Source organism: Molossus molossus, unplaced genomic scaffold, assembly GCF_014108415.1.
Source record: "Molossus molossus isolate mMolMol1 unplaced genomic scaffold, mMolMol1.p scaffold_m16_p_13, whole genome shotgun sequence".
In the NCBI taxonomy this organism is placed as follows: Eukaryota; Metazoa; Chordata; class Mammalia; order Chiroptera; family Molossidae; genus Molossus; species Molossus molossus.
Genome location: NW_023425348.1, coordinates 87,831,535 through 87,971,209, shown reverse-complemented (window position 1 = coordinate 87,971,209; position 139,675 = coordinate 87,831,535). Strand labels below are relative to the sequence as shown.

Genomic DNA, 139,675 nt, shown 5'->3' with positions numbered 1-139,675 from the left:
CAATAGTTTGGGGAAAGGTGGGAGGGGGGCGGGAGGGGGGAGGAGGGGGTCAATGGGGGAAAAATGTGGAACATCTGTAATGCATTTTACATCCAACAATAAAGATGTGGAAAAATAAAAAAATAAAAAATAAAATAAAATAAAAAAATAAAAAATAAAGAATTAAATGAAATCGTAAAAAAAAAAAAAAAAAAACCACCACGAGAAACCTTTTCACACCCACTAGGGTGGCTAGACTCAGACAGACAATCACAAGTGCTGACAAGGATGTGATGAAGTCGGAACCCTTGTGCATTGCTGGTGGGAATGCAAAACGGTGTGGCTGCTTTGGAAAACAATCTGGCAGTTCCTCAAAAAAGTTAAACATAGAGTTACCATATGGCCCAGCAATTCCACTCCTAGGGGTAGACCCAAGGTAACTGAAAACATATGTGTACAAAAAAAATTGTATATGAATGTTCATAGCAGCACTAATCATAAGAGTAAAAATAATCCAGACACTCATCAGCTGAATAAACAAGATGTGGTCTAGCCATACAATGGAATACTATTCAGCCTTAAAAGGGGATGAAAGGTGATGTAGCATCCCACATGCTACAACGTGGATGAACCTTGATGATACTGTGCTAAGTGAAAGAGCCAGACACAAAAGGCTACATATTGTATGATTCCATTTACATGAAGTATCTAGAATAGGCAACTTCATAGAAACAGAAAGTAGATTGGTGGTTTCACTAGGGGCCCGGAAGTGATAACAGGGTTTCTTTGGGGGGGGGGTGATGTAAGTGTTCTGGAATTAGGTAGTAGTGGTAGATCTGCAAATTTATAAATATACAAAACACCCATGAATTTTATACTTTAAAAGGGTAGACCTTCATGATATGTGAATTCTATATCAATAAAGTTGTTATTAAAAAAACAGATCTGTCTCTGGACAGTTTTTCTCAGTGGTTAGAGCGTTGGCCCACAGATCAAAGGGTCGTGGGTTCAATTCCTGATCAAGGGCACGTACCTGGGTTGCAAGTTTGATCCTGAGCCCTGGTCAGGGCTCTGCGGGAGGCAACCAATTGATGTCTCTCTCACATCAATGTTTCTCTCTCTCTCTCTCTCTCCCTCCCTTCCTCCCACTCTGTCTAAAAATCAATAGAAAAATATCCTCAAGTGAGAACTAACTAACTAACTAAATAACTAAATAAATAAATAAATAATAAACAGATCTGCCGCCAATATTTGCAGGAGCACAAACGGAGCCCCATATACCATATGCCTAAATATTTAAAAACCAAGCAAACAAGCTGTTAAGTAAAATATGTTCCCTCCTCTTACCTTGACAAATATCCCTCCATAGTGAGACGAAATTGAGGCGTACGGCTAGAGCTATGTTTCTTATGTGCGTGAGAGCGGGCGTGTCTGGGTATTTTGCTGATGGAACGGCTGTGTTTGGACAAGTGATCAAATACAGACACACATAACTCATTATAGTTTATGCCATAAAAATGTTCATGCTTTTATTTCACCAAAGTTACTAATTTGTGTTCTAGTAACAGGAGTAATCTACAATGACTAAAGAAATATAATAGTCATTAAAGAGCTAAGCGATAGAAAATTTTAAAAAATATTTTTCAGAGGTATTTTTCAAGAATGTTCTAAGTTATTTATTGGAATTAAGAGGCAGAGTGCAAATGATAATTAACCAAACATTTAAAATAAATCTGAATTTTTATTAACCTTTTTTTTGAACTTTTAATGAAATGTTATTAAATGTTTTTGACAAAAGAATACTATTAGTCATTCTAGTGTGTAAAGTTCACCTGGTTGGTAAGACAAAGCATGAGTATCACAGTCATGCACGTTATATCTAAATTTATGTATACAAATTTAGGAGAGATATGAATTGTTTAAACATTGCGAGATAAAGGTGCCTCGGCCGCCATGGACATCATTGTGGATTAATCCACAAGAACCACGGGGGCCAAGAGTTAATGCCTACAGCGGAGCAAGAGTCTTGGCAGTGTGGCTCCGCAGTGGGAGTGTCAGCCCACAGACCAAAGGGTCCCAGGTTCGATTCCTGTTCAAGGGCACGGACCCGGTTGCAGGTTTGATCCCTGGCCCTGGTCGGGATGCATGTGGGAGGCAACCAATCAATGTGTCTCTCTCACATTGATGCCCCCCCACTCTCTCTAAAAATCAGTGGGAAAAAAGAGAAGAGCAAGAGAACGGACCCTCGACCCCCAGTCTGAGAGAGGGACGGAGGGACAGAGCAGACCTTCCCAGGGTCGCTTCTCATGAATGTGTCCCTGTGCTCGGCGCTCGTTTTGCCCAGCTTCTTAAAGCTATGGGCTCAGACTCAGACGTTTAAGCCAAGAGAGACGTGAGGGGTGCTCCAGATCTAGCCCCATGCATGATCCCTTCAGGCCTGGACATCCTGAGTCTACCTGGCCACTGCCCAGCCCGCCACACCCCTCCTCAGGCCCCAGGGACGGGCCTTCGATTGCTCCACCCCCCCCCTCCTCTGCCCCTCGCTCGCCCTGCCAAGCCAGCCAGACCTCTGCCCATGTAGGTCCCACTTTCTGGAACATTCTTTTCCCTTTCTTCTCCCTCAGCTTGGGCTCTTGCCTTCCCCGGGCTCGCCTCCTCCTGTGGCCCTGTGGGCTCCCTTGTCTTTCTGGGCTTCCCTCAAGGATGAGCTCATGAAGGGCAGGGACCTGCTGCCTTGCGCGTGGCCCCACCCAGGACAGGGCTTGGCCACGCCGAATGAGCAGGGGGTGTGCCACCAGGTAAGAGGCCAGGAGAGGACCTTCCTCCACGGACTCTTCCTCTGGTGACAAGTGCGGCTTTCCCAGAGGAGTCTGGGAAGCAGTTGGGGCCAGGTGGGTGGCACTTCATGGCCCCCCTCTGCCATGATCTGGAGAGGTGAGACCAGAGGCCCTGGGCACAGATTCCTTATTGCCTGGTCCACCACAAGCCTCTGACACCCTCCCTCCCAGGTCCCCTCCTCCAGCCTCCCCTGACTTCCAGCCCTCAGCCCCCCAAGCTCAGCACAGTTGCACATGAAGCTGAGACTCAGAGAGCCCTGGGGCCGCCCTGTCCAGCAAGGCCACTCCCCCTCCCCATAGCGCTTTGGCCAATGACAAAATGATCAAGCCTGTCCCTTCGGTCTGAGCATGAGGTGAGGGGAACAGCAAGTACACACTGGAGCCCACATACCTGGGTCAAACCCCAGCCTCACCACCTACCAGCTGTGTGACCTGAGTCTCATCTGTAAAATGGGGATGATTAGGATTCAACTTCACAGTGTTGCTGTGAGGACTAAGTGAGCTAATGCTTCATAGAGAGGATATAGCAAGTCCTCGATACATGGGGTAATAATAATAATAATATAACAATTATTATTATCATGAACTTACATAAACTTGATCCTTACTATTTACTCAGTCAGTCGGGTCAACAGGTATGTAATAGTGCCACTGAGCACAGGCTCCGGACATGCTCAAGTGCCCTAGAGCAACAGAGACATCTACAAAAAGACTCTAATCTGCTCTGGTGAGGAGCACATTTGGTCACTAGTCGAAGAAAACCTGACAACTGTGGCTCAAACGTGCCAGGGCCTCCTTGTCTCACATAACAAGGAATCTAGAGGTCAGCTGCTCAGGGCTGGTGCACTGGCCTCATGACATCTTCCACCATCTTTAGATGTTGCCATTCCACCTGATGATGCCACAATGGCTGCCACACCTCCAGGCATCACATCTAGGTTCCTGGTAGGGAAAAGGGAAGTTGGAGTCAAAAGGAACCCTACTAGCCTCGTTTGCCTCTTATTAAAAAAAAAAAGTTAAAAATCTCCTGAAACCTCATATTGTCAACTTCTGTTCATGCTCCTTGGTCAGCTGTAGACTCAGAGGGGAAGCTGGGAAATTGGGGAGCACGATTAGCTTAGACTAGCCCTGATCCATCCGTGGGGATGAGGGAGGAGGCAACCCCATACAAAATGGAAGTGAGGATGGGTGTTAGGTAGACAATCGGCCGTGTTTTCCAATCACACCATGGGGGCATAGAGCTCATCCTCTCCATTTGCGTATTAGGGTGTTGGGGTTCAAAGAGGGGAAGTGGCTTGCTCAAGGTCACACACAAAGCAGGGGTGAACTGGAACCCAAGCTTTCTAAAACCACAGGCAGAATTCTTTCCACCGCCCCCCAACATGATATGAGATCTTGATTGACAAGACCCCTTTACAGGTCTCAGGAATGGGGAACTCCCCAAGGCTCCAGCACCCAGAATCCTTCAGGAGAGGGAGAGACATTGGTCATAATGGGAGGTAAAGAAGGCCTCCCTACTGTCACCAACCCTCAGGGGCAGAGCCAGCTCCTCGGGGTGGTAGCTGGCAGGCAGCTAATTACCCTTGTCACCCACTCTCTTCGGGGACAGACAGGCATATAATCTGCTTGTCAGCTGGAGAGAGGGCAGACCCTCTCCTCCAGCCCCTGCTGAGGCTGCAGTGGATAGACAGGGGGTGGCAGGGCAGCCGGTGAGGGAGGGGGTAAGCTGGTAGGCAGATGGACAAGTGAGGGAAGTCAGTGGGACGGGGCAGCGCAAGGAGGCCAGGTGCCACAGCACTGTCAGGGTGGGTAAACTGAGGCAGGACCAAGGCTAGACCCCTGCCCACGGATGGAGTGAGCTAGTGAGCAGGACTTCTCTTGTTGCTGGGTCTCTTGGCTCCCTGGGAGGTCCTGGTGGGGGACACCTAGCCCCAGATGGAGGGTGGGGGGCAGGGCAGAGGATGTTTCCAACTGGATCTTCAAAGGGCCAGGGAAGCGGAGAAGGGAGGGAAAGTCACCCCAGGCCAGGGGACAGCAGGAACAAAGGCATGAGGACCTACCTGCCAGCATGCCAAGGTCAGTTCTGCTGTGACTTCCAGTGAGGGGCAGCAAGAGGCCCAGGGTGAGGGCCATTTATGCTGCGAGCGGGTGCTTTTTACTCTATTCCACGAAACCCTCCAGCAACCACGGGTCCTCTTCCCAGCCCCATTTTACAGGCGGAGGGACTGAGGCTCGGAAGTCACACTATGAGCAACCGGCAGAACCGGGATTCAAGCTCAGGTGTGGCCCCCACCTGGTCGGCTTCCTGCAGCTGGAAGGGTGGGTGAAGAGCCCAGACTTTGAAAACAGGGAGCCCTTGAAGGTCTGAGCAAGAGCAGGGCAACATGGTCCCATCTGTGTTTCAAAGCAGCCTTAGTTCTCTTTTCGAATGTGCTCTCATCTGTCCTCGTCATTGTTTTCCTGTTTGCTTCTGTCGAGGGTCAGGGAGTAGTGGTTGAGTATGTGGGATTCAGAGCCACTCTGACGCAGTTCAAGTCCTTCCCCTGCCACCTACCAGCTGTGTGACCTTGGGCAAGTTCCTCAACCTCTCTGTCCTCTCCTGATGGCTCTCCTAAGAGCACCTGCTTCACAGTTCGGGTGTGTGGACGGAATGACTGCCATCGGAAGTCTCGTAACACTGCAGGCAGGTAGGGAACACTCGGCAAAGGTCAGCTCCTGTCACCACGTCCTGTGATCACACACACTGGTGTTAACTTGCTTCACCGGTCTTGTCTCCTCTGGCTACACTGTAGCTCCTGAAGCCTAGGATGCTGTCAGTCACTGTATCGTTTCCTAGGACTGCTGGCACAAAGTACCCCAGGACAGAAATGTATTGTCACAGTCTGGAGGCGGGAAGTCTGCAATCCACAGGGCTCGTTCCTCCGAAACCTGTGGGGGCGGGTCCTCCCCCTGCTCCTCCTGAGCTCCTGCTGCTGGCGGGCCATCCCGGACTCCTACCGTGTCTCCATCCCTGCCCTGCCATCTCCTCGTGCTCTCGGCTCGTGTCTGTGTCTTCCCATGGCTGTCTTCTCTCTTCTCATAAGGACACCTGTCGTAGTGGACTAAGGGTCACCCTACTTCAGTGTGACCTCACCTTAACGTGATTACATCTACAATGACCCTATTTCTAAATAAGGTAATATTCCGAGGTACTGGGGGTTAGATTTCAGCATATCCCCTGAGTGGACAAGTTCAACCCAAAATCCTCATCAAAGCCCCCCTAGCACCTGGCCCAAGAGAAATCTGTGGGATGGACACTAAGTTGCTTGGAGTGTCATCCCGATACACCAAGGTTACGGATTTGATTTTCGGTCAGGGCACACACAAGAATCAATTTATACATGCATAAATAAGTGGAACAACAAATTGATATCCATCTCTCTCAAATCAATAAATTAAAATTTAAAAAACAAAATAGCCCTGGCCAGTGGGGCCAGTGGTTAGACAGTCAACCTGTGCACTGAGGGGTCACGGGTTCAATTTCTGGTCAAGGGCACATTCCTGGTTTGCAGGGATACCTGGCCCTGTTGGGGCATATTCGGAAGGCAACCAATCGATGTCTCTCTCACATTGATGTTTCTCTCTCTTTCTCTCTCCCCCTTCCTCCTCTCCTCCCACTCTCTCCAAAAATCAATGGAAAAAATATCATTGGGTGAGGATATTTATGTAAATGGGGTCTTTGCTTGTGAGCCCCCCAGGGCAGAGCTCAGTGTTCCTGTGTCTGTGTCCTGGGGACCTGCTCTCCTGGAGGGCCTGAAGGTGGATTTTAGACGCATCTTTTTGCCTAGCCCATTGGCTGGCCAGGCCACCCCTGACAAGAGTCCTCTGGGGCTGGGAAGGGGTACAGATGGGCTGGGAAGGGGTTCTGCCCCTCAGAGGGGCAGGCCTGACCGCTGAGCCCAGGAGAGCTGACAGCCTGCTCGGCATTGCTGCCACTCAGCGCAGATGAGGCTATCCCCGGGAGACGTCACAGGCAGTCGGGGGAGTGATTTTCAGAGTCCCTGCTGATCTGGGGGCCCAGGCATGCGTCAGGCAGTGACTCACAGGGGGAGGCGGAGGAGATCCTGTCTGGGGAGCCTAATGCTGAGTCAGGGGACAGTGGGCTCCCCCTGCCTGAGTGAAGAGGGCAGGGCAAGTAGTGTCTGCAGAGGCCACCTCTCAGGCCCCCTGCCCATGGGCCTCTGGTGCCCTGGCCCTGCCCCTGCAAGGCTCCAACAGCTGATGACCAGCCCCTGCTCCGCTGAGCTCAGAGGCCTGGAAGGGAAGAAGGACCGAGACAGCAGCTGTAAAGGTCAGCAGCCCTCGGGACCAGGAACATCCACGATGCAAATGTGGAATTTACACTCCCAGTGCCGCTGGCCAGCCTGCCCGCGCCTGTCTGTACGCCAGCCGGCAGCCTGGGCAGTGCGGGCACAGCAGTGTCCTGGGCCCGTCCGGGACCGGGTAGCTGTGGGACTCCACTCTGCGGGCACTTCCCCAGGGAGGGCCCTGAGCGTGCGTGCGGGTGGGGCCTTGGCTCTGGCGGGGCCTGTCTTGAGGGAAGCTGGCATTAGCCTGGGATTTCCAGCATCAGCTCTCCTGGCTCCGCGGCTGAGACGTCCCGGGGGCCGTGCATGGGAAGAGCAACTGGACACCAACCAGTCCTCTTTCTATTTATCTGGCTTCACCCAGATGCTTCCAGAGCCAACTCCATCAGCGGGACTTTGCTGATCATCCCTGGAATCCTGCTGTGAGCCAGGGGCTTGGCTTCACACCTCTGATGACCTGCTGCCATCATCCTGCTGTCCCAGGAGAGGACACCAAGGTTCAGAGAAGAAAGTCTCCTCCCAAGATCACACAGCCACCCTGGCCGGTTTGGCTCAGTGGTTAGAATGTCGGCCCACGGACCAATGAGTCACGGGTTCAATCCCAGTCAAGGGCACGTACCTCGGCTGCGATTCGGTCCCCGGCTCTGGTGGGGGTTGTGCAGGAGGCAACCAGTCGATGTGTCTCTCTCACATAGATGGTTCTCTCTCTGCCTCCCTCCTACTCTGTCTGAGGATAAATGAAAAAATATCCTCGGGTGAGGATTAAGAAAAAATGGTAGATCTTCATGAGAAGAAAGGAAAATTCTAAAGAATTATTTAAAAAAAAAAAAAAAGTATCATGCAGCTATAGAGCAATGGAGCTGGGCCTCAACCCGCATCTCCATCATCACCCACACCGTGGGCAGTAGCATGCTAACCTTCACTCAGCACCCCCATTCCTGGCCACCTTCCCTCAAGTTGTTTAGCCTAGCAGACCTGGACAGGTGAGCTCCGCACCTTGCACCAGGCACCGAGTGCTTGTGTGTGTGTGTGTGTGTGTGTGTGTGTGTGTGTGTCCCATTCAGCTGTGTAGTACCAGGTACTGTGCAGACTGGGCCAGGAATCTCAGGCTCAGGCCCAGATCTTCATCTGGCCGGCTGAGTGGTCTTGAGACCTTCACCTAGCGTTTTGGGATCTCAGACTCGTCAATGACCCCAGGATGTTGGTCAGGGATCTTTCTAAGTTGGCCCCCTCCCCCTCCTTCACGCATCTGGAAACCCCACGGCTGAGTTGACCTCCTTCTCTGTTTGCTCTTCCAGCTCCCACCTGCCCCCCGCAACCAGTGTAGAACTTGACACCCCGTAGGTGCTTGATACAGCTCATCCTGGCCTGAGTGACAAATCTGCCACACTGAGTCCCTGGGCACGCCACCCACTGCCTCCTTGGAAGCTTCAGGGCAGAATGCTTCTCAGCACTCAATCTTCATTTGCAAACTTGCTCGTTCTCTCTCACTGGGCTACTGGACCATCAGAGCCTTTAATCCTATTGACATTCGGTTAACTAGTTTCTGCTGCTGTTGACAGAAGCTCCTGCCCCACCTATGCTCGACAGGCTGGGATCAGAGTTCAGAGTTGTTGTTGGGCCATTTGGGGCCCAGGGGGAGGGGAAGCGGGGAAAAGAGGCCTTAGCAGCAAAGGCCTCACAGTGTCCAGATGGATGGAATAAGGGGAAACAGTCCCTCCTGGCATCTGGGGGCTCCTCAGCGTCCCTTGGGACAGAGACCAGCCTTGGATGAGCTGACAGATCTGGGAGGCATTTTACAGTTCGCAGGAGACCTTGGGTGCAGCACGGCCCCGGGGAGGCCCATGGACAGGCCCAGGGCCACACAGAGAGGTGGACGCCAAGGGGGAATCCGGACACACTCACCCATTGGTTGTCGGTTGTGACAGAGAGATCTGGGGGCATGGACTCAGATGGCAGAAGACCAAGCCTGAGGGACCCAGCACTAAATGCGGACTGGCCGCTGGGGCTGTGGGCTGCCTGGGGAGGGCAAGGGGAGGGCTCTGAAAAGGGAGAGGCCTTGGGGAGCCGCCTTCGGAAACTGCTGCTAGGGAACGAACACCCATGAGTGCCCAGGGGGCTGGCGCTGGCTCTGTCCTCCAGGGACGCCGACTCGAGGAGCTGAGGGCCAGCAGAGCCCACCCCCGCTGAGCCTCCACCCTGGGAGGGCAGAGCTGGGGCTCTGGAGTTCTCAGGGAGGCCCAAGGGGACCAAGACTTCATCCTTCGCCTGCTCCCGGGAAGCAGTATTCCTGGGTGTACCAGAGCTCGGATAGGGTTGGGGAGGGCGAGGGAGGGATGTCCCAGGCCTGGGGAATCTTCTGCAGCACCTCACTGCAAGGCAGCCTGAAGGAAAAAGGATACAGTGTCCCGATACGCCAAGGCTGCGGGTTCGATCCCCAGTGAGGGCACATACAAGAATCAACCAATGAATGCACGAATAAGTGGAACAACAAATTGATGTTCCTCTCTCACTCCCTTCCCCTCTCTCTAAAAATCAATAAATCGATAAAAAAATAAAAATAGAAAAAGAGGCAGCATGGACACCAGGCAGACAGTCAGGGTCCAAATCTCCTCTCTGCCTCTTCGAGGCTGCGGGAACCCCAGAAAGGAACTAACCCCTCCAGGCCTCAGTTTTCTCTGCACAAAGTGGACAACTGCTACCTGCTTCCAGTGATTCTTTGTGAGAAATGAGCCTAATGTCCCGTGGAACATGTGCTTGGCAGGGTGCCTTTCTGCTCAGGACACGGCCACCAATGTAATTACGGTTTTAAGATTCCTAACCACACTGACACACCATCATTCAAATATCAAACCGGCAAAGTGCAGAGTTTGATAAAACAGCGTGCTGGCGAAACTGTGGCGAGACAGGCAAATGCAGACGTGACTGGCGGGAGGGCAGCACGGTGCCGCTCGAAGAAGACAGCTGGACAGCTGGACCCTCTCCGTCCTTCACAGCTGCCCGTGCACCAGCCAAGCCAGCCGCTCCACTCGTGGGACTTTCTCTGTAGGTTCCCTAGCACGCGTTTGAGCTGGCACACGCACGAGGCAATGTATTGCAACATTTAATGTAATTACCAAAGACTAGAAACAAGCTAAGTGTGCTTCAATAAGGCATCGGGTAAAGAATTCCTGGTCCCTTCCTACAAGGAAGGAATTTGCGGCCATAAGTAAGGATGGGGAACTGTTTTTCAACTGACCTAGAACAATAACCAAGATAGACAGGTATTTTTTAGGGGAGAAAGCCAGCTGTGGAGCAAGATGGGTATGCAGTTTTAAAGGATAACAGATGAGAACACGTACAGAAGGATGGTTGGTACACAGACGTCTCTGGAAGCACACACAAGAACTGGTAGCCACGCTCCTCTCTGGACAGGGGAACTGGGTGGCGGGGGCAGAAAGGAAGGACTTTCACTGTGGGTTCTTATTTGAATCTTGAATCACGTGAATGAATCGCCCATTCAAAACATACATGTAAATGTTTTTTAATTTAATTTTGTAAATTATTTTTAAAATATCTGTTTTTTAATCGGACCCTCCTGGCCGAGATTGAACTTCAGAAGGCTTTGGCTCTGGGTGTCCAGGAGTGGGGAAGGCCACTAGGGAACCGCAGGAGCTGGGCTAGGGGTCTGGGCAGTGAGGTGGGCCCCCGAGGAGCTGGGGGGGCCAGGCCTGGGACCTCGAGCCCACCCCTAAGGTGGGAAATTGTTGGGACTAAGAAGCTTCGTCAACATCTGCCCAACCACGACCCCCAAGCCGGTGTGAAGTCCTTAGGGCAGGTGTGCTTACGCCCAGTGATGCTGGCGCAGAGGCAAAGTGACGGGGAGCAGCTGGGTGTGAATGGATGCGGAGGGTCCTGGGGTTGATGTCCCCCTGCCCCTTGAGTGAGGAAGGACCAAACATTCTACATCCTCCCAACAACCATCGTCAAATGCCACCCCCTCCCCCGGAATTCTGGCCTGCTGGCACCCAAGTGTTCAGAATCCCACCAGGGGAAGGCTCTCCACTTGCTGCGTACCTGCGGTGCACCTGTGCCAGGTGCTGTCCCTGACGCTGGGACAGGCTGAGTCGCCATGACCACTGTCTCAGCTGCCCACACTCCCCAGGGTGGGCCATGCTGGACCTGCGCCCTGGGGCTGGCCTTGTCTCCAGCCTCCCTGGCCAGACCTCAGGCCCACTCCCAGGGTCTAGTCAGCCCTGATGCCAGAGCACCTGGGGCCCTGGGCATGGCAGCGTCAGACACCCACGTGGGGCGGGCAGCAAGAGCCCCGCTGCCAGGAGACCGTCGCCCTGGATTCTCTCTGAGGCGGCAGAGATGTGGAGGAGGGAGGGTGCCGCCCACCCCCTCCCGGAGCGAGGAGGCTTGGTGCCGGGCTCCCAGAGACGGGGAGGCTCTCTGCCAGGTCTGGTCACTGGGGCTGCCTGGTGGACAGACACCCCTTCCCGGTCCTGTTGTTAATGGTGGGACCAGAGCAGACAGACGCCAAGGCCAGGTGGCTCCTAAGGGATAAAGGCCTTAAGTGACAGCTTTTCTGGTGCTGCCAACACCAGAGGGTCTCTGCTGAACTTCACAAAGGGAGACAGGGGTCTCCCTACACTAGTCACAAAAGGGGTGCTAGGCCTCCTGTGTGCCAGGACCTTCGCATACACCATCTCTAAACCTCACGAGAAGCTCGCTGAATAGTCCCATTTTGCAGAAACTGAGGTTCAGAGAGCTGGTGACTTGCCCTGAAGTCACATACCTGCTCTCAAAGTTCCTGGTCTCTTTCCTGCCTCCCCACCCCCTGCCTCTTCCTGCCATAGGTGCTTGTATGTCCTAGGTCAGCTCACAGGCCAGTGGCGTCGGAGAGGGCAGACAGACAGGAATGAGCACCGCAGGCCCAAGAGCACAGAGGTGGGACCCTCAGCAAGGGGACAGGAAGTGTGGGATTTGCACCGCGTCTTGGCAGTGTCCGGGATAAGCATGGGGACTGGAGGGGCTGGAAGGCTGGTAAGGAGGAATGGGGTTCGAACGCCAGGGTAGAAGCCTGCCCAGTGAGTTTTGGGCACCATGGAAAAGCCTGACTTGGGGACAAGTATGATAAGAAATGTCTCTCCAGAAGGTGATTCCCAGAGATGAGCAGAGGGGCCCCGACTAAGGCAGAGAGGCCCGCGGGCAAGTGCAGGGACCAGCAAAACAGGCTATTTGAGAGAGCCTCCTGGAATAAGGGTGCTTAGACCGAAGCCCAGCTGTACCGCTTACCAGCTGTGTGGCCTTGGGCCGGTGACTTGGCCCCTCTGGGACGATGCACCTCAGAGGGCTGCTGTGAACAGAGTAATTAAGACACGTCCCGCACTGAGAGCAACGCCTGTTGGCGCACGGTCGGCACTACGCCTCAGCTATCTGTTATTATTGCTGTCGCCCTGGGACTCAGCCCTAAGCTACGTGACAGGTTGGCTCTGTGTTCCTGCACTTGGAGCAGAAGCAGATGGGAAGACATGCAGCCCAGTGGGAAAGGAGCTGCCCCCACTGCAGACCTCGGTGTCCTGACCCAGATTTGGGTGGTTCCCACTGCTTTCAGACCCCTGGGAGGTGACCAGACAGGCAAGGACTGGCCCTGGTAGCTGGGTTCCTACCACGCCCCAACCTTGCCCCAGTTCCAGTGGACAGGGGGACTTCATACCAGTTTTCCTGGGCAGGGATCACTGTTCCCACTTATCAAGTCTCCAAGTCAGGCTCCAGTGCCCCCCCGCCAAGCCCAGAAACAGGGTGATACCTGGGCAGTGGCTGGCGGGCCCGCCCAGGAGGCTCTAATGAGGCGTGTCAAGGCTACCGAGCTGCCTAGGAGTCCCAGTCGGTGGGAGGGCAGCGTGGCAGTCACGTGTGATCAGCCCTTTGCTGGCGGTTGCTTGGGTGAGCAAGTGTGCTCCGAGTCATTCGTCTATAATAACTCTAATCTGCTCATTACCACTCTCGGGCTGACGGGTGACTCAGACCGGAGTTGCCAAGGGTTCCTGCCTTTCCAACCCACTCTACCCTCCCCCCCTCACATCTGTGCAACAGCTGGGCTACAGGACAGCCCGTTCTAGGCAGGCCCGGCACCATCTGCTTCCCCTGGGGAGTCAGGCTCTGCAGAGGGTGCACCCAGAGGGGGTGGGCCCCCTGGAAAGGCAGGGTGGAGCTAAGGTCCATCTAGTTTGGTGTTAGGGAGCTTTGAGCCTCACTCTGCTCCCCACAAATGTGGCGGGGGTCCAGGCTGGGAACTCAGGAAGCCTGGGATCTCTGCCTGGCCCTTGATGGACATTAAACGATTTGTTTTCCTGACACTTGAGCCTCGGTGTCTATCTGCATGATGAAGTGTCTGGCTGGCTCCCTCCCTGCCCCCCTGGCCAACCTGCCCTAGTGTAGGAAGGTGTTTTTCCAACCCGAGGCCTGGGGATCCTGTGTGTGTCAGGGTCCATTTGATGATTGTTGAACTGCTGACTTCTTCGGGGTGTGGATGGGGTGTGAGGGAGAGGGCTAAGGGCGAGACACTGCCTCCCAGCACCTATTAGCTCCACCCGACCCCAGGCTGCACACCAATTTTGGGGTCCTCACCCCTCTCTTCTACCCCTGCCTGGATCAGAGGACTTTTTCTCCATGGCTGCCCCTCCCTAAAACTGGGAGAAGCCCCCTGATTCTCAGTAATGACAATAGCAGCTTAGACCTAGAGCACCCGCCACGCCCCTCTGAAGGCTTTATGCCGGGTGGTCTCCCAGGTGAAGGGTTCTCCTCCTGCCCAGTCTGAGGCTCAGAGGACACATGAAGCCTCCTGACTCACAAGTGGTGACGCTGGGGCTGAACCACTCTGGGGCCTTCTCACGTGGCCCTGTGACAGGATAGGGGAAGCTAGGGAAAGTCCGTGACAAGTGGAATAAGGGATAGACAGGGTCACACATGTGAGCGGTTTACAGCTGATACATCACAGGGTTTTCTCTCTCCCCCAGTCAAGGACACGTCGGAGCAAATGGTTTACACATCCCAGACCACCGGGGCCAGACCAGCCTCGGTCCCAGTACCTCTTCAGTAACATTCTTTAAAAATAAAACTCATCTGCACTGGCCAGTTTGGCTCATCGGTTAGAGCATTGGCCCTTGGACTGAAGGGCCTTGTGTTTGATTCCTGGTCAAGGCATGTACCTGGGTTGCAGGTTCGATACCAGGGCCCAGTAGGGGTTGTGCAGGAGGCGACCAGTCGATGTGTCTGTCTCCCATCCATGTTTCTCTCTCTCTCCCTCCCCTCCTTCCACTCTATCTAAAAAATAAATAAATAAATGGAGAAACATCCTCAGGTGAGGATTTTAAAAAGCCTCGCGACAAAGGAGACACTGAGGCTCCTGCTGGAGCAGGACCACGCCTTGTGTCTCTCTCCTCCTCTAAGGGACCCCACGGGACTTGCAACAGGGGACAGTGGGCAGCAGCAGCTCACCTGGGACTAACCCCTGCACCTGTCTCCAAGGCCCCCCTTTCTCTGACTTCCTTTCTCCTATTGCTGCTCCTGCCGTAAGCCTGCCCTATCTCGCTGTCCCCAGAGTGTTTAATACACACTCTCAAAGCCAACTGGACGCATGTTATGAAGTCTTTCCTACTCAAAGTCAGGACCCCGCACACTACCGGCAGGCCCTCGGCAGACCCGCTGCGAGCCCAGACCCCGTCTGGTAACAGCCCCCGCGCGGGCTCTGGGGGTGGGGGCACCCCTTGTACGAAGGGAACTCTCTGGGCGGGAAGCGGCTGTCTCACCTGACTTTACCCACCTGGAGAGGAGTGGGCGCTCAGCCACTGTCTGGGACATGAAGGACTCACCAGGCAAACTGCTTAGCGCAGAACTGCTCTGGCTGAGGAGACGGGGGTCCCCTTGGGGAACTGCTCATGTGCTTCTCTCCCTGCCTCTCGTTTTCAGAGAATAAAACTGAAGTCGAGAACGGGAGGGACTGACGGGGTCACCCATCAAGCTAGTGGCAGAGTCAAGACTGGAATCCATAGGGCAGGACTGACCCAGAGGAGCGAGGAGACCTCAGGAGCTGGACGGGGCTCTCCCCCGAGAGAGGGATGGCCACGCCCTGCTGGCGCCTTGCTGGGCTGAGCCAGAGCCGGGAAGGGGACGGCACTGCCATGAACAGGTGTATCAGGCCATCATGTCGCAGGCTCCTCGGGCTCCCATCGGCCGCGCCCTGCATGGTGCTCTCGATGACTCCCTCCAGGGACAGCCCATGTGTGTAGTTCAGGGCCACCTCATTCTCCACTGTTGACACACCTGACTCCCTTATTCCATCAGCAAACATTGGGCCTGGGGAGACAGTCTAATTGGCTGGCAGTGTCCTACTCCCGGCTCCCCTCCTTGCCTAAACAGACAGCCCTGTTTGTCCTGTCTGCCAGCCGCCAGGACCTCACGGGCACCGACCCCTGCCCTGCCGGCGACGCACCCCCTCTTGTTCCCACAGAATCCCGGTTGGCTAGAGAGGCCCATGGGAAACTTTTAGGACAACCCCTGACCACCTACCCAAGCAAGGCCACCTCCCTGCCTGCAGACGAAGGCCCCCGGGGAGGGAGTGGCCGAGGCCATAGCGCAGAGGGCAGGGCCAGCATCCAACCACTCCCTGGTGTTTGAGCGCGGCCTCTGGTCTTACCCGTGCTGCTCCTTTTCCAGGGAAGCCCCTCCGTGAAGCCTTAGCCCACTGGGCGACGGACAACTTCCTCCGCGACCCCACATCTCCCACGGCTGCCTCCATTAGAGCCGTAATACCCACTGTCTTCTTCATCGCCCTGGGGGTCCTGAAGGTCAACACCGGGGCGGGTTCATCTCAGGGCCCAGCTCCCAGCCCAGGGTGCCCAGAGGGAGGCCCTGATAAAGGGTCAGTCAGAACGGATCTCAGATCCCTGGGCCAGCTCCCCTGGGCCAGGGCTATTCTGGGAGGCCTACCCCGCCTCTCCTTGTTCCAGGATCCCGGGGGCCTGTTTAGCATGGTGGTCTCCCTCGCTTCCCTGTGCCTGGGCCCAGCCTGGGCACAGACTTCTCCAGGCTCTGGTGGGTGAGTCAGGGCAGACTGTAAACAACTCGATGGAGCACTGGCTGTACCACCAAGGCCTGGCGCTCGTCCTAGCCATGTCGGGGGATCTAAAAGAAGACAGGCTGGCTCCCACGCATCCACTAGGGAAAGGAGAAGGTGGACTAAAAACAGGGTTCCAGACTTGCTCATCGACACGTGCACAGAGGTCTGTCGTGCAGCCCCTCTGGGGTGGGCCCAAACAGAACCTGGGGGACTAGAGGGAGTGTTGGTCAGCAAGGGACCTGCAGAGGGGTGACGGGGTGCCTGCTGGGAGTGTAAAAGCCACCAAAACATGTTGAGCACCTACTGTGTGCCAGGCACTGCGCTGGTGTTGGAATCTCAGTGAGCCGAACAAAGGCCCTGCCAGCAGAGGGCAGGAAGCGCGGAGCGTTGACCCATTCATCACTTGCGAGAGTGTCAGAGGATGGGGTCTCGACAGATCGGGAAACTGAGACCTAAGAGGGCCTGTGATCGCAGAGGGAGACGGGCAGAGGCTAGCCCCAAGGCCGGCACGCGGGCTCAGAGGTGAGGTTGACCTCAGTGTGGCCCTCACGTGGCACCTCATTGCCTCAGTCCTGGGGGGGTGGATGAGGGCAAGGCCCCTCTCCTCTGCCCCTGGGGGGGAGGGGCACAGGGGCCCCAGGGTACACAGCAGCAGAGGAGGCTCATGGCTAAATCCAGGCTCTGAAGTCACTCAGCGGTGGGTCTCCATGACCAGCCTCCTCCATCTCCCCATCTGCCCATAAGTGGGCAGCTCTGTCTCCGGGCTGAATGGCTTCTCCAGGACCAAAAAAGATGCTTCTTCACTCCCCAGGAGCAGCCAGCTGGGGCCGCCAGGATGGTCTGGCGCCTGAGAACTCTCCCACCTGCACAGCGGCCCGGGCGTGGCGCCCTGACAAGAGTGACTCCTTCTCGGGCAAGAACAGCCTGGCCGCTGCGGGGTCAGACCGCGGGCGCTGACATTTCAGAGGCTCGCACTTTGCTAAGTGAACATTAGACATGGATTACTTAGCCACTGAAATCTGTGGCTGCCTCCTACATGCTGTGTGATAAGCTTTTGTTGTCACCTCCCTCTTGGGCTGCATCCCCGGGGCCCGGGGCAGCCTGTTTGCCCGGAGCCGGGAGGCTGCCAAAGCAGTGTGTGGCGCGGGGCCCTGGCTGGGAGCCGCCCCAGCTGTGTTACCTGGAGCAGGATGCTTGCCCTTTCTGGTCTCAGCTGGAAATGGTGATAATGGGACCTGACTTCCCTGTCCAGCGGCCCGGTCACTCGTTCACTCCCAGGTGCCGTCTCAGACTTGGGACGAAGCCACCTATTCTTGGGTCACTGAGCCTGTCCCTCCAACCCCTGAACCAAACTATTTGTCATTCCAGAGCCTCACACCTCCTGCCAGAGCTTCCTAGGATCGTTTCTTCAATGCTGCTCCTTCCTTCTCTGAGCTCCCATCACACCACGTCCAGGCTCACTCGACGTTGTTGTGAACCCCTGTGTGGGGTGTTCCATGGGGCTGGGCCTTAGTCACCACTGGACCCCTGTACAGGCCTGGGACACAGCTGATCTCTATAGATGTCCATTCAGTCATTCAATAAACAGCTCTTGGGGCAAACTGTGTACCCCGCTCCACACTGGGTAGTGGGATACAGATAATAGAGGCTCACAAAGCACAGCCTTGCCCTCAAAGAGCTCCCGGTCTGATGGGGAGACTCACGTAACAGGTGATTAGTGCCCCGGTGGAGGAGCCCAGCGAGCAGCGGCGGCACACGTCAGGGCTACCGACCGGGAAAATCAGGGAAGGCATCCTAGAAGAGGCAACATCTAAACTATGATTTGAAGGATCCGTAGGAGTTCGCCAGGTGGAGAAAAGCATTTCGGGAGAGGTCTGGAGGGTAGAGGAAGCTCAGTGTATTCTGGGAACTCGTATTCTGGTCTCTTTGCTCCTCCCTATTGCCTGATTCTTTCCATCCCCTTGGGTCAGCTCCCCAAACCCCTGCCTGAAAAGCCCAGAGAACTCCCAGGAGACTGGCCACTCGCCCCATACCCCCTGATCTGCCCGTCACCTCTCCACTCTCAGCCTCAGTTGCTTCATCTGTTCAATGGGGGGGGGGGGGCACTCAGGCCCACACGGTTAATGTTATAAGAGACTGGACAAGCAGAGAGCAAGCCCAGGCCTTCTCCTGCCCAGCCAGGAAGTGCAGCCTGGATTGGGGCCTGGGTCCGCAGGGGCGGGAATGGGGGAGACCCTGGGTGCCAGTGCCCACCAGTCTGAGCCCAAGCCGTGAACCCTGTCTCCCACTTCAGGATTCTCTCTTCCTGGTCCCCCCCTCCCTCCCAGCCACTCGGATGAAGATAAAAAAAGAAGAGAAAGAAATGATCCTCCCACAGCCTGGCAGGCGTGCCCATGGTGAGAAACGCTTTCTGCTGAGCGTGTCTCCGTGGAGTTCCCCTTCCACCCAGCCCCACCTGTCATGATCCTCTGGCTGCCTGCCCCACCCCTGGACTAATGGCGGGGGGTGGAGAAGACACCCCTCATGTGAGGCTGGGGGCTCAGAGCCTAGGTGTGGGGATAAGGGGGAAACGGAGGCGTGAAGGGAGGCCTGAGGACAAGCTGGAGACGGGTCATTCTTCCCTTTCTGGTTCATAGGGAGAGTGGGGGGCACCGGAGGGTGGGGTGGGGGTACGGAGCCCAGACCAGCAAATACCCTGAGCCTGGCTTAATTCCATCCCACCCCCACCCCCCCCGCCCGCCATGAGGAGCTCAACAAGCTTACAGATTGGCAGTGTCAGGGGGCACATCAGAAATGTTCTCACGCAAATAAATGCAAAAACTGAAGCCCAGAGAGGGGCCTGGGCTTTCCCAAGGTAACACAGCAAGTTAGAGGAGACAGAGTCAGGCCAAGACTTGGGCCTTCCGTGTCCAGCTCCAGGGCTGGGACCAGCAGTGAGGATGGAAGGCAGGGTCACCTTGAGGACCGCGGCCAAGCCAGGCCAGGCTACAGCAGGGTCAGGCCCGAGCCTGACCGTGGCCTTTGTTCTTCCCATATGCTGCAAAGGTTTGTCCCAGGGTGGGCTGGGTTCCTGTCCCACCACCCAGGGTGCAGTGGTAGGGAGAAGAGGAATCCCTGCCTCGATCTTCCGGGAGGCCGGACACCCAGGCCTTTGACACCCCAGAACTGCAGTGTCAGTGGGTGGACGAAGACTGTCCCAGAGCCCAGAGCCCAGAGCCCAGAGCCCAGGGAGTGGCCAGGGCTCATCTTCCAGTCCAGGCTCTTCCAGGCCTGGCAGTGGTTGAGAGGCCAGGCTGTGGATGGAGTGTCACAGATCTGCGTTCGAATCCCTACTCTGCCAATCACGGGCTATGAGACCTCGCTCACTCCCTTGTCTGTCTGAGCCTCAGTGTCTCCATCTGTAAAGTGGGGATAGCAATACTGACCATATAAGGTGCAATGAGAATTTAATACAATAATGGGAGCCCCACGAGTGAGGCGGCAGACTTGGCCTCATTCACCACTGTATTCCTAACGCCCAGAGCGCTGCCTGACGCACAGCAGGCCCTCAACACCGTTATCATCACCCGGCCAGGCCACGATCCTTACAAAGAAAGGGGTAACTTTCATTCCACAGCTGCCTGGAGGGACGCGGAGGAGTCTGGCAGTGGCAGAGGGAGGCAGCAACTATCCTAGAAAGAACGGCCCCGCACCCTTAGGCAAGTCGCATGTCCTTTCTGTTTGGTTTCTTTCCACAGTACAGGGAGGGCATTGCTAAGTGATGACTGAAGTCCTCCAGCTCCAGGAACTGCTCCTGGACCCTGTGCCATGGCCCTGCCCGAGGGCACTCCCCAGAGGGGGCGCAGAGGAACTGGGCTGGTCTCTGGAGGCTCCTGAGAGTCTGGGCTCTACTGGGCTGCCTGCTTGCAGGACACAGGAGTGACCGGGCAGCCAGGCATCAGTGCCAGCCTCTGCCGGGCCTGAGGACCACGCTGACGGTGGATGCTGGCTGGGTCACGAAGGGGGTGAGCCTGCGGAGCACTCCATTGGCCCCCACCCCCTCTCCAGTCTTACCGCTACCTGGCACTTAGCAGCTGCCTTTCCACCCCTCCCCGGGCATCTGGGAATGGTAAGGAACGCGGTGGAGCTCATAACAGACTATGGAGCCCATTCTGGCCATTAGCTGTCCATCCTTGCAGGCCCCTTGTGAGGGAGGCTTTATTGCTACCTCCAGGCTGCAGGGTGGTGGGGCATAAGTTCCAGGAGCACGATTCCCAGGGGGCACGGCCAAGCAGGTCCTCCTGCCAGGCTGTGAGCCTCGCCCAAGGCGCCAGCTCCCACCCACAGTCTTCCCATGGGGTGTTGCCAGCCCATTGGAGGAGGCAAGGCCATATTTACCCCCATAAACCCTCCTGTCCCCTCTCTACACACACACACACACACACACACACACACACACACACGCACGCCCTCAGCATAGCCCCCTGTATCACAGCCTCTGGGAGGGGCCAGCCAGTGGGTTATTTTCTAGGGAGTCCCAAAGGCCCAGATCTAGAAGTTCCCAAGTCCAGAAAGCTCTGGGCTCTGCAGAGAGAAAGCAGCACCCTGCCCTGACCCCTTCGAGGAAATGGTCTCCAGGAGCCAGGGAGGAAAAACAGGAAGGGCTGGGTGGAAATCCCGAGGGTGGGGCCTGGGCAGGAGGCGCCAACTCCAGCCCTTCTGTCTCTGCCTCCTCCAGCGGGGGCACAGGGTCCTTCCTCAGCAGTGGTGGGGTGCACAGATTCAACGCCAGCCCTCTTTTCCCTCCTGCTTGGCGTGCGGGGGTGAGAGCAAATTACCTCCCCTCACTCACGCCTCCCCCCCTCATTCCCTGAGCCATCCCCCATGCCCGGCAACGGTGCAAAACAGCAGGAGGCAGACTGCTTTCTCTTTCCATTGCCCGGCTCACAAATGGGAAAGCTGAGGCCTGGGGACATTAGAAAGAAACCTGCCCAAGGTTACACCGCAGATGAGTCGAGGAGAATTCAAGCACTGGCTGCCTAGTGCATGGCCCTTGTTGGTGACTAGAATGCCAAGGGAGGGGACCCTCCCTCAAGGAGTGGGGGGAGCCCTGGGGGCCCGAGGGCAGCTGACCCGGCCTGCGTGGAGCAGAGGCTGCTGCTGCCCCCTCTCACCGCCACCACCCTGGCTCCCAGGACGCTTCTCACCATGTGGCCTGCACCCTGGCCCGGCCTCCCCCGCCCCCACTCAGCTGTCGGCCCTGTTTCCCACTCCCCGAAGACAATTCCTCGTCTCTCCACATTCGCGGGCACATCCGCTCCCACTGGCATCTGCACCCACCGCTCTTCCTCCCCAGTCCTAGGAGACGTGTCACCCACCCTTCCACCCCCACTCAGCCCCGGAGCCCAGCCTCCACCCTGCTCAAGGGCATGGATCCAGCAAGTCCCCCACGCTCCCTCCCTCCCGCTCCCTCTCATTCCCATCTCCCATCGATGGACAGACTCCCAGTTCTTCCTCCCATCTAACACAACCTGCCTGGATCCCACGTGCCCTGCCAGCCACCCCGTCTCCCTGCTCCCCTCTGCAGGGAGACTCCTGGAAGTTGTCTACTGCTACCATCCGTTCCTCTCCTCCGGCTCCTCCAAACCCACCCCAATCTGGCTTCCGCCCCCACCCCTCCATCTACAGTGCTCCAGTCAACATCTCCGATGGCCTCCGCGCAGCGAGACCCGGCAGTCACCTCCCGGTCTCCCTGGCACGCGACCCCCACTCGCAGCATTTGACGGTCCCACGTCCTCCCCCTGCAGCGCCCCTTCCGCTCGGCTTCCCGGCCGGCTGTTGTGCTCACTTGGTTTTCTCCAGCCTCTCTGGCCGTCTCCTCTGCTGGTTCTTTCTCCCTCCCAGGCCTCTCTCTGTGGGGTGCCCCAAACCCATTCACCAGCCCTGGTCTGTCTGTACTCACTGCCCTGACCATCTCGGCTGGTCTCGCCACTTCCAGCACCATTGTAGGCCCCTGACCCCCAAATCCATTCCTCCAGCCTGGAACTCAGAAGCCCGAGTGTCCGCTGCGCATCCCCTCCCTGAAGAGGCTGCTCCAATCTGTCTGGAGCCTGAGCGCCTGCCCCAGCGTGTGCTACTGAACACGGGGGTCTCCACAGAGCGCCATCTCTCCCAACGGGGTGGAAATGGTTCTTCGGGGGGACAAAAGTTCTTAGATATCGCAATGGTGTGTGACTCTCCCAAGGGCCAAGTCCATAAACATATATACATTGTAACTGCGCTATTAAAATGTCTTGCAGGGGGTGATGGAAGGGAAAATTCTAGAAAGTGTCCCTGGGGGTGGGCGATAATGCAGAAAAGACGGAGAAATGCGAACAGACTTCCCTGCTGGCCGAGGGCAAGCCGAGCCTTCCACCGCTTGGGCCAAAAGCTTGGAGGCGAGGTCGCCTCCTCCCTTTTTCTCACAACCCCTTCCAATCCATCAGGAAATCCTGTTGGTTCTGCCTTCAGAATAGATCCGAAATCCAACCACTCCCACCACCACCCCTGCATCTACCCTGGGCTGAGCCGCCTCATTTCTTGCATCACCTCCTAAGTGCCCTGCCCCCTGGACACCGCCAGAGTGCTCCTTCGACAGTATGTCAGCTCGGGTCCCTCCTCTTCACAAAGCACTCCAGAAGCTTCTCATACCCCAAACATCTTGCAGGGACCCCCTCCCTGTCCCCCCTTACTCTTCTGGCTTCCTCGCTCCCTCACTCGTTTTGCTGCAGCCCCTCCAGCCTCCTTGCTGCTCCTCCAACCTTCCAGGCACAGTCCCAGCTCCGGGCCTTTGCTCTGGCTGTTCCCTACGCCTGGTACTCTGTTCCCCGGAGAGCTGTTGGCTGAATCTCTCCCTCCAGTCTTCGCTCGATGTCACCCTCTCTGTGCAGCCAACCTTGACCACTGTCTTCATGTTGCAAACCTGTCCCCAGCATTCCAGAAAACCCTGGCTTCCCCCTACCCTTTATTTTCCACAACATTCAGCACCTTCAAACATCCTAGGACATTTACTCACTTTGCTGACGACTGGCTGTCCCCCTGCCAGAGGCCAGCTCCCAGAGGGCAGGGATCTTCCTTTGGTGCTGCTGTACACCCAGCGTGAGCAGACTGCCTGGCACTCAGCAGGTGTGTCTGATCCCTCCTGGGCACCCACCCCAGGCTCCTGCCAATCTCCACACTGTCGCGCTCGCCCGTCTCTCTCTCTGAAATGTGCACTCTACACGGTCCCTGAGCCAGTTCTTTCTCACCCTAAAAAGCCTGTGAAAGATGAGTTCACCGCTCTGGTTAGGTCAGAAAGGGCCTGGCCTATCAGACAGGGAGTGAGCTTCTCCCCAAAAGCAATGGGGACCCATGCAAGGGCTTTGAGCTGAGAAACAACATGGTCACCTGTGCTTTGGTGCCCACAGGAGAGTGGAGGGAAGGGGGCCACCTGGAGCCACAGGAGGGCCACAGGGAGAACACCAGTGAGAACTGAGAGGAGTTGGGTGAGGGCAGAGGCTTGGGGCAGGGAGGTTGAGACGGATTGGAGAGACTCGGGAGAGAGAAGGGCCAGGACTGTTCACCAATTCCATATGTGGGTAAGAAAAAGAGGGTAGGTGGGGACATGGCCAAGATGTGTCTGTACAGGGTCAGGGCGGCATACTAGCCAGGTGCGGGGGCGGGGGGCACACATGAGAGGGGACAGCCTCTACAGCCTCCACCCCCTTCACTGGGAGCATCTGTGCCCCAGCACTTCCGTCCACAAAGGGAGAAGCCCACAGTGGTTTGGAGGAGGATGGGGCTTCTTTGGGGGAACCCAGACCTTGGACTTGGGATGCAAGGGAGGAGCCCACACAGGGTTTTTTCAGAATACAGACCTGAAGTCTGAGCCTCAAAATGTACAGGGCTCTCATATCGATGTTTCTATCTCTCTCCTTCCCTCTCTCTTGAAAAAAAAAAAAATCAGTAAAAACATATTTAAAAAAATAAAAGTTTTGGGCTTATAAAAATTCTTAAAAAAGAGACCATGAACGAGTCAGAATTTACCAGTGCCTTTGTAGAACTATCTATAAAGAAGTTGAAAGATATGTAAATAGAAATAGGTCCTGGTGGAAAAAGATAAAATAGTAGGCAATACTTATGCAATAGGATTGTTTTTCAAGATGCTAATTTATTAATTGTACCAATATGTTTTGCTCACCACATCATTTCTCAGCCTCCACAAAATTCCACCCCACCCTACTTCAGGTCTTTTATAATTCCTTTCCTGGGATTTTTTGGAAAAAAATTTACAGGAAAACTTCTGGCTGAAAAGTCCACACATGCCTCACTTTCCTAGTGACCTTGTTTGACCAGAAAGACAAACAAGACAGGGAGTGGCCTTTGTGACGTCGTGGGGACTCCTGAGCTCAGCCCAGGGTGTGGTGGGCAGGAGAGCACAGAGCATCCCACAGAGCATCTTGCTGGAAGAGTCAGAGACAGGACCATCGCGTCCCTCATCCTCCGGTTGCAGATGGGGAAACAGGCCCAGGGAGAGAATCGAGTTGTCACAGGGTGCGCCTGATTTCTCCAGGGGGAACTTGAGGCTCTGGAAAAAAGGTCTTAGTGGTTCGATGGGATAGACTAGTAATGTCACATATCTCCTTTCGTCCTGAGCGTTCAGAGGCCTGCACATCCATGAGCTCGTTCATCCACAAGACCCCCACTCCGGGATGGGGAGCAGGGCCACTGCGTGCAAATGTGGTGACAATGCTGTCATTGTCCTCCCCTCCACACATTCCTTTTCTTCCTCAGTCGATGATGTGCCCCTTCTCCCATCCAACTTATTTCAGCAAGAATGAAAGAGGCTCCCACCTGGTGCAAGGACTGGGCATCTGGGAAACGTCTGGATTTCCCAGGGCCAAAGTAATTGTCTGTATTCTATGGTTTCAGAGTACTTTATTCATACCCACATGCTGTTTCTATGTATCCACAGTCCTGGAGGGCAGGGCTCGGTCTTACTCAAGCTTGCATTCCCCCACAGTGCCTGGGCCAGGGTCTGGCATTCAGGAGACTGGAGAAAGGCTTGCCCAGGGCAGATCCACCCCCTTAATGTGCCCTGAGCCACCCTCCATTGCACTTGTGCCACTGTATGCAATTACCCAGAGGAGCCCGGAGCACGGATTCTGTGCATGCAGTACCTGGCACACAGTAGCATGTCTGCTGAATGGATCAATTCCAAAATGAAAGAAGGAAGCCCTGGCCTGTGTGGTTCAGTGGTTAGGGCAGCGACCCTCACATCAAAGGGTCTCAGGTTCCATTCCCTGTCAAAGGCACGTACCTGAGTCGCAGGTTCAATCCCTGGCTGGCCCTGGTTAGAGCAGATGATTTGATGTGTCTCTCTCACAGGTCTCTCTCTCTCCTCCTCTCCCTCCTTCTCTTTCACTCTCTCTAAAAATCAATGAAAAAAATAGCGTGAGGATTTAAATTTTTTTTTTAAAAAATAAAATGAAGGAAGGAAGATGAGGATAGATAGCAGTGGACGATTATTGACTTTAAAGAACTCCATTGCATGGGTGGGGACGTGGGCAGGGAGCAGGACTGGAGAGGCAGAAAATACTCCTGGAGCAGACAAGTGCTGAAGAAGTACTGTGGGCCACAGAGGAGGAGAGCTCAAACTCGCCTGGGAGAATCAGGGACACCTCCCTGGAGGAGGTGGCATTTGAATGGACCCTGAAGTGTGGAAACACAAGTCAGAAACACAGAACAGTTTTTAGCTGAAGCTACGGCACTGGGCAAGACAAGGAGGGCAGGGCCCTTATACTGGGGAGAATTCCGTGCCAGCAAAGTTTCTTACATCTGATTCCACAGGCAGTGGGGAGCCACCAAAGGCCTAGGGGCGTGTTGCTGGGAGCATCATGATCAGATTCCCAGAAAATCACAGTGCAATAGGTCACAGGACTGGGATAGAGAAGGCAGGCACTGGTCAGGACCTGCGGCTGAGGCCGAGGGTGGGAAGGCTGTGAGCGTCCGACTTAGGGAGGCAGCTGCCAAGCTCACCATGAGGGTGTGAGAGGCTCCACAGAGGATAGGTCTGAAGGATCTGGAAACCGATTTGATGTGGGGGGAGAGCAGTGGGAGGCTTTGGGGAACTGCTCTGGAGCTCGGGAGAGTAATGGGCCCTTAGCAGGCACGGTGAGATCCCAGGGAGGGGCTGCTTGCTGAGGAAGGTAATGACTTCACTCCACCTGGGTGGAGATGCTTCATTAAGAAGGCAGATGCCAGACTGGGAGGGAGGTCAGGGCCCCAGAGACAGAGAGGAGTTGGGCTGAAGCAAAAGCTAAGACTGTGGGAGTGGATGAGCTCATGCAGGGGAGAGAGTGGGGGTAGGAGAGGAGATAACAGCTAAGGACAGAGCCTTGGGGAATGCCCACAGCCAGGGAGGGGCGGGAGCGGGAAGAGAGGGGCCACAGGAGGAAAGGGGTGGTCCCCCATCTTCTCCCCCTTTTCCAGTGCTGCCTCACCTCTGCTGCCCCCTCACCTTCCATGAACCAAGCTAAACAGGGCTGAAGAGTCGGTCCCGGAGCCTGCCCGTCCTCGGGAAACTTCCAAGGTGAAAAGCAGCGAAGCCAGGGGCTGAGTGCTTGGGCTCCAGACCCAGGCAGAGCTGGGTGGTCTCCCAGCTGCCCCGCTCCCTCACCCCTCTGGTTGTGTGACTCAGGTAAGCCACACCCCCTCTGATCCATCGCCTCCTCACCTTCCCAAGGGGGTCACAGCTGGACTCCATCGGGCTGCTGTGATTATTAAGTGGGATAATGTGTGTTATGTACTTGGCACTTGGACCTGGCAAGCCCTCAGAGCTCAATAAATGGTGGCTGCAGCTATTATGATTATTACAGGGCCGGAACTGGATTCTGGCGCTGGGTCTGGCTGGGCCAAGGAGTCCAGCAGCCCCCAGAACCCTTAGCCGGGAGGGGGCCTGGTGACCTACACTTGCCCTCTCCGGGAGAGCCAGGGCCCCGGCTGTTACGCTGCCAAGCGCAGAGCCAGGGATCATGGAACTGGGGTAGTCACAGCTCTTCAGCACTGATACCCCTACACCTGATGAGAAAGGGGACTTCCACCCCCACTGCAGTCTTCAGGTGGGGCCTCAGGCACACGGATGGGGCCTTGGTCCCAGGGTCGGGGTTCCTTTGGGGTGTGTCATACCCCACAGATGGAGGCAACAGTACACACGTCATCCTCCGTTTTGAGCGTGGACGTGGAGGAAGCGTCTTTCCTCACACGGTAATTAACCAGCTCACGTGGGTTCGGTCTCTGAGGCACCCCTATGCATACGGGCATCCCTGCCTCAGCCCCCACCCAGAGGGAGACTTCTGCCCTCTGGGTGGGTCCATCCAAGTTGGCAAGAAGGAAGGTGGCACAAGGGGGGGGACCTAGGGTGGCTTTTGTCCTGTTAGTGGCCCTGAGCTCAATGCCTCATCCCCCACCCACTGCCTCCCATGGATTCTGCAGCTGGGGCCCAGCCCAGGGCCTTCTGCGAGGCCCTGGACGAGTGGCACCAGCTGTGATCCGGCCTCACAGAGTGGGTGAAGGTCTGGCGTTAATGGGTGCCGGGCCCTGCCCCTCAGTCATCGAGGCCTGGACCGGACTACTCAAAGCCTCGGTTCCCCCTTCTCGGCCTCAGGCTAAGGGGTCTCACTTACTGGACACTGGAAACGGTAAATGGATCCCGAGGGCCGCATGCCTGTCTTTGCAGACTCATTTGGGCAGGAAGAAGAGGGGTGTTCTGCTAGAGTCTGGGGGACACTTAGACCCCATCCTACAGACCAGGTGCGGGTTCTCTGGCAGGAGTGGGTCTTGACTGAAGCAGCCCTCTACCAGCTGGGCTCAGGTCTGGGGTCCCCACGTTGCAGGCGGAACCTTCTAGCACCGGGAGGCCCCGTTAACTAGGCCACCACTGGAGGTGGGCCGTGGCGGCTGGAGCTGACTAGCGCGGGTCTCTGGGAAATGTGGCCACAGAGCCAGGGCTTTGAACAACCCACAGAAGGTTTCTGCGATATCAAAAGAGCTCTTAGTCACTAATATATGGGGGGAGAGGGGCTGTTGGTAAAAGAGTCTCTGCTTGGTTCCCATCCACAGAGGATAAAAAAGCATTTGGTCAAAGAAACTTTAAATACCTTGAAAGGCAGGTAAAGCCTGGTCATTGGGCTCCAAGAGGGATTGAAACTCTGATCTCAGCTGCCTGCAAGCGCCTCCAACCACACAGGGTGCTGGGGGAAGGGGCCATGGAGGCAGGAGGGAGCAATGTTGGAAACAGACCACGAGCCCACCCCACCCCCACCCAAGAATCACTGTGTGGCGGGTCAGTGAGGCAGAGAACAGCGCAGACAGTCAGCGCTGGGAAGTGACCACGTAGGCCTCTAGGACAGGGATTTTTATCTGGGGCCTGTAAGACTCCCCCACCAAATTATGGAGAAAATGTTGTGTCTGTAGTTGGATATACATTTTTTCAAGGAAGGAGAGGCCCCCGGGGGCCCATTAGATTCGCAGAGGAGTCCAAGGTCAAATCAAGATTAAACACCAACGTTACTATGGTGCAAGCTGGTAAACTGAGGCTCAGAAGCATTGGGCTATTTATCCCAGGTCACTGGGCTTATAATTGACAAGCTGACAAGCTGAGGTGCTCTGCAGTGCATTTTATTTTTATTTATTTATTTATTTATTTATTTATTTATTTATTTATTTTTTATCCTCACCCGAGGACATTTTTCCATTTTTTGTACAGATAGAGTGGGAGGGAGAGAGAGGAAGAGACAGAGAGAGAGAAACATCGACGTGAAGGGACACATCGAGTGGCTGCCACCGCACGACCAACCAGGGCCGGGGACAAACTGCAACCGAAGTACATGCCCTTAGCGGGAACTGAACCCGGGTCTCTCCGGACCGCAGGCCGATGCTCTAACCGCTGAGCCAAACCGGCCAGGGCTCTGCAGTGCATTTTAATGAGGACATCTAACTAGTTTCTCGGCTCTCAGTCAGCCTCAGAGTCCCAGAGTTGCCTAAGACTGAAAATGGTAGGGGGTGTCTCAAAACAGAGGCCTAAGGCCAAGATTCTGCCTGAAGCTGGGCTGTCCCGTGCGGAGCTGGCTAGGAGAAGGGGGATCAGCTTTCATCTTTCCCTGTAGCAAAAGAGTTTGAGGGGCGGAGCCAAAGCACATGCGGTGCATCGGGATGACCACGCAGACTCAGAGCCAGAATCTGGGTGGGGAGGGGTTACAGGGAGAAAGCTGGGCTGGCTAGGGTTGAGGAAAGGGTTTCCGGCAAGAGAATGTTTCTGGTCCTGCAACATGACCTGAGGATGAGGGATGGGGACCCAGGGCTATGGAAGGTCAGCTTGGGCCAGGTTCCTTGGTGCTTGGGGTCACTTCCAGAGAGTCAAGAAAGACAGTCTTTGTCTCGCCATCTCCCTACTGTATTCGCACATACCTATGTGGTGCAATTGTTTAGCCCTATTTTAGATGAGAAAACGGAGGCCCAGAGATGTCAAGTAACCAGCCAAGGCCAAACAACTAGCTAGTGGCAGAGGCAGGATCAGAGTTCAAGTTCAGGACTCCTTCCTGGACACTGTGGGCCAGAACTTTGTCTTTAGTATCAGGCCTCCAGAGCAGGGCTGGGCAGAAATGCGACATGTGTGGACCCTGGGTGGGCCTCGAGATTCAGTGGTGACCGGATCTGGAGAGAAGAGGTCACTGATCAGTGAGCGTTGATTCCATCTCCATTGTGACGAGTTGGGCATAGAGATGGCGGCAGCTGCTTCTAGGAGTTTGCTGTCACAGCCTATCTGGGGAGGTGACTTCTGTGAATTTTATGCTTTTACCTTCTCCAGACTCTTGCCTGCTGCAGAGGAGGAAAGGGAAGACTGGGGGTGGGGGTAGCTGCAGGCACAGGGGGGCAGAGCAGGTCCTCGCTCCCGGTCTGGCACATCAGCCGGCTCTGCTGCCCTTCACAGCTGTCTCTGAGCCTGTCCCTCCTGGATCAGGCAAATGCTCAGTTTGCATCTCTTGCCACATGGATAGTGGCAAGGAGAGAGGTGTGTTTGTTCTGTCACATGAGCTGCACAAACAGCTTCCTCAGCACTTTTATTAATAATTCAGCCATGGCCAAGGGGGTGGGCTGGAGGAACGGGCCAGCAGCACTGGAGACCATGACAGGTAGAGGCCACAGGGGAACCCAGGAGTGCTGCCTCCTGGCCGTGGCCTAGCAACAGAGCCAGGTGGCCTCAGGGGCCTTGCTTGGAAGAGTGCAGGCCTGGCATCTTCTCCTGAGGGACAGAATGTCCCTCCCTGCTTCCAGTCCCTCCTGAAGCCGACCCAGGACACCTGGGCCCTGATGACAGCATTAGATTGGAAACAGGCCTGAGGGTCCTCAGGACACAGTGGCTGCCAGCATTTCCAGCCACGTCCTGGAACCTAGGACACAGGGGCCAGCAGCATCACAGAATGGAGTGAGGGAGTAGAAGGGGAGAGGCAGAACACCAAAGGCCCAGGCCCTCACCTGCAGGGCACAGGACCTGAGGGCAGGACAGGGATGATTCATACCCTCTGATCTCCTTTCTCAGAGGACCTGCTCACTCCCAGACTTCATTTCCTGCCTGTGCCCAGTCCTCCATGAATACTCAGAAGACAGGAACACGCAGTTGGCTTGGTTCTCATTAATGCTCCAGCAAGAGAAAGTAGCCTTCAAATGCAGTAGAATGGCTCAGAGGTTAGACATCTGGAAGAACTTCCTTGACAGGCAAAACATGAAAATGGGGAGTATGTGGTTTCTCTCTTAAGGATAAACAACATTAATGACATACAATATCTGTCAATAAGTTCTAAGCTCCATCTAGCATTTTAAGCACTTTAATTGTATCATCTTATTTAATTAATCTTTTTTTTTTCTTTATTGATTTATAGAAAGAGAGAAAGGAAGAGAGAGATAGAAACATCGATGAGAGAAACATTGATTGGCCTCCTCCTGCATGCCCCCCACTGGGGATCAGTCCCACCACCTGGGCATGTGCCCTGACCAGGAATCCAACCGGTGACCTCTTGGTGCATGGGTCTATGCTCAACCACTGAGCCACACGGGCTGGGCTCATTTAACCTTTATAATAGTAGAAGGAAATAGGTGTTATTATTATCTCCATTGTTTGGATAAGAAAACAGACCCAGAGGTGTCAAGTAGTCTGCCCAGGGTCACACAGCTATGAATGACAGAACTACGCAAATCTGTATTCTTTCCTCTTTCCAATGACTGCATCCTCTAGACAAAGTGACCGAGGCCCAGAGAAAGGGTATCTTCAATGTTTTTACTACGTCAGTGATACAGGCAGAAAATAAAGATCCCCAATGCCCCAGAGCCTCAGTTTCCATAACGAAATCTCATGGGGTTTATCTGGTATGTCTGATGGACCCTCCAGCTCTGATGTTCTGGAACAATGGCTGTCTAATGCCTGCTGGGAATGAATGAGATTGGGATTTTTATTTTTGTAAGGGTCTTAAGGATAAACAACATTAATGACATACAATATCTGTCAATATTGAGAGGCTGTAAGCTCTCTCGTGAATCTCACAGTGATGTTGGCAAAGGCTGGGAGTCAGGCCAAGGGTTCTACTCCTGGCTGTCTCATCCATTCCCTGGGCTGTTAGGTCTGGGTCCTTTAGCTCCCTGGGTCAATTCCTTCCCCTCTAGAGGCCTTGTCTTCACCATCTGTCACCTGAGGGGTGCCCTGGGTCATCTTTCAGGTGTCCACTCCCTTGCCACCTCTGAAAAACTCCGTGATTCTAGATGCTTATAAAGATCTGTTGAGTTGCAGTCATGAATTGTGCTATCCCCCTCTGGACTCTCAGGTTGATGGGTGGGGAGATTGCTGAACTGGGGACATTTCTGTGTAGTGCCTGTTAATGAGGGGAGGGTTGGGGAGGTGAGGGGTGGAAGAGGTGGGGGGAAGGGTGCACTATTTGCTCTTTACTAGGGCAATGAAAGAAGCAGCTGGGGGAGGGGACGGGAACAAACCGAGCTGGAGACCCTGAAGTCCCAATCTGTTGGCTTGGCTTTTTGGGGCTTGCCAAAAAGGGGTGTGTGGATAGATCCTGGATTCTTGGCTGCTTGCGGGTATATGAAATGTAATGGCCCTTGACCAGGGGATGAGGGCTGAGATTTATGGCCACTGAGGAATTGTGGGCTAGAACCTACAAACGCCTTTTTCCCCCTTCCGTTTTAAATTAGAATATCCAATCCAAGGAAATCTGTTCTCCACGGGAACAATCTTCATGATGGTGTGCTTGGGGGGATTTCCTTATCTGTTTCTCAACCGGAAAAGCTGTGGGTGGAGGGGTGTGTGTGTGTGTGTGTGTGTGTGTGTGTGTTGGGGGAGCCTGGAGACAAAGGTTTGTCCCTGTGAGTGCTGGCTTCCTGCTGTGCTGTGGGGAGGTGGAGGTATGGCTGGGTATGAGCTGTGCAGTGTAAAATCAGTTAAGTGGATTTACCAGGGTGGGAGTAGGAAATCTTGACTCTAGAAAGCCTGGATCATCTGTGAACTGCATTCTCCGTGGAGGGGAGGGCGGGATACTGTAGCAGGCCTGGGATTGTGCCTTTCTGGTGACCCCCTTCAGTTCAAGGTGGGGGCAGGCTCTGTGCTGTGTGATGCTTCAGTGTCTGTCTCTCCTTGTGTGGGAGGTGTGTTTGTGTGCCTGTATGTGGGGTGCTGGTGCTGGTGGTGGTGTCGTTGATTAGGTGTATAAGGTGTGTACTGGGAGGTCTCTGTGCCTGAAACCACCAGTGGTTTGGTTACAGGCCCTTCAAATACTTGGGAGAAGGGCCCTTCTCTTCTCTGCCACAGAATCAAGCAGTTCCAATTCTGCAGGAAAGAACTAGGGTTCACCTGATTTGCACTGAGCTGAACTGACAGTGGGGCAGAGAGGGCCAAGAGAGCCCCAGGGTTTTCTTCTTTTGAGGGACTGGGTTAAGTGGGCACGGTCACTAGGCTTAGTCCCCCACCAAGGGTGGCGATTCTAGACTTCTCAGTTCTGTGTGCAAGCTTGAAGGATGGCCAGAGTATCGGATCCAGGCTCATCCAGACAAAAATATTCCACTCCTGGTTTTTGCACACACCAGCCCGGCTCCCCCGACCATCGCGGTGTAAGGGCCAGAGCTGACGCCCTCGAGCCTCCACCAGGTGGAAAACCTGGCCGGGATTTCCACGCCTTTTGGAGCGGAGTCAAAGGGCACCTCGGAGGAGGCAGCCGGCACCGCGGCCCTGCCGGTTTCGAAGCCGCTGCCATCAGGAGCGCACCGGCCGAGTGGGCCGCGCAGTGCGGCGTGACCCTCCGGCTCAAAGAGCCCAGCCGGAGGGCTCTGTGCCCTCCCCGCTTGGGCTGCGGGCGGGCGGGGCGCGGGGCGGCGGCGGTGCCCTCGGGGCGGCTCGGGGCGGCTCCGGGCGGCGGCGCCGGCTGCAGTGCGGCGCGCGGCCGGCAGCGGGCAGCAGCGGGCGCAGGCGGCGGCGGAGCTCAGCAGCGGGCGGGCGGCGCCGGCGGTGCCCCGGGCGCGCTCACACACGGGCTCACAGACACACACACACGGCCTCGTACACACACACTCACACGCTCCGGCGCGCACACGCGGCGCGCAGGCCGGAGGGAGGAGGCTCCGCGCGGCTCGGCGGCAGCAGCGGCAGCGTGCTCGGCGGGCGGGCGGGAGGGCTGGCGGGCGGCCCCCGCTCCCCGGCTCCGCGGCTCCGTGCAGCCCGCGCGGCCCCCGCCCTCGGACCCGCCCCCGGGGGTCGCCCGGCCCCATGCCCTGCAGCGGCGGCGGAGCAGCGCGCGGCCAGGGGCGGCTCTGAGGAGCCCCGAGGGAGCCGGCGACAGGGGGACCATGTACCGGGACCCGGAGGCGGCCAGCCCAGGTAAGCGCGGCCCCGCGAGGGCTGGGGCGCCCCGCTCCGGCGGGCAGGACGGCGGCAGCGCGGGGCGCCGTCTCGGAGCCCCAGCCCGGGGCCGCCAGAGCCGCGCAGACTTCCCCCAGGGTTATCCTAGCCCTGGGGAGCGGGCTCGGACGACCGCGGCTCGGACCCCCGTCGCCCCACCCCTGCTGTCTGAGCCCTGCCAGGCTGGATGCCCGGCGCCGGCTTCGCAGTGTCCCCACAAGGACCTCCCCCCCACACACCCCAGCAGCCCAAGGACAACGTGTGTGGCGGAGCGAGGAGCCGCTGCTCCCGCGGGAGCCGGGCAGTGCCCTCAGGCATCCCCGGGTCCCCAGCACCAGTGCCCGGAGAGGAGTGCCAGTGCTGGGGGACCCCAGGACAAGGATCCCGGGAAGCTTTTGACCAAGGTTGCAGGCACTGGGGAGCAGAGTGACATCGGCGGTGCCAACTGTGAATTGAGAGGGTGCCAGGGGGCAAGCGGGGATCTGGTGCAGCAGCAGGGGAGGGGGCTGGGGGAGCCGCAGGAGCGTTGAGGAGGGACGCAGGAGTACCTGAAGGGAAAGAGCCTAGATCGTTGAGCATGGGGGTGCCAGGGCAATGTTCTGAGCTTGGGGAGGGGGAAACCAAGAACCCCAAACTCACTCCAGTCCTGTCGGGGGAGGGAGGAGGAAGGGCCCCCTCGCCTTTGCATTTCTCCCGAGCCGAGTCTGGGGAGTGGCCTGGAGCCCACGTCTGCTCGCCTGCTCGGTATCCTGGGAGCCAAGCCTGGAACCTTTCTTCCTTCCTTGGGCAATTGCTCTGCCATTTCCTCTTTGGCTCCCAGTGCCTCCTCATGCAGTCCCCACCTGTAGACAGGTCCCCTTCAGTCCCTGCCGCGGCTAGTCTCCGCACCCTCCTAGGGTGCCCCACCCGAGGCCCAGCACTCCCAGTCTGCCAGTTCTGGGAGCAGGGTCTCAGTTTCTGGGTTTCTCTGAAAGCACAGCACCCCAACCTGAGCACTCGATCTCATATGAGAGTCTCTGAGGTGACTGGTGCTGGTGTCCTGGGGGTGGGGGTCTTGGGGACGGGTCGAGACAGCTCCAAGGCCCTCCACAGAAGGGACCCAGAGCCCCAAGGCTTTTCAGGGCCATCCAGTGGAGGCCTGTGTTGCCTGCCCTTGCCCTGGCCCCACATTGCTCTTTCCCCCTGGGGCAGCCTCAGTCTGTCCTCGCCTCCTGAAGTCATTGCAGCTGACTCCACTGAGGAGACCTTCTGGTGCCAAGCCTCGCACTCACTCAGTACTCAGGTATAACAGTGATAGAGACTCAGTCTCCCTCTCTGGAACCTCATGCCCATCTATGAATGTCCTCTGGGTGATGGCTGAAGGGGCATTGCCTTTGAAGGTTCCTCCCTTTATCTGTCTGGACCCAGGTTACCCACTCTGGCATCTTCCCCCCAAGAAGCTACCAGTTTCCAGCACTTGGACCAAGGGCAGGGGCATTCTCCTGCTAGGATCACCCTCTCAGAAGCAAATAGCTTAGTTTAGAGACCGGCCTTGGGGTATGAGGATGGAAGGGGACATGTGGTGAGGACACTCCCCTCCCCCTGCCTGGCCAGGCTGGCAGCCTCCCTTCTCAGGTTAGTGGCCTGGGACTGTGCCCTTGTTCCCTCTCCAACCTTCCTCTTTCCTCCCAGGCCTGGCATCATGACATCACCCCTCCTTCAAGCACCTCTGCCCTCTCCACAAAGGCCAACTTTGTGTGTTTGGCATCTTCTCAGTAAAGGGCCTAGAACCCAGTGCTGGCAGCTCCTAGACCTTTTCCTCTCCCACCTCTGCAACGGGGCCTCTCTGTCTGGGGTGGACATCGGTGTTGCCCACTCCCGCTGTGGCTGCAGGACCCATCAGTGCCATGGCAGGGGCAGTTCTCGGAAAGAGGCTGGCCCGAGGTCTACTCTCCGATGTGGGCACTGGGCTGGGTGGGGTCAGTCATAGGCTTGAGATGGCAGAGTCTGCTTTTGCTCCTAGTACCCTGGGGATCTCTGAGAGACCAGAGACCTCACTCTGGCCTCTGTGCCCCTAGCATCCCTGCCTACCTCCTATAGCCTCTACAGTTCTCCGCTATACTTCCTCTCCCCTCCCAGCTCGCCTCAGGCCCCCCAGACTGTGCTCCCCCAGCTAGGGCTATGTGTCCCCCTTTTCCTTTTCCCCATCTTTCCTTAGGCTGGCACCAGGTGGGAGGGAGCTATGCAAATTAATCCCTGTGTGATTCAGGCCAGTTTCTCTGGTCCCCTAGGGTCCATCCAGTACCTTTAACATCCTGATCCCTTCATCCCACTCCCAGGAACACCTTCGGCCCAATCCTCTAACGTGTTTAAATCTCCTGTCCTGTTCTGCTGCTGTATGTTCCAAGCTGGTTCCAGAGGGTCCCTGTGGTACCTTCTTATTCCGCCCACTCACTCAGGGTTCAGCCTACTGCAAAGATCCTGACTCCCAGGACAGGCGCAGTTCCCTTCCCCGTTGGGGCTCTGGCCCCCAGGCAGTTGTCTCGCAGATCTATCAAGGCTGAAGCAAGGGACTGTGGGAAAAAGCCGGAGCCCAGTGAAGAAGGAAGCCTCCCATCAGCTTCTGCCCAAACTCTGCCCAGCCTTCCCCAGCTATGCCTGCACACTCACCTCTGCTGCCTCCCCTGGACACTGGGGCCTCTCCCTGTCCTCAGCTTTCTTCAGTTCATCCCCAGGCTGGTCTCCCTACCCTCCGATGCCTGTCCCCAGGCCAGACAGGGCCTCAGCAGGCCTGCAGGGGTCAGCGTTGCAGTGGGCAGGCAGGATGGCAGCAGGGAGGGAGGGAGGGAGAGGTGACCTTGTAGCGAGCAAGTGATGGGGCCAGAGAGGGAAAGTCTGAGCTTGTTTAGCAGTGTGGGGAGAGAGGTCAGATCCTGAGGGTGGCCTGCCCTGCTCAGCTCTCTGTGAGCTTGTCTCTGGGGGTAGCAGTACTTGAGGTTTCATCCATTCCACCTGTTAGTGGGCTCAGCTCCCTATAGCAATTCTGCCGGCCAGGTCTTTCCTAGGGAGTATGGGGAGCACGCTGCATGGGCCGGGGGGCCTTGGCATGGTGGGTCTCCTCTCTCAAGGCAGAAGGATTCATGAGATTGCCCAGGCCACTGGGCAGCCTCTGGGCACAAGTTAGGGACAGTGGCTGTTGGGTGATGTATGGGGCAGGGATTAGGGCTGTGGCTGACAGAACGGATCAGGGGTGTGCCATTTCACTGACAGACTCTCCCTACCTTCATCTACCTGTCTACCCCCCCCCCCAACCTCTCACCTGCCCCACCTCCCTGGCTTGTATCTGGGCTTGGGTCAGAGTCTAGGACTGAAGATCAAATGATCTCCCAACAGACCATGACCTAGAGGTGCACCTGAGGCTGAGCAGATTTGAAACGAAGGGCAGGAGGGATGGCTTCTGTGGGACTTAGATCAGGGCAGCCAGTGTTCCCAAGTTATAGTGTTTCCCATGGAGACAGAACCCCCTTGGCCTTGGTTCATGCTGTTCAGTGGCCTTGTGGGGACAGCTTGACCAATGAGGCTGGGTGCTCCGGACTGTGGAGTGGTGGGGAGGAAGATAGCCTCAAAGTCCCTCCTGATTGGGGAAGAGGTGCTAGAACAGACTGGATTGGGGTGGGAACACACGGGCCAGTAAGTGACAGGTGAGGAACAGCTGGAAGGTACAGGAACAGGTGAGCAAAGACAGGTGTCAAATGGGCAAAGACCTGGGACCTGACTGACCCCAAACTCCGGCCCAAGGGGCACTGAAGACAACATAAAGTGCCAGTGGAGGGCTGTCTCCTTCACCCCCCGCCCCAGCCCTGCTGTTGCAGGAGGTCCTCAGGGAAAGGCAGAGGAGGAGTGGGTGGTTACCCCCTCCCTTTCCCCTACCCCCACTCCCTGCCCACCCCCTTTCTCTCAGGGACTCAGAGCCCTTATTGAATCTGATGGACCATTTTCAATAACTGCTTTCCCCAGGGGAGCGAGTGAGGCTGGAGCCACAGGGAGAGGAGTGGGGAGGGGCCTCGTGGAGGGTGGGAGGCCCCATCTTGAGCAGGGCTTTTGGCTGGAAGAGCAGCCGGCTGCACTGCCTCCTCCGGGGCACCGAGGCCTCCTGGGTGAGCACCCAGCACCGGCAACCCTGCGTGGAGCCAGCCCCCTGCTCCACGGGCAGTGCCCCGCAGGTGGCACATGCGGCTGGTGAGGTCAGCTCTGTTAGGGTGGCCACTGTCTGGCCAGGTGCCAGAGCCAGCCAGTGCCAGGCCCAGCCCGGGTGCCTGCCTGCCTTGCCAGGGAACCCCAGCCAATGATGCCAGGCAAGCTGTGCCAGTTCGATGGACATGAAAGTCACTGACCTTTCAGGCAGCAGGGGCAGCTTTGCTGGGCTCTGTCCAACTTGTGTCTGGAGGCCAGGGCTTTGGTCTCACCCAACAGAATTCCCCAAGGGTTGGAACAGAGTTGGCAGACAGCGTGGACCTGTGGAAGGGGCTGGATGGCGCCCAGAGCGGGGATTCTGGGCCCAGTTGGTTGGAACGTGGGCTGGCATGTGGGGCCTTCTCCGGGGGTGGGGGTGGGCGGCTCTGCAGCTTCCACCTGGTAGGGCCACTTGGGAAGGTGTGTCACCTGTGGAGCTCCCAGCCCACTTGTATCGTGATTGTGCGGGGCCACAAATCAGTGGAAAGGGAGGGCGGGGCCGGTGGGGAGAAGCACAGCGTTTTGTGTGTACTTCTGTGCGGTGCGGTGCAGTGCGGGTGGCAGCTGGACGGGCCACCGGAATAGCTGTGCTCATCCGAGTGCCTTGCCCGCTGTAAACAGCAGCTAATGAGTGTATTTGTCACGAAGTATGTGGAGGTGCACTGGGAGCTGTGATGGGAAGCATTGGGGGAGGAGGCCTCCCTGGTCCTGGCCCCTGTCCTTAGCCAGGCAGGGCCTGTGCCCTCTAGGGGCCCTGCCTGCCTCTTGCCACACTCTCCTACCTGCCAGCTTGGTTGCCTCCAAGGCCTCCATCTGCCGGGTGCAGGGCATCACCTGGCTATGCAGCGTGCAGGAGTGTGGATGTGTGTGTTGGAGCTTTGGTGTGGATGGATACAGGCATTTCCATGACAGCTTGTGGGTCAGTCAGCGTGTGTGTTTGTGTGTGCTTGTGTCTGGGTCTAACTGAGCATGTCTGCGTTTGTGACTGATTGTGTGTGTGTGTGTGTGTGTGTGTGTGCATGCGCGCACCCTTCCCTCAGAGCCCTGAGAGGAAGACCCCCCCATCTTGGTGGCCCTGCTCCCTCGGTGCCCTCCGTGGTGCACTGGAAAGCGCGGGGCTCTCAGGCTGGCTGGGGGGACAAGGGCGTGCCCCATTCTGCCCCCAGAGGAGACTGGAGGGAGAGGTCTGAGCTGCAGCCCCGGGGGCTCCCGTATTTCCACTTGCATAAGAGAAAGGGAAGAACTTGGGGCCTGCAGAGCCCAGGCAGCCCTCTGGCTCCTGAGCCCCAGAAGCCCTGAGAATGAAAGAGGAGAGGTGGCAAGGGGTCGATCCTGGCGGGGAGGGGGGGGGTCTCACGCACTGGTTGGTGCAGCGTGCACCCTGCCCCAGACAGGTAGGTGGCATGGAGTGAGGGAGGCCACGAGGGGTGCCTGCATGAGGCCCTGCATGAGGGGAGCGGAGGGGAGAGCTGTGTGGCTAATACGTCCAATTAAATTACTTCAAACCCTGCCGCGGCAGCTGCTCCCGGCGGGGCCCTGGGTACAAATTGGATCCGTCTCATTACCACGGGGTAGTGTCAGCGGGACCAGTGAGTGGTGGCCGGTTCAGTCAGCACACAGAGGGCCTTCTTCCACTGCCCAACCTGGGCCCGCTCTGGCTCCTTTGAGGATGTGCTCACTCTAGCACCCTAGGTCCATCAGGCCCAGATATTGGGGCTCCCTGCACACCTCTTCACTGTCCTGACCCCCATGGCAGATCAAGAGCTCCCCTGAGCCCTCACTGTCTTTCTCCAGGAATGGGGATTTCATGCTTTATAAGGGGTACAGCCTAAGGAAGACCTCTCAGGTCAGCCAACACACCCCATTCCCCCCCCCCCCCCCCGATAGCAACAGTGCGATAATAAGGTCTTACTTGCAGAGTGCTCAGGATGTGCTAAGCGTATGTGCAGCAGGGGTTGGCTGGCTTAAGCTAGGTCTCTGGGGTCAAACGGCTCTCTGTCCGAATCCTGGCAGGGACACGTGCTGCTGTGTCTCTGAAGCAAGTTACTCTACTACCCTGGCCTCAGTTTCCTCCTCTGTTAAATGGGTATGATGATGGGTCTTACCTCCCATGGGGATGGATGAGGCAAGATAAGGTGGGAAACATCTTTTGCAGAAAGCCCGGCATATAGTGACACTCAGGCACTGGCAGCTGTTATCAGCATTATCCTGAATCAAGTGATTGATGTGTGGGGTGAGGATTCTGGAAGCTTTGAAGAGGACAAACCGGCCTTCAGCCCTGGTGGAGGAGGAGTAGGGAGGGCTTCACCTAGGCAGTGTCAGTTATCATCGGAACAGCTGGAGGGGGAACTTGTAGTTAAAAGTCAGTTTGAGCCCTGGACGGTGTGGCTCTCAGTTGGTTGGGCGTTGCCCTGTGCACTGAAGGGTTGCTGGTTCGATTCCTGGTCAGGGCACATGCCCAGATTACAGTCTTAATCCCTAGTGGGGGGCATGCAGGAGGCAGCAGATTGATGTTTTGCTTTCACATTGATGTTTCTCCCCTTCTTCCTTTCTCTCTCTAAAAATCAATTCTTTAAAAAATCTTTTTTAAAAAAGTCAGTTTGAGATTCCAGCCACCCTACCAGACCCAAGTGTGAGCTCTGGGTCCAGGGCCTTGGGCCTTGAAGGAAGAATAAGAACTCGCCGTGGGAGCAAGCAGGGTGACGCTTTCAGTGTGGTGGGGACAGCACACGCAGCGGCCCGGAGATGTGACAGGTCTTGGCCAGTTGAGATGGCAGCGCGTGAACATGGCTGGAAGGGAGGCCCTTGGGGCAGTTGTAGGAGTTACGGCTTTGGAAAGGTGGGATGGGTCAGATTATGAAAGTCCTGGCATTCTGAAATAGAAAAATTGGATTAAAAAAAACAAAAACCCGGAGCAATGGAGAGCCATGGGTGGCTTCCAGGAAGATCTCTGTAAAGAACTCACATGCTGCGGCAGAGTGGGGGGTCTCTCCCCTGCACAGCGCTCAGCCCAGAGCACCCACACCAGGATGTCTGCAGCATCCAGCATGGACTAAGGCCCTGCCCTTCGAAAGCTTGTGGTGGGAATGGGCAGTCTAGGGACAGCCTCATATGAGAGGCATGCATAGGCACCCCCGGGGGCTTCCCTGTGAAGCTGGGGTATCAGAGAAAGCCTTTTAGAGAGGGATATAGAGCCAAGGTAGGCAGGCCCAGGGCCCAGTGGGCACAGTTTATGCTCCTGAAAATTTTCTCTGTACCCCAGTCCTCACTATGGGCATCAGGGCCAGGCCCTAGAACAGCCACACAGCTCACACTCCAACTGCCAGACCTGAGCTTCAGAGCCCCACCAGAGCCAACCTGTTTCCATGGCAACTAGACGGGCCACCCCCTTCTCTGTGCCCGTGGCCCCTGGCACAGGGGCCCATTCACAGCAGGGTCTGGGCATGTCTTCTCACTTCCCTAGTGGGTCGTTCCTGGGCACTGGCGGCACACTCACCTGTTGGCATTTGGGTCCATGTGCTCAGATAATGTATATGTGTGCCCACGTTGTCCGCCCACCTTAGCTGGGGATTGTTCTCCTGGGGGAGAGGGTCAGGTGAGCACCAGAGAGCCTGACGCCAGCACGAACACGGGCCCCTTCACAGGAAGGAGAGGAGGTTAGGAGGGTGTGCAGGTCACGGGAAGTGGCAAGTGAGAATCTCCTGGCAGAGCCGGGGCGTCCTCAGACCACAGTGTTCCCCACGCACATCACTTCATTGAGTCTTCACAGCAGTCCTGTAGGGAGATACCATTATCACTGTCGTACACATGAGGAAACCGAGGCCCAGAGAGGCAGCGTGTCTTACCGGGCCACTCAGTAGAACACGGATGAGATTGAAGTCAGCCTCACTCCACAGCCTAGGTTTTACCCACTGGCCTACACTGCCTGGTGCTCCCTTATCCCACTGGGATCCAAGCCAGCCCGTCTCTCAGCTCACCACTTGAAGGGAGTGCCGGAAATTGGTGCTGGCCACAGAGCCGGACTCAGAGGGTCCCCAGGGCCTCCTTCAGTGCTCCAGATGTCCCCTAAAGCCTTTGTGCTCAGGGCCCCGGAGTGGGGTGGAGCCTCCCTCCCACCCTGTCTCCTCTCCCACTCTACGGCACCGGCACCGTGGAAGGATCCTCTCACTCAGGGGAGGCACCCCTCACTCCCTGCCAGCCCTGGAGGAGCCTGATGAATTGGCTGTGTGCCCCCCCAACCCCATCCCTCCCTCTCCAGCCCCCGCCTAGTTGGGGAGGTGCGAAGGGAGCGATTTCACAGCCTGTCAGCTGAGGCCTAAAAATACCCAGAACTCCGAGATGCTTGGGCAGGGGGAGGAGAGAGCAGGGACCAGGGATGGGGTGGTGGGGGTGCAACGATAACTTGGCCAGAGAGGCCCTCATGGCACCACAGCCTGCTCGGGAGGAATGGGCAGAGGTCCCCAGGTCCCCCATCTGGTCCCATATCTGGCAATGATAAAGGGGGGTCGTCTCTAGGGTCTTGAGAAGTCAGCTCTGGCACTCAGACTGAAGGGAGGGCTCAGTCTCAGGTACTATGGACCTCAGGGCCCCCGGAGGCTCTGGTCAGTGCCTCTTTCTCCTCCAGCCCTGGGCTGGCTGGCATCTTTGGGCCGTGGGAGCTGGGCGTGTGTCTTCTTCCTTCCTGGAGAAGGTGCCGCTTCTGTTAGGGGAGAGGTGTGAGGAAGACAGCGTGGATGGGGGTGCCGGCAGGTGTGAGATGTGACGTGTGAGTCACCCTGGCACTAGAGGGGGGCAGAAGAGAAGGGGTGTGGTAACCCATGGCACTGCCACGTGGCTGTGTGCTGAGGCATGGCCTGGCCCCGAGTCAGCCGGTGCCCACAGAGGGGGCTGTGCACATGGGCGTGTGGACCTCCTGGAGCAGACCTGTTCTTGGTGCTGGAGTGCGTGTGGAAATGTGTGACAGAGCATGGCTATTCCAGGCGGTAGCTGTGTGAAGGCATGGGCTCAGGTGTGGAGGCTAACTCATGCCGCGCAGACACGTGCTGGTGTGTGTGCTTCTCATGTGGAGACGATGGCATGTGTGCCTGTGCAGAGGGACATAGGCAGACCTCTCTGGGGCACCAAGCAGGGGCTGAGTCATTAGGGAAATAATGGGGAGTGACAGCCAGAGCAGGGGCTCCAAATAAAAAGTAATGGGGTTCAGATTTGTTATGTATTGATTAGCTTTGTGACCTTGGGCAGGTTAATTAACTTTTTTTTAATGTGCTTTTTTGTTTGTTTGTTTGTTTTGAGAGAGAGAGAGAGAGAGGAAGGGAGAGATAGAAACATAGATGGGAGATAGAAACATCCATTGGCTGCCTCCTGCACGCCCCCTACCGGGGTTCGAGCCCGCAACCCAGGCAGGTGCCCTGACCGGGAATCAAATCGGGACCTCTCAGCCCGTGGGATGATGTTTAAGCCACTGAGCCACACCGGCTGGACTTAATGAACTTCTCATTGACACATTTCCCCATCTGTAATGTGGAGACAGTAATACCACCTACCTCAGAGGTCAGCTGGGAGGATTTGATGAATTACTGTATGTAAACTGCCTGGAACTGAGCCTGTCACAGAGGTAGCACCGCATGTGGACAAGCTCTTGTCGCCTGGTCCTCCCCTTTGATGATATAGGTGGGAGCACCAAGTCCAGAGAGGGCAAATGACCTGCCCAAAGTCACACAGTAACTTAGTGACAGAGCCAGGACTAGACCCCAGACTCCAGCACATTAAGACAGGGCTTGTTCAATCTAGGACCACATGACACTGCCCCCCCTTTAGGCCACAAGAAGCCCTGCAAACACAGGATTGTAACCTCATTGGCATCTGGGGCCAAGATTCTGCCAGCGCTGGGCTGAGGTCTTGGGGACTCAGGGATCTGAACATCATTAAACAATGTTAGGATGGAGGGGTCCTCAGGGCAGTGGCCTGCCGCCTGAGTTAGAACCATGGCACTGGTTAGTTGTGGATTTGGCCAATTATTCAACCCTCCTGAGCCTCAGTTTCTTCCCTCTAATGGAATAATAGTAATACATACTTCATAGGGTTATTGTGGGGATTAAATTAGATCCTGCATATAACATTGTAAGTGGCTGGAACACTCTACCAAGTAAATGCTCAATAATGGCAGCTGCAGTTATAACCAACGTGGAACCCTCCCACCCAGTACTCCATAAATGGCGACTCCCTATGCTTCCCTTCCAGCCTCTGGATACCTTTGCTCCTTTCTACCTGCCACCCTGGGCTTAAACCAATCAGGGACTGTCTTGCTGTCAACCAAGACCTGTCTTTGTCTTCTGTTACTGGCTCTGCCCAGGAAGGAACAGGACCTACCACTGGGACTTAGCCCCTGAGCTCTCTGTATCTGGCCTCATCACTTACTTACTACATGACCTTGGCCAAACACCATTTCATCTCTGGGCCTTGATCTTCCTTTTATAAAGCAGGGAGGTGGGACCACACAGTCCTAAGCATCATGGTCATGTTGCTGTGTGACCCAAGAGGGTCCTTGACTCAGCCCACTGGAGGGGGTGGCATGTTGGCAAGAAGAGAGGTGGGCCAGCTGCCCTGGGTGAGTGGAGTATTCAGGGCCTGAGCTGGCTGGTAGCCTGCCATCATGCCTGCCGGTACCTGTGGGTGCGTAGGAGGGCGTGCAGGCCCGACTGGCTGGGCACTGACATTGGGGGAGGCTCAAGGACGATGACGTAGAGAGAGCCCTTTTTGGGGCCCTGGGAGCTGCCACTCCAGCCGTCCTCCCTTGCTCTCCTCCCATTCTCTCCAGGGCTTTTCTCCAGCAATTCCTCTTTCCTCCCTGTCCTCCCTCTCTCCTTCCCCTTCCTGGAGTCTCCCGGTACCTCCCCCTCTCTGCCTCTTCCACTTCTGTCATGTTGACCATTTTCCAGGGTGCTTTCTTCTTTCCTCTCCCTCTGCAGAGGGGAGATTCCCCCCTCCTTTGTCTCTCTGCTTCCTGATGTTCCTCCTTTTTCCTTTCTATGACATGACACGTGTCCCCATTTCTCTGGATCTTCCTGGCTTCCCCTGCTGCCCCTGAACCCAGGTCTCCCTCTTACTCTGCATGACATGTCTAAGCTCCTTCCAGCTTCTTGTCCCCTGGCTCTCCCATTTCAGAGTCCCTCCCTCCCCAACATACGCCTCCATTCTTCCAGTTCTTTGGAACTCCTTACCCCTCCACCAGACCCCCCCCCCCCCCATCCACCTTCAAAAGTTTCCTGGCCTCCTTCAGCTGATGGGGCCAATCCGGGCAGTTTCTGTGACTGGTGCTGCTGTCCTGTGCCTCAATAACCCCCCACCCCTGTGAGTTGAGAAAAGGGGTCAGCCCAGGGCCCAGGGACTGGCAGCCTTGCCTCCTAATTAGCAGGAAGTAATTGCCTGGAAAAAAATTTCATTTAGAATGAGAAATCAAGACTCCAAGTTAGAGCTGAGTTAACTGATGGCCCTTAGGGAGAAAGAGGAGGGAAGTAGCCCAGGTTAGGGCCTCAGAAAGCCCCTCAGGACATGAAGGCCCATTGGACTCCCCCTCCCTGGCTTGCTCCCAGGACCCCGGCTTTGGGGACGAGGGCAGATAGTGGTGGGCTGGGAGTCCCACCATCTTTATCTGAGTACTGGCTTCACTACTCACTATGTGACAGGGCAAGCCACTTATTCCTTTGAGCCTTCATTTTCTCGCCTGTAAAATCAAATGAGGTCCTCCGTATCATGAGGCTCAATTTGAACAGTGACAATAAAAGCACTTTGCAGGCTGTAAAGTGCTGCGGGAGTGTGCGGTGTTACTGTCTTCCTCCATGTGGCTCTCACCTAAGATGTGAGGATGATGGAAAGGTGGTCTTGGAAACACCTTAAAGGGCAGCAAGGCTTCCAGAACAGGTGAATCCAGCTGAGCTGCAAGATTAAAGGCAGACAGATGTGGTTTCCCTTGTCAGTCTCAATAGTCACTGGCTGCATCACCCTGAGTGGTTACCTAGCCTTTCAGAACCCTACTTTTGTCATCTGTAGGATGCTGATCATGATGTTTCCTGCCAGGGAGGTTGTAAGGCTAAATGAGATACTGTTGGCAGAGCTTTTACCACAGTGCTTGGCCTATAGTAAGTGCTCAATAAATGACATTGGCTATAGTATCTGCTTTAATTAAAGGCTATTATCTTTACTCCCTGCCTGGATACAGAGAAGCTGTGATTTTGAGTGTTGTCTTCAGGTGGTTTTATTTGTTTTGCTCTTTTTTTTTGGAGGGGAATTTTTACACCGGTGGGCTAATATCAAGCAGCCCCTAGAAACACCAAGATGTGCTTCTCAATGAGTCCCCACCTATAGGGTGGGGGGACAGGACTGGGTTACAGCTGTAATCTTCTCCAACCCCCACTGTTTCCTAGGAAGGGTCTATGGGCAAGTTTCTTATTTGGGTGGATGTGAGGTAGGGAGCCTCTGCCCTGGGAAAAGGATATTATAGGCCTTTGTGTTCATCTTGGTAGGACTGGCCCTGCAGTGGGAAGAGAGATTGTATTTATTTGGACAGGTATAACCCACTCACATTGGAGGAGGGAGCAAGAAGTTTTACCTGGCCCAGTTGGCCATCTGGGTCGTCTTTGCTGTGAACCAGGCAGCATGGCACCCAAGGCCGCTGAATACAGTCAAGCAGCCAGGAGCAGGGGTGTTGAGCAGCGCTGCAAGCTCAAAGCACCAGATTGTCCCAGGAGGGATGAGGGGGCGGAGGGGGCGGTGGGGGCGGGACAGTCTGCCACCCTTCCTCATTCGCCCAGCACCACTACTGGGGGCCGTCTCTGCACTCTTCTGAGCACAGTACCCACGCCAGCCTCCAGGAGGCAGTGCTGTAGGCTCCATTTGCGGGAATGGGATGTGACATTTACAGTGGTGGGGAGGCTTTTTTGTCTCAGGCTGGACTGCTGATTGGGGAACTCACCAGGGAAAGGGAGCTCTTAAGGTCAGTTGGTCTTCATCTTAAGGCTGATCAGGGAGGAATTTGGCAGAGGAAGGTGGGATCACTATGCTGCAGTCCTGGAAATTGTTTCTCGGTTGGTCGGATCTTTTCACCAGGGGCAATGCAAACGGTGGCCTGGAGTGGGGCTCAGTCCCAGTAGTGAGCCCTGTTTCAGCACCAAGGACAGAGACAGAGGGTACGGCGCCTCTTTCAGAACCATGGACAGAGCCCAGGACGTGTGCTCAGCGGCTCTGTACTCATATTTGTGATACAAATGATACCCCCGAATATGGTAGAATGGCACCTCTGTTAGGGAATCTCAGACACCCTATTAACAGGGCGATTTAGGACAAGAGAATGGAGTTAGCTGCTAAGGTCACACAGCCATAGTGACACAGTGGGCGGCAGAACTGGACTCAGATCCCTAGTGGTCTTTTTCCATCCATCACTCCCACCCCAGCTTCTTTGCAGCATGTATTGTTGATAACAATAAGATGCTGATTTAGTCCAAGGCACAACCATGTATTATTCATAGGAGTAACTAGTGGTCAAGGCCTGTACTTAATCATCACACATCCCTGATCCTGCCCCCACTCCATACTCCTATCAGAGAGGCTCCCCATCTGAGCTCCTCCTTTCCTGGGCTCCTGCTGCTCTGATGGATGTGATCATTTTCATGGCTGCCCAGATAGCTCATCAGCTTTGGGATAGGTGTGGGTGGGAGGATGGTAGGTTCCGGGCAAACTTCTGGCTGGACACTGTTCAGCCTGAGCTCCCTGCTCAGAGCTGGCACCTGGCCCTGTTCATCCTAAATGGCTTTGACCCTGATGACTTCCGGACTCAGTAGCTTTCTGGGGCCTGCAGATGGCCTGTCTCCCTCTTCCCCTCTTTTGAGACTAGAGACTGAAGACAGAAGCACAACCTTCTTTAATCCTGGAATTGTGGGAGGTGGGGTGGCTGTGATGAGGAGAGGGGGTCACCAGGTAGGAAATACCCTCATCACCTTCATTAAATACAACAATGGATGTAAAACCCTCAGTAAACTCTGAAGCACTTTGTCAACTGTTCTGCAACTGAACAGATGTGAGCCATTATCACCAAGGCCATGCTCTCTGCTGGAAGAGAGAGCAGAGGTAGAGAGGGGTGGACGAGGCCCTTGTAGCTCACCAGACCTCGTTGCCCGATGAGGAGTCAGAGTGCTTGTGGATCCCGACATGTCCCCGTTCAATTTCTTGCTGGAACAGCTCCTGGCCCATCCGGATAATCCTTCATCCCCTGTTTACTCATTTAGTATCTCCTCTGAATTCTAAACCGTCTGCATCCAGCCGGCTTCTGCAGCCCCTGCCAGCGTTCTCTCCCTAGCTCACTCATGCATTATCTGTTTTTATTACAGTCAAGGTTGAGGAGACTTGCTCATGCTAAGCCCCTATTTCCAGCTACTTTGAACTTTCCAAAACAATTCCCCTCGGGCCTCCTCTTTTGCCAGCCTTGTTCCCACCCCGGGTGAGGCCAGAGGGGTTGTGGGTGGCTCCCTGCCTTCTGAAGGGCACTCAGGGAAGCTGTCGGGAGGCAGAGGAGTAGGGCCAAGCCCACCTCTCCTGGGAAATGAGTGCCCGGCTCTCTTTCCCTTCCTTTTCTTTTTTCCTTCTATCCGCCCATCTCATTTTCTTTTTTCCTGTAGCAAGAAATGAGCTGCCCCCGTTCCCAAGGTGGGTGGCCTGGAGCAGGGAGTTTTAGTGTGGAGAGAAGGCAGAAAATTCATCAGGACAAGAGGCCTGGCACTTTGCCTGGCTGTCGGGGGTTCAGAGTTTAGCTCATTGGCTTTCTGTTGCTCTCTCCCAACTATGCCTTTTCTGGATTTTTGTGTATGTTGGGTCAGTAGGAGGGAGATGGGGTAGGCATCAAAAATACCCCCCCTCCCATACCCATATAGCCATGGGGCTGGTAGGCGCTGCACCTGTAAGTGCCCTCCCTCCTGTCTCCATTCCCAGCTGCTCACGTGTACACGAGGGCTGCTTCCTGTGGAAACCTGTGACTCCAGCTTGCACTGCTTTCCACCTAGAATGTCATCCTGCAGCCACCGAAGGATGGGGGGAGGGTGCTGGGGCATAATACATCCTGGTGCAGAATCAGGTGGGAGGAGGTGGGATCAGGATGGGAACGTGCTGGCAGATGTAGCCCCAACCACCTCCAACATCATTCTGCTTTATCTCCAAAATAGTAGTTGCACCGCAGTCGGCACAGTAGAGACAGAGCCCTGGGCAAATCCTCAGGCACCTCACCCTTCTCTTCTGCTCCCACTCTGTCCAGCCTCAGGCATTCAACCTCTAACCTGTTCTGGGGCCTTTAGGTAGACAGAGCCTTTATCTGATGAGGGTGCTTTGCTGTGGCCAAGGGCTGGCCCAGTGGAGTGAGGAAGGGGCCTGGGAAAAGTGTGTGTGAGACAGGGATCTCTGAAATGCTTGGGATAACTTGGGCATGGCTCTCTGGTAAAAATTTTTGAGAAGTGGAAGCCCTTTCCCCTGCTGCTCTTTATTTTGTGTTCACGCAGGGTCTTTCTTCCCTTCCTTCTATTCTGAGAGAGATTTGTCTCAAAGCTCAACTCCTGAGGGGTGAGAGCTGCAGGGTTTGAGGTCTTACAGACTCCAAGTTCAGTCCTGGAATTTACCTCTTCTGCTGTGTGCTCTTGGGCAATTAGTTAACCCTCAGTTTGCTTCTTTGTAAAATGAGCATAAGAATATTTACCTTCAAAGGGGTGCTGAGGACTGTGAATGTGATTCAGTGTTGAGTATACATTAGTCACTATGATGAAAGGTGCTTGGGAAGAACAGAGGCCTGGGATCTGGGGATGCCCAAAAGAGGGGAGCCGTCTAGGTTGGGAGGGTGTGGGGGTGATGCAACAACTTTGGAAAGGCTGGATATGGGGAGTGTGCGTGTCACCATCTGAGAGTATAAGAGCAAATTAATTCTGGGGGAAAGAGCCTATGTGCACAGATTTCTAGCATGTCCAGCAGCTTTTCTGTATTGTGTCCGAGGCTGTGGGCTAGGGAGACCCAAGCACTGGGGAAATAGGATCTTCCCCCATGACAATCCCCAAGAAAAGGGTAGGGGTGGATAGAAGGTCAGTCCATTCAAATTTGGAGAGGGAAGAGACTGCTGTGAGTGCATGTCATCAGGGAGGGCTTCCTGAAAGAGGTGGGCTTACCTGGGGCCTTGAATAATTTTATGTACTTGTTTAGCACGTACTTATCCAGCCTCTGCTGTGTGTGTACCAGACCTTGAGCTACAGAGATGAGTGATCTAGGGTCTCAACCCTCCCACTGCTCCCAGTGGAGGAAAGACATAGAAAGTGCTAACTATTAACCTGAGGAAGAATGGCCATAGTTACAGGGGAAGCAGAAAGAAATGTGGGAGGGAATGAAGGTCATTTTTGTCTAGGGATCTTGAGGGTAGAGAATAGAAGGAAGAGGAAACAGCTCATGCAAAGCCTCAGGTGTCAAAGACGTTGGCTTTCTTGAAGGAAGGAGAAAAGTTGGGTGTGGCTAGGTTGTGCAGTGTAGCATATTACGGAATGTTGTCACATCCTGCAGCTCAGAGGAAGCTGCTACAACCGTGGTGAAGGACAGGCTCAAGTTGCCTTAATTCCCTGTGCCTGTTTCTTCCTGTGTGAGAGAGGAAGATCATACAAAAGAGTGCATTTAAACTTCTTGGCATAAAAGGCATGTGCTCAATTAATGTGATTTGTTATTGGATCCTGACAGGACCCCAGCAGGGTAGGTCAGGGGTTATTATCATAATTTAAAGGTAAAGTGCTTAGGCCCGAATGGGCCATTTCAGGGTCACTGGCCAGGGCCAGAGGTGGGACTTGAACCCAAGTCGTCTGCCTCCAAGTCTGGTTTCTCTCCCACTTCTCTGCCTCAGGACAGGCAGAATTTGAGTAGACAAATAAAGGGCATAGGGAGAAAATTTCAGGTTAGAGGAAGTGCATGAATACCTGGACCCCATGGATGGAAGAGCTGGCTGGGCCTCTGCTCATAGGTGACCATGCATGTGTGTGTGTGAATGTGAGCATGGGTGGTTTGTGCAAGGAATGAGTCTCTCTGGCTTGTGTGTGTGCATGTGCATGCGTGTGTGTGTGTGTTTTCATGGCTGTCCATGTATGTGTATGTGTGAACATGGGTGTCTGTGCCAAGGGTGAGTCTCCATGGCACAGGTGTGTGTGTGTGGTGAGTGCATGAGTACCTGCTCCCCTCTGGCTCCCTTCCCACCCCCCCTCACCCCCATAGCTGGTAAGCTTGCCCTCAGAAGTCCATTCCCTCTGCAGCAGCTCCCCAGGGCATCCCAGCAGCCAGCGGCCCTGTTTGATTCTGTTCATCCATAAATCATGGCTTGCTGAGGAGATGAGAAGAAATCGGGAGTGAGGGCAGATCCCTGGCAAGTGATGGGGTCAGGTCTTCATTTCACACCTGAAGCCCAGGCTGGCTTCCAGCTGTTACCCCCACCCCCACTTCCCCTACCTCAGCCCTCCCACTCCTTTCATAGGTATTGCTTGCTCTTGGGCAAGCCCTGGGTTGGGCCGGTCATGAGGCAGGGCCTGAGTAGGGGTGTGTGTGCACAGAATTGAGTGAGACGTTGACCCCTGGCCTCTGCCGTCCTTTGGGGAAAACGAGATGTATATCTAGTTCAGTATTTCATTCAACACTCATTGAGTGCCATCTCCATGCCCCAGACGCCTCAGACTGAGCAAGACGTGGTAGTGCCATGATAATGGCATTATTGCCTACTTATTCTGTATCAGGCACTGTACTGAGCGCACTATATGTGCTAATTCCTTTAAACCTCACAATAGTGCTCTGAGGCCTGTACTGTTATTAGCTCCCATTTACTGATGGGGAAACCAAGGCATGGAGAGATTAGATCACGTGGCTTGGAAGAATAAAAGCCAGAATTTGAGCCCAGACAGTCTGGCTCCAGAGCCCTGGCACTTAATCACTGCACCCTAAAAGAAGGGCAGGCACAGTGTGAGGGAGCTCAGAGGCAGGAGAAGTTAATTTTTACTACGAGATTGTGGAAGGCTTCCTGGAGGAGGAGGAGGTGTTTTTCATCTGGATCTAGAAAAATTAGGAATTGTCAGGCAAAGATGGGCATGAAGGAAGAATGGAAGAGGTTTGGGGTGTGTGTGTGTGTGTGTGTGTGTGTGTGTGTGTGTATGAAAGAAAGGTTCTCAAACTCTGTCACTGTGGCCACTCCAATCTCTTCTCTCCCATCTTTTGGGTGACAAGTGAGATCACATATACAGGCATTGAATATTCAACAAATATTTACTGAGTGCCTCCTATGTGTCAGCTTATCACAGATGAAACTAGAATCAGCAAAGCAGATATAGTCCCTGCCTTCGTGGACCCGGTAGTCCGGTACACAGTAGATGCTTAATAAATAGTAGCCTCTATTGTTATCATGATTCCTAGAGGCCTGGGATTGCTCCCCACTCATTCTTTCAACAGCCTTTATTGAAGACCCGCTATATGTGCAGCTCTGTCCTTGGTGCTGGAAGACAGAGGTGAAGACTGTGCACCCGGAGCACACAGGTTTTACCCTGAGAGCTTCTTGAGGAGTGGCATGGTCAGGAGCACAGGCTCTGCCCACAGGACCTGGCAGAGCCTACAGGACTCCTGAAGATTATCATTAACCCTGAGCTCTAATCAGCTGACATACCACCACAGGCCTGGGCACAGGGGCAGCAGTGGGCCTGAACTCACACCTCACATCCAGGACACCCTGGGATGGGACCAGGAGGCCTGGTTCTCCTCGTTCCTGGCTCGCCCTGCCTCCAGGTCTCCCAATGTTATCAGTCTGCCCTTGTCTGTGTCTTACCCCCTGGGACTCAAGATGTCTCCTCTGCCCAAGGATAGGTCGTGGAACTCAGCTCTGTCAAAAGGCTGACTAGGGCTGCAATATTTTCTTTCCCCAAATGGTAATATGCTGACGCTAAGGGGACTTGAAACCATGTATGTCATCAGAGGAAGGGTTTAGAAGGGCATAGGCGGCTTTGCCTGGAGAAGACTGGAAGGGGACATGAGAGCTGTCAGCAGGGATTTGGAGGCCTGTCATGTGGCAGAGGGAGCCAGCTTGTTCCCAGCAGCTCTGGAGGGCAAGCCTGGACCATGAGGGAAAGTTCTTGGGAGACAGGTTCAGCTCAGTACAAGGCACAGCAGCCCTCCCTCACAATGCCCATCCCTGGGGGGGCTGTCTCCTGCAGAAGCAGCTTCCTGTAACCAACAGGGCCACCTGGGGGGGTTGTGCATTGATGGGGCCTGACCCCATGGCTTGCGAGGTTCCTTCCAGCCTGAGACAAACACAGTGAGTCCGTGCTCTGGGAATGGTTTCACTCTGGCTGACAGGTGAGAACATGCTTGTTCCCCTTGATGGCAACGTCACGTGTTGGCGGAGGACATCATGTCACTATTCACAGCATCAGTGCAATTTGCAATGTCAAGCGTTTGTTTCACCCCAGCTTCAAAGGCTGTCTGTGGATGCTGGGGGACCTCGGGGGAGAGGTCAGCTGCCAAAAGATGACGGCATCCACCCATGCTGCAGGGGATCCTAGAGTCACCCATCCCGGGGAAGGGGCTCAGCGTTCCTTAGCAACACATCCCTTTTTTTCAATTGTCTGCAAAACCCCAAGATATGAACCAGGGAAATGCTGCAGCTTTGGTTGAAGAGGACTTGTGGGACCACAGCCTCATCTACTCGGCAACTACCTCTGTGTCCCTTGAGAAATTCCTGGGAACCCTCGGTGTTCCCAAAAGCACACAAAGCAAAGAGTAGAGACTCTGAGCCAAACTGCCTGGGTTTGAACCCTGGCTTGACCACCTACTATCTGAATGACCCGGACAAGGTACTTGACCCCCCTCCCGTGCCTCAGTCACCCCATTTGCAAACTGGGGATAATCATAATGCTTACTTCAGTTGTTGTGAGGACTAGGTTGTTACCTCACATGGAACAGTTAGAACACCTGCTTGTCCTCGGAGCGAGGACGGGCCAGCTCTTGCACAGATGAAGGCGCTGGCCGGCCAGAGGTTGAGTGTCCTGCCTGTGGCCACACAGCCGTGAATAGGGCCTCAGCCTAGTTCTCCTAGAGTACGAGCCCCTGCTCGTTCTGCATGTCACGAATGCTAACAGCTTGAATGGGAGTTCCCTGGGCCTCTGGGGACCATTCAGAGGGTGCCCACTGGCTTCTGTGATTGACAGGCTCAGTCCTCAGGGTCTCTCTAGCTTACAGCAGAGGTTGAGGAGCAGCTTTTGAAAAGGACCTTGTTTGGCAAAAACAGTAGGGAAATCCAGGGAGGTAACCCCTTGGAGAATTTCCTCATGGCCAAGAGGTGTGTGTGTGTGTGTGTGTGTGTGTGTGTGTGTGCGTGCCCACCCAGAGTGCAGCCTCCTGTCACAGCAACACAGCTACCAGATCACAAGCTCGCAAACACTCCCTCTGATCCTGCCCCTCCCCCTCTCACAATCCTTCTATGGCTCCTTGGCCCACAGGACACAAGCCCCTGAGCCTGAAAGACAGGCCCCTTCCCCGTCATGTCCTACTCTCCTTTCCAGCCTGGTCTCCACACTTTACTAGTCCAACTCCCCAGACAACATGCCTGACACTTGTCACTGCCGCCTTGCCTTTGTTCTTGCTGTTCCCTCTGCCCAGAATGTCCAACCCTCACCTCATCCCCCGGCCACACCAGGTGCCACCACCCCAGGGGAGCCTTCCCGGATAGCTCCCAGTCCAGCAGTCACTTCATCTGTGCTCCCAGAGCCCTCTGTGCACACCTGAGGCAAAACCAACGCCAATAACCCTAGTGATCATACCTGTCTAGTGAGTGCTAACAGCAGTCCCGTGGATTGAATGCCACTTTTATCTTCACTTTATAAAGGAGAAAAATGGAGACAGAGAGGTTAAGGCACTTGTCCAAGGCTACACAGCTATTAAGAAGTAGAGGCTTGCCCTGGCCAGTTTGACTTAAAGGTTGAGCGTCGGTCTGTGGACCAGAGAGTCCCGGGTTCGGTTCCTGCTAGGGGCACGTACCACCAAAAATAAATAAATAAATAAATAAATAAATAAATAGGCTTATCAACTATAATTGAAAAATAAATTTAAAAAAAAAATATATATATATATACACACATTTTTTTTGCCTGACCAGTGTGGCTCAGTGGTTGAGTTTCAACCCACAAGAGGTCATCGATTCAGCTCCCGGTCAGGGCACATGCCCAGGTTGTGGGCCCGATCCCCAGTGGGGGGCATGCAGGAGGCAGCCAGGTATGTTCTCTCTCATCAATGTTTCTATCTCTAAAATCAATAAAGAAAAAAAATTTTTTAACAAGGCAGAGGCTGCACTCACACTTGGGTCTTTTCTTGGGTATTTTGGAGTCTGGAGCCCCAGGCTGATGTCTGGCTGCTCACTGGTTCTAAGGCACCTGACGCTAAAAAATAATTAGCTGGATTCTTGCCTGTCCCCCGTGCCTCATGGTAGATTCTCAATAGGTAGTGGTGAAGAAAATTCAAGCCAAGAATGGAATTTACTGAAAACAGAGTCCAACAAAGGAAGGTGTGGGGTCACCTGCTTTCCCAACCCACACCCCCAGACCCTGGGGGGGGAGCAGTCCCTCTGGAGAGCGAGAGAAAGTGCAGGCCCTCCCCCCAGCAGGCACACTCGCCCACCTCCTTACCACAGCCCTGAGCCTTGGGCCCTGCTGACATACCCTGTGGAATTATGGCCACCACCCTCCCCACTCATCCCACCCCACTCTCCCTTGGAAGCCTGGAGGTTAAAGGTGAGGCCTCCCATTTTACCTGAGAACTTCGGCAAATGTGTTCCGCCTGGGGGAGGGAAGGGCAGGATCAGTTCTATGGTATCTGCAGGTTGTCCGGGTCAGAGCCCCCGAAGCTGTGGACCCTGAGGTTGACAGTGAACTGGGTACAGGGGATTCCTGGGGGCTGAGGCTGTGGACTCAGGACAAGAGAAAGTTTAGTTGGCCTGGCACGTAGACAGATGGGGGACAGGTGAGGGTGGCCTTTTCCCACAGCTGGGACAATTAAGAAATTGAAAAGGGAGAGGGGGGCCCCAAGCGGGATTCTAGGGAGAGCAGGTAGTGAACAGGTGCCCAGGGCACTGGAGTGGTGATGGGTGGGAGCTTCAAAGGCACTGAGAGCTGGGGGTGACCTCTGGCCTCTCCTGAGGCCACACAGCAAAGCAAGAGAGACTGGAGCCCAGAAGCCAAAACCACAGGAACCAGGACCAAACAGCTATTATCAACTCTTAATTACTATCATCACTGGCACTAAAAACCCAGGCAGGCTCCTCTGTAAATAAACAGCATCTCCTTGACTTTAGGACGTATCCCAGTGCATACATATTTACAGAGCACGTGTGATCTATGTTGTTCTCACTTAGCTTCCTCACAGGATCACTGCTGGTCAGGTTTCCCTTCCTTATGTTTGGTTTGGGCTCCTGTTCACAACCACCTGTGAGAAGGCAGGGAGGAGGTTTAATCTGCACTGCAGGGAGAAAACTGAGTGGTTATGTGACTCGTCCAAAGCCACACAGTGAGCAAGAGACAGGGTTTGCACAGAAACCTGGAATCTTCCTCCCAGGGCAGGTCCGTGAAGATGTCCCACACTGAAGTTTGGGTCCTCTGAGCTCTTGGAATGAGGTGGCCCCTGTGAGCATTTAGGGGATTGTACACAACAGGCTCCGGCACTAAGGGCTGGGAGGGCTGGGTGTGCAGAGGCCAGCTGGGCTGAAGGGGGTGAGGGCTGATCAGAGGGTTCCAGAGATTTCCTGTTTGACTGTACATATGGCTGTTGAGTCTTGGCCAGACACTTGAAGAGGATCTCTTAGTGCCCATAGGGCAGATGTCCTCAGAGGGATTGTAGGAGCTAATAATAACCCTTTGGGGAAATTGGGCTGGAGTTGTGACTCCAGAGTATGGGGTGAGGAGGTTGCTGAGCAGGGAGGCCTTGTAGGGGGATTTGAAGGGCCTGTGGAGCCCGGCTGGGCTAGGGGTACACTAGCTTCTCCCTTTGAGGATGTCGAGTTTGGGGGGTGGCCCACACAGTGCCCATGCAGAGAGATACCTGGAAAGATGTCAACCGGCACAATTCCCCTGTTTTACAGATGGGGAAACTGAAGCACAGAGAGGGGAAGAGACTTCCCAGCGCCAGCCCCTCAGACAGAGCTGCAGTAGAACGTGGGGCTCAGAGCTCCCCGTGGGGGGGCCAGATGGAAGGGCAGGGTGGTTGTTCTGCGGACTCTGGGCTGAGGGTGGCTGGCTCTGGCAATGAGGGTCTGACCTGTGCATGTCCTCCCCAGGGGCGCCCACCCGCGATGCCCTGCTGGTCTCCGCCATCATCACCGTCAGCCTTAGCGTCACTGTCATCCTCTGCGGTCTCTGCCATTGGTGTCAGCGCAAACTGGTGAGGCTCCTGAGGGCCCCCCGTGGCTCTGCACCCCACCCTCCACAATTACAGGCTCTTGAACGCTCTCAAGGACCCACCTGTCCACAGAGTCAGGCACACTTGCACAGAAATTCACACGCACGTGCGCACTGCGTCTTCCTGGGTGTTGGCCCCGTTGGTCTGTGTGCACACCCAGAGCCACACACCTTGGGGCATTCGTGAACAGACCTGGGTCTCACGGGCATTCTCGGGCCCCGCCTCCGCAGGAAGAACCGCAGGCACACACGCTCGGACGGAGAATCGAAGCCCCCTCCCCGCAGCCGGCGCCCGCCCCCAGGGCTGGGCGTGGCCAAGCCGCGTATCCTGGCCAATGAGGCGGCGGTGCCCGCCCCACCCCACCCCCAGCGCCCGTACATTCATCCTGGTTCTCGGGGTTTGTACAAGCACAAACGGCTTCTTTTCATTTTTAACGAGGGCTGGGGAATTAACGAGCTGGATTAGGCCATCAATAAGTAACGAGACGGTCAGGAGGGATATTCATCACCGTGGGCGCCGGGAGAGGGAGCTGGGCTGAGCCTGCAGCTCCGGGAGGGTGGCTGCCCCCACCAGACCCTCAGGCATTCCCTGTCCTGACTCCCCAGCCCAGAACTGCAGTGGGGACTTTGAGGAGCTGCAGGGGACACCCCGAAGGTGGGCTGGGACACGCCCCAGGTGGGAGACTTTTCCCCCGGGTTAGGTGTAGAAGGGTCCCTGGGAGCCCTATTCTCTCCAAGCCCAGCCACAGAGGGGCCTTAAGGACAGGGGCGGGGACACACGCGTATGGATGCCCCTGGGGAGGGTCCAGCATGCTTCCTTCTGAAAAGGCATAGTCAGGAATTGGGAGTGTGACTCTCCATCCGGAGATACACAGCTTCAGGCAGCTCCTTCCAGCCCTGCCGAGCCAGGCTGGCTGCCCTGCATTGTTCCTGGATCTCCTGTGGCTGCGTCTGTCTCAGAATTTCAGGAGAGGTGGAGGGTGGGGCTTGGCCATGTGCCTCTGTATGTGAGTGTCCTCAGAGGCTGTGGGAGTGGCTGAGCACACACTGCAGCCCTGTGTGTCTTACTGGGCCCAGTAGGCTGTCTGTCTGTCTGTCTGTCTGTCTGTATTGGAAGGCAGATGCAGGTGTATGAGCACATGCAGCTGGTAACTTTGAGTGGGGGGGGGGTCTCTGTATTGACTGTGTTGACTTTGAGGGTACTGATGCAGTGTGTGTGTCTGTTCATCCTGCACGGTGAGATGTGGACAATCTCATCCGATCCCTGAATGAGCTGATGCATACATCTGCCCCAGTGTCCCAGCTTCTGCTGGTGAGCGCTGCCGTGTGTGTGTGTGTGTGTGTGTGTGTGTGTGTGGTGAGAGCCTCACCCCCACCCCCGCTCACCTGGGGGACAGGAGTTCAAAGATAACAGCTTTTGTAGCAGGTGGGCAACTGAGAGATATGGAACCTTCCGGGGCCTCAGCCCCTCTTCCCAGCCTGAGGAACTTCCCCTGGGGTCCAGACCACAGTCTGTCCTTTTGGGCTTGCTCCTCTGAGCTGTCCCCAGCCCTCAACCCTGCTACCGCCCCTGCCCTGTGCCCCACCCCACCCCCAGCTTGCAGAAGCCAGGGGGCTTTTTGTCCAGGCTATCTCCGTGCTCCACGGAAGGGGCTTTCAAATGCCCCCTGCACAGCTGCTGGGCTCCCTTGCCCGCCTGTCCCCTTAGCAGCAGTGACATGACACCCTGACAGCCCAGATCCCATTTCCAAACATTAATAACTTCCTTAATCTCCAGCTGGCTTTTTCCAGATCCGCAGGCCAACCCCTCCCTGGTGAGCAGGTTGGTGCTGTAAGTTCCTTTGAAGCTACCTGCATCTCCTGGACCCTGCCTGGGGTTCCTATCCTTGCCCTATGAACTTCCCTCTGCCCCCAAGTCAAGTTCTGCCCCAATTCCTGTCCCCCATGGCACCCCAGCTCCTGCTGCAGTGATAGCTGCAGCCTGAGGAGAAGGTTCTCTGAACTGTAGAAGGAGGAGGGGCCCTGGATGAACCGGGGGCCAGCCCACCCCCAGCCTTTCCTGGCCTCGGGGAAGGACAGCTGACCAGCCTTAGAAGGGAGGGCTTCTGGGGCGAGTTCCCTGCCAGGACTAGGAGGAAAGAGGAGAGGAGGTGCGAGCTGGGGTTGGGGGCCCTCAGCAGGGCCTCACACTGCCTGAAGTGCTGGAGAATAGTGGGGGTGGGGCTCCTGCCTGAGGGTCACCCCAAGGAGGGTCCTTGGCCACCATGGACCAAGTCTAGGCTCTGATCATCTCAGTAGGAACTGGGAATTGCTTGTGGACCAGAGGATCCAGCAGCCCTGTTTTTTAACTCTTAGGGTTCTGACTCAGAGGACACAGCCTGGGGCTTGGACCTCGGAGTGGGTGGGACACTGGAGCACTGCCGGTTGATGGTTTTGAGAACTGCTGGGTACCAGGTCCCACACCACATGCTGGAGGCCATACAGTCCCTGTCACTGGGGGTGACCTTCCCAGGGGTGGGAGCTGAAGTAAATAAGGAGAGAAATAACATCTGTGAGAGGCTTAAAGCATGAGGGACCGGGGCCCGTCCCGTGATACCACACCGATTCAACAAGGAGGCCAGAGAGGACAAGGGCCTTGACCAGGGGCACGTGGAGACTGTGGGGCAGTGCTGGGACCAGGATCCGGGGCCCCTGAGACATAGGAGTGCTGAAGATGGAATGAGGATCCACCCCCTACTCCACACACACCCCACAGGGGAGCTCTGCTGCCACTGTCCCTAACAGGTGGCCCTGTGCCCAGGAAGGGGCTGCAGCTGGCAGGAGCCCCGGGGGACATGGCTGTGCAGCTTTTATTTTGCTTTAGGGAGAATGGAATAATTGACTGTTGTGGCTGCCGTGTCGATGCACTGGGTGTTGGGGAAACGTGTTTGCACATGTGTGTATGTGTGTGTGTTCCCACTGGGCACTGGCCTGCCTCTGCTCAGTGGGAGAATGGTCTGTGGGGGCAGCCCCAGCCCCTACATGGCCCCCATTCCCCCACCATCCACATCAGCTGGGCCTGACCTAGACCTGTGGCCCATGGGTGCACCGAGGACATTTGGTGGCAGCCAGGAATGTTAATGGTGCCAAGCTCTGCATGACCTAAATTTAGAAACCCAAACCAAGAAGGTGAATGGTGCTCACCTTCCGGGCAGCAGGCCCAGTTGCTGCTGCAGCCGTGGTCCTTCCAGCCAGGGCCCTGGCTGAGAGGAACTCTGGGGGGCTGTCCCCAGCCTCAGAGTCCGTGGGCAGCCTCTCTTCCTAAGGCTGCCTTCGTACAAGGGAGCGTGCCCTGCCCTGCCTCCCAGCCTCAGGGCAGGGGGACCCCAGGGAGCCCCCAGACAGGGAGGGACACGGCCTGGGAAGGTCTGGGCACAGGCCCTCTCTCCGCCCCCATGGCTCACGTCACTGGCTGCTGCCAACCTTGCCCTGCAGGATGCCACCCCCACCATCTGGGGGCAGTGACGTGGCCAGTGTGACGTAGCCGGTGTGATGTGGCCAGGCGCCTGAGAACCATCTGTCTGTGGCAGAGGGAGATATGTTTCTGGGAGCCTGGCCAGAGCCTCAGGAAGACAGGAGGACAGGAGAGGCCCCATCTCTGGATCAGGGATGGGGTGCAGGTCAAGGGGATGTGACAGGTCTTAGGGCCCATTGAGGCCCCGGAGCTGCCAATCAAAGAGCAGGTATCGATGAACCTGGCACCCCACCGTTGTGACACCCTCACATCTTGGCCCCTGACCTTGTTGCCAAGGCTGGGCTCCAGTCTACTCCCCTTTTCCAGAGGGAGCCCGTTCTGCGGAGGCAGGGAGGGTGCAGCCCTGGTCCCAGGAGTGACGCGGTGCTGTCTCCATAGGGCAAACGCTACAAGAACTCCCTGGAGACGGTGGGCACGCCAGACTCGGGGCGTGGGCGCAGTGAGAAGAAGGCCATCAAGTAGGTGCCAGCCTTGGAGCTTGGGATGGGGGTGTGCAGGCAGCCCAGGTGGGAGGCACCCCTGCCCCTCCCGAGATCTGGCCACACACACACCAGTACCCCTCACACCCTTGTGCCATGCTCTCTCCCCGTCCCCCACACTCCCTGCACTTCGGGGTGGCTCCAGGCCTCCACCTTCTCTGCCCGTGCCCTCCAGGCCCTCATCATGTTCCAGGGCCCAGCCCCATTTCCGGGTTGCTCTCCCAGCTCTGGGTCCTCCACCCAACCCTCACATCACACACACCGTGCCCACCCCAGCTTCCCTGCTTTCTTCTCAGACCCCACCAGTGTTCCCAGGGGACCTGGAGGGGTGTTGCTCAGGGGAAGCTGGTAATGGGGACACTCCCCTCCTCCATCTTCTCATCCCCATTATGTCTTGCTGCCTCTGACTTGCCTGGGTTTCCCCATTTTGCTCTAAGAGGCCTTTCAAGTAAGCAAGTCTGCCTTCCACTGGACCACCCGGGCCAGCCCACTGCTGAGGGTCACTGGGAGACACCCGGAGAGGTCTCCCGCCCCCCCTAGTTGGGGGCTTTGTGCCCTCTGCCCAGTGGCCCCGGTCCCTTCCTCCGGCCTTCACCGGCCGAGGTAGGGCTGAGGGCAAGCCGCCCCCAGCCTGCCCTGCCCCCCTCCCTTCTGCCCCCTTCTCACTGCCTAGTCCCCGCCCTTCCCTTGTCGCCTTCTCTCTGCCTCCTTCCCTCTTCCTCCCCCCTGCTCCTGAGGGCTTCCCTCTCTGCCCCTCCTTGCCCCCTCCTCTCTTTTCATCTCTCACTCTGACCCCGTTCGGGTCCTTCACAGAAGCTGCGGGTGTGTGTCTGTGGGGGGCAGGTTAGTGGAGGGGTGGGCCAGGCCTTGGGAAGCCTTTGAAGCTGGGTTGGTCCGCACACTCTCCAGTCTTCAAAGCCGGAGCTGGCAGGTCTCAGGTTGCAGAGCCCAGGCTCCAGGCTTTGAAGGCAGAGGGACACGTGGGGAGGTGGGGAGGTGGGGAGCTCGGGCCAGCTCAGGCCAGGCCCCTGGGTTTGCAGCCCTGGCCTGGGCCAGGGCATGTCTCCGCCTGGTCCCCATAACTTCCTGGGTAGGGGGATGTGCGGCAGGACAGAAATCCTGGAAAGAGGCGATGGGGGTCCCCACAAGGGGGTGGGTGGACAGCGGGCTGGGCAGCAGGCCCTGTAGGCAGAGCCAGCACCCATGAGTGCTCTCTAAGACAAAGTGAGGGCAGCAGGGGACTGTCCCCCACCTCTCTGTAGCTCATGCCCAGCCCCCCCCCCCCCCCCCCCCCGCTGAGCTGTCAGACCCTCTGCTCTAGAGGAAGGAAGCCACCGTTTCTGTCTATATGCCCCCAGATTCCTAGGCTTTGCCTCTTGCCAGGGCCCAGAGCAGGAGAGTGGCAGGAAGCAGGCGCCTTGCGCACTGCACGTCTCCCCTGGGCGCAGGACCTCCTTCAAAGGGACTGGCCTGTCAAGAGCCCTGGGAAGATGCCTTCTTTAGCGGTGCTTCCCAAACTGTGTTCCTTGGAGCACTCGTGCCCCATCAATGATTAATAGCTAGTCCACACATCTAGGGTTTCATGATCAACTAAGTTTGGGAAACACTGCACACTGTATTCATTGGCACCTTGAAGGCTCTGAGAAGTCCTGCGTTAAAGGAACCAGTGTTTCCCAGATTTATTGAAAGGTCCTCTTTTCCAGTATTGCAACAGACAGCCTGAGGGACCCTGGAGCTCCTGGGAACAGAGGGTGGGAGAACAGCCTGGCCGGGATGAGCCTGGGTGGATCTTTCTCTCCAAAACCTAGGGTTGGATGGCCCTTGATTTTGGAGATCTGAAGGGGGCAAGGGGAGGAGAGCTTCCAACTGCTCCTTCTCTCTGTTGCACTCAGGAAGGGGGACTGAAGGTCTCTGCTGAGAGTAGGGTCTTCTGTCCCGGGAACCTCCCCAGGGAGGGGCCTCCCACTGTTGAGGGCCTGTCCCACCTCTCCAACCCTTCGTCCTCACTGCCCATGAGCTGGCTCGGGGCTTCAGCTTTGAACCCTGGTCACAGGTCTCTGTGAATCTCTTCCAAGATGTACTGTGGACAGAGACTGTCCACACGAGGGGGGTCCAAAGGGTCCTGTGGTGGGAGCTCAGCTTCTCCGTAGTTTTCTGTATTTTGTTTCTGAGTCTGAGGTTAAGAACCCAGGTCAAGGTCAAACATGTCCTTGGCTCCTGGGGTTTCTAGGCCATGCCTTTTTGCAGCTGAGGCCTCTGCTGTCTGCCTCGCGTGGAAGTCTCCACATTCTCTCTGCTTCCAGCATGTCTGCTTCCATTGGGCATGTCACGGAGCAGGAGGGTTGGAGAGACGGGCAGAGGCATCGCGAGAGGCTGCCTGGCCGATACATGCTAAGGGCCTGCGGCTGAGTCTGCCCATTGTCCCTCAGAAGGGCAGGCCCCTTTCACACAGGCCCCAGCACAGAGGACTGGAAGGACCCTGTCACACCCTCAGCTATGTCAGAGGCCTGGAGGTGCTTCCCTATTTTGGGGGGTGATCCAACCACATTTGCAATGAGCAGAGATGGTCTCCAGCTCAGCTGAGATCCCACCCATCTCCTGTGAAGGCTGCATCTCAGTCTTTGCCACGGAGAGAGAGAGCAGAGGAGGCTGGGGGACCGCGGGCCAATGGGAGGAAGAGAAAGACATCAGGGAGCTGTGGAGGTAGGTGGAAGAGGGGGGAACCTCGGGTTCCAGCGCTGGGGCCTCTACCCCATCATGGGATAGCTGATGTCTTAGCAGTTACAGCTAACCTCCTGGTTTGACAGACAGGGGGACTGAGGCCAGAGGAGCTGGGGCCCAGGAAGTTGGCAGCAGGGTCTGATCTGTCTTTCAGCTCTTTCCAGCCAGAAACCAGCATCCTCCCCTCCTCCCACTCCCCACTGCATCCCACCAGGCCTCCTCCCCAGCCCCTTCCTCTCCCCCCACCTCTCTCACCATCTTTCTCTCTCCCACCAGCTTCCCAGGGTGCCAGGCTCCAGTCACCCTCCTGCAGCTCGCTTCCTCTCTGCTCGGCTTCTCCTGCCCTCGCCCTGAGTGTGTGCGTGCACGTGTGTGTGCGCGTGCCTGTGTGTGTGTGCCTGTGCAAGGGGCCGGTTGGGAGCCCGCCTGCCTCTCTTCCTCCTGCAGGAGCCGACCCTGGCCTACCTGCCCTCTGTGTGCCCAGACCGGCCCCTCTGCCCCTCAGGACTGGCGGTTCTTGTTTCTTCTTGTATCTCCCTGTTTTCTCCCCTCTCTCTCTGCCCCTCCAGCGATCTAGACAGAGACTTTTGGAATAACAATGAGAGCACAGTGCAGCAGAAATGGAGCTCCTACCCTCCCAAGGAGTTTATTCTAAACATTTCACCCTACGCCCCTTATGGCGACCCACGACTGTCCCTCAAGTGAGTGACTTTACCTGGTTTGATCATATGTTCCGAGTACCGATATCTGCGCACGCCCTCCTTCCCCTCCGGGCCCTCCACTTCTCCTCCTCCTGCCCCCTCCCCCACTTCCCTTACCCTGTACCCCATGGGCAGGCTGACCATGGAGACGAGCAACCCCTCCTGCCCCTCTTGCCTGCCTGCCCGTCTCCTGTCCCCACCCCCAGGGCCAGCCACGCAGGAGAGTCCCCTCTGCAGCCACACTGGACCCCCAAGCTGGTCCCTGTGGCCCCGCCCCCTCTGTGCAGTCAGGATGGGGTTGCCCGTTTTGGTCCCTCCCTCTTGGTGTGGCTCAGCTTTCCTCCCTGCTGTGTGCTGCTGCCCTGGCTGCTCGGTGGTGGTGGTCGGTGGTCGGAGGTGGTGGCGGTGATGGCGGTGATGGTGGTGGTGGTGATGAACTCTGACTAACACGGCTTTCTCTCTCTCCCTGCCTGGGGGCCTCCTGGCCTGGACAGCCCGCTCTTCCTCCGTCGTTAACCCTTCGTTGTCCTGTGGGATAGAGTTGGAGGTGGCTGCCCTCCCCCCACCCCCACCGCCCCTGCCCCAGGCGGTGGGGAGGGGCCCCCTCCGTTGTCGTGGTGCGTTGCTCTCCAACCCCCAGCCCGCTGGTCCCCTCTTTCCTCTCTGCAGGCTCTGCTGTTAATCCATTTGCAGTGCTGATGTCTCTCTCTCTCTCTCTGTCTGTCTCTTGTCCGTCTGTCTCTCTCCTCCTCTCTCACTGTTTCTTTCTTCCTTTTATCTGTTATTGTTTTTCCTCCTCTTCCACCCTCCCACCCCCACGTGTGTCCTGCCCTTTCTCCCCCACCGCCACCCCTGGTGCCCCTCTGGCCTGGCTGCCTCATGCGTGCCTCCAGTGGTACCCTCCTGTCCGGCGCCAAAGTGGCCGCCGCAGCGGGGCTGGCGGTGGAGCGGGAAAGCCGGCTGGGGGAGAAGCCGGCACCGGTGCCACCACCTGGAGAGGACGCCTTGAGAAGCTGCGGCACTGCCCCCAGCGAGCCGGCCAGCGGTGGCAAGGCGGGGAGAGGCCGCTGGCGGACGGTGCAGAGCCACCTGGCCGCAGGGAAGCTCAACTTGTCCAAGTGAGTGATGGCCCCACAGCCGCCAGAGCCATGAGCTCAGGCCTGCCCCCGCCAGGGTGGACAGCGGGACCCCAGGCATGCCCGCTGCTACCCCCAGAGGTGCCGTCCTCGGCCCCTGGCTCATTCCATCCCTTCATGAGACTCCATCGTCCTTGCACAGCTAACAGCCATCCAGTGTCACATCCCAGCCTCTTGCTGCTGCCCCCATCACTCTCTTCCTTTGCCCAGTGACCAGGTCATTTCATTTTCTGCCCCCAGGGCGGCTTCATTTCAGTCCTTGGGTCATCCCATCCTCTTTGATTGGCTGCCCCTTAGCAGCCCTCAGGTCACCCCTGCATGGGCAGCAGGCCCCTAGCTGTGCAGCCACTGGACCATCCCATCCTTGGGGAGCCGGCCCCCTCTCAGCCTCTGTTTTATGCCACTCATCTGCCACTGGGCCTTCCCTCTTAAAGCCAGCAGATGGCTCTAGACCCAGAGGTTGAGCCCTGCCATTTTTGACCATCCGGTGACTCCATTGGCTTGTCTCAGTCTTGCTTACACCATAACACCATCTGTTACGCAGGCCCACCAAGCAGCTGGGCTGTCCCCATTATTGGCTCATCCTCATCTCAGCCATTCCCACTGGCTGTCCCAGTCTTGGTCAGCAGGCTGTCAGCTGTTGGGATTGTATGTTCTTGGAGGTTGGGTTGTTGAGCCCCAGCTAGCTTCTCTTTTCTGATGAGGGTAATCTGGACATCAGACAGAATTCCCATTTCCTTTTTAATAGCTGTCTGACCTTGTCAGACAGTCGGTCCCTCTCTTGGGCCATGGGTGTAGGGCTGACCCCTACTCTCAGCAGATAGTGTGTTCCCCTCCCCCCGCCGTGGGGCAGCCTGTTCTCATCTTGGCTTTTACAACCTCCTATCCCCCCCTTCCCCAGGCTCTAACACCTTTGAGCTATGACCATTCTCCCCTACTGGGACATAGGTTCCAATTTCAGCTAAGAGAACTGCCTTGTTCCCAGCTAATGGAGCAGCCTGTCACTTAGGAAGCCAGCAGTCCTGACCCCTTCTTAGCTGCTGGGCCCTCCTGTTCTCTTCACAAGGCCCACGACTCCTGCCATTGGGCCTTCTGAGCCCACTGTGCTGAGCTCTCCTTTGCTGTTTGGCCTGAGGGAACACAGGCCCATTTCTCCCCAACATGGGTCCTCGGGAGAGTCTGAACGCCAGGCCCAGCACTTGCCCTCCCCGGGCTGCTCCGGCCACAGACTCCAGGCTGGCGGAGGCCTCCACGCCACCCCCTGGCTCCAGGCCTGAGGGAACCAATTTTAGTTTCCTGTGCCCAAGAGGTTGTAAACTGGACTAATTTTGGCTATGATAGGAAACCAAAATGAGGTCAGCAAGGAGGAGGAGGCGGCCACCCAGGTGCCTCTGCCTGCCCCCAGGGTGCTGTGGGCCTGCGTGGCTGGACAGGCCTGGGCCCGCCCCTTGTGGTCGCCCTAACTCCAGGCCTGAGCTGGGCACAGCTGCTGTCCTCCCCAAGACCCCAGCTAAAGCCATGTTCTCTCTCTCTCTCTCTCTCTCTCTCTCTCTCTCTCTCTCTCTCTCCCTCTTTCACTTTCTCTCTTTCTTTCTCTCTTGACTATTCTCTGACTTTCTCTCCCTCTTTTTCTCTCTCTCAGCCCACAGGGGCAGCCTAACTGTTGACCTTTGACCTTTGATTCCCAGGGAGGCTCAAAGCTGAGACCTGACTGCGGTGGTGAAAGCGGCTCCGAGGGCCCTGGGCCCCTCCCTCCAGCAGCTCAGGGCACCGGTGGCCCTGTGGCCCTAGCCCAGGAGGTGGCAAGCTTTCTCTTAAAGGGCCAGATAGGAAGTAGTAAGGCTTTGCAGGTCACGTAGTCTGTCTTCCATCCACTCAGCCCTGTCGTTGTAGCCCCAAAGCAGCCACTGACAGATGGTGCAGGCAAACCTTGGAAATATTTTCAGTTCCCATCTAGACCATCGCAATAAAGCGAATGTCGCAATAAAGCAAGTCACGTGGGGTTTTGGTTTTTTTTTGGTTTCCCAGTGCATATAAAAGTTACATTTACACCATACATAGTCTATTAAGTGTGCAGTAACATTATGTCTAAAAAAGAATGTGCATACCTTAATTTAAAAATACTTTGTTGCTAAAAAACAAAAAACAAAACAATGGCACTGTTAGACTTGCTCAACCCAGGGTGGTCACAAACCTTCAGCTTGTAAAAACACAGTATCTGCGAAGCACGCAAAGCAAAGCGCCAAAAAAAACGAGGTGGCTGTGAATCCGTGACAGTGGCTGTGTTCCAGTAAAACTTTATTTACAAAAACAAGTGGCTCAGGGCCTGTATCTCACCAACCCCTGCCCTAGACCACCGGATTGGGAGATAGACGGAGGAGACAGAGGAAGAGGCTGGGACCTCGCAGGCTCTGGCCCTGCCTATTGGATGTGCTGAACTCTCCAGCCAGGGCATAGCGGCCCAGGGGACCCAGGGATCTCTGACTCCTTCTACCTCCATCTCCGGAGACATTTGCAGCTATTACAGGCAGGGCAGCACTGACCATACCACGCATCTCTGGGTCTGGCCTCACTAGGTCCTCATGGCAACCCTGTGGCAGAGGCAGCTTGGATTAATTTTCACTCCCATTTTACAGATGAAGAAACTGAGAGGTGGACTCACCTTTCCAAAGTCCCAAAGTTAAGAAGTGGCAGAGATGGGATTTGAACCCGAGTCTCTGACCTCATACTGCCTCTGATCAGCGTGTCCTTGGCCCCCACCCTGCCCCATCTCAGCACTTTTCTGAGATGCTGGTGGGCCCGTAAGGAAGCCTCTTTCAAGTGCATACAGGACAGTCACCCTGTTTTCCATCAGAATTGCGCAAAGTGGCCAGACAAGTGGTTCTTGGGGCTCCCGCCTCATCTGCTCCTCTGACTAGGAGTCATTCCCCAGGATACCAAGAGGGGACACTTAGAAACAGTGACCCTGGAAGGAGGGTGAAACTCTGCACCACAACCGAATCCTGAGGTAGCCTTAGCCACAGGGCAGCGCTCTGGGAGCCCAAGGACACTCCCGGCCTCCGTGGACGAAGCATGAGAATAACACCCTCCCCTGCCACACCGTGCGTTATAGGCCGGCTCTGCACTGGCCTGGATTTCTCATGTCTCCAAAGGCCAGGAGTACTTAGAACACAGAGGCAGACTGTCCTGGGGTCCCCAGCGAGACAGTGGGAGGCGGCAGCAGCAACTCCCTCCACCCCTCTCATTCCAACATGACAGGCAGCCACAGGGCCTTGGGGACCCGCCTTCACCACGCAGCAGCCTCTGAAGCTTCCGTGGCCCACTCAGACCAGCCGAGAGGTCTGCTCAGACAGGAGGTATCTGGGCACTAAGCTGAGCCAAGGCCAGAGGGCGGGCTGGGAGGGGCCGACCTGGGGGCCTCTGGGCGGGCTTGGGGCTTCGTGGCCTTCTGGGTGAGGTGGCGGCGGCAGCAGCGGTGACAACTGCGATGGAGGCCTGGAGAGGTCCGGCAGAACGCGCCCTGCACTCGGGCCTCCTAGTCCTGGCTCTAGGCTTCTTTCTTCTCCACTGTGATCCCTTCACCTGCTTCTCCTTTCTCTCCTCTCCTCCACCCACCCCAAGTTTCGAGGACTCCACCCTGTCCACGGCCACTACCCTTGAGTCTATCCCCAGCTCCACGGGAGAGCCGAAATGCCAGCGACCCCGCACCCTGACGCGGCAGCAGAGTCTGCAGCAGCCGCTGAGCCAGCACCAGCGGGGCCGGCAGCCCAGCCAGCCCACCACCAGCCAGAGCCTGGGCCAGCTGCAGGCCCACGCGGCCTCAGTGCCCGGCCCCAACCCCCGGGCCTATGGCCGGGGCCAGGCTCGGCAGGGCGCCTCGGCCGGCTCCAAGTACCGGGCGGCCGCTGGCCGCAGCCGCTCCAATCCGGGCAGCTGGGACCACGTGGTGGGGCAGATTCGAAACCGAGGCTTGGACATGAAATCCTTCCTGTAAGTTCCCCCCTTGAGCCGGCTGGCCCCCTACCTCCCCGACCCAGCCTCTGTCCCCCACATCTCCTTGGGAACTGCTGGCCCTCCATCTCCAGGGCAGGGTGCCAAGCAGGCTCGGCCACCCCCTCTCCAGTCTCTGGTGGCTCGTGGCTCAAGCCTGAAGTCCCCCATGGAAGGATTCATATCGGAGCCACCCCTCTGAGGACCCTGGTGTCTCAGGGCTCAGAGAAGGTCCCCCCTTCACTAAAAGCCAGTGGAGACACTAGAGAAGCTGCTGGGGTCCCCAGATCTGTCTCCTCTTCCGGGCTAGTCCCAGGCTGCTCGTGGCCTCCCTGCCATGCTCGCCCTCCCCTCCTGTGACCTCTTTCTTCCCCTGCTCCCAACCTGGTCTCCTTCCCCTCCATGTCCCAGGCCCTGCCTCCTCCCCTCCAGTTTACTTCCCTGTAACTTGACTCTGCTCACCTTCCTCCCTCCCTCTCACTTCCCCTGTCCCTGCCCTGGGCCCTGTCCTCTGCCTCTTCGACCTTCTAGAGCCACCTGTCCTCCATGTCCCGCCCTGGCTCCCCGCAATGACCCCTCCCCTGAGGACAAGCCTTGGGTGTTCCTCCCGAAGCTTTAGAGGGCGTTGTTTCCAAATCAGAGCCTTCTTTCGAGTGTGCAGGTCTGAAAGCAACAGGGCCATTGGTATCTGACTGTAACCGGTCTCCGAGCCACATGCCCCCTGGCCCCGCTCACTGGAGGGCCCGCCCCCCCAGGGCACCCTCTCCTGGCACCCCTCTGGGCACCTGTGCTCACTCTCAGACCCAGGGCAGGTCTGGGCTTCCACCCCTGCTATCACAGCCTCCTTGGGCCTAACATGACCTTCCTTCCAGGCTCGGGGGATCACTCCCCTTGCCCAGGTCTTTCCTGGGAGCACTTTTCATGAGCAGGAGACCAGCACACCAAGCCTGGGAGAAGAGAAAGGGAGGAGGAAGGGAAAGGCCAAGCTCAAGGCCCAGCTCACTGGCAAGATGTGGGCATCCTGAAGGCAAGCAGACCCTCAGGGCATGCTGCCTCCCTGGCTGGACCCCAGCCGCATTTCCAGCAGAGGTACCCCCCGAAGAGGCTCTACCCTGCCAGCTCCCCACACTCGTGCAAGTGGCTTGTGGCTGCAGCCTGACAGGACATGCTGCCTGTGATTCCACTTGGCAGCTCCGGGCAGCGCACCCCCTGGGGCTCTTCAGACCCACCAAGGACCCTTGGGAATCCCACCGGACGCCTGCGCGAGACACACTGCCCAGCGGCACCTCTTGGTTTCCAGGTTACAGTGTGTTTGGAGACAGATGCTGTGGTGCTGGCGTGGATTAGGGGAGCCAAGGGAACTGGTTCTGCTGTGGCTCGAACAGAACGGAAAGCCAGCCAGGCCGCTGCGCCTCTGCTCCTCCAGACTGGGGCTGCGACTCCCCCAGCGGTCCCTCGCAGGGGGTGAGGGGCGGATCCGAAAAGTTTTAGGCTTTGTGGGACACATGTCGTCTTGATCACATGTTTAAATGCACAAACCATTCTTGGCTTCCGGGCTCTACAAACATAGGCCACCAGCTGTAGTTTGCCAACCTCTGCCCCTTGCCTTACAGTGTAGTTTCTGAGGCTTTTCACTCACCCAGATGCTGGTGGCCCAGGTAGAGGAGCAGGTGAGAGGGCGAGCCAGGGCCAGCCCCCAGGACCTCACCCCCTCTCAGGGAGGGGGCATCCCTCCTGCTGTCATGAATGGGACCGCCCAACACCACCGGCTCCCCCAGCTCCCCCCGGCCTCCCATTCTGGCCCTTGCGGCCTGGCCTGCAGTCCGGAGGGGATGACAGATTGGGAATCTATGCGCAGGAGCCGTTTTGTTTTCTAGAAGAGACAAAGGAGTATCTGAAAAATGCATTAACCAGGGAAAAACATGTTCTCACTGGGTTCCCCCCCCCCCAGATCAGCCCGCTCCCAAACAGCCTAATGGAATTTCACCAGCTCTAACACAGTGCCGGTGGGCAGGGGACAGGAAATGAAGACTCGTCCCCAAAGTTAGATGCCAGCACAGGTGTCAGCCTGGAGTGACCGCACCCAGCACAAGGACACGGAGACTGAGAAGGAGTGCCACTACCTAATCCCTCCCCTCCCTGGGCCACCCCGGGCCACTTCTCACCTGGGGGACTTCCGGTACCACAGCCCACTGCTTGTCCTTGCCTTGCCCTCCTGGATGGAGGCAGACGTGGAGGGATTCCTGGTCCAGGATCGGCCTTCCTCCGGAACATTCCGGCAGCTTACCATCTTTCCCTTGGACCTTGAGATGCTTTCATGCATGCCTGGGAATCCCTCTCCCCTCCACAAAGCACCCAGAAAATGCCTGCAAACTCCAATGGTATTGAGGGGCAGCAGGCCACTTTTCACCCCTGGAAAGTTGCCCAGTGGTTCTCCGAGAATGCTCCATACTGAAGCTTCACACTGTGACCTCTGACCCTGCTGCCACCTGCTGTCAACTCCAAGAGGTTCTCGTCTGCTCCTTGTCTGCTCGTGCCGCTCTGCCTGGACTCCCCAGCTTCTCCAGACCACCCTCACTGCAGACCTGGGCTCCCTCGGCCTGCCTGGACTCCCCAGCTTCTCCAGACCACCCTCACTGCAGACCTGGGCTCCCTCGGCCTGCCTGGACTTCTCCAGACTTGCCAAGTTCCTGCCTTTCTCAGGTCCATCTTGGCTCTTTGGTGACCTTCTGGGCCGTTTCTCCGAGGAATGGCCCTGCGGTTATTCCCTGGATCTTCAGGAAGGGGGACGCAGGACAAGGCCCACAATGGCCGATACACCATAGGCCAGAAGAGACTTCCTTTTCCCTCTGTTGGGCTGTGTGTCCAGGGAGCCAGGGGAGGAAGCTCCTTAGACCCCTCCTGCATCAAGCATGCCTTGCTGACCACGACCAAGAAGTGTCTTTATGAGGGGCTTCCACAAGCTCCGGGTGCAGTGCCCACTGGACTTCCCAACTTGGTCAGAACCTCCCAGCTGGGAGTCAGACTGCCTGAAGCCAGATGGCGACAGAGCCCCTCCCTCCCTCCCGGGCCCAGGTGCTCAGAGCCAGTAGCCCCTGGCCTTGGCTTCGCTGGAGGTGAATTCGCCTTTGGAAGTCTGCCATGTCCCGGGGCCTGGACTCCGCTCCCCTCAGCCTCCCCCCAGTGTCCCCCTCAGGAAGTCCCAGGCACGTGCCACCTCAGTAGGCCTCTGCCCAGCCCTGGCCCCCTGGCGAGCTGGGTCTGGACAGTGGACAGCGCCCTCCATTGCCTCCCCGCCCCTCCCCCGCCTCGCCCCACTCTACAACTGTTGGCAGTGCTGAAGTTTTGTTTCTCTCCTGCAGGCCCAGTTTCTTACGCTTTTTTCTTCTCTCTTTTTGTCTCTGTCTCTGTCTCTGTCTCCTTCCCCTCCCCGCCCCGCCCCCGCCCCGCCCGTGGGGCCTCCTCCTCTCACCGGCTGGTGGGCAGGGAAGGCCGGATGGTGGTGCTATCCTTGGTCTTAGGGCTTTCGGAACAGGATGACTTTGCCAATATCCCTGACCTGCAAAACCCAGGAACCCAGCAGAACCAGAACGCTCAGGGGGACAAGAGGTACGAGCTCAGGCGAGGGCCCGCGGCGGCGGCAGAGGAGGAGGCGCAGAGAGGCTGCTGCCTCAACCAGCCCGGCTGCTGGACGGCGGCGGTGCCTTCAGTGGATGCTGGGCGGACGGCTGCCCCTCCCCAGCCGGTGCCCTCACACACGGCCACCTGGTGGTGTCCCTCGGGTCTGAGGCCAGTGCGGCCGTCCTGGGACCATTCTGGATCAAGCCTGCTCCCCGGGCATGCTTGCCCTCGCCCGGAGCAAGCCAGCTTTTCTGCCCCATCCTCCTGCTTGGCTCCCCCTCCTGCCCCCTCATCTTCCATCTCTGCCCCGACCCAGAAATCCCAGTTTCTCCGGTGGTTGGTGGGCGGGGGGGATGTTAGGGAAGGGGCGCCCGCCCGTTCTCCCTCATCCCCGCCACCTCAACCTCCCTCTTGCCTGGAGGTCCCCCTGGGTGATGGTCACACACCCCGCTGCAGAGGTGTGGCCAGCTACTCTGCTGATGGGAGGAGTCCCTGGTGGGGAGGGTTTCGGGCAGGGGAGGGGCCTGGTGACCAGAAAGCCAGAAAGGCAGCCCCTGAGCCTGAGGTCCCAAGAGTAGGGAACAGAGTGAGGAGCTGAGAGCACCCTGTCCCTGGGAGCCTGCTGCAGCCTCGGGGCCTGTGAGGATCAGGAATAGCCCGTGTGGCCACAGCAGAGGCCGAGCAGAGGGCTGGGCATCCACTGTCCCAGGAAAGCATCTCCTGATGCCCCGTCCCAGGCTGGGGCAGGGTACTGGGAAGGGCCCGAGGTCCCGGGCTCCCACAGCATCACAAAGGCGGGGGCATCCTGTGTCCAGTCCGGCCACCTCCTCTCACCTGGCCTTGGGCTGGGCCAGCCACGCCCCTGTGTTCAGGGAGGAGGGCCTATCCCTCAGCCAGGTCTGCTCTGCATCCGACCAAAGCCCTGCCTGCAGGAAAGCATGTGGCCCGCGGCAGCCAGGACGCCCGCCTTCCAGCTCTAGTTCAACCTTGGGCGTGTCACCGCCCCTCTCGGGCCTCTATTTCCCTGTCTCAGGAAGGATCGAGCAAGGTGACCCCTTCCTGCTTGGACATGCTAAGCTTCTGAGGCGGGAACAGGCCCTCCTGCTGGGGCACCTGTCAGACCCTGTCAGCCGGGCGGGGACCCTGACGCTTGCTCATTCAGGAGCCCTTAGGTGCAGGAAGGGACTGTCCCAAGCTGCTCCGGGGCCTGGGGGTCAGGGAAGGATAGGCCAAGTTAGCCGACTTGCCTGCCCCTCTGGTGGCTTCTGGAGACCAGCCCTCTCGTGTCTTCCCATCCAAGCCCACAGTTGCATGTCTGTGGTGGGCAGAGCCAGAAGCCCACAGAGTGGGAGGGGAGAGCAGGACCAGTGACACAGATGGGGTCACACCCTGAGCCCCAGTTCTGGGCTACAGGAGGAACAGAGCCCACCACCCCCGACTCACTTGGTGCGAGAGGAGTCCGGCTTCCTGGGCGGGGCCTGGACTGGGCCGAGGGAGGCAGGGGTCCTGGGCTGAGGGCAGGAGGCGGCAGGAACGGGCCGCTCAGCGCCCTTGCCTGGGAAAGTGTGAAGCGTGAGGGAGCACACGCAGGCTGGAAACGAGATTTCACGTCACCCATGTGTCAATGAACTGGCCCCATCTTCACCCACAGCCTATTCGTACCTCTTTGCCACTTAGGTCTCGCTCCACATTTTAACACACCCGTCCATTCTGACCATTGCATCAGCCATCCCTGCCTTCCTGGGAGAGGTGGGCATGGAGGTGGAGGCCACGGCCACACCGGGACCCAGCCTGGCTTTCCAGGTGGACCCATGCCATTCCCACGGGTCACACCCACCCCATCCTGAGCACTCATTTCTCGTGGCCTCTGGCGTGTGTGCAAGGATGTCCGGAACCCAGCGCTTCCTTCCCAGCACCCTCCCACCCCAGGCTTGGCACTGGCACCACCCAGTGGGCACCAGGCACGTAGGGCTCCACCCCTCTGGGCTCCTGGCTCCTTGGACCTTGGAATGGAAGGCTTATCTTAACTCTCCCTTCCTCTTCAGCTTCTGCTTCCAGACCCAGTCCCCCCTTTTCCACCCAGGCTCCGGGGTAAGAGGTGGGAGGCCCTTGGCTGTTGCTGGGGAGGCAACCCCAGCACCAGGGTCTGTTAGCACCAGGCTCCTGGGAGGAGGAGTGGCCACTCCAGGTCCCGAAAGAGATGGGGGTTCATCTAGCAAGGAACTTGGAGGTGGAAGGGCTCGTCTCAGCCCCTACTCCAGGATTCTTGGTGGCTGGAAAGCCCCATCCAGAGCCCCCCAAGCCCTGGGCCTCGGTGCAGTGGACCCCAAGAACTTCAGGATGCTCCCACGCCTGCATTCCACCTTCGCCCATCTGCCCTGCTCCCATCCCCACGTCACGCTCTCGGCCATCCCTTTCACCACTGCTTCTCGGGATCCAAATGGTTTCCACCATGGCCCCACCCCACCCGAGTGGGGCATGGGGCAGGACCAGGCCTGACCACCCCCATCGCTCTTGCCCCAAAGCCACCATGTCTCCTGTCGCGGTGTGTGTCCCCCGCCTCCTCTCTGCCTCCTCTCGGCCGCTCACTGCTCCTGTCCCCTTGTGCACCTGCAGCCCTCGTCTCCAACTAACCTTTCTTGGCCTCTCTCCCCTCCCCCTCCCATCTGCTCCTACAGGGATGTCCCGGGCCAGCGACGGGCCCCTCCGCCTCCCTCTGCCTCTCTGTGCACTTGTCTCTCTGTCTCTCTCTGTCCTGTAACCTCCAGTAGCTTCAGTGGCGCTGACCATCTCTTCCCAGGCTGCTTTGCAGCTATGCTGATGCTGTGGTGTGGCCAGAATAACTGACTTTCTCATACCTCCAGCCGTCAATCTCTGCTCTCTCCTCCTCTCCCCCTCTGTTTTTAACCTGACTTTACCTCTCCAGCTATTTCAGTCTCCTCTTCCTCCCCGTGCCTGCCTGCGTGAGCACGTGTCCACGCGTGTCCATGTGTGAGTGTGCGTGCGTGCGTGCTGCTGTGGCCGCGCCTCGGAGCGGCGCCCTGGTGTCCGAGGGCTGGGCGGGGTGTGGCCGTGTTGTCCGGGCAAGGCCAAGTGCCCACCACAGGAGCCCTGTGCATCTGCTTCTCAGCGCCGTCCGAGAGTGCTCCCCGCGTTTTCTGTTCCAGTTTGTGCCGGTCACCAGCACACCTTGGCATGCCTGGGCTCCCCAAGTGTGTCTCCTCCTGGCGTCAAAGTGTGCGCAACCCTGTATGTGTGTCATCTCCCTGCTCTGGTCAACCTGCCTGTCGCCTGTACCATTCTCTCCTGTTCCCCTGGGTGTCCTTTGGGCTTACGTGCACTAATGTGTGCGCGTGTGTGCGTGCGCATGCATGTGTGTGTGCACATGTGGTGTGTGTGCGCGCATGTGTGTATATGTGTGTATGTGTCTACACACATGCATGTGTGTATGTGTGCACACATATGTGTGTGTGTGAGTGTGTGTGTGCGTGTCCTAGTGTCCCCCCTCCAGGACTTGGCATATTCCGTGCATGTCTCTGTGCCTGTCATGGCCAATTGTGTGCTGGTGGCTGGTCCATACCAAGAGCCGCGGCTTGTGTCCAGCCTGTGTGGTCTCTGCATTGGCTCTGGTACTCTCAAAGCATTTCTATTGGAGCCTGCCCTGAGCCCCACACTGCCAGTCTCCCCGTCTCCTCCATGCTGCCTGCCCCCGCCTTTCTCCTCATGGGATGTTCCAGCTGGTCCCTGGAGGCTTTTAGTCCCCTCTTCCTGAGCCCCAGCTAGAAGGAGCCTGGCCTCACCACCCAGCCACTGGGCCAGAGAGCCTGGCTCCCTGGAAACAGCATGGAGTCGGGGTGCAGACAGGGCCTCTCGTGGAATGGTCAGACCTAGGGCTTCTTGGTGGTACCCCATCTTTCTCTGACCCTGAGGGAGAGCCTTCTAAAATGTGCAGTCCTTAGCGTGGGGAAGGGTAAGAATTGCAGAGCAAGGGGTAATGACTTGCCCTATCCAACAGGTGGCTATTTAAGTCTAAATGAGTTCAAGTCAAACATTTAAAAATTCAGTTCTGTCGCACTGGCCACATTTCACAAGCTCAGTAGCCACACGTGGCCAACACAGGCATAGAACACTTCTGTCGTCCTAGAAGTTCCACTGGACAGTGGTCCTGACCTCACCTGGTCAGTCTCGGGTCTGAAGGGCACCCGTGCTCTCGCCGAGCCTGAACAAACACAGGTGGGGCGTCCGGCAGATAGGCACTCTGGGTGTGTCCCCAGAGCGGAGTGATGCAGAGAGGCAACCTGGACACACCACCGCGGAGCCTCCCTCCCAGGCTGGGGCGAGCAGGGAAGCAGGGGGCCTCTGGGGAGGGAAGCAAGCTCAGGGATCACCATGCAAGCAGTGACTGGAGGGTGCGGGGCTTCTGGGGAACAGGTAGAGTGGGAGTACCCCCAAACAGCACCCACAGGGGCAGTCAAAGCAGGTCACACTGGAGCGGGCCAGGGTGTAAGACGCAGGCCTCCCACAGTTCCTACTGGCCTCAGGCGGTGGCAGCTGCTTGGCTCAGAGGAGGTCCTGCCAGGCCCATGGTGCCCAGCCAGCCCCGCCACCTCCAGTCGTGATCATTCGGACCCTCTCTGCCCCCAGGTTGCCCGCAGGAGGAAAGGTGGTGAACACGGCTCCAGTGCCCAGCCAGACGCCTCACGATGAGTCTGACCGTAGGACAGAGCCACGCTCCTCCGTCTCGGACCTCGTCAACTCCCTCACCAGCGAGATGCTTATGGTGAGAAGGGCAGGAGGCCTGGGGCCCATGCAGGAGCTGGTGTGCAGATAGGTGGCAGAGGGAGCTGTCCCCCCAGGCAGGGGAACCAGCATGGTGACCAGCTCTTTCATCGAAACAGCCTCTCATGCCTCAGTTTCCTCACTTGTCAAGTGAGAATAAGAATGCCCATCCTCCTCTGTCCCGGGTTAACCACGGCCTAAGAAAACCTACTCATGTGAGAGAGTTTTATGATCCTAGAAGGAAAGGCTCGTGGACAGAGGACTTGGGACAGAGGTGTTCCCTACCTCTGAGTGGCACCCCATTGAGTAGAGGTCTGAGGCGGAGCTCCCAGGGGAGCAGGTCTCATATCTTCATCCCAGAGACCTTCCTTCCCCAACCCCCATTGCTGGGGGGCCAGCTGAGGTCCAAAGAGAACAAGACAGCAAGATCTGCCCTGGTCCTGGTCCCTGTGAGGGGACAGCTGTGCTGGAGTTCAGCTGTCCACTCCCCACCAGGATCCCAGCCCTGTGGGTCGGGGCGTTTTTTCCCCACCAAAGCAGAGCTGTGGCTCTGCATAGCGCCCCCTGGTGGCAGCATCAGCCAGTCACCACTATTTGCCCTGCCTATGCTTTCCAAAGGCCGGAGATTTGCAAAGAGGGTCAGTCCAAGCTTTGGCAGCTCAGAAGCCCCAGGAAGGCTTGGGGAGGGTGTGCAGGTGGGACCTGGTGCCAGCTGTGTTCTACTGGACATAACCTGGGACAAGTCACTTCCCCTCCTTGGACTAGCCGCTGCCCCTACCCCCTCTCCCCAGAGAAGGAAAGGGCTTGGTGGGCTCTCAGGCCCTCTTCAGTGCTGACGTCATTCAATTCAGAGTTCCCTGCCCACTGCCTTGGCAGCAAAGTCCCCATCCTCCCTGAGGCCCCCAGAGCCCCTAGCCCCCACCCTTGGCCATGTAGGGTTCCGGCCGGCTCTAACCATCATCCCCACTGCCCTTTTCTGGCCCAGCCCAGAGACCCAGCTAAAATGCAGATCCCCAGCCAGCAGGCCTGAGATGGGCCCACGTTTCTCTTGGGTGCAGATTAGAGCATCAGATGTTCCCTGTTCTAGATCTGGTCTCCCTTGGGCCTCCTCACCTTGCCCCATTATACCAGCCTCCAGGCCCTTGCGTGCCCGGCTCTCCACTGCCCTCTTGTCCGTCCTCCCCCACTCATGTAGATGGCCCTCATTTCCTCCGGACAGGCCATCGCCACAGTCTTCCCTGTCTCCCTGCAGCCTTCTAATTGGTTACAGCGTCCTGGTAGCCAGGTTCCCAGAAGGGACGGCCCCTTTCCAGCCAGTCTGCCTGCCCCCTGCTGCTCCCAGGGAGGGGGACAGCCACAGCAGAGGAAGGAAGTTCAGGCCTCCTGCCCTCTCGCAGGCTCAGGGGACCCTTGGAGGCAGCAAGCAGGACCTAATTGCCCAGCCCTAGGCCAAAGGCAGGTCATTAGCGTCAGGAGTGATGATGAAGGTGAGCAGGCCGACATGAGCTGCTGTCAGAAGCTCGGGGTCAGGAGGAGTGGGGCACCCATGGCTGGCCAGAGGAAGGGTCAGAGAGGAAGCTGGGCCACACCCCCATCCAAGTCACCCCACCCTGGCACTGCCTAAATACATTATTTTAAAAATTACTGATTGATTGATGTGAGAGAGAGAGAGAGAGGAAGGGAGAAAAAGAAACTCGACCTGTTGCTCCACTTATTTGTGCATTCATTGGTTGATCTCGTATGTGCCCTGACTAGGGATCAAACCCACAACCTTGGTATATTGGGATGACACTCTAACCAACTGAGCTACCCAGCCAGGGCCCAAATGTTTTTGATGCTTCTACTTGAGCAAGGGCTCAGGCAGCACCTCCCGGGGGCGTGGTGGGGGTGGCCTGCTTGATTGCCATGGAAACAGCTCCTGGAGCTGTCCCAGCTGGTTAACTAGGGCTCAAGGCTGTGGTTCTGCAAGGCTGGAAGTGGGCATGAAACCACTGCCTGCTTCCAGGTAAAGCCCCCTCGGCCCACCCCACCCCGTCCAGACTACTTCCTATGGGAGCCAAGAGCCAAGTGACCAGCGAGACCTCAGGTGGGGCTGGGGCCATCTGGACTCCAGTCACCAGGGCACCGGGAAGGGGCAAGAGGTCTTTGCAGGCCCCAGGGCAGGGGCCAGACTGCAGAGCAGGGCTATGGAAGAGACCTGAACCCATTTAACCCTCCCAGGAACCCACAAGTTGGGTCTCATGGTCCCATTCTGCAGATGCAGAAACTGAGGTTCCAAGGGAGTGGGCTGGTAGGAGGAGAGGGAAGGAACACCAGGGGGAGACTGGATCTGGGTAGGGAAGCCACCCTCCCAGGGGACCTGGGTGGAGCTTGCTAGGTTGCTTAGATCTGGCTGGGGGCGGGGACTGGAGGGACCCTCTTCCACCCGGAGGAGGAGCAGGGGAGGCAGCTCATCCCCCTTCCGGCTCCAGGCACGACCAGAGTGGCTGTGGAAGCCCAGCCTCTGGATCTGAGTGAGTGAGGGCAGCTGGAGGGGTATCCGTGGTGGCTGGCACTGACCTGGGTTTGAGCTTCCACTCACCTCTAGGCAACTTGATCAAGTCAGTCATTTATCTATGCCCCAAACCAAACTGGAATACAGCCCTGCGACCTCTTCAGGATGTTGCAGGGAGTGTGAGGGCCAAGCACCCTGCACAGCGCAGGGCCAGGCGTGTAGCAGTTACTATTATTTGTGTGACTTGGATGCTTCTCACCTGGGGCAGGCGAGTCCTCACTGGCTTGGGGGGAAGTCGCGACATTGCCCTGGGATGTGGGCCTGCTTTGGTGGAAAGGACGGGCTCTCAAGTCAGAGAGGGTTCATATTGCTGTGCAGTTTGGGCATGTGACTTAACCTCTCTGAGCCAGTCTCCTCAGCCAGATTGGTGATAGCTGCCTCGCCCGCTGTTGTCAGGAATCAGTAAGAAGGTGATGTAAGTCTTCTGCCATGGTAGGTGTGCACTATACATATTCTTATCATCTATATTAATGAGCATTTCAGAGCTTGGGGTCACCTCTCCAGGAGGAAAGAGGGACCACAGAGAAGGCTTCTGTGGAGGAAGTGGGAAGAGAAAACGGGGGCCAGCATTTCATCTTAAATATGGTGCCCTGAGCCCACCCCTGGCTCTCAACCAATCACCTGAGGAGCTTTTAGTACAAGGATGCCTGGGCCATCCGGACGCCCTGGGTTTGGGGTGGGGTCTGGGGTGGGATCCAGGTGGCCAGGAGCGGGTAGTATTCTAAGACTTGCCCAGATATTCTCAATGGGCAGCCACAGCTGAGAAGACATGGCTGGGAGACCGGGAATGGGACACCCCTGCCGCCCTCCGGGCCTCCCTGCCTCTGGGCATCCGTGACCTGTCAGTCGCTGGGTCAGCCTAAGGGCTATCCCTGAGGGGTGGGGACTGAATCAGGCAGAGTCTTCGCTTCCAGTGGTCCTCAGCCTGGTGTTCGGGCTCCTCTTAAACAACTCTGCTACCCACCCCCCAGGAGCCCCCACCCCCATCACACCAGGCTCCCAGGGCCCCAGGCCTGGGAATCTGTCTTCAGTGCCCCTGCCTTACACAAACGGGCGTTATTCCTGAAAACTCCCCTCTCTCATTTTGTAAATCACATCCTCAGAACTCCAGAGTCACTTTCTAAAGAAAGATCATGGTACACTCCTCTGAGATGAGAACAATCTCCCTCCTCTGTTTGGTAGCCCATGTTTTTATATTGGTGTATTTCACAAAATACACAAAAATGCCCCGCAGGGCTGTGGGAGCGTGGGAAGCTGGGGGAGGGAGCTCGGCCAGCCAGCACAGCGGGGACCAAGGGAGGCAAGGGCAGCAGGCCCGGGGTGTTCAGGAGACAGGGCCTGAGCCAGCTCTGCCCTCCCTGTGCAAGGTGCTTGCCCTCCACCTGGGCATGAGTGTGGGCTGGGCCCCCCCTGGTGACCAGGGGGCGAGTGCAGCTCTCAGCAGCTGGACTGGCCTTGGGCACAGAGAGGCCTAACTGTGCTGGGCTGCAGGGGCGGCTTTGGGGAAGCAGAATCCTCCCCAACCCGGCTGGCCCCTCCCCCTCCCCCAGCTCTCCCCAGGCTCCGAGGAGGACGAGGCCCATGAGGGCTGCAGCCGAGAGAACCTGGGCCGGATCCAGTTCAGCGTCGGCTACAACTTCCAGGAGTCCACGCTCACCGTGAAGATCATGAAGGCCCAGGAGCTGCCGGCCAAGGACTTCAGTGGCACCAGTGACCCCTTTGTCAAGATCTACCTGCTGCCAGACAAGAAGCACAAGCTGGAGACCAAGGTGAAGAGGAAGAACCTGAACCCCCACTGGAACGAGACCTTCCTCTTTGAAGGTGAGGCTGGTGCCGCCCCTGTCCGCCCGCAGTCTCTCCCCTCTGCACTCGCCCCGCCCAACCACATGCCTGTGCACTCGGGACATGTACACATACACACACAGAGTCGAGTGCACCTACATCCAGCAGGCATTTCCTGCCCTTGCACACACCACACATGCTGTCCTGCCCAGGTAACCTGCCGCGTTCCCATCTGGCTGGGATGTAGCAGCAAGTGGAGCTGTCGTCATGGCCAGAGGCTAAGGAGGACAGCTGGGCCACCACTGGCCTCCAGCTCAAACCAAGGACTCACCCTGAGGGGGCAGGAAGGAGGAGAGGCACCCACAGGATCCAGAAGTGGAGCATCTGGAGCGACCATAGTGTAGGTTAAGAGCACAGGTTATGGCCCAGGCTTCCTGAGTTTGAATCCCAGCTCTGCCACTTACCAGCTGTGTGACGGGCAAATTCCTGAGCCTCTCGGTGCCTTGGTTTCAAATCAGGAAATCAGCAAATTATAAAAGCACTTACCCCAGTGCCTTCCAGGAGCAATGGCTCTGAACCATGCCCCTGTCAGGGCAAATGTCCTTCCTCTCTCCTACAGGCCCTTCTGTGTCTCTTATCGCTGAGGGGTCAATGTAACCGGGAAGCTGGTGTATGATCAGGGACTGATTTCCTCCCGGGCCCTTCGGGTGCCTGGACCTGACTTAGAGAAGTCATAACCCTTTCCCATCAGCCTGTTCAACCAGTGAGAACCACTCCTGGTGCCCTGGCTCTCCAGAACCTTCCATGTGCACCCCAGGGACTCTCCCATCTGGTGTCGCAGCCAGTTCACCCCCAACACCTCACTGAGGGGAGCTAATGGGCACTCCTGTGTTTCTCTCCTCCTCCCCAGGTCAGTGTGGGGTCAGTTTAGAGGTGGTGCAGCCAGCCAGAGGCTCGGCCATCTGGAGGTGTATGGAGCCAGTGAGTGGGATGAGGTCTGTGGGCAGAGCCCCAATCCACTGGTCCCTCCTGCAAATATCCATCTGGCATTCACTCTGAGGCAGGCACCCTCCTGGGTACTGGGTGTGCAGAGCAGAATTAGGCCCTCAAGGCCTTTCCGGGTTCATTAAGCCATGCTCTGCATGACAGCTGCTGCAGGAACCCAGTATGAGCTCCCCTTGGTGGTGGTGAAGAACATTTCCCAGAAGAAGGGCCATTTAAGATAGGTTGTGGTGGATGAATAGGAGTTTGCCAAAAAACAGACTGCCTCCGGCGTTGCAGAGAGCTAACTGAGGTGCAAGGACTCTCGGAAACTCCAACATTTTCAGAACATTTGTCAGGAACTTCACCTGCCTAGATGCCAAGGCGCACTAGGCAAGGTCCTTGGGGTACTCCAGGATGAGCCAGACAGATCCAGGCCCCCTCAGTATGAGGAGGCAGCCCTGGAGGGACTCAGAGGCTGGAGGTTCCAAGAACATAGGGTGTTGTCTTCTAGTGCACCTGTTCGTCAGAGGCTTCTCTGTGCTTGTAGCCTCTCTGGCTGAAGGCGCTAGAATCCTCCAGAGCGCTTCATCTTCTCCATCAGTCGGGCTAAGGTTGTGTCCTCTCTCCTTCTGGTTCCTACCCTGGTTCAGGATCTGATCCCCTCAGGCCTCCAGGCTGGTCTTCGCCCTCTGCACCTCCCAGGCCGGCCCCTCCTCCAACAAAGCCCCCCAAAGTCCAATGACTGGCTTCCTAGCACCTCTTCCGTCCCATCCGAGCTCTTTCCCAGCGCTCCCTCTGGTCTCAGCTCCCTCTCCACCCAGCACCCGCCCCCTGCTCCATTGGGCCATATCATCGGCACTTATGCACTTGTTCAGTTATTGATTCACTTAACAAATATTTATCGAGTGCCTACTGCGTGCCAGAAACAGTGTTAGACTCTGAGACCCGGAGGAGGAGGACAGAGAGGGAATAGACTCTGAGACCCGGAGGAGGAGGACAGAGAGGGAATAGACTCTGAGACCCGGAGGAGGAGGACAGAGAGGAAATAGACTCTGAGACCCGGAGGAGGAGGACAGAGAGGGAATAGACTCTGAGACCCGGAGGAGGAGGACAGAGAGGGAATAGACTCTGAGACCCGGAGGAGGAGGACAGAGAGGGAATAGACTCTGAGACCCGGAGGAGGAGGACAGAGAGGGAATAGACTCTGAGACCCGGAGGAGGAGGACAGAGAGGGAGTAGACTCTGAGACCCGGAGGAGGAGGACAGAGAGGGAGTAGACTCTGAGACCCGGAGGAGGAGGACAGAGAGGGAGTAGACTCTGAGACCCGGAGGAGGAGGACAGAGAGTGAAGTAGACTCTGAGACCCGGAGGAGGAGGACAGAGAGGAAGAGACTCTGAGACCCGGAGGAGGAGACAGAGAGGGAGTAGACTCTGAGACCCGGAGGAGGAGGACAGAGAGGGAGTAGACTCTGAGACCCGGAGAGGAGGACAGAGAGGGAGTAGAATCTGATACCCGGAGGAGGAGGACAGAGAGGGAGTAACTCTGAGACCCTGAGGAGGAGGACAGAGAGGGGAGTAGACTCTGAGACCCGGAGGAGGAGGACAGAGAGGGAGTAGACTCTGAGACCCGGAGGAGGAGGACAGAGAGGGAGTAGACTCTGAGACCCGGAGGAGGAGGACAGAGAGGGAGTAGACTCTGAGACCCTGAGGAGGAGGACAGAGAGGGAGTAGACTCTGAGACCCGGAGGAGGAGGACAGAGAGGGAGTAGACTCTGAGACCCGGAGGAGGAGGACAGAGAGGGAGTAGACTCTGAGACCCGGAGGAGGAGGACAGAGAGGGAATAGACTCTGAGACCCGGAGGAGGAGGACAGAGAGGGAGTAGACTCTGAGACCCGGAGGAGGAGGACAGAGAGGGAGTAGACTCTGAACCCGGAGGAGGAGGACAGAGAGGGAGTAGACCTCTGAGACCAGGGAGGAGGAGGACAGGAGAGGGAGTAGACCTCTGAGACCCGGAGGAGGAGGACAGAGAGGGGAGTAGACTCTGAGACCCGAGGTGGAGGACAGAGAGGGAATAGACTCTGAGGACCCGGAGGAGGAGGACATGAGAGGGAGTAGACTCTGAGACCGGAGGAGGAGGACAGAGAGGGAGAGTAGACTCTGAGACCCGGAGGAGGAGGACAGAGAGGGATTAGACTCTGAGACCCGGAGGAGGAGGACAGAGAGGGAGTAGAGGGAGAGACTCTCGAGACCAGTACCAACCGGAGGAGGAGGACAGAGAGGGAATAGACTCTGAGACCCGGAGGAGGAGGACAGAGACGGCATAGACATCTGAGACCCTGAGGAGGAGGACAGAGAGGGAATAGACTCTGAGACCCGGAGGAGGAGGACAGAGAGGGAATAGACTCTGCGGACCCTGGAGGAGGAGGACAGAGAGGGAGTCGACTCTTGAGACCCCGGAGGTAGGAGGACAGAGAGGGATAGACTCTGAGACCCGGAGGAGGAGGACAGAGAGGGAGTAGACTCTGAGACCCGGAGGAGGAGGACAGAGAGGGAAGAGACTCTGAGACCCGGAGGAGGAGGACAGAGAGGGAGTAGACTCTGAGACCCGGAGGAGGAGGACAGAGAGGGAGTAGACTCTGAGACCCGGAGGAGGGATGGACAGAGAGGGAGTGACCTCTGAGACACGGAGGATGGAGGACAGAGAGGGAAGTAGAACTCTGATACCCGGAGAAGAGGAGGACGAGAGGGAAGAGACTCTGAGACCCGGAGGAGGAGGACAGAGAGGGAGTAGACTCTGAGACCCGGAGGAGGAGGACAGAGAGGGAGTAGACTCTGAGACCGGGAGGAGGAGGACAGAGAGGGAAGAGACTCTGAGACCCGGAGGAGGAGGACAGAGAGGGAGTAGACTCTGAGACCGGGAGGAGGAGGACAGAGAGGGAGTAGACTCTGAGACAGGGAGGAGGAGGACAGAGGCCTTCCTCGGAACCCTAGCCTAGCGAGTCAGACTCAAGGAGCCAGGCAGATGCATCTCTGGGGCCTGTGGTAGCTGCAAAGGCAAAGTGCTGAGTGCGCAGCAGGGGGCCTGACCCCATCTGGGCTGTCAGGGAACAAAGTGGAGCCGGACGGGCGGTGTAGGGGCCGCTTGGGCGGGCGGGAAGGAGGCCGGGATGGCCGGAGCCCAGTGGCCGCCGAGTGAAGAGTGGTCACAAGACGAGCAGGAAGGGGAAAGTGCGCCGAACTGTGGAGGGTTCGAAGCCAAGGCGGGCGCCCGGCTTTTATTCTAAGTGCACTGGGAGTCTCTGAAAGGCTTTGAGCCAGAGTGTTATGACATGGTTGCTATTTATAAAAGCTCATCTGGCCACGGTCGAGAACGGACTGTAGGAGAAAGTGAGCAAACTGGAGGGCGGTTTGGAGACCTGGTGACGGTCTAGGCCAGAGGTGCGGTGGTCGGGGTGAGGCAGTGGCCGTGGAGAAGGGAGCAGCTGCGGGCCGTTGAGGAAGGTCGGAGGGCCGGGCCGATGCGTTGGAAGGAGGCGAAGGGGAAGCGCGGAGTCCGGGGACAGGCGTCCACTCTGACTTCTACCCCTTTGCCATTTCCCTCTGCCGGGTCCTTCCGGGTCTTCCTGTCTGGCCGCCGTGATCATGCCAGACAGGGCCACTTGCCCAGACCTGCCTCGGGATGATTGGCGGTGGCCGGGCTGCCCAGAGAGCGAGGGGACCGACCGCAGCCCGGTCACTGAGGCGGATACGTGACAAATGAGAAAATGAATGACCGGTCCCAGCTCTGCTCTGTACTCGCTGTGGAGCTCTGGACAAGTGACTGAAGCCCTCTGCATCTCAGTCCCCTCATCTGTAAGGACAAGAGACCGTCCACCTTGGAGACGGTCACTAGAAACAGATGAGACGATGGCAATTATTGCTAAGGTGGCAAGAAGGTCTGAATGTGGCCCTCTGTGCCTGGCCGGGGTGGCAGCAGGAAGGGTCAGGGCCTTCCTGCCCAGGAGCCCCACCCTGCCCAGGTCCCATGTGGCCCCTTGGTCCCACTCTTCACCTGCATTGTCTGTCCCCCAGGTTTCCCCTATGACAAGGTGGTGCAGAGGGTCCTCTACCTCCAGGTCTTGGACTATGACCGCTTCAGCCGCAACGACCCCATTGGGGAGGTGTCCATCCCCCTCAACAAGGTGGACCTGACCCAGATGCAGACCTTCTGGAAGGATCTGAAGCCATGCAGCGATGGGAGTGTAAGGCCCCAGTCTCGGGCCCCTGGCGGGGGGCCGACAGACCCAGCCCTAGTCCCTGTCAGTCTTAGGAAGGTCAGAGTGCTGTGGGGAGGGGTGCACACGGGCAGCTCCGGGGGACTGAGTTCCCACCAGCCGTCTCAGCGCTGGGGCTTGGCCCTTGGCAGGACTCTCTTGAGAAACCTGAGGCTGCGTTCAGGGAGGAGAGCGTGGGGGCAGCGCACAGACCTGCCCGATGAGGGGAGACCAAGCATGGCCGGGATGGTAGACAGAGGAGGGGGTAAGCACCCAGGTCAGGTACAGGAGCCCGGGGCTGTGGGGCCAGCCAAGGAGCTCAGTGAGCATTCCCTGCCCCCAGTCCCCGTGCCCCTCAGGGAGTGGCTCCCTTGGCCCAGCCTCACCCCTCCCGTATCCCTCCCAGGGGAGCCGAGGGGAGCTGCTCTTGTCTCTCTGCTACAACCCCTCTGCCAACTCCATCATCGTGAACATCATCAAAGCCCGGAACCTCAAAGCCATGGACATCGGGGGCACATCAGGTTCTGGGGCCGATGGGCCGGGGAGGTTCTGGGGACACAGGAGTCATGCTGGCTGTGGACGGCAGGGTCCACGCTGTTCCCATCACCCCCAACTCCCACGCCCCACCTCCAGTCTCGGCACCTCTACCCATGAGCCCTGGCGGCCGTCTTTGGTACAGACTCTGGGCCAGTGTCTTCGACTCTGCCCTTCCCAGAATCGTGAAGAGGGGGCACTGTGCTGGGGAGCCCTGGCCTCCAGCTCCAGCTCCAACACTGCTTGTCTGTGGCCTCGGGCAAGACCGGACCCTCCTTTGTGTTCACGGGAGGGCAATAGTGATGGCTAAGTTCCCCAGCAGCTCCTCCATCCGGGGGGCCCCCAGCCCCCTCCTGCGGGGGGCTTTCCTGACCTTCTGCAAAGAGCTCACAGACCCGCCTGCCCCAGATTCCAGCCCTGGAGGGAGACAGGCATCCCGGGAAGCCACCCACTACCCGGCTGACCTTCCCCTCTTCGTCCCCAGACCCCTACGTGAAGGTGTGGCTGATGTACAAGGACAAGCGGGTGGAGAAGAAGAAGACGGTGACGATGAAGAGGAACCTGAACCCCATCTTCAACGAGTCCTTTGCCTTCGATATCCCCACGGAGAAGCTGAGGGAGACGACCATCATCATCACTGTCATGGACAAGGACAGGCTCAGCCGCAACGACGTCATCGGCAAGGTAGGGTGAGGCAGGTGGCAGGGCACACCAGCGGGCACCCAGCAAGGGCCTGTCCGTCCAGGAAGCAGGAGGGCTAGTGGGTGAGCACAGGGCTGGGCAGCGGGAGAGATAGGGGCAATCCCTTCCCCTCTCTGGACCTCTGAAAACGAGTGTTATGGATCAGTCAGCTGAGGACAGATGGTTGGAACGGCAGGGGGAGGAAGAATTGCCCAGGATCCCCAAAAGACCTTTAGGATAAGGACCCCATCGGAGCAGTGTCACCCAGGGTCCCATCTGCAGAGGGCGAGCTGTGTCGGGCAGTGTCGAGAGCTGTAGTCGTACTCCGAAAACCTGACTTCACTTCCTACCTCATCGGCTGCTGAAGGGATGTGTGACCTTGGGCAAGTCACTTGCCTCTCTGAGCTTCAGTGCTCGCGTTCGTAAAATGGAGCTACTACCACAGACCCTACAGCACTTCCCAGGGTGGTGTAAGAATTGCCTGAGATAGGTAGATGTTTTCCTTGTAACTAGCCAGAAAATCCACTCCTGGCCTTGAGTCTTTCCAGGGCATGCTTCTGTGATATACACCCTTCCGTTCTTCTACTTCGAAACAGCTGTTCCTGCGTTTCTTTGTGGTTGTGTTAAGAGTGTGGGCCCGGGAGTCAGACTGTCTAGATCCAGGTCTCAGCCCTAACTTGTAACAGTCCTAACCTTTCTGAGTCTCATTTTCTCCTCTTAAAATGAGTAAGACAGTCACAACCTCACGTTGTGCTGGGAGGATTCAGTAACAGGTGAGATGCTTAGCACATACTTGGAACATGTGTATTAGCTACTATTATAATAAAGGTTATTTTTGAAACATTGCTACTGAGGGTAGGTGTGTCCTTTCAGACATGGAGATCAGACGGAATGGTGTAGCAGGCAGAGAGCAAGGCTGGATGCCAGGAGCAAGCGAGGGTGGACAGCGGATCAGCCGGGGCTTTGCCCTGCGTGGGGCGAACGAGAAAGGATCCCCACAGCGAAGGGGGCCCAGGTGGAGGCGGCCTCGGAGAGACGGGACTGGAGAACATAGCCGGGGGGTGAGGGAGGGAGCTGCCTCCAGGAGGCGTGCTGGCCCTGCCTGCCCTCGAGCCAGGCCCTGGGAGCATGGCTGGTTGACCTGTGGTCACAGGGGATACAGTTCCCCAGGACGGTGTCACCCGGACCCTGCAGGACGATGTGTTCTGAGCAGGGCTGGGGCTGCTGAACCCCTCCTTGACCAGCTCAGACCAGGGACCAAGTAATGATATCTATTTCTAAGCATTACTGAAGCTTAGCCTTCTGGAGTTGGGCGTTCCTTAGACGTCAATCATAGCTCCTTTCGAAACAGTCCTGTGTTCTGTTGGCTGAACAGAACAGTCCTCTGTTCTGTACAGCAGAGATGAGTTTGTTTTGGCTTTGGCTTGGGTAGCTTAGGGGGCCCTAGTCTCTTAGACAACCACCGTCATCAGGCTGGGGATCATGTGTAGCCCCACGAGGCTGGGAACCCCTAACGCAGAGGATGGCAGGATCGGGCTGGTAGCATAGAGCCCAAGACCTGGGTTTAAATCCCTGTGCACCGCTTAGAAATTCTGTGACTGGAGGTAAGTCTCTGAACTGCCTCCACCTTAGTTTCTCTACCTGTAAAATGGGGATCATATAGCTGCCTCGTGGGTCAGGATTTGATGATGTGTGTGTGGAAAACCCCTAGCTCCATACTGGGTGTGTAAAAAGTGCCCAGGAGATGAGAGTGGTCGTATTTAAGGAAAGAGTGCCCAACGGGTAGGACAGGGAAGAGCATAGAAGCCAACTGTCCCCACCCCCCTACACCCCTCCCCCCACTGCAAAATAGGTCGGGAATCTACTGTGGAAGGGCCACGCCTGCCCAGGGTACCAAAGGCAAATAACTAGCAGGGGAAGGGAGGAGGGCCTCTGTGAGGTGGGTTGTCACTGCCTGAGGAGGCCCCTTGGTCCCCATGATCACAGGTGAGGGGTTCATTGTAGAGACGGGGGCAGGGGCCAATGCCTCGGACTGTGCCACTAATGCTGTCCCCTTCCTCTCTGCCCAGATCTACCTGTCCTGGAAGAGCGGGCCCGGGGAGGTGAAGCACTGGAAGGACATGATCGCCCGTCCCCGGCAGCCTGTGGCCCAGTGGCACCAGCTGAAGGCCTGAGTGGGCCAAAGGAGGCCCGGGGGGCCAAGGGACCGGGTTCCCATCATGCCCACTTTATGCACAACGCCCGGCCTGGCCCCCCTGCCATGGGTGAGGGGAGGACCCTGAAGGCTTGGCCAGGGAGGGGTCCCAGAAATCATGAGGGCCCCAATTCTAGGAAGTACCAGCCCCATCCTCCACCAGTCCAGCTCTGGGGGAGGGGCTCTGGGAGCCATTTTCCTGCTTTGCCCTTTCCTTCCCGACTTGCTGATACTAAAGAAGTGGGGGAGGTCATGAGAGCCAGACGGGCAGACAGGCAGATCCCTCCAGAGGCCCGCCAGGTGGGCACAGTCCCCCGTTTTCTTTAAGGCAGTGCCTGGAGTGGAGAGAGGCTGTCCCCTCCCCAGCCCTTGATCCGGGCCCAGGAGAGAGGAGGCCGAGGCGTTTGGCCCCGGCCTGGCCAGGAGAGGCCCAACCCGGGGCAGTTTCAGGTGCCGGCTGGGCCCTGAATGCCAAGGATAGCATCTAGCCCCCTCTGGGGTCCTGGAGCCGCAGCCCTGTGTACTTGTGTTGTGTCCACTGTGTGTATGTGTGTGTGTGCGTGTGTGCGTGTGTGTGTGGGTAGGGGCCTTGCTCCCTGTGCCCCTGGGGCCAGCAGTACTGAAGCCTGCGGAGAGGCGGGGTTTATGAAGTGAGGCAGGGCTGGAGGCCCGGAGCGGACAGTGCACTGGAGAGGACAGTGCACTGAACCGGGGGACAGGAGGGTAGGAGCAGGGGAGGGGTGAGTGGAGGGGAGGGGGGAGGGGGAAGTGGGGAAGAGGAGCAGAGGAACTGGGCTGCCTCCAGCTGTTCCCCCTCTGGTCTCCCTGCACCCCCCGGGGCCTCTCTCTGCTCAGAATTCCCTAGTAGCTCCTTCCCTGGTGATTTCATCTCTTGAATATTGTTTCACACCTTTTAAGCGCCTACTGTATGTATTACATTCCACCAGGACCCACCTGCTCCCTTCCTTCTCGGGGTCCCAAGCCCCCACTAGCTCTATCCCCTATCATCATCATCATTCAGAGACACCCTATTCATTCCAGATCTCATGTCCCAGCCCCGTGGGCAATATTCTACGACTCCCAGTTTCTTCACTTCCTCATCTCCCCCCGTCTGTGCAGACCTGCCCCCCCCCCCACACACACACACACGCCTCCAAGCACGAAGACCTTCCCTTTCACTCTGTCCCAGTCTCTGATCCCGAATCACCCCCCCTTCTCACCTTCCCCACTGCTGCCCGCCTTTCAGAGCAGCTCCTTCTGCCTCTGAGTTCAGGACGAGGAAACAGGGAACATTCCAGGATTTAGTGAGTTCTGAGGTGCCCCACACGAAGAAGCTGTGGTTTCTCCACCTCAGCTGCTGCAGAAACTAAATCTGACTTCCCCTTGGAGACAGCAGATTTCGGGTTGATCCCTGCTTAAGCCTGTCATCCCCATGCGGGTCCTGATATTGATACAAGACAGCTGGTGACAGCTTCAAATCCAGGGGTCCGCGAGCCTGGACCTGACATTCCCGGGACATACCGCCAGGTGGCGCCCGGACACCGTAGTCAGTGACCGCGGTCTCGGACTACAGTTCTATCCCTGATGAGGCTGACACCCCAGGAAAGGAGACACTGGACAGGGTCCCCATTGACAGAGCATGGCAACAGCATGGGCATTTGGGAACCATTCTCCTTCAGTAGGCTTCCCCTTGAGCTGAGCATTCTTCTCTCTGCAATAGACAAGTCACATTTTTGCCCATATCAAAATTTTCTGACATCGATTCTCACACCCCTGCCCTGACCCTTCCCCCTTGGATCTGGAGGAATATCATACAAAGTAGGTGAGTCATTTTGTAGAGTGAAAAGTGCTAATGTACAGCAAATAGTCACCCACATTCCTTGTAAATCCAAATTTTTCTCTATTGTAGCTTTGCTTAAAATGGGGGTCTACTCCAACTGCACCGCCCTCATTGAGCGGGCTGGGACCAGCCCCCTGCGGGGACGGGAGGGCAGTGACTCCGGAGGCTGTGGGGAAGCGAAGAGAGGGTCCTGTCTCGAGAGGTGGAGGGGATCCTGTTCCCCTCCACCCGGCGGGAGGCGAGGCATGAGCGAGCCGGGTCCCAGGCCCCTTCTACTGCTACGGAGCCCAGGAGGATTAAACCAATTTGCAGAGAATGGGCGGGGCAATTGCAGCCCTTTTCCCGAGCCCCACCCACGGGGTTCTTAGCCAATCATACACAGGAAGCATCTCCGCGTGGAGTCTGTCCCCAGTCTGACCCCACCCAGGCACAGTAGTGAAACCCGCCTGGGGTTCCCCAAACCCCTGACGCGCAGCCGTGACTCGGGAGAGGGTCGCCACGTGGTGGGCCAAGGGCCGGTGGGCTGGCACGGGAGGGCGCAGGTGGTATGGGGTGAGGGCAGGTGTGATCTAGGCCTATAGGAGAACAGGGAATGGGGGAACTTGAGGATGGAGGAGGGCACTGGAGTCCTGCTGCCATCCCAGGACCTTGGGCAAGTCACCCACACTCCCGGGGCCTCAGTTTCCCCATCTGTAAAATGATGGTAATAATACTTCACCTACCTCATAGGGGAGGTTGTGAGGCCGCCGTTACCTGGGGGTCAAGGCAGAAGAACTCTGAAGGTGCTACCCGTGAGCAAAGTATTATTACTGTAGCCTGAAAGCTAGGCCAGCCTGCCCCTCCCCGCACAGAGCCTCCAGGGATAGCCAAGGCCAGCCTGGCCCATCTGTCTCTTCTCCACTGTGTCCCAGGCCCTTTCATAAGCGTCATCTCTTGTCTGTGGGCACCCTAGACTTAGTCGTTATCTTGTTCAGGCACCCTTTCTTGTGACCATCACCCCGGGAACTGCTGTACAAATTCTACTGCCCCAGGACCCCGCACCTGCCCACCGGTGCCAGACACCAGGAAAACAGCCACAAAAAAGGCCAAGGGGGCCCCCAGAGCCCCCAACCCAGATGGGGCCCCAGGGGTGGGGGTTCGTGGCCATTGTTTGTATTGTGTTGGAGTCCTTGAGCGCAAGTGTTTTATTTAAAAAAACAAAAAAACAAAAAAAACAAAACCACTGTCACAAAAAAAAATTGCAGTGAAGAGAAATGAAGAAAAACTGAAGAAAAAAAAAAGGAAAAAAAACCATACAACAATTTTCCACCACATGCACCCTCTAAGCCAGCAAGATTTCCTCTTTGCAAAATCCTATTTTTGTGGGAATGGGCCTTGCTTTTGTGGCACGGCCTGTTCTGATTAATAAAGGATCGTGGAAAAGTAGGGCCTTGGCTATTTCCTCCGTGGGTCCCAGCCCTCCCTCGCCTCCCAGAGGAAGAGGCAATGGGGTGAGGGGGGTGGGGAAGCCTGGGGTCCAGTCTCTCAACTCGTTACCTTGGAGATCTGTGTTCACTGGTGATGAGGCCTTCCGGCCCTTCCTCAGATCTAGAATACAAACCCACCAGCTGCCCAGAAAGGGGAACAGCCACACCTCTGGGATCAGGCCTGAAGCAAGGTTTGTTGGGGGTGGAGTCACCGTAGGTCTGAGGGGTACTGCTGTAGCTCGCCTAGTCCAACATCCCCTCCTTCATTTCCTGGGGGGCCCTCACCACCCTCCAAGGCAGGTCAGACAAACCAAAAGGGACCCTCCACCTTCCCCACCCGAACTCTGGCTGGGCCACCATGGTTTCAGGTCAGCCTCTCCTTCCTGGTCCCTGAAGAGCTCCAGTTCTATTAGCTGGACCTATGGCTTCTCTCCACCCCTTCTGGGTTTAATCCTTTAGGACTAGAAAAGTCTCTCCAACTCAAAAGAGCCTGAGACCAGCCCCAGCCTGAGGGAACTGGGCTCACTGTCCTCCAGCCACTGTGGCCCCGGGTAAGCTATTTCCTCCTGCAGTATCAAACCACAGAGGGACACACCACCCCAGCCCCTTTCCCCTCCCTCCCCACCCGCACACACCACCTGGGGAAGCAGAAGCCCGGCAGCTCTCAGGGTTCTTCAGGGAAGATGCTACCTCTGTTATAGGTACAAAGGGAAGGAGGGCCCTCTGTTGTCATGTGTCCACTTCCAGTGTGAGGGTGGCCATCATGCCTTCTGCTCCCCAGCACCTGACCAGCAGCTGCGTCCTCACGCAGCACTGAGTACCCCCACCTGAAGCTGCCCACCCTCTCCCTTCCCGTCCATCAATTTCTGACAACCTGGTGTAAACATCCAGTTACAAGGTGGTTATTTCTGGTCTTCTGATCTCTGCCCCAGAGATTGGAGGGAACCCAAGGGTCAGGTAAGTAGACTCAAGAGTGCCCCTTCCCAGAACCTCTGTGCCGGTTTTGCCTGGGAAAATGGCTCTGGAAAACTGGGCCTCAAAGCAGGGACAGCTCGGCCCAGCAGAGGTGACAGCCCCATGCCATGGGCTCAGGGCCTTCTCCTGGACTTTTGGCCTCATTCTCCTGCCTTCACTTCGTAAGGTTTCTCTTCATCCATGACTACACGGAGACCTGCCCCCTTCCCTGAGCCTGGGACCACTGCCCTCGGGTGTTCTCTTTCTCCTGACGCTTTCTGGAAGGCCATCCTGGGCCATGTTCTGCTCTCCTCTCTCCCCCACCAAGACCCCCAGAAGGACAATGCTTGAACACGCTGTGTGCCCCAGCCCGTGGCTCCTCTGACCATCTGTATCCCTTGAAGATGCCCACTCCCTGTGTTTATGTCCTGTGTGTATGTGTTGTGTCTCGTTTAGATTGTGAGCCCCCCTGGGCAGGGATTCCTGTCTGAAGACATGTTCTGTGTGGCACACCTGGGTGTGCTAATAAATGTCCATCCTCAGAACAAGAGTGCCCAGGTGTCTTAAGGAAGCTTTGGGTCAAGTGGCTGAGCAAAGCCCATGTGGTGGCATTGGAGGCAAGGAGGAACTGCTGGGCAGGGGTCCCAGCTCCCAAGAGCCCTGTTCTGCTTTCCCGAGCCTCTTGAGGGTGGGCAGGAAGAGAGGGGTGGCAGTAACAGAGCTAGGAAAGGATCCAACCCTCCCCGATCTCTGCTGCTCTGCTGGCCTGGAGGTCTGGCTGGGGTGGGGTGGGGTCTCCAGGAGGAAGAGCAGATTACTAACAACTGCCACTCAGTCCGCACCAGACCTGACCGCCAGCCAAGGACAGAGGGGACCTCCCTCGGCATGGATTGAGCCCTGGGTTAGGAGGCCTAACACCCATTTATGGGCAAGTCACTCCCTCCCTGGGCCTGTTTCTGCTGCAGCCTCTGCTCTTGTCCCCACTGCCTGCCTTCCTGCTCTGATGCCGACTCCTTGGCCTCTGCCCTGCATGCCTGGCACAAACACAACTCCTCCAAGGCTCTCTGACCAACCCCCACCCCGCCCCATGGCCACACACTGCTGACTGCCCTTGCATAGCTGGTGGAACTGCAGACATAGCATTGTGACGCATGGCCCTCCAAAATCACCTCCCCTCCTCCCCGCTCCCCTGAGGGAGCCACAGGCAGTTAGGTGTGGGGGAGGGGCTCTAGGACTCCTAATACAGTGCTCTCTTCTCACTGAGGGGAGCGGTAATGCCCAGCTGTCCCTGGCAACAGCCCCTTCCTTCCCTGGTCACTCCCTTTCGACATGGAGACGCTCTCAGCAGTGCTCTCTAGCCAGGCACCAGCATCCACTTTAAGCAAACTCTCTAACTTCCCAGGAGAAACTGGCTTTTGATGGTGGAGAGCAAGGGGGTTTCAAAGCTGGGGACCAGGCCTCAGGATGGCCCAGAGGGACTCATCACAGGGCCTTTGCCCTGACCTGGAGCTTTGCAGCAAGGAAACAGACCTGAGAGGAAGGACACCTGTCTCCCAATGCCAACAGTTATTCCAGGGTGACCATGGCTGCCCCCTGCACCCACTCCCAACATCTAAGATTTACGTAAAGGGAAGGAAGACAAACCCCAGGTTGTATGGATTCCTGAGCTGCAGCTTCAGATCTAAAGAAACCAATTCCTTGTGTGTAGATGGAGAAACTGAAGCCCCTGGCGGGGGGAGCGTTCTCGAGGTCACTCAGTCAATAGAACTAGGACTGGAACCCAAGTTGTCTGACTCCAGGACCGGGGATATTTCCCCCATGCTATGACATGAGTCACGGGGTCAGAGGACATGCTTGTCGGCTGCCGTTCCTACCCAGCCTGTGTTATCTGAGATCTCACTTCCTTCCTCTAAGTTCCCAGACCCCAAGAAGCCCACTGGCCTTGAAGGAGTCACAACAGGGTGAGTGTGGGGACCAGAGGAGCTCTGGGAGGGACAACATCTGAAACAGCCCCCAGACCCCTCTTCTTTCTTAAGGAGGCAGCCCCCAACCTTCCCACCCACTAGCTCTTTCTGTTCATCACTCCCACTTGCAAGCTCCAGACCATCCCCCCCTCCTAACCTAGGCCCAGCCCAGTGGCCAGCAGAACTGCTGGCCAGGCCTGACCTTTGGGCTTTGTATGACATCAGCCCTGTTGCCATGGTGATGGTGGCCTAGCAGAATCTCATGGGAGATGAGCCTCTAGGCTTGAGGCTGTACAATTTTCTTCCCTTCTTTACATTTTTAATATTTTTTTTCTGAATAATGAAGGGAGAAAGTAATACCATAACTGAATAAAAAGAGATTAAGAGGGAGAGACAGAGAACAGGAGGAGGGAGATGGAAGGAGGGAAGAACAGAGTCACAGAGGGGGCAGGGGGCAGTACCAGTGAAGGCATAGAGAAAGGTCAGCCCGGCTTGAGTAAGAGTCAGAAACGTGAAGAGTCAGGAACCTGAGAATTTACCTGGAAAACACCAAGGAAGGGGGGCGGTGTGGTTGGAGGCTGGGCGGCAGAGAGTCAGATACAGCAAGACTGAGAGACCAAACGCATCCAAAGCCTTTCGTACCTGTTCCCTAGACAGAAGACAACAGTTGGCTGGACCAGTCTAATGCAGAGCGGAGGCACATGGACAGAGGGCAGTGCCGGAGGGAGCCCAGGGTCCCCCCAGCAATGGGACTCAGTGCTCCCAGGGCTTATAAATAAACAGGCATTGGGGAAACGCACATTCTTTCTCCAAGAAATGTAATTTGTTTACAGCCAGTTTTTTTTTTTTTTCCTTCCTAATGAAAACACTACCATGTGGGGCCCCTGCCCCTGACAGTGTCCCTGAGTGTCCCTGGCCCTGCCCCCCTTCCTCCCATTATTGCTTGGATGGGAAAGATCTGGCCCTGGGAATTGCAGTGAGGCACCCCTCCTCACCCACTTGAGGCTGCCCTGGTGACGGAGTGGAGGCACAGTGCTCGTCCCATGCCCCACGCTGTGCCAGCCACCCTGACTGTGCCCATTTAAGGGAATGGAGAGTGCAGGCAGTGGAAAGGACGCCAGGCAGCGTCCCAGAGCAGAGATCCACTCTCTTCAGTGCAGGAGGCCTCAAGGCAGAGTGGCTTCTTTTCAAAATTGACGGCTGGAAGGCTCCGGCTGGGGGGAGGGAGGAAGAGCTTTTTTCCCAGCAAGATTCCGCCGGCAAGCTGGGAGAAGATAGTTGAATAAAAGGCAGAGGTGGAGACCCTGCCTCCTGAACCCCCTTCCCCATACATAGTTTGGGGGGCCTGGGGAGGGAGGAATGTACAGTGAGCTCCGGTGGAGGGGCAAGGGCAGCTGCGGTGTCAGGGCCCCAGTCCGTTCCCCATTTCTGTCCTGGGCGCCAGCCTCACACAGGTGTGTGGTCCATCAGCATGCAGGGGCTCCTGCACCAGGAACGGTGGGTCTAGGGGGTCCAAACTCCTGGAGGAGGGAGGTTGGCGGCACCTGGGCCTCCAGACTCAGCCAAGGTGATGATTCCGCAGACAGCGGTGACACTGGGTCCAGAGGGAAGCTGGCACCTCTACTGCCCTGTCAGGGACCAGACAGAGGTACGGGGGACTGGAGGGGCCGGTACTTCCCGGTCTGCCGGGTACCCAGAGACCAGCCAGGAGGCAGCCTTACCACCAGGAATGTCTGACGATGGACCCCAGGCCTGCCCGTGCCCGTCAACTCCACTAGTGGCCCCTCCTCTGCCCACCACTCCGGTGGACCTCCCCAGGGCGGCCTGAGTCCACCCCCGAGTACAGGCTCAGGTGCCCAGTCCTGGAGGGGCTTCCGGGACGCGGAGGCTGCCCCCCGGCGCCCCAAGAGACCGGGGGCCAGCGCCTCCAATGAGCAGGTCTTCCTCCTCCTCGTCTTCAAAGGCCCGCGCCGGGCGCCGGGGAGGCCGCCGGGGAACCGGCTCGTCGCGCTCCGCCATGCGCTCGACGGCGCCCTCGCCCACGAGGAAGACAGTGTCGGCGACCCGCGGCGGCCCGGTGACCGGGTTGTGGTCGTAGGAGAAGACGCGCAGGGAGCGCAGCGGCTGCAGGTCGGGGAAGCCGCCCAGGCGGTTGCGGTCCAGGTCGAGGATGTGCAGGCGGCCCATGCGCAGCAGCGGAGGCGGGAACTCCTCGAAGCGGTTGCCGTAGAGCCAGAGGCCGCGCAGGCCGGTCATGCGCGGCAGTTCGGCGGGCAGCGCGCGCAGCCGGTTGTCGCCCATCTGCAGCGACTGCAGCGCCACCAGGCGCAGCAGCGGCCGCGGGAAGCGCCTCAGGAAGTTGCCCTCGATCCAGAGGCAGCGCAGGCTCTGCAGCTGCGCGAAGTCGTTGGGCAGCGCCAGCAGCCGGTTGCCACCCAGGTAGAGGCGCGTGAGGCGCGGCAGGCGGCACAGGCCGTCGGGGAGGCGCTCGAGCTTGTTGAAGTCCAGCGCCAGGATGCGCAGCTCGCGCAGCTCCTCGATCTCCTCCGGCAGCTCGCGCAGCCCCGTGCCGCTCACGTACAGCTTCTCCAGGCGGCTCAGCGTGCACACGGCGCTGGGCAGCCGCCGCAGCCGCCTCCCGCTCAGCTCCAGCTGCTGCTCGCCGTGGCGCAGCTGCTCCTCCGCGTCCGACGGCAGCTCATCCAGCGTGGACTCGGCGATGCCCATGGTCACGGGCCCCGACCGGGGCCACTGCCGCCGCCGCCGGCGCCCGGCATCGCTCCGCCCTGGTCGCCCCCTTGTCGCCCCGACGGGACCGAGGCGGCCTCGGGCCCCGGGCCCCCCGCCCCGGCCTGCCCCTGCGCCGGGAGGGGGGCCGTGCGGGGCCGTCCGGAGGCGCCCGCTTGGGGCCCCGCCGCGGGGCGCTGCGCTCCGTGGCTCGCCCTCTGGCCTCCCCGGCTCCCTACGCCGGCGGACTGACTCGGGTTAGCTCTGACTCGCAGCTAGGCGACCCGTCGCCCTGGCAACCCCCGACGCGGCTGCCAATGAGGCGGAGGGAGGGCGGGGCGGAGCGGGGCGGGGCCAAGGTGCTGCCAGTGTCTGGGGGTACGGGCGCCCGGGCCGGCCCCCCGCCATCCTATCCCACCCGCCCCGGAGCCAGCTGGGGCCAAGGGAACCCAGGGTCCGCGCGTCGCAAGCCTGGCGCTATGCCAACACAGACCCGACGTCCGACGCGGTCCAGCGCACCTCCCGTTACAGCGAGCCATTTGGTTTGCGTCGTTCGCTCCCAGATGCGCAAGTTCAACAAGGAGCCGAAGACCAAGGAAACGCCGGCACAAGAACCAGCACTCTGGACACGTGGCTCGCGAGGAGGCACTGAGGCTTGTGGTCACTACTTGTCCCTAAGGTCTCCCCGCTACGGTCACTTTAGGATTGTAACTCGGAACAGTGTTACCGTCTGGCCCTTTTTAGGGTGGGTCACATCGGAGGACTTCCGCAGACCCAGAGCCTGGCTCCGTCCCCCTCCCCGCCCTGGACACCCTTATTGCCCTACAGGTTCCTCGTTATTGCACTCACACACACTTAGCTCCTGACACCTCCCCCCAGCTATGCTGAAAGTCTGTGTGGCTGTGGTGGACAGAAGACTGGGACACCTAAGCACCTTTGAGCGCCCACCAAGGATGGCCACTTTCATTCCATGACTCTCCTGTTGCGCATGCTCCCACCAACAGCCCAGCTGTGTTCCCCAGCCTTCTCCCCTCCCAACAGAGCCCTCCTGCCAAAGCTCCTGGCAGAAGGCTCGCTCCCATTTATTGCGAGCCTGCCGTGTGCTCAGCACTACACGGAGAGCATTGCATTGAATCCTTGTGACCCGCCTGTGGGGTAGGTACTCTCATTACCCCAATGTTAAAGATGAAGAAATGAGGTTCTCAGAGGTTTGAGGTGAGGTGAGTGACTTGCTCAAGGTCACCCCACTGGGATTTGAAACCCGGCGATGTGGCTCTCCAGCCTGTGCTCTTAACCGTGCACCACTGGCCAGTAACAATGGTAACTGCACCTGGTAACTGCAATGGAAACAATGAGAACTGCACCTGGGGCAATGAATTTTCTCACAATGGAGCCTCTAACCTGGTGCCAAAACTACAAGGAAGGCATTACTAATCCCATATGAAAGATGAGGAAAGTGGCCCCGGGGGATTAGGCACTTGCCTCCTCTGTCCTGTGGTGACTATGTAATTGGCTGAAGGGACAGACCTCTGGGCAGCACCCTGCTCTTTGACTCACCCCCACTCCCATCCCCACTGCAGGCAGAGCCGGAGGGGAGTCAAGGACAGAGAACAGTGGCCAAGGCAACGTCAGGATAAGAACCACACTCCCTGTGTGTGAGTTCCACGGGACAGGCAAGGTTGTCTCCCCTACTGGCACACGTCTGGCATATTGTAGGTATTCAATGAAATGTTTGTTGTTAATCCTCACCTGAGGATATATTTTTCCATTGATTTTTAGAGAGAGTGGAAGGGAGAGAGAGAGGGAGAGAAAGACACACCTGTCCTGACCAGGGTTGTGGATCAAACCTGCAACCCAGCCCTGGCCGGTTTGGCTCAGCGGTTGGAGTGTTGGCCTGCGGTCCAGAGAGGCCCGGGTTCGGTTCCCGCTAAGGGCACGTACTTCGGTTGCAGTTTGTCCCCGGCCCTGGTTGGTTGTGTGGGTGGCAGCCACTCGATGTGTCCCTTTCACGTCGATGTTTCTCTCCCCCTCGCCACTCTATCTGGAAAAAAATGGAAAAATGTCCTCGGATGAGGATTAAAAAAAAACAAAAAACGTGCAACCCAGATACATGCTCTCAACCGGGAATTGAACCCATGACACTAAACTACACAGGCCAGCGCCTCAAAGAAATGTTTAACATTTTAAAAAATGGGGGCAGACTTTGCATACAGTGGAAAGCATAGATCGTGTAAGTGTACAGTTTGAGTTTTGACAAATGTGAGCACCCGTGTAGTTCTGTCACTCAGTTCCCTCATGCCTCTGTCAGTCAATTCCCACCTTCCCACCTTCCAGAGGCAACGATGATCCTGACCTCTATCATCATGGCTCAGTTTTGCCTGTCCTTAAATTTCATATAAATGAAATTATTCAGCGTGTACTTTTTTTGCTCCTGGCGTTTTTTGCTCAGACACTCCGTGTGAATGTGTGGGATAAAGGAACAATAGCAGTTGTAACCGGGCAAGGAATGTCCCGGTGATGGGAGACACAGAGGCAGGTATTGCTGTGAGGCAGGAACCAGCCAGAGGCCCCCGTCTTGGGATGGAGACTGATGAGATGCAGACAGGACTTTAGACGAAGGGGGTGGGCAGGCAGAGAGAGAGTGAAGCCAACACCAGAGCTGGGGTACAGGAGGATCCGAGCCCTAGCCAGAGGGGCTTCAAGGTCCTTCCTGACCTCACCTAAGCCCCAATTCAATGCTTTTTCTTGTACACATTTGGGAGAACTTCTTGGAAGAATTGATACCACAGAGACCAACAGAAAGCTGAGGAAAACCCAGCCCGGCTGATGGATAAGGATGAGCACCTCCCCCACCCCCACCTCCTGCTGCCCCTCAAGCAGTTTCCCAAGGGAACATTCGCTGTGGAGGAGGAAGCCCAGCTAGCCCCCCCTCACCACATGCTTGGAGCTGGCACTCCGGCACCAGGCAGCCCTCTGCACTGGCAGGAGTCATATATGCGCTCCTGCAACTCCAGTACCAGCCTAACAGAGCTTCCTGGGCTCGGGCACAGGGGACCAGCCTCCTTTCTCCAAGTCTTTTTCTTGCTTTCGGTAGATGCTGTACCTTCACCTCCCACCAGGTCCCTCGCAGCGGGTACAGGTAAAATGTGCTGGCGTTCCGGGCCCACGCAGGCTGGCAGCGGGCAATCGTGTTGATGAATCACGCTGGCACTGCGGGTGCCCAGTCCTTGTTGAGACTTCACTAATGAATTAGCTCCATCCCCAGCACGGGGCCTCTCAGCCTTTTCCACTCCCCAGGAAAGCAGGAAACTGAGACCTGGGAAGGGGGGCGAGGGGAGAAGAGGGGGCTCTGACAGTTTGCGATGGGCCCAGACTCCAGCCATCCCCTCTGCCCATACGCACACTGGAAAAGGGCCCGAAGTCCAGGTCCCCCAGGTCCCCAGAAGCAGCCTCTCCATTCCTAATCATAAGCTATAACTGCCCTGCCCACCACCAAATCTGTATTCTTGAAAGAAATTTTTGACATACAGAAAAGCACAAAGCTCTGTGATAAACACCCCGTGCCCAGTATCCAGCGTTGACGACTGCACACATTTTGTCACACTTGCTTTAAATCCACTTTCTTTTACATAAAAGGAAGAAAACAGCATATATAATATAGAAGTCTCCCTTGTCTTCCCTTCTGTGTCCCCACAGGCCCCCCGCCCTCACCATGTTGACCTACTGTGGCTGCTGAGACTTGAATTAGATCATGGAATGTTAGCATCACAGGTCCTTAGAAAGCAAGGATTTGAGCCTTAGAGCCAACCATGAAATGTCAGAGCAGAGAAGGTGCTTAGCCCTGGGAGGTCACAGGCTCTGTTAAATGTCTGCAGGAACTCATCTAGTGATGTACACAGTTCCCTTGGGTTCATAGTCTCCTGGGGACCTAGTCCAAGGCCCTCAATGGGCAGAAAAGGAACGTGACGGTGTCCTTCTTGCCATGAACCCCTCTTACTTGCACCCCCCCAGAACTCCAGTCCTCTCCTTCATTCAGGTATTCATTCAACAAGTATTATGTCCCTACTCATATGCCTAGATGCTGGAGATTACTATGAATGTGAACATATTAATAGACAAAAAAAAAACAACAACACCACCCTGCATTTGTGGGACTTATATTCCTGTGAGTGGAGACAATCAACGAAAGGCATTTCACAGTGTGTCAGTCAATGATCAGGCTGTGGAGGAAACAAAGCAGGAAGAGAGGACTGAGGACCTCATGTTAGACAGAGTGGCCAGCAGTCCTCCGACAGATGGCACTTGAGCAAAGACAGGAAGGAGGAGAGGGAGCAAACATGCAGGCAGATGCCTGGGGTGAATGTGTTCCAGGACAGGGGGTGGCAGTGCTGAGACCTTGGGGCAGGAGTATGTCAGGGTGTCCTGGAGCAGCAAGGAGCCCAGGCAGCAAGGGAGCACAGCAGAGAGAGGAAGTATTGTTGGGGTGTGGTGGGGGGACCTACCAAGGACCTGTGGCCTTTATGAAGACTTTGACTTTGACTTTTGGTGAGAGATCATTGGGGGACTTTGAGCAGAAGAATGACATGATCTGACATACATTTTAACAGGATCCCTTTGGCTGCAGCTGCAAGAAAGGGGTGTGTGTGTGTGTATTGGGGGAAGAAGTTTGTGCAACTGGTACCCCTCTCGTCTTGGTCCTCTTCCACATGATAATGAAGCTTATCGTTTCCTGTCCACCTTCAGTTGATCTAATTCATCTCTCACTAGAGCTTTGCCAAGCAGATACTGAATTCCCCTGCTCCACAGGTGAGAAAATGGATTCAAAGAAGGTAAGTAGCTTAATCAAGATCACACAGCTGGTAAAGGCAAGGCCAGGATTCAAACCCAATCCCTCTGATTGCAAAGCCTGGACTTCTACTATAGCTTATTGTCTCTCCCAGCTGGGGGAAATTAGAGAAACCACCCAGGACGCCCCAATGCCTGCCCTCATCCTGCAAACATCAAGATGTCCAGGGCTGCCCTACTTGGAGATTTTGACCTTAGGCCCCAGGGCTCAGTGTATTTGTCCAACTGGGGGCATCCTAATACCTATAAAGCAAGCCTAAGAACCCCAAAGCAGACTCAAGAAGGCAGAGCGAAGAGGCCCTCAAGGGCTGTGATCTGAGCTCAAGGTTTACCCGTTAGCAAAGTCCAGGCAATGTCTGGTCCACCACTGGCCCAGATCCCTTCATTAGATAGCCAAATTCATGAGGCCAGCTCAGCCACTGCCACCCCGCTCCCCAGACCCCCTAGAAACTGGAGGCTAGATACGCCCAGGGGATCACATTCCCCAAAACCAGAGCTCTTGAGAGCGACTTGGCTGATCTGTTGAAAGCTGAGAGTCCTCCCCATCCTCCCAGAGACACAAGAGCTGGAACAACAGAGGCCAGGGAGTGAAGCTGACTTGGTGCCAGGAACACGCCTCCACGCCAGGAACGGAAACCCGACCCTCCTAATGGGTTCAGGAGACCTCCACATTCCAAAGTGGGTTCTGACATGCTGGCTCCTTCCACCTGGAAGAGACCACAGTGGTCACAGCTCTGTGGTCCTCCTAGCTCTGTGGCCAAGTTCAAGTGGGATCTTCTGCTCTAAGACTACAGACCCAGGTCTTGCCATGCCCACCAAGGACTTGTCTGGCCTAGTCTCCCCCCCTGTGGCAGGGGCAGCCAAAAGTCACCAATTTCTGTTTCCCTCTTTTCTTCCTGAGCACTCAGCAGGCTGATGGGGTTGGGCCCTGGAATAAGCACTGAGCCAGCAGATGTGGGCAGAAGTAATGCATGCCACAATCATGCACGATCTTCCACTTTTATTTTCTGCAGAGTTGAAGGTGAAAAGGAACTGGATCCCTGTGTCACCATGTGGAGACGAACTGTCTGACACACACTAAACTGTAAAGCAAATGAGAAATAAATTTTAATGTATTCCGCCATTTAGACTTAGGGTTGTTTATTGCAGAATCAGCCTGAACTAACACATTTCTCTCAGTTCCTCAAATGCACCATCTTTATTCCAATTCAGGACCTTTGCACATGCTGGTCCCTCTTCTTCCCAATCTACTTGGTTCACATTGCTTATCCCTTAAGGTTTCAGTTGGAACCTCTCCCTCAGAGAATCCTCCCAGATCCTCCAGACCACACCAGCTCCCATGCTACACATTCTTGAACTCCCACATTTCTCCTTCAAAGTATTTATTACCATTATAATTAAATCAGTAATTAACTTTGCATCATTTAAAGTCTGTTTTCTCTGTACAAAAATACAAGCTCCACGAAGGTAGGGACCTTGTTCAATGATGTTCCGTAGTACTCAGTCCGGTGCCTGCTGCATTGTACCTACTTAGCCTATATGTTTTGAATGAGCGAACAGGAAGCCTCTCTCCAACAGGTTCCCTGGGGCCATCTGTTCCACTTGAGCTACTCACCCTCTCTGAACCTCGATTCTCACATCTAAAGAATGAATCTGGCCCTGGTCAGTTTGGCTCAGCAGTTAGAGCACCAGCCCGTGGACAGAGGACTTGTGGGTTCCATTCCCAGTCAATGTCATGTACCTGGGTTGCAGGCTTGATCCCTGGCCCCAGTCAGGGTCGTGCAGGAGGCAACAAATTGATGTGTCTCTCTCACATCAGTCCCTCTCTCTCTCTCTCTCTCTCTCTCTCTGTCTCTCTCTGTCTCTCGCTCTCTCTTTTCCCCTCCCTCCCTTCCAATCTATCTAGACATCAATAGAAAAATATCCTCAGGTGAGGACTACAAAAAAAGAATGAATCTAAACCAGGACTAGGGTAAGATGAGCAAGGCACTTGTTCCAGGCACAAAATTTAAGGGGTACCAAAAAACTCAGTAATCAAGATAAATGACAGTTGAATGTAGTGAAGACGGGTGAGTACTAATGCTGCGATGAGCCATACTGGAGCCCGCGGCAAAAGGAAAGATCAGTAGTAATAATTATGGCTGTATTTAATTTTTTTATATTTTGTTCATCATGAAATTTTTTTGTATTAATTTTGATTTTTTAAGTGGTTGCATTAAACTGCTTTTTTTTTTTTTTTAAATCTAGATTACTCAGTTTTTGGCACTTTAAATTTTGTTCCTGGAAAGTACCTCGCTTCCCTCACCCTGGTCCTGGCCTTGGAATGGGCACAAGTCACTCTCTCTTGAAGGGTTATCATGAAGCATCAGTGAGCTAATAGGGAGCTAGCTGGGTATTATCATTTTGTGATAATAACTGATGTAGACAATGTCCTGGTATCCATTCCCCTCCATTCTTCCTATATTCCGGCTCTCCAAGGGAAACTCAGAAGAGTCAAAACATTGGCTTTGAGCCTAGCCAGAGTGGCTCAGTGGTTGAGCGTCGACCCATGCACCAAGAGGTCACCGGTTCCATTCCTGGTCAGGGCACATGCCCAGGTTGTGGGCCCAATCCCCGGTGAGGGGCATGCAGGAGGCGGCCAATCTATGTTCTCTCTCATTGATGTTTCTCTCTCTCTCTCTCTCCCCTCTCCCTTCCTCTCTCTCTAAAGAAAAACTATTTTAAATGTTGGCTTTGAGTGGCAAAAGAGTCTTCGAAACTCAGAGCTGAAACTATAGCCTTGCAGGAGCTGAGTTTTGAGAGAGAGATTTTTTCTGTAGGTCCAAAAGCCTGGCTTTAAACTTGGATAGCAGGGAGCTGATGCTCTAGGCCCTGGAGTGGGGACTCATGTGTCATCACAGAAGCCACAATCCCACCCAAAAAAAAGATCAAGACTCGCCCTGGCCGGTTTGGCTCAGCGGTTAGAGCGTCGGCCTGCGGTCCTGAGAGACCCGGGTTCGGTTCCCGCTAAGGGCATGTACCTCGGTTGCAGTTTGTCCCCGGCCCTGGTCGGTTGTGCGGGTGGCAGCCACTCAATGTGTCCCTTTCACATCGATGTTTCTCTCTCTCTCTGTTCCTCTCCCCACCCCACCCCCACTCTACCTGAACAAAAAATGGAAAAATGTCCTCGGGTGAGGATAAAAAAAAAAGACTTACCGGGCAGGTGGGAGACGGGGCAGAGCAGCGTCCCTAAAGGTGGGTGCCGGCTGGCAAAGGAGTCCCAGGCCCTGCCTGCTCTGGGCTGAGCCTGAGGGTGGCATGGGAAAGTCTCAAGTATATTTGGGGGACACCAGGACAGAGGGGACCTGTACTTTCTTACCGGATGTTGCCTGGGGATGCAACAAGCCTCCACAAGCTTCCCTGACTTTCTGGAGAAGCCTCGGCAGAGCCTAAAGGGAGGTGAGTTAGCCCCTCCGTCGAAGCCTCTACACAGCCCTATGTCATGAGGGGGAACAGCAGAAGTCTCTGCACCTCCAAAATGAGCGAGGTGTGGCTGGGAGCAGGCTGGAGGACCTGGAGGGGCTGTGTGAGTGGTCCAGGTAAGGAAGCTGGCCAGTTGAATGCATGACCCTGGCAACCAGAGGTCAGAGTGTCACAGTTGCTTCCGGGCAGGTGCAGGAAGGATAGGTGTGGATGATCAAAGCCCTCAGAGATGACACACGCAGAGGGAGTGACCATGGATGGATGCCTCTCCGCCAACAGCAAGCTCCGCCAACCTATACACCCTCCTGCGAGAAGAAAATGTAAAGGAGGAGGGCAGAATTCCTGACCTGACTGGATTTGAGTCCTGAATGGGCCCAGTTAGATTAAAAGGGGACGAGTCGGACTGGGAGTGACTAGGATGTCTTTGTTAAGCTCAGTTGCAGAAAGACCAAGGTACACTTCTGAGCTCCGGTGCGCCTGTGAAATTCACACCTGCTGAGCACACAGGGGGACAGGGGTGCGATGCGAGAAGGAACCATGTCCAAGTGGCCCTGTTTGCATCGGGGACCTTGCGGACTGGTATACCGCTAGGGCAGCTGAGGAAGGGCATCCTTTCCAATGGTTCACAAAGGGCTGGCGCATCCTCCAGGTGTGCCAGGGGCTGGCGCACAGGGGGCGCTCCACAGGTGCCCCTCCCTTCCTGGTGGGGACCTACCTGTGAAGGACACTTGAATTCTCTGGGCCGCCCAGCATTTTCTATGCTGGAGAGTCTCAGCTGCCTTACAAAACAGAACCCACGTGTCCTACCGCGGAAGCTGGAAACGCGGGGAACTCACCTCCCACCTCCTTTGCAAGTTGGATGCGGGCATGTGATCCGGAAGCCACTCATCCGAAGCACCCACCCCTGATTTTGTATTGAAAATGAGAAACGCAGAGCAGAAAGGACCAGGCAGGATCCCTTCTGAGGATGAGCGGGCAGTGGCAGCAGGAGTGGCCGGTGCCCACCAATGGGGCAAGCATGCTGTCCCCACGGGCCCAGGCCCGCGGGGCAATGTCGACCCTGATTCTTGGCTGCGAAGCCTCTAAGCTGTGTTCTCAGGTCCACCTGAAGATGCTGTGGTCTCTGAAATCCACTTAATAAATTCATCTTCTGCGTAAATGAGCCAAACTTGGTTTCTAGAGCTTTCGAAGCTCTGACTGCTGCCCGTATGGCCAGACTTCAGCCGGTGGTCACTAAGGGAGTCACATGACCGCAGTGGAGAGGCCTCTGCCCCATGTCCCCAGGGCCTTCACTGTCGTACCAGGAGTCCCCGCACGGCCAGATGCCTCGCATGTGCTCAGGAATAAGTTTGCCCACGTTCTTCAAGGCCAGCCTTCTGCTCCCGGAGCTAGAGCCCACCTGGGCAAGGCTCTTGCCAAGGCCCCGAAGGGGCCATGGATCACACTGTCTCTGGGCCCATAGCGAGGCTGCTTGGGCCCAGAGCCTCATAAAGTCTTTCCTGAGTCCAGTTCCTTCAGCATCTCATCCAACCTCTCTATGATAGGTGAGCGAGACAGATGCCCTTCTGGCTGATCTCTTCACTTGGGACCTCTGAGGACACACACACACACACACACACACACACTCATACACCGTTTCTTCAGCAAAAGAAAACAAAGCCCTATGCTTATCACTGGCTCTCCTAGGGAGATTCCAGGCCCCACTTCTGCCCACCTGCGACCCAGCTCAGTGACGTGATGGGAAGGGCCGCGCTCAGAGCAGACGCCTGCGCTTGCGCACTAGGCTGGGTGTCTTGGGGAGGCTGCTCCATCTCTGACAGGCTGACCTGGTTCTCACAAAGTTCCTTCCAGGGTGGTTTTACAACTCAAAGAACTTTCTGGGCAGAGCCCTGTCTGTAGCAACATCTTGAGAAGCAAGAAGTATCGGCACTCCTGTGAGACCCCAGCAGACCCTCCTCGGACCTTATAAACAGAGGACGTGGGGGCGGGGTTCCTGGGTCTGCTTCCTCTGGTGTCTTTGCATATTTGGCTGTTCAGGGAACATTTCCGCAGGAATGGGTGGCCCTCCAGATGGTCAGAGAGGAAACTGGGGATCAGATCTCGCGTTTCAGGCCCTCCATCTGTCTGTATGCAGCTCCCCACCCTCCTTCCCACACAGGGCTCCCCGCCACCCCTCGGCCTCCAGTTCCCACGGACAGATGCCGTTTCTCAGCTGGCCAGCTGTCAAGTCCACGAGCTGGTGGCTCTGCCTGTCACCGTGTGACCCAGGCCAGATGGCACCTGTCAACATCAGCCGCCACAGCGCCATGACGGGAAGCAGCCTCACACGTCCGTGTGCGTCAGAAGTGGGGCCCAATCACGTGGCACCCAGTGTCTGTCCCGGCCCTGCTGTCCCTGCAGCCCCCGGGGCTCCTCACCCCCACGGCGATGCCGTCAGCGCGGCACCCACCTGTGTCCCCGAACTTCCCCCAGAGGGAGGCCCCGCTGTGTTCTTGCTGAAAGGACGAAGGCCCACAGAAAATTCCCAGCACTGGAAGGCTGTGGGGGCTTAATAAAGGTTAATCATCGTCATTGTACGCCTCAGAGTGATTTCTAGAATATCCGCGGGGAGGGAGAGGCAGGAAGCTTTTGACAGCAGCGGCTTGGCACCAGCTGGAGCACAGAAACCCTGGTTTGTAGGCGGAGGAGGGGCAGGCAGCTTCCAAGAGGTCCCGCGGAAGTTGGCCTCAGGGAAACGCCTAGGTCTCCAGGTGAGTCCGTACAGGTGGGTCACCCCCGTGCTCTCCCAGACAAGAGGGGGCCTGCACCCAGAGAAGGGTCCTGAGGGGCCCTGGCCAGGGCCAAGCAGCAGGAGACAGAGGCCAGAGCCTGTCACTCTCTGCAGGGCAGCCTTGCTCAAGGCCCCGCTCCCACCCAGGTCTCAGTTTCCTCTGCTCCAGCATCAGGGCGGCGGCTGTTGCTGTTGGTGCAACAAGCACCTTAGACATCACCTCATTCAGCCCACGAGGTGGGCACCGCCATTAACTTGAGCCCAGAACACCCAGGCAGCCTCCACGGCTGGTGGCAGGAGGCAGCCTTCAGAGTGAAGAGCAGGAATTTGGACCCAGGACATCTGACTCCACAGCTCTGGCCTGGACAGCTCCCCTCTGCTGCCAGCCAGGGCCCAGGCGAGGAACCGGTGCCAGGCTGATGCTAGCCTGAGCCAGACCAGAGACAAGTCTCAGAGGGGCGAGGGGACAGGTGCCCCCAAAATGAAGACCCACTGTCAGTGCCTACAACCCCTGGCAGCACAGAGTGGGAGGGCTGTGGCGAAGGCGTCCCTTTAACAGTTTCAGTAAACCGAGTAGCCACAGGGTGGGAAGTGTTCACCCCTCCTGCTTGGCAACACAGATGACCTACAGATCAGCATGACCCAGTCCTGGCTTTGGGGCCAACCGGGTGTCAAGGTTGAAATGTGAGGCCTTGCCCTGGCCGGTTTGGCTCAGCGGTTAGAGCGTCCGCCTGCGGTCCCGAGAGACCCGGGTTCGGTTCCCGCTAAGGGCACGTACTTCGGTTGCAGTTTGTCCCCAGCCCTGGTTGGTCGTGCGGGTGGCGGCCACTCGATGTGTCCCTTTCACGTCGATGTTTCCCTCTCTCTCTTTTCCTCTCTCTCCCTCCCACTCTGTACAAAAAATGGAAAAATGTCCTCGGATGAGGATAAAAAAAAAAAAAAAGAAAAGAAATGTGAGGCCTTCAGGCCACTACAGGGAACCTCAGCTGGGATTGGTCAGAAGCCAGGCACAGTGTGAGGGGAGGGCAAGGGGGCACACGCAGAGAGAGAAGGGGCAAGTCAGAGCCATTCTGGGGGGCCACAGCCATGACTGCCTGGCAAGGGAGGGGTGCCATAGGGTGTGCACTGGTGCAGGGAGCCTGGGTGACCGCCAGCCCGAGGCGAGGGCAAGTGACAACCAGACGCCCACATCTGGTGCCCCTGTTGGCAGGCAGAGTTCAGCTACTATTTGAGAGCTAAGCACTTTATACGTCATTCATTCATTCATTCATTCATTCATTCATCCATCCATTCATCTAATGTTTACTGAGTACGTGCAGATGTGCTGGGCACTGTCCCGGGCTTCAGAGTCGCAGCTATGAACAAGACAGACGTGGTCTGTGTCCATTATTTCATAATTGAGGACGGGGACAGAGAAGGGCTCCTTAACATGGCTGACAAGGCCCCTAAACCTAGTCTTCCCACAGGGATGCCCACCCCTTAGCCTCTCTTGCTCTCTGCCCCCTCCTCTGGCCAAGCTTTGGGCTGGCCTCTACTTTGTGTCATTGCCCATGATACTGCCTCCTTCAGTACCCCAAACTGGCCACTCTGCCCATTTAATTCAAGGTCTGCCACAAGGGGCCTGCCCTGAGTAACTCGGTGGGTGGGCAAAGACAGGAAGCCCGGTGTGACTTGGGGTCCACTCTGGCTCCCAACAGGCTACTGCCACTCCAGGCTCCTCCCCCGCCCCTGGCAGGCCCCCACCCACAGTCCTCACTGGCTGTGCAGCCTGGGGAGAGTCACTCCACCTCTCCACGTGTGTCTCCTCATCCGGGCGACGGAAAGTCCAGGCCCTGCTCCAGGGGGAGGCTCAGAACCACCCAGGCTTGGTGTTGGCCCCTCCTAGACCCCCCTCCTGCCACCCCACACCCTGGGTTACCCTGTTCTCACATGGCTGCTTGGGTGGGGGCCCAGGACCCGAATAGGGAGGCCAGGGTGAGCTGTGTGGACAGAGGTGGCAAGGGTGAAGACAGGGACTCAGGGATCCCAGGGGGGCTGCGCAGCCCCCTCCCCTTGGGTGAGTCCACACCTCCAGCTCAGGAGACCATGACGCAGCCCCAGCTCACTTGGCCTGGAAACTGGGTGCAGATGAAGAGAGAGGGGGAGGCGACAGAGGGAGGGTGTAATCAGATGCTAGTGTCCCTGACACTGTATCTCCTATTGAGCCAGAGGGTGGGGGAGGGGGTGCTGAGCAGGAAACACAAGCTGTAAGAAGATACTACCAGAGAGGAGGAAATGGAGAAGTGGAATGGGGTGGGGGGGGGTCTGTCCTGTGAGTCTCTGTCCATCTGTTTTTATGTGCCTGTGTCTGTGTCTATGCATGTTGATGTGTCCGTAGGTCTGCCTGTGTGTCTGTATGTGTCTGCATGTAGAAGCACCATGGGCATTTGTGTGAAGACCTGTGTTTATGTACATGCTTGTTTTATGTTTCCATATGTTTCCATGTGTGGTTGTTAGTGAGTTTGCCTGCTGCATTTTTGGTATCCATACGTGTTTGCACATGTCTCCAGGGGTCTGTGTGCATCTTGTATTCGTGTGTGCTTTGGTGTGACTACGGGTGGGAGGGGCTGGGTGACCCCCACCTCACCCACCTCACTGTGGCCAGGTCTAGGTTGGAGTCCAGCCCAGGTGGCAAATCTCATTTGGTGACTCACCCTTAGCGTTGGGGGCCATGGACCAGCAGGCGCCAACCACAGCCTGTGGGCTGTCACTGGGTCCTGAGCCTGCTGGGTTTGTAGCTGAGGAACTCTGTGTCCCCTCCTCCCCTCCTCCAGTGCTAGAGCCAACTGGAGCCACCCACACCCCACCTGGGGCCCAGCCAGGCCATGACAGCTCCCAGGCCTGCTGCTCAAGACTGCTGGGTGCAGCCACGCCAGGGGCCCACAGGGCCGCTCCCCAGACACCCATTCAAAGCAGAGCAGATGGGGGAGAAGCTGCTGGACCACTGAGTCACCCCTCTGCATGCTGGGCTGGCCTCAGCCCGGGGCTGCTGCTGCCTTTCTGTTCTGTGTGACCTTGAGCAGCTCATGCACCCTCCCTGGGTCCAGCATCCTTCTTCATAACAGAAGGAGCTGGTGCCAGCCGGCCCCAGTATGCAGGTGTAGTGTAGACTGCACAAACGCACAGGTGACAGGCGTGGAGTGGCAGCCCAGATTCTGCCTTGCAGGCTGAGGGCCCCCGTATCAGGCAACCACCTAGGTCATTCATTCCTGGTCTCACAAAGGGCCATTTCCACCAGCCCCATTGTTGGTGTCCAGCTGTCCATTCATTATGGACCCTCCATCTGTCTCCAGAGAGACCTCTGGGACTCCTCCTCCCCTCTCCTTTAATCCACCCAGTGTGGGGCCCAGAAGAGTCTGGAGACCAGGTATCTGAGTCTCTCAACCCCCCCCCCCACCAACCACCTCTGCCTCCTCCTCCCAGGCTTCCCCCCTCCATACCGGACCAAGCACTTAGCACAGCCCACAGGAGGCCCCTCGGCAGGAGAGGACACGGCGTCTCAGGGGCGAAGTGCCTTGTCCTTAGTGCCATGGCAAGTGCCCCTGCGCCTCCCTGACTCCGCCCCTCGCCCCTCCCCCCCGCCCTCCGCCCCATTCCCCCTGCAGTGACGGACACCTGCTCTGCTTCACTGCTCTTTATTTCACTAGGAAAGTAACTGGGGGAGTCCCGGGGCCCTGGGGTGGGGATAGGGACAGTAGTCGGCTCCTGTCCCGTTGGCCTGGCAAACCTGTGGGGAACAAAGCCGAGGCTGAGGGGCTCTGGGTGATTCTGTGCACTCACCCACCCCCGACTCTGGGGCTGAGTCCCCAGGTAGGGCTTCCTTGACTCAAAGCTTGGGAGGTGGGCTGGCCCTCATAGCCACCCCCAAACAGGGAGCAGCGCAGGTGGGGTTCCCAGCTCTTACCAGGCCTCAGGCTCAGCGGGGGGTGTTGAAGCGGCTGTGAGGTGCGGAGCGGTAGAAGGGGTCAGTTGAGATCAGGGTTCTGCAGGGAGGAAGGGGACCAGATGGGGGGCAGCGAGCTCAGGCCTTTTCTCCTCCTTGCCCCTCCCTGAAGGCCCGCACTCAGCCGGGCACCCAGCCGGGCAGCCAAGCCTCGGGCATGCTGTGCCTCAGGCATGCTGTGCCTCCGCGTTCTGTGCCTGCCTACGTGCTGTTGTCTGTTATCAGTGGGGTTTTCCAGGAACTGCATTCCGCAGAAAGGTGTCCCTGGTGAAGCTTGACCACCTCGTTCAGCTCTGGGCCCCGCCCCTCCCCTCCCCTCCACTCCCCTCCCCTGCCCCTCCCTGAAGGCCAGCACTGGCCTCTGGTCACTGGGGAGAAGCGGGGAGCCAAGTGGGCAGGAGGAACAATGAACAAGCCAGAGGAAATGGGCCTCTCAGAAGGACACACACATGGAGGGAAGAGGAGAGGCTGGGAAAGACCTGGAACCAGCCAAGGACAGTGGAGCAGGAGGGGGGAGCGGGGAGGGGGGAGGGCATGCTACCTTCCTACGTGGGGGTGCATGTGCCTCAGGCTCTCTGAAGGGTTGGGGATGGCCTCCATGTGGGTGACTGGCTGGTTGAGGGCGTAGCCACCAGGCTTCTGTGGCTGGATGCCACCTCGGGTCCAGCCTTCACGGTCTAGACCCTTGGGGATGTTCTCAAAGTACCTGCGGCACAGGAGGGGTTGTGGACAGGAAACCAGCCTCTGCCCATCTCTACAGCTGCTCTGTCCACCTCTACAGCTGCTCTGTCCATCTCTACAGCTGCTCTGTCCATCTCTTCAGCTTCTGCCCACCTCTGCAGCCTCTCTGCCCACCTCGGCAGCCTCTGCCCACCTCCGTAGCCCCTCTGCCCACCCCCGCAGCCCCTCTGCCCACCTCCGCAGCCCCTGCCCACCTCCGCAGCCCCTCTGCCCACCTCTGCAGCCCCTGCCCACCTCCGCAGCCCCTCTTCCCACCTCCGCAGCCTCTGCCCACCACCGCAACCCCTCTGCCCACCTCCGCAGCCCCTCTGCCCACCTCCGCAGCCCCTCTGCCCACCTCTGCAGCCCCTGCCCACCTCCGCAGCCCCTCTGCCCACCTCCGCAGCCTCTGCCCACCACTGCAGCCCCTCTGCCCACCTCCGCAGCCCCTCTGCCCACCTCCGCAGCCCATCTGCCCACCTCTGCAGCCCCTGCCCACCTCCGCAGCCCCTCTGCCCACCTCCGCAGCCCCTGCCCACCTCCGCAGCCCCTCTGCCCACCTCCGCAGCCCCTGCCCACCTCCGCAGCCCCTCTTCCCACCTCCGCAGCCCCTCTGCCCACCTCCGCAGCCCCTGCCCACCTCCGCAGCCCCTCTGCCCACCTCCGCAGCCCCTGCAGCCCCTCTGCCCACCTCCACAGCCCCTGCTCACCTCCGCAGCCCCTCTGCCCACCTCCACAGCCCCTGCCCACCTCCGCAGCCCCTCTGCCCACCTCCGCAGCCCCTGCCCACCTCCGCAGCCCCTGCCCACCTCCACAGCCCCTCTGCCCACATCCGCAGCCCCTCTGCCCACCTCCGCAGCCCCTGCCCACCTCCGCAGCCCCTGCCCACCTCCACAGCCCCTCTGCCCACCTCCACAGCCCCTCTGCCCACCTCTGCAGCCTCTCTGCCCTTCCCCAACAGAGGCCCTGGCCCCAACAGAGCACAGACTGCGTCGGTGTTGGTCCCCTCAGGCTGTGAGCTCATTGCTTGTCCCGGCCTCAGTCTCCCTGTCTGTAGGGCCGGCTTCGCAGCCCCAGATTCAGGCAGGGAAGGGGCTCACCCTTGGTTGTAGGTGGTCAGGTAGTGATTATCCATGTCAGGGTCATACGGGCTCCGGACATAGCCGGCGTTGTTAAGGCTGTACCCGGTGGGCTCCTGCAAACGAGGGATAGAGAGAGGGGACCTGTCAGGTGGGCAGGGGGTAGGCATTGTGGGTGGGGTTGGGTACCCCAGGCTCACCTTGTTCCCCACGGTCTCCCGGCCAAGCAGGGCAACATTTGTCTGCTGTAACCGCTGGGGGTGCTGGAACTGCCAGTGGCTCATGCTGCTGAGTCCTGGGCTGAGAGGGGGCACCTGCGGGGGACAGGACCACAAGAAGGGGGCTGGGTGGCCAGGCTGAGGTGGCAAGGATGCAGGGAGGTCAGGCAGAGGCCCCTGTAGCCACAACCTGCCCAAACCTGCCGCCCTGTCCATCCCCTCCAGCCACACTGAATTCAGCTTCCAACACACCCTCCCTCTCCAGCCCCTAGGTCTTTACCCTCCACAGGGGGTCCAAGTATCCTGATTCTTCCCATCCTCCAGGGCCAGCCCAAGTTCCAGAAAACCCTGTCTCCTCTCCCTGAGGGGCTTCTCGGAGCGACGCCACTTACTCTGGAGCTGAGAGTCCTCTGGTTCGCTCGGCTGAACGCGGTCTCCCTCCCGGAGCATCTGGCCAGCTGGGGCAGGAGCTCGTCCCCCTGAGGCAGCACAGCAGCCACTGGCACCGAGCGGGCCCTGCTGCGCCTCCCAGCCTGGCCTAGCCGCCCCACGGAGGACCCAGCCTGCGGGGCAGGCGCCCCTCCCCCAGCTCCACTTACGTGAGCCTGGGTCGTGGGGAGGAAGTCCGACTTGGTGACACTCCGGCTAGGAAGGAGGGCCTGGAATGAGGCCGGAGGAGGAGTGTCAGCCCCAAAGAGGCAGCTGCCCCTCGTCCCGAGCACAGGAGAGGGCTCACACAAATGGGTATCCCTGGGGTAACTGAGGACAGGGAGAGTTTGGGGAGAACTGAGAGGAGGCCACGACGCTGAGTGGGCACCAGCGGGCAGGGTTCTCAGCAGAAGGTTGGGTGACCTTGGTTGGCTATACAGCTTCTCCTGTTTAGACCTCAGTCTTCTCATCCATAAAGTGGGGGTATTAAAGGCAAGCTCTTTCATCGTATGTTTGAACAAAAGGTTCTGCAGCTTCCATCTTTTTAAAAAGCTAGGAATTCCCAGACTCGAGGGTTTCGATCTCCCTGAGATTCTAGGGGGCGGGGGCAGCCTGACTTACTGGGTCCCCAGGGAGGGCCTGGGAGGGTGCCTGGAAGGCAATGGGGTTCTTGGTGGACTCCTCAGTGAAGCCGGTCTCCTCCTTGGCACCGATTGATGTCTTCTGCAAGAGATCTGCAAAAGAGAGCCCTGTGCGTCCCGGCCACCTGCCGCCACCCACATGGCCCAGTGTCCTGGCGGGTGGAGAGGCAGCTGGCTCCAAGGAGCTGGAGGCCTGAACCCCCGGGATCGTGGGCACCGGGAGGAACCCAGAGTCCAGGAGCAGAAGGAAGGGTAGGGCCGACAGAAGTGGGCGGCTGTGGGCGGGCTCAGCCAGCCCTGCAGGGTGAGTGAACTGGCTTCAGGGTTTGGCAGTCCTAAGGCACTAAGGTCAGCTGGGGAGACGGTTCCCCAACACTGCTTGCATGTTCTTTCTTCCACTGGTGCCTTCTTGGTGCTGTGCGGGGCCCCCAGGGTTCTCTCCTCGGGTCTCTGCTGCGGCTGGGGGTGGGGAGCTGCAGTGGGAGGGAGGGATGAGCTCAGACAGGTGCCCACCTGGCTGGTTCGAGGGCTCCTGGAGATACTTGGAATTATACTCGGAACTCATGAAGCGTGGGCCCTGAAACACAGAAGAGGGTGGAATGATGAGGGACCCGGGGGGCGGGCCCAGAAGGTGGCCAGTGGCCATGATTTGTTCTTCAGAATCCAGCTGAGCAGCCCTGTGTGATAGAGTCTGAGCAGTGCGGGCCAGTCCGACATCCCTAACACAGGCTCTTCTCCGATCAGGCACCCCAGTGCCAGAACTCCACGCGAGCACAGTTTCCCCGCCACAGTGAAAACCAAGTCACCTCCCACACTGGACCCCTGGTACCGAGCAGCAGAACCCCCAGAATGCAGACCAGGAGGGGCCTAGAGAGAGGCGAGAGACCAAAGGAAGAAAATGGGTCAGTGCCCAGATTCGAGGGATGTGGGAGAGGGGGGAAAGGAGCCCGGGTGTAAGTCCTAAGATCCGCGGAAGGACCACTTTGATGCCATCTTGGAGGTCAAATCCTTTGCTCACCCCAGTTTTTTCTTGGTGCCCTGAGCCTGCATTTAGTCAGCTTCTTGGGTGAGTCCGTGCAGGGAAGGAGAAGGAGGTGGGTCACCCTCTGCCAGCCCACAGCCCGTCTTGGGTCTGCCCACTCACATGCCGGGAATTCTCCCACTCCGGTGAGCCCTTGCCCTGCTGCTGGTGGAGCAAGGGCACGTGCTTGGGCTCCAGCCCCGTAATGGCCTGGGGCCCGTAGTCCTGGGTGTCGAAATGGACCTTCCTGACCTGGAAGGAGGGCGTGACCCATCACTCGCCTTGTAAGGGGATGACAGGCACTTCCTGACTCTGATTCTGCCCTTGACCCCTACAGAGTGTCTGCACAGCAGCCTGAGGGCTCACGATCCCTTTACAATGAGATCGGGTCCTAGCCCTCCTCCTGCAGGATTCTTAGCACCCAGAGTAGAAACCCACGTCCTGCCAGCAGCCCACAGGGCCCTCAGCTCCCCACTCCTCTCCAGACCTGCCTCCTTGCTGCCCCTCCTCACACCAGATACCCCACCCCAGAACCCAGGGCCTTTGCGCCTGGAACACTTCTCCCTCCTACTGCTGGATTTGAGGGAAACACCAACTTCCCGCAAGTCTTTGTCTGATGTCCCCCGAGAAACCTTTTCTGATGCCCCTGATTTGCAGTGGCACCCTCTTCACTTCCCTGTCACCCCTACCTCTCCCCTGTTGTCACTTCCCCCAGATTTATCACTTGCAAATACAGAAGCGACCTTCAGAACAATGGTTGAAAGAATGAATGAGGGAATGGCGAGTATCTGGGGGGGGGGGTGATAAGAACGATGGCCATGCGAAGACGGAAGTGAAGAAGGTGGGGATGGTAATGTCGGTGGGAACGGTGATGTGAGCTTAGAGATGTGGGTGGGAAGGTGGAGACCATGGGGATGAGGTGAGGGGCTGGACTGGGAGGCAGTGGACTGGAGATGGGCACGGGGATGGAAATGGAGGGGGAGGTGAGGGTGGGGAAGGAGATGAGGAAAAAGGTGATAAAGGTGAGTGGACACCGCCCCCCAACCCCAGCCCACATTGTAGCTCCTTCCTACCCAGACATCTCAGCCTCGACCAGTTCTTAGCAGGGCAGCCCCACCTGCGAGAGGAATCCCCATTCTTTCCAGCCCAGCCCTTCTTCCACCCCCTCTTAGGGCCCCTCTCCCCTGGCCGTGGCCCAGCACTGACCTCCTTGGTAGGGGGCATCAAACCGGCCTTCTCCAGAGAGTAGCCAGAGGTGGTCTGGTACACGCTGCTGGGCAGGGGGCACTTGCCATCAGGCCCCTCCAGGGGGCGGTAACTCTGGCTGGTCACTGTCTGGAAATCGTCCCGGACTTGTTCCCTGAGGTGGAGCGGGAGCAGGCGCTGTTACCACCGGGGCTGCGATGCTGATCTCCAGCAGCCATCCAGCCCTCAAACCTCCCACCGAGGCCTCAGGAGCCCTTGGGCACCTGCCCCGAGTCCCCCGGGGCCCCAGACCTAGGTAGGCAAAGCTCGGGGTCCCCATGCTTAGATGCTCTTGAGAGCTAAGGCCCAGCAGAGCGGGGGGTGAGGAGGGGATATACACGCACCCCACGGCTGGACTGTCCAGGGCACTGAGACCGGCTTGGTACGAGACCACAGGCCGGTAATTGGATTTGTAGCCGGTGCCTCTGTGACTGCCTGTGCGGGGCTTGAACTCCTCCCGGCCTGCCGGAGGAGAAGCAGGGGCAGGACCCAAGGTCAGCACAGAGGGAGAGCAGTGGGCAGGCTCCCAGACTCCCAGGCGGGCCGCATCCCCGAGGGCCCACTCCGGGTCCCAGTGAGTAAGGCCCAGAAGCCTCGAAAGCCTGGCCCTTTGGGACTCTGGAGAGGGCACGGAGTTGACAGGATGGGGACAAGGTCAGTGTGGCAGGATCACAGGATGGGTTCGCGGGCAGGGACTACAGGGTGAGGCAAGCCGATGGTCGGGTATGGACACAGTCCTAGGGGCTCGGGGGGCCAGTCAGGAGAGTCTGCTGGGGTCATTCTGAGAGCGACAGGCCAGGGGGCTGCCGCTCTCCCAGCAGGGGGCCTCCCCCACCCTGCCTGTGTCCTGCAGGAGGCTCCTAGGCAAAGGTACCCTCACCGTAGGCTGTGCAGTAGCTGGTGGCGTAGAATTTCATGGGGTCTGTGCAGCCCCCTGAACTCATCTTCACATAAGGGGAGGCAACCCCCAGGGGGAGTTTCCCCATCATGACGCTGTGGGGCAGGGCCCCAGGGGCCTAGGAGGGAAGCACAGGGGCCTCTGCAGCCCAGCTGCCCAAGGGCCTCGGGCTCAGGCTGTGGAGACCACAGAGGTGGAGATCGAACCCACCCAGCTGGCCCCTTCTCCCAGCCTGTCCCTCTCCGCTAATACCCAACACCAAACCTAAGAAAGGACTAGTCATTGTTAACATTCATCTCATGTACACTGTGTCTCATTTCACTTTCCCCACACCTTATTATGGACTCCCCATTTTAAAGCTGAGAAAATGAGGTTCCAAGTGATGAAGGGTTAGCTCATCATACATGGTAGAGCCAGGACTCAGGCCCAGGGTACCTGAAGCCTCCACCCCTGACCTTAACTCCACACGCCATCAGTACCAGGTACGATGGCCAACCTCTGGCCAGTCGGGAATTCTTGGCTACTCTCTGGGCGACCACTCCCAGCCCCAGGCTCTTGTCTCTCCCTGGGCCTTGCCTACCTCCCACCAGAACTGGCTCTGCTCTCCTGGGGCTCGACCACAGCTGGCCCCACCCTCACCTGCCCTGCACAGTGGTTCTGAGGTCTGCGAGAGGCAGCAGGAGGCAGGAGCTGTTCCAGAGAAGCCTGGCCCTCCGGAAGGTGGCCAGGCCAGGAGAAACAGTGTGTTGCCTAGCAACCGGTGCCTAGCAACAGTGTCCCACGCCTCTGAAGCCCTTCTAGGGTCAAGTCCCACTGAGGGACTGACCTGGCCAGGAGTGAGGTGCCAGGAGCTGCCCAGGCAAGGCCCTGCCTCTCTCTCGGCCTCTCCTATGCCAACCTCCTCTGCCAGGGCCCAGCAGAGCTGTTGTCTGAATGACAGGAAATAAAAGATAATCCAGAACAATCATTCCCATTATTGAGTACCCACTTCTCACCAGACACTTTACATCCTTTATCTCCAGGGCTCTCAGTAGCTCTTCCAGGTAGCTATTATTATTCCTCTTGTCCCACGGGGAAAATGAGGTCAGACAAGCAAAGCAGCCGGAGAGCTTGCCATCAGAAAACAGAGCTGATACTCAGACGTAGGTGGGGCCAGACCTCACTCTTAGCCTCTCCGTTAATTACTGTTGGCTGTGTTCTGCTGGCACCAAATCTGTGCCCAGCTCCGCTACACACATGACCGCCTACAATCATCCCAAACGGCCCTGTGAACGGGGCACTGTGTTTACAGGCCCAAGAGACCGCAGCGGTGAAGTGTGGTTCAAACCGGATCTGAAGCCTTTGATGAGGTTCTCACCTTCCCCCAGGGCTGGCACCGCCCGCCGCACAGGGCTGCTGGCAGATTTGAGGAGAGAGCCGACTTGGCACCTGACACATCATGGATGCTCAGCTGTAAAAGCTGCTCTTCTCAGCCGGATCTTGCAGATGGGAAGGGTGAAGCCCAAAGACAAATTGCCTGGGCCTCACGGTTGCGGAGGCAGAGCCTGGATTAAAAGGAGGGTGAGCCAACTCCCAACTCCCTGCTCCTGCTGGGAGGGCCCATTTGCCCCACGTTGGCGGTGTTAAGGCTTGTAAACGCTTAACAGTTGGATCTCTAGGGAGGTGGGGGTGGTGTGGGGGAGTCCTGATCAATAGTGTTTGCCAATTTCTAGGGAATAAAGACACCCATCAGGACTGCTTTCGAACTATGGAGGCAGTGTCACTAAACTGGGAGCTGGGAAGCTGAGTCGCCCACTGGTATACCGTATTTCCCCCATAGAGACCCCACTGGTATACCGTATTTCCCCCATAGAGACCCCACTGGTATACCGTATTTCCCCCATAGAGACCCCACTGGTATACCGTATTTCCCCCATAGAGACCCCACTGTATACCGTATTTCCCCCATAGAGACCCCACTGGTATACCGTATTTCCCCCATAGAGACCCCACTGGTATACCGTATTTCCCCCCATAGAGACCCCACTGGTATACCGTATTTCCCCCATAGAGACCCCACTGTATACCGTATTTCCCCCATAGAGACCCCACTGGTATACCGTATTCCCCCATAGAGACCCCACTGGTATACCGTATTTCCCCCATAGAGACCCCACTGGTATAACGTATTTCCCCCATAGAGACCCCACTGGTATACCGTATTTCCCCCATAGAGACCCCACTGGTATAACGTATTTCCCCCATAGAGACCCCACTGGTATACCATATTTCCCCCATAGAGACCCCACTGGTATACCGTATTTCCCCCATAGAGACTCCACTGTATACCGTATTTCCCCATAGAGACCCCACTGGTATAACGTATTTCCCCCATAGAGACCCCACTGTATACCGTATTTCCCCCATAGAGACCCCACTGGTATACCGTATTTCCCCCATAGAGACCCCACTGTATACCGTATTTCCCCCATAGAGACCCCACTGGTATACCGTATTTCCCCCATAGAGACTCCACTGTATACCGTATTTCCCCCATAGAGACCCCACTGGTATAACGTATTTCCCCCATAGAGACCCCACTGTATACCGTATTTCCCCCATAGAGACCCCACTGGTATACCGTATTTCCCCCATAGAGAACCCACTGGTATACCGTATTTCCCCCATAGAGACCCCACTGTATACCGTATTTCCCCCATAGAGACACCACAGCCAGAAGTCATCTCAAGGTTACTTAGGAATGACAGAAAAGGGACATACACCATGAGGAGGGAATGACTTTGAAGTACTTATTACCTTCACTTTTAATGTGGCCAGGTTTTCCTTTGACAATGGCTGAGTTCAACAATCAGCTTGTAAATTTCCTGGAGGTTTCACCCTCTGCTCCCAAGCTAAGCAGAGCACCCCTGCCCTTAGGGGAGAGTGAGTTATCAATGCAGGGGAGGAGGGGAAGGGGCCCGGCCGCCCAGAAGATGCCCTGCTGCACTCTCCTTGAGGTGACCGGGCCTGGCGGGGAGGGGGTTTGTGTCTACCTCTGACCCCCACAGAGAGGCCCTGAACTCAGGTGCCCAGGGGAGGTGTGGCAGGCACCTACCCTCCAGGGTCACGATGCTGTTCGGGGATCAGAAGCTGAAAAGACAGGAGTGAATGCACAGAGTCCTGCCCTCCAGCCAGGAGTTCCCCACCCATGAAACACAACACAGGGTGCCATCTCCCGTAAGAGCGGGCCACCAGGATGAAGGGAAGGAGTGGTTTTCCTCGAAGTGTCTGTAGAGAAGTGGTCACGAGCAAGAGCTCAGACTCTGAAGCCAGCTGGCATGAGCCCTGCCTCTGCCACTGAATAACTATAAGACTCGGTGCCTGTTACTTGTGCCTCAGTTTCCCCTTCTGGAAAGCGGGGATGATCATGGTAGCTACGCATGAGGTTGTCGTACACATAAAGCACTTAGCCCAGTACCTGGCACATTAATATGGTAGGTGCCATCTTAGAGTTAGGAAAACACTTTGGCAAAGGCTTGGGCCCAAGGGTTAAAACCAGGAATTCCACAAGGCTCTACCTGCAGGGAGCCAGGGTCTGAGATCTCGCCAGTGTGATGTGGCCAAAGAAAGCCCAAGGCAAGAGCCAGAGAAGCCTTCACCTCTCCGAACCTGCTTCTGCACCTGTGAGGAAGACACAGCTCCTAGCTGGCAGGGCGGTGGTGGGTTTGAAATACCCTACGCGGCAGGCTTACCCCAGGTGGAGATGAGGGCAGCTCCACGGGCAAAGGTGGGGGTGCCTGGCCAGCTGGGGGCAGGAGTGAATGGTCCCCTGAGGCTGGGCACTGTGGTGGGGGCGCTCTGCTAGGGAAAGCAGCCTAGGGGTAGGGGCGGTCAGGGTTTCCTTTTAGCAGGGTGATGAAAAGTTTGAAATCCTCCCATAGCCCCGTGAGGGAAGCCCCTGAGGGGCCAGAGACCGCCTGGGCTGGAGCTTACAAAAAACTTGGGCAGAAATTTTAGAGGCGGAGGCTCCCCCCAACTGAACTCCCCATTAAGGCCACCAGCTGCCGGCTTCCTGGTTGCCTGTGGGTTTTTTGCTGCGTAGCGACACCCAGCGGTATTGACTCGGAACTGCAGGCGATGCAGCGGGCGCTGCCGTCATAAGGCTGGGGGACTCCTGGAGACGCACAAGGGAGCCAAGGGACTAGATTGTCCCAGACACAGGCTGGGGTGGAGCCAGCTTTGACTCTGGAATTGCACCAAGTCTGCTGGGACGTGCTGGAAAATTCTCGGTAAAGTGCTGAGACTGTAGCAGTGGGCTCAACACCACTTGGTTCCAAAGGGGCAGATGGCCCTGGCTGGAGGGGTGACCTCCTTCTCCTTTCTAGACTTGTCCAGTCCTGAGCAGTAAGATTGAGAAGGCAGGGCTACAGATAGACAGTGGCTGGCCCTGGACACCAGCAGCTACCTCCCTTCTGAAGCTTGGAAGATGGACGCTCAGGAACGAGCAAGAGGACATTTCGGGGCCCAGGCCCAATGAAACTCCCTAGCTGAGACCAGTGGGGGCAGGCCCTGAGAGGTGTCTGAGGCCAACGTACACCACCCTGTAGCTGCTTAGTTCCAAATGGGGACAGACATCTGCAGTCTGTGCTCTGGGCTATACGAGCTTCAGGTCCCCAAAGGAGGGTCAACTCGGGCAAAGGAGACCGCACAGCACCAAGCACGTCATGTTGTTCTGGATGACGTGCGTCTTTGTGGCTGGCCTCTGAGGGCAAGGCCAGGCCTCTCCTCAGGAAGAGACAGGTTAAAGGACAGAAAAGATTTCGACCACATGGAACCTTCTAATGGGAACAGGCTGCCCTGGGGGCGGGGAGTGAGTTCTCTATCCAGGAGGCATTCAAGCAGAAGCTTGAATCTGCTTGAATCTGGACGACAACAGTAGCAGACTCTTGTTCGGGGTTTATTAGGTACCGGGCACTGTTCTGAACTTCGCACCTGTAACATATTTAAACCTCACCACTGCAAGGAGCGTCCCTGTAGGTGGGAAGTTCCGGCACCTTCATTTTATAGATGAAGAAAGGGAGACACAGAAAGGCCGCGTGGCTTGTCCACACGGGGGAGGTGTTACCATCTGAGTCCAGGCCAGCTGGCTCCAAAGGCCCATGCTGGTCCCTACGTGGATATTGCCTTATGGGCTGAGCTAAAAGTTCTCCAGGCTATTTTCAAAATCTGACCGTCAATGACAAGTTTTTATAACCCTTTTTAAAAGCTCATCCTCCCATACTCTTTCCTGCACCCAGCTCCTTGGTCTGTGCTGGGCACTGCTGGGCAAAACTCCAAAGAAGAAAGGTTTAAAATTATCCAAATTGGCCAAGATGATTAAAAATGGGAAGCAGGACGCCGGGACGCAGCTGAGGGACCTGAGTCCACAGAGTGGGAGGCTCGAAGTAATGGGGAGAGGGGACTTTGCTCTATCTACATTTTAAAAAAAATTGTGGTAAATATATATAATAGAAACTTACCATTTTAACCATTTTTAATTAATTAATTAATTTATTTTTAAATAGGTTTTTATTGATTTTTTTTAGAGTGAGAGGAAGAGAGAGAGAGAAACATCGATGTGAGAGAGAAACATTGATCAGCTGCCTCCTGCATGCCCCCTGACCAGGAATCGAACTGGAACTCTCAGTCCATGGGACGATACTCAATCCACTGAGCCACACCAGCTGGGCTAGCCATTTTTAAGTGTATAGTTCTGTGGTATTAGTGCAATTATAATATTGCACAAGCATCTTCACTATTCATCTCCAAAACTTTTCTATCCTTCCAAATTGAAACTCTGTGCCCACAATCAACGATCTCTCATTCTGCACTCCCCCTGGCCCCTGGCAACCACTGTGTGACTTTCTGTCTTTATGAATTTGTTCTAGGAACCTCCCATAAGAGAAATCATATAATATTTGTCTTTTTTGTGTCTGGTTTATTTCACTTCCCATAATGTCCTCAAGGTTCATCTACATTGTAGCAGGTGTCAGAATGTCCTTTTTCAAGGCTGAATAATATTTCACTGTGTACATATACCACATGTTGTTTATCCATTCTTCCATAGATGGACACTTGAATTGTTTCCACCTTTTGGCTATTGTGAATAATACTGCTATGAACATGACAGTATTATCTTGAGTCCCTGCTTGCAATTCTTTTGGGTATGTATCCAGAAGTGGAATTGCTGAATCATATTATACTTCTGAAATCCCTGTGCTGGAAGCCAGGACAGGCACAAAGGGTAATATTTCCTGGGCCCTGAGACGAGGGGTGCTGGGGAGGTGGGGTAGATCAGGTGTTGCTCCCAGGTAAGGCCGGGGCTGAGCTCCTTTAGCCTGGAGAGGAAGAGGCAGAGGTGCTAAGGTCTTGGGTGAGCCAAGGTCGCATCCCTGCTCCTTTCTGATCCTGTTCTATAACCTGGGTTTGAGGTCTAGCTCTGGCACCAATAGTGCTGTGTGACTTTCCTCTACTGATCATCCCTCTCTGTTCCTACTGCCTGTGAAAAGAAGGGGCTGGTCCAGAAAAGGAGATTCGGCCTATTTATTTTTAGTTGGAGATGTGTTGTTTGGCTGCAGGCCTTAGAACTCTCTTCAGACATATATTGAAATGACAGTTGTTCCCAGGCCTGTTCCCCCCACCCCGTCCGTGAGGCAGTAGGACCCCAGCCCACTCTCTTTCAAGGTCCTTCCCTTCTGCCTTGTTACAGGGGAGCATGGGCTGGCCCTCAGGAGTAGCCAAAGAGGCCACAGGGTCCACGGAACAGAGCTCACCAAACCCTTCATTCTGCCACAGGAACACTTTCTGAGCCCAGATTCTTCTGAGACTACCTGCCAAACCTCACCCAGACCAGGTGCCCGGCGGTGTGATCACCTGGATCCCGGCTGCTCTGAGTGACCCTCCGGGGTGGGGCAGTTTGAAGGTGGGATATGGCATACAAGGGGTCCTGGCAGGAAGGGCTATTGGGGCAATGCCAAGCTCACGGAGCCCTCTTGTCCAGGGGTGCGGGGAGCACGGGTGGCCTGGGATCCCACTTCTCAGGTGAGCTCGGTGGTGGGGGTTCAGCGGCTCCAAGAATGGCCAGGTAGCTGAGTTGGGGGACGTGGATTCAGAAGCCACTGGATCTGAACGGGTAGGAGAACTGGTCTGGGGCCTCGCTGACCTGCGTTCAAATCCTGACTCTGTTGGGCCGCTGTGACAATGAAATGGGGACTGTAAGAAAGTTGTTCAGCAGCCCTGGTCGGATTGGCTCAGTGGTGAGACCATTGGCCTGAGGACTGAAGGGTCACGGGTTTGATTCCTGGTCAAGGACATGTACCTGAGCTGCAGGTTCGATCCCTGGCCTCAGTGGGGGTTGTATGGAGGCAACCAATCAATGTGTCTCTCTCACATCGATGTTTCTCTCTCTCTCTCTTTCTTTCCGTCCCTCCCTTCCAATCTATCTAAAAATTAATGGAGAAAAAAGCAAGAAAGAAAGTTGCTCAGCGTGGTGCCCACACAGCGGGCACTAGCGAGTGACAGGGATGTGCCTGTCATGGATGGGATTTTGTGTATTAGTCAGGGATCTCCAGAGAAACAGAACCAATAGGATGTTTAGAGAGAGAGAGATAGAACTGGACTTATTGTAAGAAATTAGCTCATGCAGTTATGGAAGCGGGCAACTCCCAAGATCTGCAGGGTGAGCCTGTAGACCGGCCAGATGAGTTCAGGTTCCACTGTGGATTGTTCCCATTTCCGCTTCTGTGCGGTGCGACCTGGGCCCGTAGGCAGGACCGCTGCCCGAGTGAGGGAGCGGGCTGCCAGGGCTGGGCTCCTAAAACTCCCCCCGTGACAAATTCCCTGGAGGCTCCACTCACTGTACCATCACCACCAGGAACGGAAATCGCCCGAGTCTAATGGCCCGTGTCCCATCTCTCTCTTTGTCTTTACTGAAAGGAAATGACTCCCTCGATGGTCTGGTGCTCTCTCTCCACCTCCCACCATGCTAGCATCATCTCTTTCCATTCCTCCCCCCTCGGCGGACGTCTCCTGGAAGAAAGAACTCCGCTGTGCTCACTTGATGGCTGTTCCGTTTCTGCCTGTTCTGTTCTTTTATTGTCTCCTCTGGGGGAACTGGTTGATCTCGCACAAAGTTTAAAAATTCATGACTCTTGGGGAAGATAAAATAGGATGAAGCAGAAAACATGAACCCAATCCCAGTCCTCCAATGGGATGGAGATATTTTGGGCAGTGATGAGCAGGGGTCAAGAGGCTGGGCTCTGGGATCGAATGTGCAGCCTTCATGAGGCCGATGCTCTCAGACTTAACTTCTCAAAGCTCGTTTCCTTAGCTGTGTGTCGAGGTCACGGTAGAACTCGAGCAGTTAGGCTGAGGGGTCAGAAAAAAACAATATCTAAGTGCTCAGCACACAGCCTGGCAGAGAGAAAGCACTGAGTGTGTATGATTAGTTTACATTTCCCGGCCTCCCTTGCAGTTAGCTAAGGGTCACGTGGCCAGTTCTGGCCAATGTGCTGTGTGAGGAATTGAGGGGTGCCACTCCTAGTCTGAGATCATTAGGAATGGCTATGAGCTTTCCACTCTCTGTGGGTGGGGACCCCATATTGGGATGGAAGAGCTAAGACATGGATGCAGCCTGGGTCACTGAGTCACCACATGGAGCTCAGCTGCCCCAGAGAGCTGCCTTTCCCTCATCAGACGGGGATGTGATGGAGAGAATCCTTGGTGCTTCAAGCCCCCGGAGTTTGGAATTCTGTTTGTTACTGCAGCAGAAGCAAAGAACTGAAGATCTGAGGACTTCTCGGGAAAGAGGTTCGGATGGGATTTTGTGTATTAGTCAGGGATCTCCAGAGAAACAGAACCAATAGGATGTTTATAGAGAGAGAGATAGAAATAGACTTATTGTAAGAAATTAGCTCATGCAGTTATGGAGGCAGGCAACTCCCAAGATCTGCAGGGTGAGTCAGTAAACTGGAGACCCAAGAGGGCTGGTGGTTTAATGCTCGTCTGCGTGTGAAGGCCTGAGAACCAGGGGGGCCGGTGGTGTAGTTCCCAGCTGAAGATAAACAGGCTTGAGACCCAGGAAGAGCCAGTGTTTCTGTTTGGTAGAAAATGAGCCAAAGTCCCAGTTTGAAGTCACACAGGCAGGAAGGATTCTTTCCTGTTCTGGGGAGGATCAGTCTTTCCGGCCCTCAACTGATTGGATGAGGCCCGTCCACTTTAGGGAGGGCAATCTGCTTTACCCAGTCCACTGAATTACATGTTAACCTCACCCCAAAATACCCTCACAGAAACACTCAGTATCACGTTTGACCAAATATCTGGCTACAGTGTGGACCAGTCAAGTTGACACATAATTAGCCATCAGATTCTGTCCTATGAGAAGCAGATAGATGAGCGACCTCCTGAAATTTTGAGAGGAAACAATGCCAAAAAAACCACGACCTGGTCTTTAAATAGCTTGTAGCTGAACTAAAAATGTAAGATCTGCAACTGTAAAATTCCTAGGAAAAACGCTGGGAAGAAGCTCTTTGACGTTGATCTTGGCAATGATTTTGTGAGTATGACCAAGACAGCACAAGCAACAAAAACAAGGATGGCCCTGGCCGGTTTGGCTCAGCGGTTAGAGCGTCGGCCTGCAGTCCAGAGAGACCTGGGTTTGGTTCCCACTAAGGGCCCGTACCTTGGTTGCAGTTTATCCCCGGCCCTGGCTGGTCGTGTGGGTGGCAGCCACTCAATGTGTTCCTTTCACATCGATGTTTCTCTCTCTCTCTCTCTCTTCCTCTTTCTCCCTCCCACTCTATCTTAACAAAAAAGTGGAAAAATGTCCTCGGGTGAGGATAAAAAAAACAAAAAACAAGGATGAACAAATAGAACTAGATCATACACCAGAACTTCTGCACAGCCAAGGAAACAGTCAACAAAATGAAAAGGTAACCTATGAAATGGGAGAAAATATTTGCAAATCACATACTGGAGGAGGGATTGATATCCAAAATATGTAAGGAACTCATACAACTCACTAGCAAAAGGCAAATAACCCAGATTTAAAATTGGGTAAAGAACATTAGTAGATATTTTCCCAAAGAATATATACAGATGGCCAACAGCTACATGAAAAGGTGCTCAACATCACTAATCACCAAGGAAACGCACGTCAAAGCCAAGTGAGAGATCACCTCTCACCTGTTAGCATGTCTATTATCCAAAAGACAAGAGGTAAGTGCTGACAAGGATGTGGAGAAAAGGGAATCTTTGTGAACTATTGGTAGCAGTGTGGAGGTTCCTCAAAAAATCACAGCTATAATTACAGGCACATGATCCAGCAATTCCACTTTTGGGTATATATCCAAAGGATACAAACTAGCTTGAGATATCTGTGCTCTCTTGTTCATTGCAATATTATTTACAATAGCCAAGACATGGAAACCACCTAAGTCTGTCTATGGATGTCAAGGAGGGCAGAGCCTACAACCCAGTGTGAACTAGAAATAGATTTGTGCTGGGTTGCTCTTTTTTAATCCTCACCTGAGAATATTTGTCTGTCTATTTTCAAACAGAGTGGAAGGGAGAGAGAGAGAAACATTGATGTAGAGAGACATCAATTGGCTGCCTCTCGCATGACCCCAACCAGGGCCAGGGACTGAACCACAACCGAGGCACGTGCCCTTGACCTGAGTCGACTGTTCATTCCAAGGGCTGACGCGCTAATTGCTGAGCCAAACCTGCCAGGGCAACGTGTGCTGTTTTTCTCCACCAAGATCTGGAGCTGGTTGTCACCACAGCACAACCTCGCCCATTCTGACTTTTAAGCATTATCATTTTTAAACATCATTATATTGTCGTATTTCAGAATTAAGTGCAAAAGTTTTAGCATGACAGAAAATCCACCATCCTCCCTTCCAAGCCTCATGTCTAACGCTTTCCCACCAGGTCCCTGTGCTCCGGCGTCACCAATAGAAACGTTTCGAGACTCTGAACACGCCCCACAGTCTCACCGCCTTGCTTGTGCCCGGCTGTGGCCTGAGCCTGGAATGCCTCCCTGCTGCCCTGCTCTAAGTCACTTCTCCGCTCATTCCTCGAGGAAATGCCTCGAGGAGCTCATTCTCAAGCTGAATCAGAGGTTTTGTGTTCATAGATGAAGGCCATTTCATTAAGTGGTACCTTGTGTGTTACCACAGCTAGAGAGCAGGGCAGATAACAGAGCCTAGTGTGTGTGTGGCAGGGAGGAGGGCAGAGTGGCGGGAGAGACAGATCAGAGTGACAGTGGCCTTGAGGAGGAGGTCATTGGGAAGACACTGAAAACAGGCCCCAAAGCGCACTGTGGGGTTCCTACAGGGGCACACCCCCTGATGTTTTAGGAGCGGTATAAACAAACAGATTTTTTAAAACTTATATACTTCAGTGACTTAGTAAAGGGAACAATACATTTCTTTTGAGAAGGTGTAGGGCAGAGGGGCTGGAAAAGCCTGGTGTGGGCCAGGCTGCCTGGCTTCTTGTCCCACCTCCCTGACCACCCCCAGCAGAGTGACCCCCAGCGAGTGGCACAATTTTTCTGCACCCTAGTTTCCCTGTCAAAGTGGGAATAATCAGACTGCCTCTGCCTTTCTTTACGAGAAATAAATGAGCTAAATTAGATGCATACCTCACACTCTAAGCTAATCTCACTATTATTAGTCTCGGATAAATCTAAAAGAAGCAGGGCCTTGGCTGTCTTCCGGACACTGACCAGGACACAGACCACGTGACCACGTGAACCTCCTGCCACGTGGTCCATGGACAGTGTAGGTGGGAGGAATCACTGGTGTGGGTTTTCAAACACTGAATTTGCACACTCAACATCACAACAAACATTCCTCCTAGATGTTGACAACCATTTTTTTGGTGACAACCTGATAAACAGTTGCAGCAGATAAGGCAGCTAAAATCTTTTGGTCTCTCCACCTACACGCAGATGGCTGTTGGCATTCTCCGTGCTGGTTAATATCACAGTATGAAAAGAGAGTTGCTTTTGATGGAGAACTTTGTATTCATTTTAGACATCAACGACATTAAACTAAATATCCTTTTATGACAAACTAGTCCGATCCAGTTCCATTTTTTCTCAGTGAGCAACTTACTTTTAAATATGAATTTTTTGTAACTCAATTGGATTACTTTTATTCCAACTTAATTGTCATGGAAACATTTTATTTAAAAAATTTAAAGATTTCATAATGTTGTTGTGTTTGTTTTCACGGTTACAGATGTAATTTTGAGGGGAAAAAAGTGCCAAAGCAATCCAATGGGAAAAGAAGTCTTTTTGGCCCGGCTGATGTGGCTTAGTGGTTGAGTGTCGACCCATGCACCAAGAGGTCGCTGGTTCGATTCCCGGTCAGGGCACATGACCAAGTTGTGGGCCTGATCCCCAGTGGGGAGGCGGCCAATCGATGTTTTCTCCTATCAATGTTTCCATCTCTCTCTCTCCCTCTCCCTTCCTCTCTCTCTAAAATCAATAAAGAAAAAAAACACTAAAATAAATAAATTAATATTTTTTTAAAGAAGTTTTTTTGATAAATTATGATGGGCGAACTGGGTATCTCTATAAAAAGAAAAGAATTTCAAAACTTACTTCACACCAGACCTAAAAGTTCATTCAAGATATAAAGATACTTTCATGCCACTGGGATAAGCAGACTTCTTAAATAGGTCACAAAAGCAATAACCGTAAGAAAAAAACTGATACATTGCACTTCATCAAAATTTAAAACTTCAGCTCTGCAAAGACACTGTTGAGAAAATGAATATACAAGCTACAGACCGAGTAAAAGTATTTGCAAACATTTGTCTAGCAAGGACTGGTATTCTGGATATATAAAGCACTCCTACAATGCAGTGATAAAATGACAACAACCACATTTCATTTTATTTTCATTGATTTTTAGATAGAGTGGGAGGGAGGAAGAGAGAGAAGGAAACATTGATGTGAGAGACACATCGATTGGTTGCCACCTGCATGACCCCAACCAGGGCCAGGGATGGAACGTGCGACCCAGGTGCATGTCCTTGACTGGGAATCGAACCTCAACTCTTTGGTCCAAGGGCTGACATTCTAACCACTGAGCCGCCCAGCCTGGGCAACAACACATTTAAAAATGAACAAAAGACTTGAACAGATACTCCACAAAAGAAGATATATGAATGGCCAATAAGCATGTGAATAAAGTATTCAACATCATTAATCATCAGGGAAATACAAATTAAAACCACATCGAGGCATCAGTACCGACCCACCAGATTGGTGAAATTTGAAGGACTAACAACTCCAAATGCTGACAAGGTCAAGGGGCACCTGGCTGTCATACATTGTTGGTGGGAGTGTAAAATGATACATCTACTTTGGAAAAAGTGTTGGCGGTTGCTTTTAAATTAGACATATATCTACCTGTGACCCAGTGAATCTACTTCTAGATACGTACCAGAGAAATAAAAACATTTGTTCACAAAAAGATTTGTTTGTAGTATCTTCATTCATAATCGCTCAATGCTGGAAAGAGCTCAGGTGTCCATCAAAAGGAGACTGGAGAGACTAAACATGGTGGAGTCAGACAGTGGAATCAACAATAAACAGGGACAAACGCTGATGTGTGCAATGACGTAGGTGAATCTCAAAAACAGTTGCTGAGGGGAAGCAGGCGCACATAAAACAGAACACACTAAATGAGTCCATCTACATGAAATTCTAGAACAGACCACTATTCTATGGTGGAAAAAATATCAGAGACATGGTGGGTGGGGGTGTGGGGACTGCCTGGGATGGAGCATGAGGGATCTTTCCAGGATGATGGTCACTTATCTTGATAGGAGTTTGTCAAAACTGCACTTTTTTGCCCTGGCAGGTTTGGCTCAGTGGTTAGAGCGTTGGCCTGTGGACCAGAGAGTCCTGGGTTCGGTTCCCGCTAAGGGCACGTACCTCGGTGGCAGTTTGTCCCCAGCCCCGGTTGGGGTCGTGTGGGTGGCGATCAGTCGATGTGTCTCTCTCGCATTGATGTTTCTCTCTCTCTGTCTCTTCCTCTCTCTCTCCCTCCCACTCTATCTGGAGATAAATGCAAAAATATCCTCAGGTGAGGATTAAAAAAAAAAAAAGTGCACTTTTTCGGGTCAAAAATCAGCAAATGTTTGTATGTTTTACAGCCAAAGACAAAAACTTTGAATACATATCAAAGTCTAGTTAATAGTTTGCATTCTGAAGTATTTAGGGGAAGTGTTCTGATGTCTGTGATTATCTCTGAAATGCATCAAAAAGTAGATGCTTTCACAGGTGAAGAGAGGGATGAAGAGACAAACAGAAATGCAATCGATCAAGCAGACTTAAAAAGTTATCAGCGGCCCTGGCCGGTTGGCTCAGCTGTTGCAGTGTCGGCCCTCAGACCAAAGAGTTTGATTCTGGCCAAGGGCGCGTCGTACCTCGGTTGCGGTTCATCCTGAGCCCGGTTGGGGTCGTGCGGGAGGCAACCGGTCGATGTGTCTCTCTCGCATGGATGTTTCTCTCCCTCTCCTCCTCTTCCTCCCACTCTATCTGAACAAAAATAGAAAAATATCCTTGGGTGAGGATTAAAAAAAAAGTTAACGGCAGACTCAGCGCTGGATGTGGTTGGATGTTCACTGGAAAACTCTTTCAACATTGTTGAGATTTTTTTGTAACAGAATGTTAGAAAATTTTCATAGCATTTTATGCATTTGTTCGTACAGTTACCCTTTTCATTTTGGCAAGTGACAGATTTTGGCATAATTTTTCCTTTTCCAGTTATGATGAACCGTTTCCTTTTAAAATTAATTTGTTTAAACAAAACGGGGACTCAGCTTAGGAAAGACGGTACGTGCTCACTAGTATAGACGGTGCACAGATACAGCCGAGCGCGAGGCGGCTGGTCAGGCTGGGACGAGGGGTGCTGGAGCACACAAGTGCTGGGGAACCTGGACGGAAGCCCTGTCTCGCTGCTCCCTCGCTGTGAGCGTGGGCAGGCCTCCCTGGGTTCCGGCTTCCTCATGTGGAGATGGGACAATGCAACCGTCTCTGGAGGGAGGCGGATTGTGAGTTTGAAGGGGACAGACCAGGGAAAGCATAGCTTGGGAGACCACATGGCACCTTCCTCCCTGCACAGGACGAGGGCAGAGAACAGTGACGTCTGGGACAACAGTCTGAGGGACACCCTGGGGCAGGGAGTGAAACGTGTGTGTTGGGGCGCAATTCTAAGAAGGCCCACCCAATTGAGCGAGGAGGAGAAAGCAGAGAGTGCCCAACAGACACCATTCCCAGCTTTTTCTGCTTCGCCAGCACATCCCCCTGGTGGGAAATGAGATGCCAACCCCAGTGGGGGTGGGTGGGCCCCGGTACCCTGCGCTCCAGGGTCTTTGGGTGTAGTGCCCATTTCCTGAAGAATGCCTGGGTTTGGGACTTTGCTTCTTTTAACATCCCAGGTCTTCCAGAGGCCTGGGCAGAGAACCAAGAACTCTTCACTCTCCACAGTGCGAGAGACAGCTCTAATTCATTAAAACCCTTCGCCCCAGGCAGAGGGCATCCAGCCACCTGGACGGCTGGGGACCCATCCTTTGAGCCCACTGAACCTCTGGAACTAGAGAAGGACTGGGGAAAATCTCATCAGAGTGGGAGGCCCAGAGGCCTCTGAGTCCTACAGACCTACAGCTCTCACTGGGGACAAGTTTGCTTTGAACTCTGCAATCAGACTGACACATCACTTTTTATTTTTACTCATCTCTTAAATAATTAGAAACACCTTCTGTGTGCCAAGTAATGTGCCAAGGATATAAAGGTGAACACAAATCGATCTAGTCCTTGTCCTCATGGAACTTCAAGTCCAGTGGGGAGATGGCAAATCAGAGAGTCACCAGACGGATTTAAAGTTGAGAGGCTAGGGAAGGCTTCTCTGAGGAAGTGGCCCCCGGGCTGAGATCTGAAAGAGGGTGGGGTGAAGAGGGAAAGGGCGGAAAGAGCATTCTGGGCAGAAGGAACTGCATGTGCAAAGGCCCTGTGGCAAGAGGGGGTCATGGAGCAGACGACAGGTGGAAGAGCATTGTAGAGGTTGGAGCACAAAAACCAACAAGGAAATGGATAAAGCACCACACCCCCCTGACGTGATACAGTAAAGGTGTCTGCCTCGTTCACACAAGTCGAAAGAGTTTAGGTGACCCTCCTCTGTGTAGGCACCCCATCTGGAGCATGTGACTTGGACACCTGCAGCAGGGTGACTGAGGGCTGGGGATCACTCAGGATGTTTCCAAGGGCGGGGCCTGAAGGTGGCTTTTGTGACTTGCGCTGTCATTCTATTTGCCAGTCTCAACCACATTGCAACAGGGAGGCTCGGAGGATGTCTTCCTGTATACCCAGGAAGAGGAGGTGGGCACATGCCATCGTCTCTGCCACAGTCCACCCTTCTGTTTGCTAAACCAGCAAGTTTTCCTTCTTACTCCATAGCTTGCTCCCCTCCTCCTCAAGGGACACCATCGAAAGCCCTGTCCCGTCCCTCCCCCTGGACCCTCCAATGAGGCTCTTCGTGATCAGGGACTCAGGAAAAGACAAAGCAGCTGCCCCCTTACCCTGAGCCGTACAGCGATGAAACAGGGACCAAACTGCGAGGGCGCCTCCTTCGTCAGTGCTGGCTGCACCCCAGGGAGACTCTCACTTGCTCTTCACCTTGGCCCTGGCTCTTCTCTCCGGAGCTTCCTCCTCGGCCATCCTCCTCCTTGTCCACATCTAAAATGGGCACAGCCCTCGGGGGACACACTCTCTCCCCTGCTCATGGGTGGTTGGAGGTCCAAGGGTTGTTTTATAACTGGAAACAGTCAAGGTCTTTTATTTGGGTGGTGGGACGAGCCTTGGCTCCTGGTTGCCTTGGCAATACAAGTCGTCACAGACTTAGTTGACTTCTAACCTATTTGTTTCTAGTCAGTTTTGTGTGCCTGCAGCTACACGGACCGAGTCTCTTCCTAGACGCAATTCCGGGCCTCACTTGATTCTCTGGTTCACCTCCGTAGCTCTCCCTCTCTCCTGATGCGATGTTTGGAACAACGCATCGGAGGCACACCTTTAATCTGACCCTGTCCTGAGTCACTTTATCCAAGAGAAGTGTTTTACTGGGCCCTTGTTGCCCCAAACTTTTTTATATCTCACCTTTTTCTACTTAGGGTGCCGGAGGTTTTTCAGCCCTGGGAAGCCTGGGATTTCTTCTGCATAGTGTTTCCTTTCATTACTACTCCAACACCAGGTACCTTCTTTCCTGAGCTCGTCTCGTCCTTGTAAATCCTCACCAAAAGCAGGCACTGGCCGCCATTAGAGGTGGCTGGTTTCTGGCTCCCCAACCCCGCGCGTGGGCTGCCAACCTGAGCGCAGGTGGGGCGCCTCCCAGGTCAGAGCAGGCAAGAGCTGCACAGACGTTTTGCTGACAACACAGATCTCCTACTCGGTGCGGGTCCTATGTCAGTGTCTTCCTTCACTTCTGCCCACGCGCTCAGCCGTGTCACCGTGGGAGAGTAACTATTCCTCCGGGCCTGTTTCTCCATCGACAGAATGG

The 139,675-nt window shown here is 56.3% G+C and overlaps 3 protein-coding genes across 4 annotated transcripts; 1 reads left to right on the top strand and 2 right to left on the bottom strand.

The window, feature by feature from the left end:
- The first annotated feature begins 33,910 nt into the window (after positions 1-33,910).
- Positions 33,911-92,516, top strand: SYT7 (synaptotagmin 7). 2 transcript variants are annotated; one of them, XM_036258786.1, is made up of 13 exons: positions 33,911-34,194; positions 57,785-57,888; positions 61,798-61,877; positions 65,189-65,320; positions 66,214-66,438; positions 70,078-70,446; positions 73,933-74,055; positions 78,712-78,847; positions 82,951-83,221; positions 88,239-88,408; positions 88,827-88,941; positions 89,439-89,638; positions 91,705-92,516. In XM_036258786.1, the coding sequence occupies exons 1-13, from the start codon at positions 34,164-34,166 to the stop codon at positions 91,807-91,809; spliced, it is 2,061 nt and encodes a 686-aa protein (XP_036114679.1). In that variant the 5' UTR covers positions 33,911-34,163; the 3' UTR covers positions 91,810-92,516. The 2 variants fall into 2 exon arrangements, with proteins under 2 accessions (XP_036114679.1, XP_036114680.1); XM_036258787.1 differs by lacking the exons at positions 65,189-65,320; positions 66,214-66,438; positions 70,078-70,446; positions 73,933-74,055.
- A 7,385-nt stretch (positions 92,517-99,901) lies between these two features.
- Positions 99,902-100,780, bottom strand: LRRC10B (leucine rich repeat containing 10B). The gene has a single exon (XM_036257620.1). The coding sequence runs from the start codon at positions 100,778-100,780 to the stop codon at positions 99,902-99,904; it is 879 nt and encodes a 292-aa protein (XP_036113513.1).
- Positions 100,781-115,585: 14,805 nt separating this feature from the next.
- PPP1R32 (protein phosphatase 1 regulatory subunit 32) lies at positions 115,586-122,181 on the bottom strand. Its single transcript, XM_036259810.1, has 13 exons — positions 122,073-122,181; positions 121,537-121,654; positions 121,154-121,307; positions 120,071-120,199; positions 119,440-119,503; positions 118,907-119,019; positions 118,456-118,515; positions 118,249-118,335; positions 117,839-117,952; positions 117,660-117,754; positions 116,381-116,545; positions 115,801-115,879; positions 115,586-115,623 (listed from the first exon to the last, which is right to left on the bottom strand). Exons 1-12 carry the CDS (start codon positions 122,179-122,181, stop codon positions 115,813-115,815), a joined length of 1,275 nt encoding a protein of 424 aa, XP_036115703.1. The 3' UTR covers positions 115,586-115,623; positions 115,801-115,812.
- Between the last annotated feature and the right edge of the window lie 17,494 nt (positions 122,182-139,675).

Excerpts from the sequence above, each read along its gene's own strand:
- SYT7 (XM_036258786.1), top strand. The coding sequence starts at position 34,164 with ATGTACCGGGACCCGGAGGCGGCCAGCCCAG. Across the intron at positions 78,848-82,950 it reads TCACCAGCGAGATGCTTATG|CTCTCCCCAGGCTCCGAGGA; the intron begins GTGAGAAGGGCA and ends CCCCTCCCCCAG. Across the intron at positions 88,409-88,826 it reads AGCCATGCAGCGATGGGAGT|GGGAGCCGAGGGGAGCTGCT; the intron begins GTAAGGCCCCAG and ends TATCCCTCCCAG.
- LRRC10B (XM_036257620.1), bottom strand. The coding sequence starts at position 100,780 with ATGGGCATCGCCGAGTCCACGCTGGATGAGCTGCCGTCGGACGCGGAG.
- PPP1R32 (XM_036259810.1), bottom strand. The coding sequence starts at position 122,181 with ATGATGGGGAAACTCCCCCTGGGGGTTGCCTCCCCTTATGTGAAGATG. Across the intron at positions 119,504-120,070 it reads AGTGGGAGAATTCCCGGCAT|GGCCCACGCTTCATGAGTTC; the intron begins GTGAGTGGGCAG and ends TCTGTGTTTCAG. Across the intron at positions 119,020-119,439 it reads GGAGCCCTCGAACCAGCCAG|ATCTCTTGCAGAAGACATCA; the intron begins GTGGGCACCTGT and ends TCTCTTTTGCAG.